The sequence below is a fragment of the Dipteris shenzhenensis genome, chromosome 11, assembly GCF_047967505.1.
Source record: "Dipteris shenzhenensis isolate YYH24624 ecotype China chromosome 11, Dip_SZ_1.0, whole genome shotgun sequence".
NCBI lineage: Eukaryota > Viridiplantae > Streptophyta > Polypodiopsida > Gleicheniales > Dipteridaceae > Dipteris > Dipteris shenzhenensis.
Window position 1 is genome coordinate 3,047,003 of NC_141606.1, and position 142,998 is coordinate 3,190,000.

A 142,998-nucleotide genomic window follows, 5' to 3' on the forward strand; every position below is an offset into this window, starting at 1 on the left:
GAGCTTTCTCAGCTTCGCGACTGCTACGGCTTCATATGTCTGCCTCATCTTTACCTCCTGTTCGGCCAGCTCCTCTGCTGGCGGTGCGAAACCGCACCACGTTTGTTTGTCATCATCGACGTACAGGTCAAAAATGGCTGGATACTTGCGGATCAAGCTTACAAATCGTGTCTTACCTGATAAGCCAACTTGTCTGCGAAGCATTCCCAGGTCTCCTAACATAATGACATGCTCGGGTTCCTTGAGTAAAATCTCTTTCAAAGCCATCACTTTTTTCACAGGTTTCTCACTATCAACCAGGCGCTCATACGCTTTTTCTTTCCTCTTTCTAGTCATTCCTGGGATGTTGGAAGAGAAGCATTGCTGCAATTGAAATATTCGGCATCTGATACTCCATGCGCCACACCGCTGAATATCGTAAACAAGGGAGCTGTCAAACCCAGACTGGGCAACGCTCCTACTCAGTGCAAGCACAGAACGCTCCCGAAACAGACCCAACATCATTTCAGAAATTTCAAGGCTGTGAAGAGCAAGGCTATGACAAATAGTAATTGTTCGGATATGCAAGTATCCAATGGCGTCGTCTACTTTCAGCTGACATCGTGGTTGAACCAAAAGCTCAAGCCACAAACTTTTATGGCTCCCTGCCTCCGTCCGTCCCTCCCGTTGCCTTTCCAAATTCCAACCGCAATACTTGCTTTTCTTTTGTTTTGTTTGCCTTCTGAGTATGTCCCCCTGACATTCCGAGTATCTCATGGAGTAGATCCACATACGCTTCGCGTAAAACTAAAAGGATGAATTTGGCACTAGATGAGGAGTATTTCAGCTCTTACGCTGGCCAAACAGCCCATGGGCACCCAAAAACATTCATGGGCCCGTTGGAATGGGCACCTCCAATGGGTACACACCACAGGAGATCATTAAAAAATGGGTGCCCACCCAAGTACAAACCCCATTCGTAAAACTAAAGGCCCAGATGGGGTGTGGAGCTGGGGGACCCAAACCGTGATGGTGATTGGTTGAATCCAGCGCTGCCCATCAATGGGCAACCAAGCTCTTGGCTGCCCAAGGAAGGCCTTTCTCAGGGCATGCAACACTCCACATTGGATCAAAAGGTCCAAGCTTGGGCACACTATGTGTAAAGAGGTGCTCACCCAAACCTTAAATCGTGGTTTTCTATTGGTCCAAAAGACCACCCAACCTTGGGCACCCTTTGGTGTGTAAATAGCCTTAAGCGAAGAAGATGAAGGTGTATGCCCCAGGCACACCTTGGGTTCTATGTGTGTGCTAGAGGCACAGTTAGGTGCCCATAAGCACTGTTAGATCCCTTGAGGGGGGGTTTGATGGGATATCTCAGGGTGTACACACCTTGGGTTCTATGTGTGTGTGCTAGAGGCACAGTTAGGTGCCCATAAGCACTGTTAGGTGGTGGTAGATGCCACATAGGATGATTGAGAGATTATAGGAGCTAATTGAGGAGATGATTGAGGAGATGATCGTGGAGCTTGGTGGCTCATGTAGAGGTGCCTACATATGGACCTCACCTTTCTTCATTCCATAAGCAAGCAAGCATTCTCTTGTTTCATGTTCAGCTTCATGCTTTCCTTTCACTTCTTCAACACCTTTGGTGTGTAAACAGCCTTAAGCGAAGAAGATGAAGATGAAGACAAGGTGAAAATTTCACAAGCCCTTCAAGGGGGGAAAGGATTCATTTTTGAAGTTCTTTTATTCGATGTAGGTTGGATAATGAGTTACTATTACAATTACCAAACTTCAAGGCATACGTTATGGTGTGCATACAACATCAAAAATTTGGGAATTGCATGTTTGAATGGTCGTGGGATGGTAAGAATTGAGGGAAGTTTTGTGCAAGCGTCTGGCAAATGTGAAGTTGAGGTGAAGGTCTTCGTCGTCCATATTGGCACATTGCTTGCTATGATCCATGACGAGATTGGAAGATGCTACTACCATTGGTGAAGTTGTTGGATTTAGTGTATGTTCTTTGGGAGGAGAATGTAGGTGCTAGAGTGGTTTTTGATTGGTCTTTGATGTTGGTCCAAATGTGGTCTAGTGCATCCTAGCAAGATAGCTCATCAAAGTTGGCTAGATTTGCATTGCTTGGTGGCCGTTGCTTTGTTTCTTGGAGGCATAGGATGTTAGTAGCCATTAAAATGTTGTCTTGTGGAATGTCCTGGAGAGGTGTGCATTTAGCAAAACTGTATTGAGGGACTCGATGTGTCGTTGTACATTGATAAGTCTTTTTGCAAGCATGGCGATGAACGAAGTTATCTCAAGTGGCGATGATTGTTCGAATGTCAACGCATTATTGATTCATATTAGTCTGTGGTGGTCATGTTGGCTTCCTTGATGTTGGAACTCTGTTACATATAAGAAGTCCAAGACGTCGCCTAAAATTTCTTTGTTTCTTTTCAGCTCCTTCTCGATTTATTGGAATCGATGGATGTAATACAGCGCCGTTGTGATTGGGTGTGAACGAAAAAGGTGGCACATATATGATGCCTTGTCCTTGTGTAAGGATCATTGTATATGTGGGTTTAGTTGTTCTAAGCATCCAAGAAGACTTAGCTAATGCTTCTCCCCACAAGGAAATATAATAAAGAGTGCTGGAGAGCCAAGGTGAAGTCAAAGCATCATCACAGTCTAGATTGCTTGTGGTTGCATGAGGTGTAGACTCCACTTCCAAGGATTCATGCATCGACCTGATGTGGTTAACCCAGCTGTGGCTAAGGGTTATATTGCTTTGTACATATAGTGGCACCGACATAAGTTCGTTTAGCGCTTTCATCTTTAGAATGGGCGAACCAAAACCACTGATGTAACAATGCTTGTATTCCATTTTTCACTTAATACCTACCAGCAAACATCCATCATCATGTAAGAAGCTTGGTAAGGCTTGTTGTGCTTTCTCCACACTTGCCATTACATTTATTACACTCCCTCATAAATCATATTGTCCCTCATACTTTAGTTCTCTAATTTGTGCAAATGGTATTCCGATCGAGACTAGACGGGCCTCAACTGCATTAAGCTTCAAGATGTATTCAAAAGATTTGTTGAATTGTAGTATTAAGCTCGAGAATAGGTCATGCACTTTGCCAGTGCTGATAGATCTCGCACATCTATTGCAAAGTTTGGTTTCATGTGGCTCCAAATATAGGTTGAGCTAATTATATGCATTTCTAAGTATATTGCTTGCAATTGGACTTGCTTCTTGTAGCTTTTTCAAGAAGAAGAGGGTTTGGCAAGAAGCACAAGGGTTGGAAGGAGTGTCAATGATAAGATAGAGGTACTTCAAGCTTTTATGTTGAGTTATAGTGCTTGTTGTTGTAGTCTGGCACTTACGCCTTAGCATCAACTGATTGCTCTCTTGCTATGCATCCTGGAAACTTTTGAGCGTGTTTGTTCTTCTGACATTGCTGCCGTCGGGCAGAGTTGTTTGTTGTACCAAAATATCCTTGGTACCATGGGTTGTTCCCTCTTCCAACAGGCTGCACAACATGGCACACTCCTCAAGGAGCCAACACCCTCACTTGCATTGTCGATGCACACTTCATAGAACATGGAAAATGAAATAAACGTTCTCAACCATGTCGAATAGCAAGATAGCTTTTGGGGTATTTGAATACGAATGTTGAATTGTACGGATTGTCGTATATCAGTGTAAGCACAAGCTTGGCTAGCAAAGTTTGAATAGGTATTGCACTTAGGGAGTAAGAACTTTTTTATAGAAGAATTTGAAACTCAATGCAGAACTTTTTGCAAATATTTTCCAGCAAGTTATGATATCAAAGACAATAGTCTATTGCCAAAAAGATACAATATTTAGAGACTATTTAAGATAGAAATGTATTTTTAAAAAGAGTGTATTTATTCTTTACAAATTCTATTATGGAATATATAAGATTGATTACAAAGTAGTATCAACAAAGACTTTTATATCTTTGCAAAAAGATCCATCTCAACTTGTAATCTTTCCAAACTAGAAGCAGTAGGAATTGCAGTAAAGTCAATTGACAACAAACGTTATTCCCTAAAAAGACTTTGCAGCCTCCTCAAACAGCTGAGAGTTTACACTAGAACCCAAGTTCATCTTCTGCAAGAGCAAAAAATTGTTTTGTCCCAAAAAGAAGCTGAAACATGTAGACTTCTTGTAAGTTGAATTAATGTGTGATGTTGCTAAATTAGGAATCTATCTAAGGCTAAAAGTCAACGATATGACCTTGTGGGTTAATAAAAAAGGTTCCAACTTTCTTGAAAGAACTAAGTGTTACTTTTGCATTCAAAGAACTTTTGGCATAAAGTGAAAGAAACGGTTCATCCAAAGCAAGTATCTTGTCAACATTCCTTCATTAAAGTATAACATGTAAGAAAATAGTACGCAGCGGAAGATAACAACAAAACGCAAGTACACGATGGAAAGCTGGAGAGAATACAAAAATTCTGATATACCAAACTGCTGATACAACTGATGGTTGGCTGTCCACCCGTGCGCTCTACAGACAGAGCTTCGATGGTGATCTAGACAGATGCTGGACGGAGGACTATGAGCGTGAAGAACTGGTGATCTGATGATAGGGGGTGGCCACTTATATAGTGTAAGTGGTTGACGGTCGGCCCTGTAATAGGCAGTCGGCCTAATAGACAGTCGGCCTGGAAGACCACCGACCCTTCAGAAAACATGCCGGTGGGCAGATGAAGGACCCTGCCGCTGGGGGCTTTGCCCCCAGACCCCCACCGGGGGCCTGCGCCCCCTGGACCCCCTGCTATCGGGGGGGCTATCGCCCCCCCGAACCCCCCCTTTGTGCAGACGGGTATCTACTCTTGGCTCCTAAGCCGTCTCATAACCATCTGGTCTACTCTAAGACCCCTTCTAGTGTCTAAACTGGGGATCCCTCCCAATATCTGATACCCATCATGGCTTCTCCTCATATGGGGGCCTTACAACATTGGGTACACAGAATATTGGTGGGTTACATGAGAGGTGGACATTTGAGCTAACTCTAACATAACATTTGTCTCTTAGCATGATTTTCCCCTAATGCAGCGTGCGAATTGGATTCGTAACCGTAATGTTCTATCTCTTGTCAACCCACCTTGACACTTTTGAAATTGCTACAAAAGGGATTCAACCTTAATACTGTCTTAACCTTTAGGTCCGCCAAGACAATTTAGGTCTTCGGTTTTCATGGATTACTGCAGGGCCATCCGTGAATGCCCATTCTGCTAGACCTAGTGACCTACCTAGAGATGTATCTCCATAGAGAGTGCACAATCCGGTCCATGTGGTTCCTCTCACCTTTGTCTTCCATACCTACAATAACTTGGTTAAGAATTCAGATTGAGGTGGCTTAACCTTTAGGTTCGCCAAGATAATATCTTGCCAGGAAGCTCTCACCGCCAAGACAATATCTTGCCAGGAATCTTTCACCCCCTTAGATGCATAAAGGCTAATCAAGGTGCATGCTATCTTCACCCATGGCTGGTCACTGACTAACTAAAGTAGCATTTTTGCACATAACGCCTCGTTTTTTATCATGTTTGTCAAGCCAATACCCCCCTCCTCTTTGGAAGAAAAGAGTTACTCTGCCCCAAATGCATGTCATCTCCCTTCCCAAACCAACTTTAGCATGCATCTGTCCACTTCCTTTAAACAATTACTTGAGAAGGGAAGGATCAACAACACATAAACTAGTAGTAGTGACTCAAGGATATGCTTTGCCACTATTAGTTTGCCTATGAAGGACAATGGGTTCCCTTGCCATTTATCGAATCTAGCTTTTTTTTGAAAGGCCCAGCCAAACTTGCTACTTAATGTGATAATCAGACCAAATGGGACCCAATTCATCAAAAGATAGTTAGTCCAATCTGGATTTGGCCCCCAAACTAACCATAACAATTTTGCTATTATTGATTTCGTGGTTTGATATAACTGCAAACTCATTGAAGGTCTCCAAAAATCTGCTTACGTTTGACTCAAGAAGCATGTGTGTGGATACTGTGTATCCATGTGTATTTCTCTCTCTCTCTCTCTCTCTCTCTCTCTCTCTCTCTCTTTCATATGTGTGTGTAGAGATTTATATGCTTTCACAAAAAAAAAGTGTATAGAGATTTATACATATATATATGTATATGCGTACATATATGTGTATACATCTCCACACACACACACACACACACACACACACACTCACATAGAGTTACTATTCCCCTTTTCCTTGTGCATCCACCTAATTTCTTAATTTTTCATTTTCGTATTTTTTCTAATCTTTTTCCTTCTATCTCATAAACACTCCCTAATTTTTTTTCAATTTCTTTCTTAAAGCTCTAAATCTTCCTCTCTCACCCTCCCCTCCCCACATCTTTAACCAAATTTCTCCAATTTTCTTCCCTATTTTTTCTTCCTTCCCCATAATTTTTCCTAATTTCACTTGATTTCCCCCCAATTATTTTTATTAATTTTTTAAAACTAACTTTTTAAATTCTCTCTAGGCCCCTTTTTTTGCACCTTTAAAATCCACATTGAGCTGTTTAAGTCTGTGTTTAAGCCACTATTTTATTGTGACCCTGATAGCAAGGGAGGGGTGTTTATGACACCTATCTTCCCAATTAAAGTTAAGCTGGTTCTTACCATGTTTTCTTGTTGGATGGTGGCAGGTATGCAGATTCTCCTCTTTAATAAAAGAGATGCTTATTAGGACTTCACCAAGCTCCTTTTTTTTTGCAAAAACATTATTGTCATTTCTTATCAAAGCTATTATATACTTTTATGCAATTTCATAGGTGCTTTACCTACATCCTCAAACTCTTCCTTAATTCTATGATGTTATCTTTCTATCCTTTTACCCTGACTCTTTTGTCTTTTCACTATGCAAAAGGGGTTGTTGTCTTGTCTTCCACACACACACATACACACACACACACACACACATACATACTTCCTACCCCTTCCTTCTTTTGAACACCTCTTGTCTTAATCTTTTTCTTTCATTTAAATCCTTTTTTCTAATTCTTTTAATTTTCTACATTTACTCTCCGTTAATTTTTTTTCCTTTTTTATTTTATTTCCATCCTTTTATTCAATTATTTAAAATTCAAATAAATTTCCAAAGGTTGTCCCCCTTTTTTTCTCAATTTTCTTTTAGCCCATCACTTATAAGAACCCAACCTTTATTAATTTAATCCTTTACTTTAATCTTTTACACTAACTTTCCTTTAAATTCCCTCCCTTGTTTTAGTTCCACTTTATTTCTTTAAAAATGCCCTTCATTAATAAACAAACCACACACCCCGCCCTTCCCCCCCCTTGTTTTAGTTCCACTTTATTTCTTTAAAATTGCCCTTCATTAATAAACTCCCCCAACCCCCCACGTGGTGCACTGTATTCAATGCCTCGATTTGCGCTTTATGCCTCCTTGTGTGTAGCCCACCACCTCTAGCTCCTCGGGCTCCTCACCTCTCCAAGAATCCTCATCTCCCCGACTCTCCCGAACCCTTGCTTGCCTATAAAAGAAGCCTCTCTCATAAGTACATTCCCTACCCACAGCTAAGTAGACCAACAAATCTCCCCCCTCTTTCAGTTGCACTTACCGATGTCCTACGGGTTACTTCTTCTGCAACCACACTACTGCTCATGCCTTACTTTGTATACCGTGCCTACATGAAACTTGATACAACTAATTTCATGCTTCCCTGCTCATACATAGTCTGACTTCTGCTACTTCGATGACGCAGTCCCTTCATAGCTCCCCTTCTACGTCAATGCTTCCTTCCACCTATATCATGGACTCACAGGTCCCCTAAAACTTTATCCTTTTAGTTTCTTTTATTAATTAAATAACCCCCCCTCTCCCTCTCTTCATGCTCTCTCTCTCTCTCTCTCTCTCTCTCTCTCCTTCTTCCTGTTCATTCCCAAAAACTCCCTTTCACACGTATTGCCTTCAATCCCTCAAAGTTCCCCTCATTGGCTCCCATGCCCATACTGACAAGCTCTATTGTCTTGCACAAACAGCGCTACTATTCCATTTGCCATCATAACCCCCTGCCCATGTAGTCTTCAACCCCACACCTGTGCGATATTTGGCATCTCTATCTCTCTTGTTTTTAGCTGTTTTATCTCGTCTCCTATGCCATCATTACTTCCCTCCTGTCTCTGTGGTTCTACAGTCTCTGCTTTATCCATTTACTACCACATGTTATTGCTGCTTATAGTGTCATTGTCCCCTATTGCGTATAGCCTTGTTGCCCTCTCTTCCACCCCTCGCATTCACTCCCTTGTACCTCTTCTGGCAACCCCTTCTGGCAACCCCTTGCCATCAGCCCTTCCTCACTATGTGACTTGTGCTACATAGCTCTCATCCCCCATACCTCCTTCATTCCAATCCTACTTGTGCGTTCTTTGATGGCTCATTTAACCTCAACTTCAAGCTCTTCTCGACATAAAAAAACCCCTCAGGTCTTGGATCCTATGTCAAACAGTCTACTCATCCACCCCCCACATGGGTTCATTGGTCTTTTAAAAAATTTTGGGGTTTTACACCCTCCTCTTTCTTGACCCTTTCACTTATTACTACACCTTTTATATAAAAAAATCCAAACCCTCGTCCCTCCCCTTTTTTCGTTAGTTCTTTAACCTCTCTTCCCCCCTTAGTTGTTTAAACCCCCTCCCCTTCCCTCTTATCTTTTTTACGCCCCTCAATTTGTTTTCTTTATATACCTTTTTATTGCCACATTTTGGCTCCCACTTAGGTTATTTTTTTACTTTCCTCCCCCTTTTTTTATTTCATTGTTTTTTCTAAACTTACTTTATTAAAAATTTCCCCCTTTTCTTGGCTTTTTTCTATTTTCCTCCCTTGCCCCTATTTACATTAATTACCCTTCCGCACTTTGTTTCTTTAACTGTTATTACCTCTAATTTTTTGTCAAACCTTTCCTATGTACATTCCCTACCAATCTTTTCCTATTTATTACCTTATTTCACTCAATTATTTTGGGATTTTCAACCCAAGTCTTTTATTCTTTCCCTACCTTTTTCCTTATTTCTTGCTCTTCCTTTTTCCCTCTTTTTACAAACTCCCACTTGTCTATTACTTATATAAATCTCTTACTTTTAATGTTCTTTAACCTCTCTTCGCCCCTTAGTTCTTTAAACCCCCTCCCCTTCCCTCTTATCTTTTTTACCCCCCTCAATTTGTTTTCTTTGTATACCTTTTTATTGCCACGTTTTGGCTCCCACTTAGGTTATTTTTTTACTTTCCTCCCCCTTTTTTTATTTCATTGTTTTTTCTAAACTTACTTTATTAAAAATTTCCCCCTTTTCTTGGCTTTTTTCTTTTTTCCTCCCTTGCCCCTATTTACATTAATTACCCTTCCACACTTTGTTTCTTTAATTGTTATTACCTCTAATTTTTTGTTAAACCTTTCCTATGTACATTCCCTGCCAATCTTTTCCTATTTATTACCTTATTTCAATCAATTATTTTGGGAATTTTCAACCCAAGTTTTTGATTCTTTCCCTACTTTTTCCTTATTTCTTGCTCTTCCTTTTTCCCTTTTTTTACAAACTCCCACTTGTCTATTACTTATATAAATCTCTTACTTTTAATATATTTTAGTTCACTCTCCAAAATTAACCCGTCTTTTCACACTTTAATTTTTACATCGAGCAAGTTAAGTGTACGGCAAAGCTTTTATTTTATTGTGACCCTGATAACAAGGGAGGGGTGTCTATGACACCTGTCTTCCCAACTAAAGTGGTTCTTATCATGTCTGCTTGTTGGATGGTGACACGTATGCAGATTCTCCTCTACAATAAAAGAGATGCTTGTCAAGACTTCTCCAGCTTTATTTTCTTGCAAAAACTATTTTCTTTTTGCTAAGTCATTATTAGCACCTTTTAGCAAAAAACTCTTTATATACTTTATTATGGTGTCTTACCTACTTACTCAAAGACTTTTGTAATTATGTAATGTCCTCTTTCTTCCCTTTTCCCTGACTCTCTTGTCTTTTAACTATGCAAAAGGGGTTGTTGTCTTATCTAACACACACACACACACACACACACACACACACACACACGCATGCACGCACACTCGCACATACGTGCACGTGCATGCACATAGTGCAAACATGATACATGGCAGGCGGCGCAGGAGAGAGAGACAGAGAGAGAATATCTATAGACTAAATTATATTTATAAAAAAATAATATATATATATATACATAATCCATGGTAGTAATATTATAAAATGTAAGGTGGCATGGCTCCTCCATGTGCCACCCCTCCACCTAGGCTGCATATATATATATATATAGGGAGAGAGAGGGGCGTGAGCATAAATTAAAAAAAAAAAATATATATATATATATATATATATATAGAGAGAGAGAGAGAGAGAGAGAGAGAGAGAGAGAGAGAGAGAGAGAATTTAAAATATGTAACACAATATAACATATATTTATTATATTATAATAGAATATAACATATTATAATATATATTAAAAAATAAATTATATGTTATGTAATATAATTTATTATTATTACATATGTACACTGAATTATATAAATTTAATACTATATTTATAACATTGTGTGCGTGCGTGCATGTGTGTGTGCATGCATGCGTGTGTGTATTTGTGTGTGTGTGTGTGTGTGTATCTATCTATGTACATGTAATGTGTGTGTGTGTGTGTGTGTGTGTGTGTGTGCATGTGTGTGTGGACACACTTGAGGATGCATGCATTCATACACAACTCTTCTTGAAAAGGAGGTCTTGAAATTGAAATTTTTATTTTCTTAAAATTATGATCCCACCTTGAGACCCAGTGGAGTTGGGCTCCAACCGATCGGGTCATGCTACTCTTCTTACTATTCTTGAAGGAGAGGTTCCACCTAGAGTGATTTTGGAGGTTCAAAAAGAGCAAAAGGGTGCTTCGCGGGAGGTTCTGGGGAGGCTCACAAAGAGGAGATGAGCTGGTCATGCAAGCAACTATGAACGTGGCGATAACAACACGTGGCTCGAGTCTCGTAGTAGACCTAAAGTCTGATGGGTAGATACAAAGAGACACAAACCTACAGGGGATCGAGTTGCACGGCCACGTGGCCAAATTGATGAGAGGTTTGAAGTATTTTGAAGGATTTCTTTCTCTTTACTTGTCTTTCCTCTTAGAAGTTCATATATTTCTTAGGACCCTTCCTTCCAATTTCCAAATTTAGGCTTTGTGAATTTCACTCTTCCCACACAACATGGAGATTACTGCAGATAACAGTCATTATGTTTTGGACTCCAATTTTGTGGATAACTTTGGAAGAAGTAACAAGTGTATATTTATGTGCCTTTAAATGCATTTAAAAAAACAATAATTTAGAAAATAAAGGAAGAAATTAGAAATAGTATAAGTGATAGTAGTGAGAGCAGTAGTGAATGGTTTGGGAATAATCCTATTTTAAGAATTTATCTAAACATTGAGCTGCTGAGGATTATTTGCAATCCTTGGATGAGAATTCATTCACATTTCCCCCTTTTGATTCTATGGTGTATGAAACTATAGTGAAAAAATATAACTTTAAAATCAAAGTTTATCACAATGACGACAAATTCATCACTTATAAAAAATACATGAGCATGTCTCTAGTTAATACGCTTGGTGTGTGATTTCCTACCATGGATATAATCCCATGCACATTCACAAAATCTTTCAATAGGAAGAAGTTTTATACATCTTAATTGGAGAATCCATTGGTGGAACCCATTCGTGATGATGAGAAGAAAAGCCTCGGATATATTGTAAACACTTTTAAAGACTTCCCAACTAGCAACATGTCTACAAACACAATCATACAAAAAATTAAGAAACTTAGGAAAAAATCCCATAGTGCTAATTTGTTATGTAAGGAAAAGGAACATATTGAAATTGATGAGACTATTTTCATATACTCATGCGATAATGAGGAGACACCATCATTGCAAAAACAACATAGGAAAAGGAAGAGATGGCTGACAAAGTATATTAACAAAGAAGATATTGAGATATATGGCAACAACTATCTTAGTGCATGATATTCAAGAAACAAACCTCGTTCTTGAAGAGAGAAACTTATGAATTTATTTCTAACAAAAGAATGGAAACACAACCTCCATTCTTGTTAAAAGAACTTTGCATATGTTTGGAATGCAAACTATCCATACAAAAAATTAAATAGCCAAAGTTCTTTACTCTAAATAACATTTGCATTAACAAACCCATAGAAAAAGTAGCAGCATTAAATGAGGTAGAAGAACGCTCGGTGTCCCCAAGAATAGCATTTGCACAAATAAGAGAGCTTAGTTTTGATGGTAAACTTGGAATGAAAGGGAGCATTACAAATGTTTTGGCTAACACAAGCACTCTCTATAAGCACGTATAGCTACTCATTTTCTATGAAGTCTCCCTTGTTGGTAGGTGAACCCTTAACTTCGCTGACCTTCGCATGAGATCTCTCCAAAGAAACTTTGATGACTTCTTTGGAGGTGTGGACATCATCACTTGTGGGGCCTTCTACCAAAAGCAAAGCCAATTAAAGATGCATGGGTGTTCAAACAAAGCGAGGAGACATTGGATACCATTGCTAACACATATTGACATAACAAAGTCAAATTCTTTGAGCTCAATAAAACCATGAGGCAAAAAGACAATGAATTCATAAGTGTTTTAAACTCATTTAGAAAATGTTCCCTCACACAAGAGCAAATAGAATATAGCCCAAAGACTATACATTCCACCATCTTTTCTACACAAACGCAAAAATGAACAAACACAACAATGCAATATTTAAATTTGCACAAGGCAAAGCATATACCATCAATGCTATAGATCAATAGCAAGAAAATCTTAGAAGATCCCAAAGCAATTGATGGTTTGAGAACAACCATACACATAAAAGAGAGAATGCTTATAGAACTTTGTTCACAAAACATCAACCAACGAGATGGTCTTGTTAATGGTGCTGATGGAGTGTTCATGACTATGAGCACATATAACCAACAAGAAATTGTTTGGGTGAAAGTTCCACGAGAAGATATCCTTTAGGAGAGAAAGCCAACCTATCCATGGTTAGTCCTTGTGCCTGATGTATTGTTCTTGCAGCAACATGTTGTATGGGGAATCGCTCCCTTATCAAGATGCTTGTTTTTGAAGGTGCTATTTGAACTTCTTTTGCAATGCGGAAGATAGGGTGCACTGTGGATGTATGTGGGTGGAGTCAACGTTTATGTTTCTTTATCTTATTTGTAGATTGAGTGTGCATGCATGGACTTGCATTCACAACCCTTTCACGTGTCAGTAATATTGATAACCTGCACTTGATAAAACCCTTACACAATGACAACTTCCATGTTGAAACTAGGATGTTTGGCTAGGTCGGATGTCAACATGTGCAGAACATGTATTGAGGTTATTAGATATGAGTGGTATGTAAACTTGCTGACCTCTATTCCTTTGATTAGAATTTTTTATGCCCATGACAATTGACATGATAAATAAAATCTATGTTCTAATGTTCAAACATTGTATTTTCTCAACAGATTGTAGCATAGGAAAAAGGTTGTGGTATGTGTATCTTTTGAAGAATATATTCATCCAACGTATGATGTTTGTTTCATGTTTGAAAACTCTAGCAAGAACAAACAAAAACAAAAAAGATTGGGGTAGAATGCTAAAGTAATATAAACGCGCAAAAGAAGACGGTGCTCATTAGAATGTGTGCACAAGGATGGGGAAGAGAGGGGAAAGGGGAAATAGAGAAAATCCATACATAGCATATGGTGGAGAGCCATCACAACTCTCTCCATAAATTTATTCACTTTCCCCCATTTCGAAAAAGATCACCACCAATGTTGGAGGTGTAGCACATGAGAGAGCACATCCAGTGTTGGATGTGTAGCGCAAAAATAAAACAATCTTACAATATTTTACTTATATGGAGTGTTAAATGTGTCTCTTTGGTTGCAAAGTTCGCTTTGCTTATTTGAGCCTATTGGATTGATAGTACCTGCAAATAATAAAGATGATTGAATTTAATGTTTGAAAAGGCAATCAAACTCGCTAATATGTTATACCAATGAAATGTAAAAAAAGCACAACACGATAATGCCTGAAGATTTTAAAGAATTGTGTATTTATGGAGACAAGTCCTAGTAAGAAGGTAGGAAAGCTATAAAGGTCCACAAAACAGGGTTGATCCATCATGTTCACTATTCAGAAAAGAGTTTACAAGTGATGTTTGGACATGGCGGAAGACAAATAATACCTCACATTCAGATTCTAAACTCGGTCTTTAAAGTTTTCCATCCAAAACATATAAAATTTAGTAATAGTCAATAGTCACTAGAGCTTTTAGAGCATGTACTAATAACCATAAGTGGCATAGGGAGACTCAAATACAATCATGGGCCACATAGCATTTGTAGCATGCCTCAACACCTATGTCGAATCCTCAGTAAGTTCTTTGAGATGGCAAGTGTCACAAGTTTTCCGCTATTAGATCAAGGCCAACAATTTGCTCAATCATTGGTTTTGAAAAGACCTTGCTATTAGATCGGGGTCAGCAATTTGCTCAATAACTTGTCCAATGAGTTGAGCTTTGCAAGCTAGTTGGCCACCATTGATTGCCCCCTGTAGTTGGATTGCTTCTCTTCTTTCCAAGACATTCACGAGACTACAATCCTTGTTCTCTAAAACGTTCCTGCGCGCTAAATTTCTTGTGTTGGAGTGAAGAAAAGAAACTGGGTGCCTGAAAGCCATAGGAGCTTATAGAAGAAGGTGCATCAAAAACCGCCTCATCCAAACTACAAGAGCTAAAGAAGGCGCAACCAAAATGGCCCCTTGCGACTCTACAAAGAATCTGGTGAGCAATTCCTCCTTTGATATTTGCAAGCCGCCTAGTGATTATTACGTTGCTAGCCATGTTTAGTCTTCTGCCAATTACATCAAGTACAAGCTTTTATCAACTTGTATGAGGTGAGAGATCACTTACTACAACTGCCTAGCTTTGAATAACTTTCATATCACCTCCACAAACTTGGTGAAGGAAGCCACAAGAGGACCCTTCCTCACCATAATCTCTTGACCATCCGAGCTCTGGCCGATAAATCCGCCAGTGCCCTTTGGACGTAAGACCTTGAGCATGCATCTTACATCTCTATCCAAATAGTGCTTGAGAAGCTCGGCATTCACCATGGGTGTAGGGTTCGAGGTATCCATCATCGCTTTGGCCCGTTCTTCTTCCCCTCTTTCTTTCCCGTCCACTCTTACTCATGCTTCCTACTTGTCTTCCCATTGACACACCGCCGTTTGTTGTCCCTTTATTGCTTCTCAACTTGTGACTCTCCTGTGCCTTCCCGCTACTAATCCCTCTCCCTTTGCTATCCATCGCTTCTGCTCTTTCTCCCTGTAGTTGCCTCTCCTAATGCTCTTTCGTCTTTCTTCCAATCTACCCTTGCAAGTATCGCATTGGTGTAGTTGGAATAGCATCACGATACCTCTATGTTCGTTCTAAAATGTAGGTTTAGGCATAGTATCGTGAGGAGGTCTCATCACGGGGAGGGGGGAGGGAATCACCGGAGGTACTAGAGGATGGGATGATGGGCTCTTGCATGCAAACTTGGCCAAGGGGGCTAAAAGCATGGCGAGGAGGTTGGAAACAGATTGTGTAGAGGGATGAGAGGGCCACGGCGCTTGCTTGCTCATCCTTGGCTTCATTCACAACGATGGAGGTAGAAGTAATGAGCGAATTGTATAGATGAGGAAGGATACAGACATGGGAGATGTCACCAACAGAAGCACTGATCAGAGGAGAGATGCGAAATTGTTTTGGACGGCTTTCTCCAATAGTTGAATAATGGCCCTTTGATCTAACGGTTTAGAATGTGCCACATGGTTTCATAGGATTTGGGAATGTGAGGAAATGTTCTACTGCTGGCCAAGTAAAGATGTGGTGAATGAAATGCAAAGAATGAACACAATGTCAAAATGGATCACAATAAGAGAAGGAAATCTTTTTCGGGCTATCTATAACATCGCTATCCATTCATTAAACATTAGATCCTTCACAAAGTACAACATGGACATAAGAGCAACAAAAAAGTATAATACATTAGATGTCATATGCTTGCAAGAAACACGAACCAAGAACTTTGATACCGTTATGCCTACAAAATTCATCTCTCCGAAACATTTCATCCTTTGGATCTTGCATTTTGATAAGCAAACTAATAGGTCCCCCCAGCGTGAAAAATTGTAAATTCAATTAATTGGTTGTCGCACACGCGAATGAAGGTATTAAGTTAAGGTTGGACATGCGAATGAAAGAATGAATGAATTGATGAATGCTCGCGATCCTTCTACGAAGTTCTGCCAGCTTCCGCCTGGAAAGTTCCAGAGCCTACATGCTCTAGAAACTTCAGCCGCCTATGCGTGTATAAGAGGAGGAGGGGGGGGGCTCGATAGAGAACATGCAGGGGGGGTTGTGAAGCCCTCCCAATACAAACATGGAGGAAGGAGGGGGCTGACGAGTGGGGAGGAAGTAGGTAGCAGAGGAGGAAGGAGGAGGGGTAAAAGGAGGAGGAGGAGTTGAGGAAGATGAGGAGGGGGAGGAGGAGTGGGGGCAGGGAGAAGGTAGCAGGAGCAGTGGGAGGAGGAGGAGGAGGGAGGAGGAGGGAGTGTGGGAAGAGGAGGGTAGAGTGCGGAGGAGCAGAGCGCAAGGGGTGGTAGAGGGGGGCAGGGATGGGGGGTATAGTTAGCTTAATTAAGCGATTAGGGGGGGGTTAGAGCTTAGCTTAATCGATTAGGGGGGGGTAGAGAGACGTTAATTAATTGATTTTAATTTTGTAGAGCCATTAGGAGTAGTTTGTTCAGGAAACATCAACCAACAAGATGGTCTTGTTAATGGTGTTGATGGAGCGTTCATGACTATGAGCACATATAACCAAAAAGAAATTGTTTGGGTGAAATTTCCACGAGAAGATATCCTTTGGGAGAGAAAGCCAACCTATCCATGGTTAGTCCTTGTGCCTGATGTATTGTTCTTGCAGCAACATGTTGTATGGGGAATTGCCCCCTTGTTAAGATGCTTGTTTTTGATTGTGCTATTTGAACTTCTTTTGCAATGCGGAAGATAGGGGTGCACTGTGGATGTATGTGGGTGGAGTCAACGTTTATGTTTCTTTATCTTATTTGTAGACCTAGTGTGCATGCATGGATTTGCATACACAACCCTTTCACATGTCAGTAATATTGATAACCTGCACTTGATAGAACCCTTGCACAATGACAACTTCCATGTTGAAACTAGGATGTTTGGCCAGGTCGGATGCAAACATGTGCAGAACATGTATTGAGGTTATTAGATATGAGTGGTATGTAAACTTGCTGACCTCTATTCCTTTGATTAGAATTTTTTATGCCCATGACAATTGACATGATAAATAAAATCTATGTTCTAATGTTCAAACATTGTATTTTCTCAACAGATTGTAGCATAGATAAAAGGTTGTGGTATGTGTATCTTTTGAAGAATATATTCATCCAACGTATGATGTTTGTTTCATGTTTGAAAACTCTAGCAAGAACAAACAAAAATAAAAAGATTGGGGTGGAATGCTAAAGTAATATAAACGCGCAAAAGAAGACGGTGCTCATTAGAATGCATGCACAAGGACGGGGAAGAGAGGGGAAAGAGGAAATAAAGAAAATCCATACATAGCATATGGTGGAGAGCCAATACAACTCTCTCCATAAATTTATTCATATGAGAACGTGCCTTTCCCCCATTTCAAAAAAGATCACCACCAATGTTGGAGGTGTAGCACATGAGAGAGCACATCCAGTGTTGGATGTGTAGCGCAAAAATAAAACAATCTTACAATATTTTACTCATATGGAGTGTTAAATGCATCTCTTTGGTTGCAAAGTTCGCTATGCTTATTTGAGCCAATTGGATTGATAGTACCTGCAAAAAAAATTAATAAAGATGATTGAACTTTAATGTTTGAAAAGGCAATCAAACTCGCTAATATGTTATACCAATGAAATGTAAAAAAAGCACAACACGATAATGCCTGAAGATTTTAAAGAATTGTGTGTTTATGGAGACAAGTCCTAGTAAGAAGGTAGGAAAGCTATAAAGGTCCACAAAACAGGGTCGATCCATCATATTCACTATTCAAAAAAGAGTTTACAAGTGATGTTTGGATGCGGTGGAAGACAAATAATACCTCACATTCAGATTCTAAACTCGGTCTTTAAAGTTTGCCATTCGAAACATATAAGATTCAATAGTCACTAGTCATTGGAGCACTAATAAACATAAGTGGCATAAGGAGACTCAAATACTATCATGGGCCACATAGCATTTGTAGCATGCCTCAACACCTATGTCGAATCCTCAGTAAGTTCTTTGAGATGGCAAGCCTCACAAGTTTTCCGCCATTAGATTAGGGCCAACAAATTTGCTCAATCACTGGTTTTGGCAAAACCTTGCTATTAGATCAGGGTCAGCAATTTGCTCAATCACTTGTCCAATGAGTTGAGCTTTGTAAGCTGGTCGGCCACCATTGATTGCCCCATGCAGTTGGATTGCTTCTCTTCTTTCCAAGACATTTGTGACTGCAATCCTTCTTCTCTAAAACGTTCCTGTGCGCTAAATTTCTTGTGTTGAGTGAAGAAAAGAAACTGGGTGCTTGAAAGCCATAGGAGCTTATAGAAGAAGGTGCATCCAAAACTGCCTCCTCCAAACTACAAGAGCTAAAGAAGGCGCAACACCAAAACGGCCCCCTACAACTCTACAGAGAATCCGGTGAACAATTCCTCCTTTGATATTTGCAAGCTGCCTAGTGATAATCATGTTGCTAGTCATGTTGAGTCTTCTGCGATTACATCACGTACAAGCTTTTATTAGCTTGTATGAGGCTAGAGATCACTCACTACAACTGCCTAGCTTTGAATCACTTTCATATCACCTCCATAAACTTGGTGAAGGAAGCCACAAGAGGACTCTTCCTCACCATAATCTACTGACCATCCGATAAAACCGCGAGTGCCCTTTGGACGTAAGACCTTGAGCACGCATCTTACTTGTCTATCCAAATAGCCCTTGAGAAGCTTGGCATTCACCATGGGTGTAGGGTTCGAGGTATCCATGATCGCTTTGGCCCGTTCTTCTTCCCCTCTTTCTTTTCCGTCCACTCTTACTCACGCTTCCTACTTGTCTTCCCACTGACACTCCTCCGTTTGTTGTCCCTTTGTTGCTTCTCAACTTGTGACTCTCTTGCGCCTTGCTGCTACTAATCCCTCTCCCTCTGCTATCCATCGCTTTTAATCTTTCTCCTTGCAGTTGCCTCTTCTAATGCTCTTTCGTCGTTCTTCCAATCTGCCCTTGCAGGTATAGGATTGGTGTAGTTGGAATAGCATCACGATACCTCTATGTTCGTTCTAAAATGTAGGTTCAGGCGCAATATGGGGAGGATGTCTCGTCATGGGGAGGGGGGAGGGAATCACCGGAGGTATTGGAGGATCGGATGATGGGCTCTTGCATGCAAACTTGGCCGAAGGGACTAAAAGCATGGCAAGGAGGTTGGAAACGGATTGTGTAGAGGGATGAGAGGGCCATGGCGCTTGCCTGCTCATCCTTGGCTTCATTCACAATGATGGGGGTAGAACTAATGAGCGAATTGTATAGATGAGGAAGGATACCGACATGGGAGATGTCACCAACAGAAGCATCAATTGGAGGAGAGACACGAAGTCGTTTTGGACGGCTTTCTCCAATAGTTGAATAATGGCCCTTTGATCTAAACTTTTAGAATGTGCCACATGGTTTCATAGGATTTGGGAATGTGAGGAAACGTTTGAAGAGAAGGAAATCTTTTTCGGGTTATTTATAACATTAGTATCCATTCATTAAACATTAGATCCTTCATAAAGTACAACATGGACATAAGAGCAACAAAAAAGTATAATACCATTAGATGTCATATGCTTGCAAGAAACACGAACCAAGAACTTTGATACCTTTATGCCTACAAAATTCATCTCTCCCAAACATTTCATCCTTTGGATCTTGCATTTTGATAAGCAAACTAATAGGTCCCCCCAGCGTGAAAAATGGAAAATTCAATTAATTAGTTGTCGCACATGTGAATGAAGGTATTAAGGTAAGGTTGGACACGCGAATGAATGAATGAATTAATTAATGAATGCTCGTGATCCTTCTACGAAGTTCTGCCAGCTTTCGCCTGGAAAGTTCCAGAGCCTACACGCTCTAGAAGCTTCAACCGCCGATGCGCGTATAAGAGGAGGGGGGGGTTTCGGTAGAGAACATGCAGGCGGGGTTGTGAAGCCCTCCCAATACAAACAAGGAGGAAGGAGGGGGCTGAAGAGTGGGGAGGAAGCAGGCAGCAGAGGAGGAAGGAGGAGGGGTAGAAGGAGGAGGAGGAGTGGAGGAAGATGAGGAGGGGGAGGAGGAGTGGGGGGAGGGAGAAGGAAGCGGGAGTAGTGGGAGGAGGAGGAGGGAGGAGAAGGAGGGAGCACGGGCAAAGCGCGGAGGAGCAGAGCACGAGGGGTGGGGGAGGGGGCGGGGATGGGGGGGTATACGTTAGCTTAATTAAGCGATTAGGGGGGGTAGAGCTTAGCTTAATCGATTAGGGGGGGTAGAGAGATGCTAATTAATTGATTTTAATTTTGAAGAGCCATTAGGAGCCATTAGGTAGACAATTCATTCCTATTGTAACCACGCTTAATGTACAGAAATAACAGAAGCACATATTTCCAAGTCTAGATGTGAGTACGTGGTCATCAAGATCACAAGCCACCACCAATCAACACTAAAATGTTCTTCTAGCTCATGGAACAAGTGCTATCAATGGAAGAAATTCAACTTCATTGTTGGTGACTTCAATATAGACATGGCGAAAGACAATAATGACTCACTTCAATATAGACATTGCGAAAGACAATAATGACTCCACTATTGTTCGACACATAATGAACAAATATAAATGCCATTTGCATATCAACGAGCCCACAACCATTTATAGAGGCCATCTTGACCATGTTTGGAGCAACATTCCATCCCACCTCACAACATGATGGACCTCCTACTCTTAGTGGTCCAATCATTCAATTACTTACATGTACACTTGAGGAATACAAAAATTAATATTGCTGCACATAACATTCACAAACCTTCAATACAATATCTCCCTTTCTTGTGCAAGGTCATTGTGGGATTCACACCTTGTTTGGGAGTGAGAGCAACGCAGAGAAACGACACACCAAGTTGGAGTGTGACACAGTCCACGCATTTCTTGATTGTTTCATCCATGAAAGCAAAGCACCTCCCTTGTCCTGCTAGTGGGGCAAATTGAACAGAACACTTAAGCAAAGCCCTGTCTGTTGGCTTTCATGACCCTTGACAGACGAGGAATTCGCAGCACAACGAAATGAAATGTCGAAAAGCAGGAAAAGCTGCTTGTTGACTCTCCGAGGATCATTCGCTTTCCTTTGTTTTGCAACTAAAAAGTGGGTCGATAGCTGCAAAGCGGTTTAATTCGGAAGAGACAGAAAACCACGAGTTAGCCCTCAGCAAAGCGATTTAACACCATCCCTGCGGCCATCTGTGCCGCGGATCCGGCAACCAGGAACTTTGCTTTTTGACAGTTCGCTTCGTTCGTCCATCGATGGAGCCTTTCCCACCGGAACCTCTCCCTCCATTTGGGGTTCTCAACCAAAACTTCCACGAGCGGGAATCTCCCAACATCGACCTGAACTCTTTGGCCACCGAGCTCTTTGGCCGATTTCTCCAACGTCGGTTCCCCTGCGACCTGCTCAACTGCTCGTAGTTAGTTGTGGTGGCTACTTCCCTGGACACCATAGCAGAAAGCATGCGAGAATCGCCGGCCCATCTCCTAGACTTGGAACACCCGGGAATGAAAAATCTGAAAGCACGCTTCATCTTCAAACCAAGGAATTTGAAAACCCGCGAACGAGGAGGGCGGGCTATGGCGTCTGAAGGAAAGCAGTCTGTAGCGGCGGAATAGAAAAATTGCTGAGACGGCGTCATTTGGACGGAATGGCCGAGAAGAGAACGCGGAAGGGAGGAAGTCAAGCGGCAGGAATTAAAGAAGGTGGAGGAGGAGTGTACAGCGAAGGAGGAGGTGAAGACGTGTGAGTGCGGGCGGCGAGGTCAAAACGGGTATCGTCAACTACACTATCTGATTCTATTTGCTAAAATGCCTTTCTGTTTTCAAATTTAAACGTTAATTATTGACAATACCCCCCCCCCCATCAACACCTCAACTAAGTAACTTATACTATCTCGAAATTGAACTCTAATTATGCCTAGCATTAGATCAAAATTTCAAAGGAAAAAATGAATAGACATGAGATATCCATTAGGACCCGATCCTCCATGCAAATGTCAGGGGTGGTGATTTATTATTAACTTGGTGATGTCCATATTATTTGTGCCCTTTGGGAGTTAAAGCAAAACAAATACATGAGTAAAGCGGCTCATAAATATTGTGACATGGACTACAATTATATGATTGACATCCTTCGATCTTGCATCTAGCTTGGCTTTGCTTGCTCCCTTGCATCGAGAACATGCATTCAAAGAGAGGAATGCTATGAGAATTTAGATTTAAAAATGAGCAATTTTGTATGAAAATTATTATAACCACACATAATGTGGGTGAGGAGGCAATGTGCTTCCTTTCATGTTCCTTTCGACGATGACTGAGAGTCCGGAATGACTTGCAAAGGAAACCATTGCTTGCTTTTGGTGTCCATTGCACTTCGAAAGTTTGAAAATCCCTTCATTATTAAATTTGGGATCATTTCATTGGATTTTTGACTCACTGTTTGTGCTTCAACGTTTTTCTGCCAATGTGTTGGAACTCAAGTTTGAAGCAACCATTCGCAGATTTGTTAGTTCCCGTGGACTCAGGAGGTCTTAAAACTTATGTATCACTCATCATTTTCACTATGATGGTGTTTACAAATAGATCTGTTTGCAAAAACGTTTTTTGGTTCGTGTGTTGGACACAATAATTGGGACCACGATTTCCAAAACTGCTATTCCATTACGTTTTGGGGCCCCAAAAACCCTACCTGTCAGCTCTTGCACAATTTTATGGAGATTTGGAGAAAAACTTCTCTCTGAGATGTTGAATCGTCTGTTTCTCTATCAAAAATCCATTCAAAGTTTCAAACCTTTGATTTTTGATTATAGGTCAATTGCAATTATAATCCCATTTAACGGGCCCTTGCTCGTGCATTGAGAATATTAGCACCAAGAGCATCGAGAAGTAGCATCGCGATTAAGTCTCATCAATGTGTAAGAGACTGACATATTACCTGAATGCCAGCTCCTCCTCCTCCTCCGCCTCCTCCTCCACTGCTGTTACTTCCTTGGCCTCTATGGGAAATAATATTTTCCTCTAGCAACTCAGATTCAGTGTTCATTTTTGGTGAGCTTGCGCATATAATTGATGATTTTGTGTGGTTATAGAGACCCCTTATCGACATTAAAAGAGATGAGAAAGAGATGAGCATAGAGCCCCATAATCAAATGTAGCTCCATGCTCATTCTCTCTTGTAGTCTCGATAATGGGTCTCTGAAACTACTTAGGGTCATCAATTCTAGGTACAAGTCTAGCAAAAGAAAACAACAAAATTGAGTGGCTTGACCTATTCGTTAAATTCTCTTTATAGCAGTCTAACAACAAGTGAGGCCCTTCTGTTATTGAGTTGATTTGTAATAGCTTGTCTCCCACTTGTAGCTCGTTCTCTTATTGTGCTTCCAATACCTATGCTTTTGTCTCCATACTTATTAGTTTTCAAACGAAAAGTTCAAAAGCATAGACACGTATCAACAATATAATTGGTACCTCACATGAAGATAATCACAAGCTATGCTACGATTCCAAGCTAAAAATTGGGCAAAAATCACCTCTTGTAAGTATGGATAGCTCACATAATTCCCTTTACATTCATTGTCTTGTTGTTGTGGTTGACCCTTACCACAATACACTAGATATTGGAGCAATCCACCTCTTTAGCAACCATAATGAACACTCTGAGTCTTTGTCAGGACTCAATTGTGGTCCACCATACCCCACCACACGAAGTGTAGGAGCTATGGACTATGATCTTGTTGAATAAAGAGCACTCATGGCTCTTGCAAGCCTTCTATACACAAAAAATGGGTGGGATACCCAATCAACAATACCACCTCAAATTAATATTAATATGGGTAGTATTTATGCATTATATCACTGAGGTGCACATATTGAGCACTACCAATCATCACTGCATCCCTTAAAGTGCACCCTTTAAATTTCACCTCTATATGTTCAACATACATGAATGAAGACACTAGAATATCATTGATGGAGAGATGATACATGAGATCTCTAGATGGTGATGATGTTTACAAACCTTGTACAAAAAATCAAACAAATTTTCTCTCGGTGTTTCTTCAATGTTTGCATCATCACCAACCTCTAAATTTAGATCAAAAGGATCCATTTACAAGATGTTAAAAATAGTATCATTGGTGATGATAGAAAATCTTGAAGTCACTACAACACGATATAGGGCTCTTCCTAGATTTAAGAGACTTTATCACATTGTGCTGACTTCCAAAAATGGGACATTCCTAGAAGAGATGATTATTCTTCTCGGTAGCCATAACACAGCTAACCTAATTGCCAAAAAGCAAATCACAGCTCATCATCTTCCCCACATCTACACTCCTACAATAAAACCACATTAGACTTATTACTATTGGTTACTAGTAGCAAGACACTTTTTCTATTTGAGAGTAGCCTCTTAAGTTCCATGAAACTAACCTCACTAAGGACATTTTATTTCATGGGCCTTGTAGGCCCAAGACAAAAGAGAATCACTTTCTCTTCCCTCTTTTATGTATGCCCTAAAACAATGGACAATGCCCAACATTTGTCTACATTGGTTTGAAGAGCAATATCCTGTTACAATGATTTCAAATTCATACACCGGCAACCATATTCATCATATTTGGAAAAAAAATTCACCTAAATAAGTAGGCCAAAAAATGGGGCCTCACCTACGGGTTCAGGAGCAAAATCTTATAGTAGTGACTTGAAGGTGTCGATGGAAAAATTGGGGGAGACACTTGAACTTAAATAACCCCAACAGAATGCTTCTAGAAGGTAGCAAGAAGAAGTCAAGTTAGAGAATGAACTTGCAATGGGAAAGACACTTGAACTGATAGAGAATGGCTTTGTGATGGGGAAGGCACTAGAACTGACAAGAATGACTTTGCGATGGGGAAGATATTTGAATTGAATGCTTTTGGAAGGCAATCAAAACACAAAAAATGACTTCTCTAAATGATGTGAATAGAAAAGAAACTTACATGGGGAAGAGGAGGACACCTTAATGTCAGACATATGTCATGCATGGATTCACTATTTTGTACTATTCAATAAATATCACTAAACATCAACTATTTTGTACTCTTCAACAAATATCACTAACAACTATTTTATACTACAACATTTGTTCTCGTATTATTCAGCTAAGTCTGCTTGCCTCTAACACGAGATCACTACACATTAGCTTACATTGTAAAATTGTTCTTACCACCAGTTTATGGGGGATTTAAGCCTCCTTCCTTACTTTTCGGGAGCATGTTTACAAGAAAATCACTACAACACACACCAGGCTTTTTCTATCGTTTTCACTGGACCTCTTGGATCTTGTTTCATCACTTTCAAGTCATCTCTTGCTTCCTTGCTTTTGAGTCATCTCCCACTTCCTCTTGTGCTCTTGCTTCCTTGGCATGGATTTGCTCTTTCGTACTATTGGGCATGGTATTATGGAGATGACATGTGACAAGGTGTGGTTTGCTCAGGTATGCATGGTTTGTTCAAAGAGCCATTAGGGGAATTTTGGATTCAAAAAGGGCCACTTGTATTAGGACCTTAAGAATTTGTATTAAGCTCTAGGCCAATGAGGAGGATGGAGCATTAAAAAAATGGGGGATTTCTGGGTGGTAGCACGATTGGTTGGTACGCTTTTTGTGCTTAAAAGCATGTGCTAAAAAAGCACAATTTTAGCACTTTTCAAGAGGTGCCTGCTTTGTGACATATCCACCAGCCATGTAAATTATGATTGGGCATTTTGCACGTGTCCCATGACACTCATAAGCGTGTAAGCTTTCATGATACCACTACTTTAGTTGTAACTGTTGCTTCATCCCTTGCACATGGTCTCCCTCGTCTCCCTCATCTCCCACGCAAGTCCTCCAGCTTAGCTGAATCCTCTCCCTTAGCAGGTCCTGAGCTCAGCTTAATCCTCTCCCTTGCAGATTCTGAGCTCTAGCTATCTTCTCTTTCCCCTCCCAGGTTCTCTACCTCGAGGTACTGCTCTATTGTGCAGTGCTTCTCTAGAGTGTCACCTTTTGCTCTCCCTCGTAGGTCTTGGAGCTCAACTCAATCCTTTCCCTCACAGGTTCTGAGCTCTACCTCCATTTAGTTCCCCTTGCAGGTCCTCTAGCTCAACTGTTGCATCCCTCACTCTCTTTTTTATTGCACGTCTTTGCCTCTTTGAGTGGGTGCTGGAAGAATGTCTTGATCATCCACAGACCTGTAAGCCAAGAGATTCTGTCGCATTGTTGCAGATTTCCATGACGTTTATGGTCTTAGCATGGTTGGGAAGAGCCCGCGAATGCTTATAGATAACGATCTTCCAGTAAGAGAATGGCTGAATGTGTTCAGTCAGCCATGAAAGTTAAAGGACTACATGGTGACGGCCAAAATATTCGGGACCCGGATCTTCTACAAGAGGCTCTAGACCTTCACTTTCGGGTTTACTAGGAGCCACCCCCCAATATGTAGTTTGGGATTGCATTTGGTCAGGGTTTTGTAATTGAGCATTGCAAGGCTACAAAAAAAGCCCCTACAAAGGACGATTTCACTATTAATTGGGCTGAATTTGCTGAAAGCATGGTTTGTATGATCCAACAACAAGGTAACCTCCAGTGAAAAATTGAATGATTCCAATAAAAGAATAATCTGTCAGTAGCTGACCCCTCTGAAATAGCAATGGAGGAAGATGTCAAAAGTGCCTTGAGGTATAGGGAGGGGGAATTGTGGTGATGCTCTATTTCTCAAGGGCCACAGTCTTCGTCTGTCCAAATCTTACATGGATGTGGCACACCATCTATAAACTACACAATGCCCGAGCTAGTCAATAGTCAAAAAATTCCTGCATGCTGCGAAGATGAGACTTGACCAGGCAAGTCAAGAGGTGGACATAGCTGTAAATGCAATAGATAAGGCCAAGAAAGTCAGGCTGTGCCAAGAGAATTTGCCGACAGCAGTACATACATTGAGGACAAAGCTCCAAGTAGCACAAAATAAAATATGAGTTTTGGCTTCTTCAACTGACCCAGAGCATTTCAAAAAACTGCAAGTAGACATTGCCTCATTCACGGACACATTGGAGATCTTGGGATTCAAAGTAGAAGCCCCAAATTTTGAGGAGAGCATACCTGACTTGGAGGTAAGAATATATAAAACTTATCATACACATTGCGTCAGTCCTTAAGTTTTTTTGTGATGTTTCCATAGTCCATTGTGTTTACCCGAGTTCCTTTTTTTTGTTGTTTTGACATGCAGGCACAATTACATGAAAAGTCTGTTGTCTTTCAGACGAGGCAGTAACAATATTATTTTGTCAAAAAAATGATGGAAAGAGTCCAGTCCAACCACCCTCTTTGTACCATCCCCACCAACAATTGCCAGTATAGAAGATGAGGGTTCAACATGTCTTACGATTGCACAGCCCTGTGGTGGATGTGGGTTTACTAGTGACAGAAAAGAATTTGTTGTGGTGTGTGTGCTTGTGTGTGGCCATCCTTACCACCAATTTTGTTTTGCAAATCTGTGTTTGGAAGACACACATTGTACGGTGGTTGGTTGCTTCGAAAAAATCCCCAGAGCAGCAAAATTGATGGTTTTAGGCTCATCAATTGGTATGTCTCACTCCCTATTTTATTTGGCTTTTATGTATTGCATATCTGCTTTATGACTGGTTTCCCATTGCTTTCTATTTTTCTATTTTTGTAATGGTTTACATGTGCTTTTCAATGCTTTGACAATGCTTTACCAATGCTTTGTGACTGCTTTCTTTCTCTTTTAAAACTCCTTTCCATGTAAATAGTCATTGCTTTCAATATGCTTTGTGACTACTTGCTTTTGTGAGTACTTTTGTAGTGCTTTAGCACTGCTTGTGAGTGGTTTGGTACTGCTTTCTAACTGCTTTACATTTGTAGACTACTTTACATGGAATATGCAAAGTACTCTACATGTGCTTTGTGGGTCGCACTGCTTTAGCACTGCTTTGTATGTGTGCTTGTTAATGCTTAGCAGCGCTTTATGACTGCTTTACAACTGGTTTCTCTTTTAAAACTTCTTTCCACATAAACAGTCATTGCTTTTAGTATGCTTTGGCACTGCTTTGTGTTTGCTTGCTTTTATGAGTGCTTTTGCAGTGCTTTAGCACTACTTGTGAGTGGTTTGGCACTACTTTCTGACTGCTTGTTCACCGCTTTTGCATTTGTAGACTGCTTTACATGGGATATGCAAAGTACTCTACATGTGCTTTGTGGGTCTCACTGCTTTGGCATTGCATTGTATGTGTGCTTGTTAATGCTTAGAAGTGCTATGCGATAGCTTTCTATTTTAAAACTGCTTTCCATGTAAACAGTCATTGCTTTCAGTATGCTTTGGCATTGCTTTGTGACTACTTTGTGACTTCTTATTTTTGTGAGTGATTTTGCTATGCTTTAGCACTGTTTGTGAGTGGTTTGGTAGTGCATTGGCATTACTTTCTGACTGCTTGTTCACTGCTTTGCATTTGTAGACTACTTTTCATGGAATATGCAAAGTACTCTACATGTGCTTTGTGGGTCTCACTGCTTTAGCACTGCTTTGTATGTGTGCTTATCAATGCTTAGTAGTGCTCTATGCCTGCTTTCTCTTTTAAAAGTGCTTTCCATGTAAACAATCATTGCTTTCAATATGCTTTGGCACTACTTTGTGATTGCTTGCTTTTGTTAGTGCTTTTGATGTGCTTTAGCACTGCTTGTGAGTGGTTTGGTAGTGCTTTGGCACTGCTTTTTGACTGCCTATTCACTGCTTTGCATTTGCAGACTGCTTTACATGGAATATGCAAAGTAGTCTACATGTGCTTTGTGGGTCTCACTACTTTAGCACTGCTTTATATGTGTGCTTATCAATGCTTAGCAGTGCTCTATGACTACTTTACCACTGCTTTCTCTTTGAAGACTGCTTTCCATGTAAACAATCATTGCTTTCAATATGCTTTGGCACTACTTTGTGACTGCTTGCTTTTGTGAGTGCTTTTGCTGTCCTTTAGCTGCTTGTGAGTGGCTTTGGCAGTGCTTTCTGATTGCTTGTTCACTGCTTTGCATTTGTAGACTGCTTTACATGGAATATGCAAAGTACTCTACCTACGCTTTGTGGGTCTCATTGCCTTAGCACTGCTTTGTATGTGTGCTTGTCAATTTCTATCAAGCCCAACAGCTCGTTAACATTAGCACATTACCTATTTACTATATAGAATATGTATTTTTAATAAATAATACAATAACATTTATAGGTCCATAATATGACATCTCATCTATAGGTCCATAACACTATCAAATGGTATGAAGACCACCATAGTGGCATGCTCACAAGTATTGAGGATATTGTAATGCATGACGTTGACATAGAAAAGTTCTCTTGTATTGCAAGTGACTTGAATATGCTCATTGGTATAGAGGGATTATCTTGTGTTGCAAGTGGCTCGAACATGCTCTCACTGGTGTAGAAGACTTGTCTTGTGTTGCAAGTGAGTCAAACATGCTCACCGATATATAAGACTTGTCTTGTGTTGCAAGTGACTTGAACATGGTCATTCGGTATAGAAGATTTATATTGTGTTGAGAATGCTAAGATGGGACTGCAAATAAAAATAAATGAAGTGATCGATGGGATAAGTGATGCAACAACAGGAATTGATGATATTAGTGATAATGGTCATGGTTTTGCCACTGGAATGGAGGGCATTAATGGCAGAACATATAGACTTATGATGTTGGCCCTAATGTTCTTACTAGCATGAATCATCTAGATGGTAGAATATCTAATTATGAAGGAGAAATAGTTCATCCACAGAATTCAAGAGGCATTGGTAATAGATTGATAGATTCAATTAACTTATCTACTAGATTGCCATTTCTAACATATTATAAAGCATTAAATAATTTGCAAAACCATTAAGCATTTGAGTTTAGAGATGAAGTTTCAAGAGAAATGGATTCAATGGGTAATGGACTTACAATTGGGAAACATAAGACACTATTCATAAAAAGAAAGCATGTGATTATGAAGAGGCGATGAATCATGGTGCCAATTCCAGAACCCAAGAGCCATGTAATGTTATCTGAGGACAATATGGAAAGGACTCTTATGAGAGTTTGTTTCAAGAAAATTTGCATTAGAAAAATTAAAAAAGATGATTGTGTGGTCATACGTCTCGGTATTTGGAGTAAGACCGGGCCTAATAGACATAACCATCTTCTTCAAGAGTTTTCTTGCTTTCTTCATCGCAGTGGTCATGATTTGAGGTTAGGTCTCTATAAACCTAGGTTGAAACCCATGGTTGATGGGAGAGCCATTTGAAATATGTCTCGGTATTTGGAGCAAGATCGGGCATAATAGACATAACCATCTTCTTCAAGAGTTTTCTTGCTTTCTTCATCATGGTGGTCATGATTTGAGGTTAGGATTCTACAAACCTAGTTTGAAACCCATGGTTGATGGGAGAGCCATTTGAAATCAATAATATCAATGGTTAACTAGACTATCACATACAAGCTGATAATTGCTAGGGAGAAAACAAGAATAGATATATATTTGGTTTATGCTCTATGTTGGTTGGTTTGAAAATATTTGAAGATTTAGTGGAAGTTGGTCTTATTCTTGTTGGCTATACACATGAAGACATAGATCAAATATTCAGTGTTATCTCTAGCACGTTAAAGTCAAGGGATGTTTTGAAAATGGATGATATACTATCTTGAATTGGAAAAAAAAGAATAAGTTCACGAAAAGAAGAATTAGAAGTGGCAATCTTAGAGAGGATAGTAGTTTGGAAAGCATTCATAGATCCATATTTAAAACAAGGAGATGATGCACCAATAGGACACATAAATCAACACTACTTTTTGTTTAGCATGCATAATAATACGCCAATGACGCAATGGAAGAACAACTTAGTCAATGGAGAACATTTATGAAGTGAGCCATATGCTTTATTATAACAAATAATTCCATTGGAGGAAACTAGATTTGTTCTCCCAAAGAACAAAGCACTTGACATAGATGAAAGAAAGGCTTGGAAGCCTTTGTTAAACATCTTGAAAGTATGATGCACAAATATCCTGAGGAGTCAAGTACAAATCTAGAGAAAATCATGTCAATTGAGGCCTTGTCAAATCTTCAAAGAAATAAGAAAACTTAATGAGCATTGAATACTCTGAGTATTTTTTGCTAGAATGAGCTGATCCACATTGGATAAAAATATAGTGATAAATATGGAAGAAGTAGAGAAATGACTTTACCTAAAAAATATTATGGTAGGAAGGGTGAAAAACCCTTACTAGAGTCTATACTAAATGAGATTGGAGAGGGTTTTTTTGCTATAGTATAGGCATCTGATGCAGATTCAGAGTTAGATGTTAAAGGTGACCCAATTTGGGTGGAAAAGGTTGCTATGATAGTAAGGGATAACAATGGACTTCCCATAACATTCATAGATATGGCATGAAATAAAGCCATTGAAAAGTCTCCCAAAAATATATACAATAAAGCAACTCTATGAGGGTTTCTTGCAGAAGAAATGTGAATGGGTTCCAAATTAAAGAAGGGCCTAATAGATGTGGAAGTGAGTAGCATTATTCATTATTGGAAATCCACGACTCAAAGTTGTAAAAGGAACCATGGCTAATGATGTTGAAAAATGTATCACAATCCCTAATCCTAGCCATGTCCATATTAAATATCCCTTGGCTAGACTTTGGGGAGGATGATTACTCGGAAGAGGAACTCCCACCTCTTGAGACAATTGAAAAGGATTTCACAATCATTAAATGCAATGCAGTACAAGAATCTGATGAGTCCGAATGAGATTTAGATGCATAAGATAATGTATTTTATGCTTGTTCTTCCATTTGTGTGAAGGTGCCCATTTTGTTGCATATTTACCCACCATGATGTACAGAGTGGAGGTCAACACTTACAAATTTGAGGAATTGAGCCGCATCTCGGCATGCAATACATAAGAATGCACTCTTTGTAATGGGATGTTTAGAATTGAATCCCAATTTTTATCATTTTCATCTCTATTGGGTGCAGCATCCTGATTGCAACTCATTACTCTATTGCTCTAATACGTTTGTTTATTAGCATCATCATCTATGATGTCATTCATCACATCTTTTTTGACTCTTTTTATTTGCCATTTTCCTCTACTTTGTCCTATGCTCATATCATTACCCGCTCAAAGTGTTGCGAGTGCATACAAAAAAGGCATAGATATGTCATATTTGCACTCAATTTCATTCCAAACATATGTTTCAATGTTTAAGGTCTCCTTCCATGTGCCATTCAACTTTGAAGGTTCCAAACCCTTCAACTGAAGAAACTCCCCTTTTCTCTAGGCATTAATGACACTTGGAATTGGATATCTATCAAAGACCCATTTCAAGAAGGAGTGTGTCTCTTTAGGAAGTTCAAAATGTGGCAAGCCACCAAATGTGCCTTTCCAATTGCACAATAAAATCTTTTATAACTTCCTTATCTTTGGCATCTCTAAGGGATTTGTTCATTAAAGTAATACTGAAGAGTACTTTTGTTTTGAATGTATACTTTGGCTAGAATTTTGAAAACTGCCGACCTCATACATTGAATGCTACATTAATAAAGTCTCTAAAAATAGATTTAGGCAAGCTCCACCAACCTCTCTCTCTCTCTCTCTCTCTCTCTCTCTTTGCATAGCACCAAGTGTGGGAGTTCCTTGTGTTGTAGCTTTCTCTATGCATATCGTCTTCACATAGTAGGCACATATATTTACACATATCCTACCAATGAAACTTCTCAAACTATTCATGAAGCAATTTTTTTGTAGGATAGGCATGGATATCCCTCATTAGATCTCAAAGCCATCAAGGAAGCATGTGTTTTGCATGGCTTTGTGTAATGACCAGAGTGTTGTTATTTTCCCATGATAGAGAGTTTTGGTTCTAAAGCTCCTTAATTCATGTATATTTTAATGGTGACACATAATGGAGCTAGGCGAAGTTCTCCTAATTTGCCTCGATAGGTTCATGAAGTTCTGCTTACAATAGCATTTGACAATGCTCAATGCAACCACACTCCAAACAACACGACAAATTATGTGGGGGAGCATGTTGAAGATGGATCGGTGAATCTTTTAAAGAATGACAAAGATTTTTTAACTGGAGAGCACTACTTTGACCCCTCAATGTAGAAAAACTCATTAGAGATCATGGTAAAAAAATTTTGGGATAAGACACACCTTCCCAATTTGGAAACAAAGCCTAACATTATGCAAAGTTTCTTATGGATTTTACAAATAAAAGAAGTGATGGGTGCTACAAAATTATGCCATGATGATGTATCAACAACCATTGTCCAAAAGTTAAAATGATCTTTAAGCCATGTAAAGGGAGCTCATAATAGAGATCAGGTGGGTGCAAAGAGGCCAATATATCACATGATTGCAACTACTAAGGGTACAATAATGGGTCTAATGTACAATGATTTAAAAATTGCTAAGGCTTTAGGCAATCCTGTGGTTGTGCAGTGTGTAGTTGATTTCTGGAATCAAAACACTCATGTTAATTTGTGGCCTTTTACAACGTCACACTTATCGAATTTGATAACAAACACCAACTTACCTTCACAACCTGAAAAATTTACACCATTAGAAAATACATTTTTAAAATTACAACTCAACTAAATAATAAAAATGAAACTTATCCCATGTTTTCATATTGTAAATCTCTACCATTGTAGCTTGGACCCTGCATACATTTAGAAAGACATTATTATGCTCTATATACTCAAAGGTCCTTAGTCCTTGCCTTGTTGCTTTCTTAGTTTGTCCACCTTTAATTTTACTCAGTTTGCCTTTTGCCTTGATTGCACCTTCTAGCATCATGCTGTACACACCCAACAAATCTTGGACAGTATATATTGTTTTCTTCTTGGAATTCCTAATATGTACTGGTCTTGGCAATAAAGGAAATATTTACACCTTGTTCTTGAAGTGCATTAACAAAGAGATTAGTACCCTTGCCGACTAATGCCAGCTGCATCATATGCATGGACAACTTCTGATAGACCTACAAGATTCTCTAAATTAGCTACAACCTCTTGTAATATTGCATGTCGCAATGCATGCTAATGGGGATCCCTAAGAATAGAAATGAATTCTTTGTTCTTCACTACACTCTTTATGGCATAAAGTTAATCTCTTCCAATAACCACCTTCATAAAATTTCTAACAAAACCATGATAACATTTTCTTTTAAAACAACTACATTATTTGCAAGTAGCACTTCATAACTATGCATACATACCATGTAGCTTGCACCTTGGGCTTCCTTGTTCCACCATCATATGCCAAGCTCTCCATTGGTTGCACAAGCTTGATCCTACTCTTCTAACCTAGATGAATTCTTTTTATTATTTCTAATCTTCTAGTCAATGTAGCAAGCTATTGTTGGAGGGACCAAGTCTCTTTCAACAATTTGTTCTTAATCTTGTAATTGTCTCTTGTGACCTTGCTCTTGCAAGTTTAGAATCGCCAAGTTTCTTTTGTTCTTGGGTGATTTGTTCATGGAAATTTTTCATGGTATCTTTAAGTCTTTTAATCTCTTCTTCCTTCCTCCACAAGTAGACCATGGCAAATTGTCCTTCAGCACTAGAATGGCCGAGTCATTTACAGAAGACCATCTCGTATGTATTGAATCAAACTTGTCACATTTTCAAACATAGGAGGAGCACTTCTTGAAGGATCCATTGGATGAAGTCCACCAACACTCCACAAGTCAACATCCCTTGCTCCTTGTTGTCATAGTTGATCTAGTGTCTCATTGTCACAACAATCCTGTGGCCATGGCTTTGACAAGTCATAGCATACTTTGGTGCAAACTTCAATGTGCAAGGTGCTTTTTCATGGCTTGTTGGGGCGATCTTCCAATGGAGCCATGGGAGGAGATAAAAAATAGGTTCCTAGACTGAAAGTTAGAGAAACAAGAATTTTAGGTTAGAATAGTGTCAAATAGGATCAATGGAAGCAAGTTTGGGATTAAAGCAAAGCACAATCGTAAGAAGAAATTGGATTTAGATTAAATCTATAGATTATGATCAATGGAACTGATTTTGGGATCACAACAAAAAACAAAGTGGTATAAAGACATTGGATTTAAAGTGATTACGGTTTGGGGGGGGAGTCAGAGTTCAACAACCCCAAAATTGCCTGTGGAAAAATTGGAGAAATGTGGTGAGTATATCAATGAAGATGTCAGAAGATGGGTCTATAGCTGATCATTTCAAATACAAGCCAACTAAGGTTTGTAGGAGTAAAATTTGAGAGGAGGTTTGAGCTCTCTTGATGGATATGAGTAACTCTATTTCTGGGTCAAACACTTTAAAGTTTGATGATGTTGTTGGTGTTCTCCTTAGTGAGGAAATGCTATGGAAAAGCACATGTGAAACATCAAGTACTACTTTGACTTTTGAGAATAGGAGAAGACAAAGGGATAGAGGAAAGAGCCTAGGACATCGTGACATGTCAAGAAGAAGCAAATCCAAATCCAAAAGGAACCTAGAGTGCTGGCATTGTGGGAAGAAAAAACACTTGAAGAAAAACTGTTGGCCACAAAAGGAAAAGGAAGGAGATGGACAACAAGAGAATATTTAGGAAGAAAATGTAGCAAGTAGTGTGTTGCAAGATGCCTTAATTATTTCATTGGATGCTATTATTGACACATGGGTAGTGGACTTAGGGGCTTGATTTCATGCTACACCTCATAGAACATACTTTCAATACTATGTTCAAGTGATTTTGGAGTTGTTCATTTACATGATGATGAAGCGTTAAAGGTTGTTGGAAAGGGTAAGGTGTTGATAAAATTGCATAATGGAAACCAATGGTTGCTAGAGGAGGTAAGGCATGTTCTTAATTTAAAAAGAAACTTAATTTCAGCAAGACAATTGGATGATAAATGTTGCACAACCACATTTGCAAGAAATTTGTGGAAGGTCACAAAAGGGTCAATGGTAATAGCAAAAGGACCCAAGGTAGGTATGTTATATTTATGTACTGATAATGCTTACTCCTCTATTGCGTTAGCTTCTATAGGAGCAAATACAGCTCTGTGGCATCATAGGCTTGGACACATGAGTGAGAAGAGGATACAGATTCTTTTCTCAAGAAAAGCTATTACCAAGTTTGAAGTAAAATGATTTGGATTTTTGTGAGAACTCTGTTTAAGGAAAACAGAAGAGAGTTAGATTTCTTAGAGTTGGGAAAGAAAAGAAGACAGAAAAGTTAGAGCTTATGCATACAGATGTATGGGTCCTCCTGCTGTACCATCTCTTGGTGGTTCTCACTATTATGTTACTCTTATTGACGATGTAACTAGGGAAACTTGGGTTTATTGTATTTGAAGAAAATATGATGTCCTTGAAACTTTTTAGAAATGGAAAGCTTTGGCTAAAAATGAGGTAGGAAAGAAGTTGCTCTTAGATCTGATAATGGAGGTGAATACTGTAGCAGCAAAGAATTTGATAGTTACTGTTCATATAATGGAATTTGTAGAGAGAAAATAACTCCAAAAAGGCCACAAGAAAATCTTGTGTCAAAAAGGATGAACATAACAATCATGGAGCGTGCAAGGAGCATGAGACTACACACAGGGCTACCCTTACAACTTTGGGCTGTACTTGATAAATGGATCGCCTTCATGTTCATTAGATGGTGGCATTCTAGAAGAGGCATGGATAGGTAAAAAGGTTAACTATTCTTTTATGAAGGTTTTTGGTTATGAAGCATTTTTCCATGTTGATAAGGAATTATCGAGAACAAGCTTGAGGCAAAATCCAAGAAGTGCATCTTTATTGGATATGGAGGTTGCGAGTTTGGTTATCGTATGTGGGATTACACAAGTAACAAAATCATTAGAAGTAGATATGTTGTATTCAAGGAGATGGTTATGTATAAAGATCACTTGTAGAAAAGGAAGAAAGAAAATGCAAACATAGAATACACAACTCTTGATGAAACTACATGAGAAGAAATTCCAAAGGTTGTAGAAATGAGAATGTGCAATAGCCAGCATCATCAGCAAGAACCTCAACTTTTCCTCTAAGTGCAATTAGAAGGTCTGTGAGGGTAAGTAGACCACTTGAGAGATTTTCTCCTTCTTTCAATTATGTTTTGTTGACTAATTATGGTGAGCCAGAAACTTATGAAGAAGCAATGCATGTAGAATCCAAAAAGGAGTGGGAGCGAGGCATGGAAGATGAAATGGACTCTTTGCTACAAAACCAGACTTAGGATTTGGTTCACTTGTCTATGGGAAAAACAACATTGCAGAATAAATGGGTTTACACGGTGAAGAAAGAAGATGGAGGAAAAAGAAGGTACAAGTCAAGGCTTGTTGTAAAGGGTTTTGCATAGAAGAAAGGTTGTTACAAAACTACAAATCAAACATGCTCACAAATTCAAGATTTACCAAAACCATAGAAACTAAGAACAAGGAAACAAGTAGGAGAGAAGAGGAGAGAGAGCAACACTGCATGGGGTCCAATTTGCCCCCTCTAGATGGTGGCTCTTGCTTCCCATCTAGAGTATTTATAATTGTAATTCCAAAAAGCAAAAAGCCAATACTAGTACATCCAAAAGCATGACAAAACATGTGTGCCTAAAGATCTATGGAACGCTCTAAGGTGGATGGAACCTATGTGGAAACATGATGAAGAGAGTGCTCATGACATGTATCTCAAGTCAATTAGGTTCCAAGATAAATTAGCTTGGACTCATAAAGAGAATCTTGAGATAGTGCAAAGTGCTTGATTGATATTACTTCAAATGAACCTCCCTTTTATAGGTGAGGGTACTTACATCCATATGCTTGCTCACATGTGGGATATCTCCTCCATGCCATGTGGCAGCTTGCCCTTTACTCATACCTTTGCTTTACATGTGCTCATGGCACCACAACTCTCAACACCTCCCCTTGGTGCCATAATCCTTTGGCTACTGCAAGGTGGTCAGATGTGAGTTACAAGATCAAATCCTCCCCTGGGTGCCCACATGGCTACTCTCAGGTGGTCAAGTTTGATTTACAAAATATAGGCAAGGTTGGCAAGGTATTTGTTTCTCAATACATTCCATTGATGTCACCTTTTGGCTCATGGCTTGATGATGACTCCACGTAGTTGACTTGTTGGTTCTTCAGTTTGCAATCTTCTTCCTTGTGTAGCTTCATGCATGATGCTTTGTTCTTCCATGTGTCTTGATGCTTTATGTGTGGATGCCATGCTTCGTGCTATGGTCATCTCATGCACTTGTGCTTTTGGCATGCTTATGACAATGATGTGTGCATTCATGCTTTGCTTTTCCATTTGTTGCAAAGGCCTTACCAATTGATTTCTTTCAATATTGGTAGTGTCAAATTGCATAAAATGATTTTGATCTGACAGGTGCATAGAGCTTAGAAAGACGATCACTTTTCCTTTTTGGAGCATGTGCAAATTCCTCTTGGATTGCAAGTTATGGCTTGTCAAAGATTCTGTGAAGAAGAGGGCCTTTGATGATGTGGCACAGGGATTCACATGCTGAATTCCATACTGTGCTTAACAAGAGGCTGTGTGCTTAGAAGGCACTGCTGACTGTGCATGCTGATGTGGCTTAACTAACCCTAACTCTAACTTAACCATGGTGTGTTAAGTTGACCATACCCTTATCTGCCACATGGCAAATTTTCAACCAAAGCATTAATCTAACCTAGAATTAACCACGGTCTGCCGCGTGTCTTTTCTGAGACTTTGGAGAAGGAAGAAGAAGCTTGAAGCTTCTCTGCAGTGAACTTGCGATGACGACGGCCGATGGTGATGTGAAGGACGATGATGGCGTGCGGCTAGATTTTTTCTATCCATGGAGCAGCTCATTGCAGAGCCTCGGTAGAGGTAGAGGAGCCTTCGTCACTGAGGAACTCGTTGGAGGCACTACGGCCTAGTTAGCAAAGATCGTTTGGAGGATGGCGCTGTCCATCGGCATTGGACTGCTGTCATTGAGGCTTTGGAGGTTGCAATACACTGAAGCTCATCGTTGGAGCTTTGGAGAGCTTACAGGATCACGGATGCTAGCAAGATCATGTCTATGTAGTCGATCGACGAGCTGTGTGACGAGGCGCTTGGAGGCTGTTGTTGAAGCTCCAGTCGGTGGAGCAGAAGTTGAGGCAGCTGATTGCAATTAAGTCGGAAGCTGTTGATGAGCGGGATGGAGTTTCTTTGCTTGGTCGTTGGTAGGCGTAGAAGCTCGTGGATGGTGTTGGAGCTACTCTACAGGGATGCTTGCTTATCGATGCTATTGTTGATGAAGGAGTTGCTTTGTCGATGTTACAAAGGCCGACTGAAGGACATCAGTTGTGCTTTAGGATTGGAGCACTTGAAGGCTCTGGTTGTGTGGAAGGCAGTTGAAGATTTGGAAGCTGGAGCTAGCCCGTGTGCATGGAACCGCCAAGAGATACTATAGGAGGTCAGTTCAGTAGAGGTCGTGCTACAGCATGTCAATGGAGAGCCATCTATGGAGGCACTTGATAGCTTGCTCTTGGAGATGGGGATTTGCAGAGTTTGTTGCTTGTTGGAAGGAGTGCTATTTTGCTTGTCGAAAGGAGTGCTATCACTGAGACTGAAATCTCTCACCTCTCTTTAACAAAAGAAACACTCTCAAACTCTCTTGGAACACCTCTCTATCTCTCTCTCAGCACAAAGAGTGGACTCTCACAAAACAATTGAACGGAAATCTTCAACTCTCATGGACAGAATTTTTTCAATCTAAAAACTAAAACTAACCTAGGAGAAAAACATGAGCTCCTAAGACATACCTACGACTAATCTAAGAGACTAGACCTAGGCTCTGATACCATGACAAAACATGTGTGCCTCAGGATCTATGGAATGCTCTAAGGTGGATGGAACCTATGTGGAAACATGATGAAGAGAGTGCTCATGACATGTATCTCAAGTCAATTAGGTTCCAAGATAAATTAGCTTGGACTCATAAAGAGAATCTTGAGATAATGCAAAGTGCTTGATTGATATTACTTCAAATGAACCTCCCTTTATAGGTGAGGGTTCTTACATCCATATGCTTGCTCACATGTGGGATATCTCCTCCATGCCATGTGGTAGCTTGCCCTTTACTCATACCTTTACTCTACATGTGCTCATGGCACCACAACTCTCAACAAAGCATCCATTAGAGGGATTTCTCAACATAGCTCCACGAGCTTAAAATATCACAAGGCTTAATATGCCCTCATTCACAATCAATTAAAATAAATTAGCCCACGGCTTAAAATTCATTCCTTTACAATATGGCCCATGGCCTTTAACAGCCATTAGATACTTCGATCAATCCAAATCACCTTCACCATTCATTCCTTTATAATATGGCCCATGGCCTTTGACAGCCATTAGATACTTCGATCAATCCAAATCACCTTCACCATCTCCGCGTTCCTCGTTATCCAACTCATCATCTATACTCAAGCCACCAATTGTGTTAGTTGTTATAATCAATTGATGAATCATCACACCAACTAATCCCAACACAATTATACACTTGATATACAGACATCAAAATATACACCTTGCGACCAATTACAATAGCACCAGTAACACTAGTGACATTAGTATTAACATGGAATCACCCACAATACTAACCATCTAGCTTGGCAAAAACACAGGTAGTTAGGCATCCCCGACTAAACCCCACAAAGCATCCACTAGGACCTCCGCCGCGTCCAGTGCGCTCTTATGGAATGCTTTGCCATAGTCATACTTGACTAAAATAAAATAATTTCCATAGCAAGAGAATATCGAAAATACAATTCTGTAACATCCCTCTTACTTGGATTGCAACTGACCTCAGTTGTGTATTTGACTTTTCAAGTTAGCGAGTAGAGATGTGAAGAGTAATCTCTTGGATATTCATCCAGTATCATCATGGTTAAAAGATTCCTTCAAGAGATCTTAAGCTCTCATTAACCAAGAGATAATAAATTTAGCCCAAAACTCATGAAAGATTACTTTTATTCTTATCGGGTACCAAGAGAAAGTACTATACCATATCTATTCATTGCTTATGTTATTTTGTTATAGGTCCAAGCATTGTATTTGTCATATTTCTCAATATCTATACCGTCCCATACCAGTATGATATTGAGAAATAATAACAAGTACAAAGCATAATTCTTTTTTCCTTTTATGTGAGTAGCAATAAGTGACATATACTATTCTGTGATCAGCAGAAGGGTATATATACGTCCTTATCTAATCACACGTCAAAGTTTTTTATTTAACTTGGTAGCTAGTAATGATCCAATATGTATATTATTCAACTGCTAGAAAATACATAGAAGATATTATTTGACATACCAACTTATTTTCATTATCTATAAAAGCAATTCCATAAAGAATTCTTGGAGCAAAAAGCTTGTTATAAAAAAATCATGCCTTCCCTCTTGCTTAGCAAAAATTTCATATGATTTTTCTTCTTTAATTTTCTATAATTTAGTTCACATTAGCAAAACACTTTATTGAAGCATACCATATGTATATCACAATAATAGTTTTGTTATCTATAATTAAGCTAGGATTGGCATCTACTTAAGCAAGCTATTAGGATACAAGCCCTTTAAGTAATTGTATTTCTTATGATATACATCTTCTCATCCTTGTCAATGCACATAATCATGCTTATTTAATCATTAAGAAAACTCTTAGCTTACCTAGATTATCTTAGAACTTATATAGGCTATCATATTTTATTCTCTTTTTCATGCCATTTTAATATGATTGATCACTCTTCTTCAATTTGAATTATTCCCTTTCCTTGCCATACCATTATTTCTTGTCTCTATATGAGTATTTCTATGAGAGTAAGAAAAATGAAAATATAAGAAAACAAAAATATGGGAATAGATAAATATCTCCTTTGTCCTTCCGAATCTTTGCTTGCTTGGTTGAGCCCTAATCAACTTTCTTTTGCTTCCCGTTCAATCGTTGGTCTAATAACTTTGTGGTTCAAAAGAGATTCCTTGAGGAGCCTCTCTTTCATAGTGACCTCATCATATGCAACTTAAGAAAAGCAATTAAGTAAAGCAAAGAAAAAAGATAAAAGATGTATCTAGAGATGCCTTGGTTGTCTCATCACAACGCTTGTATGCTTGATTGTGTCTACTAAGCTGACAATGAGAAATTGTCGATTGTTATCGAAGCAATAACATGCATATAGTGCATCTATTTGTTCTTGTTTCATCTGTAGCTCTCGATTCTTCATTTAGTCCTATTACTTTCTTCCAAATTAAATAGCCATGGTCTTTCCCTTAGGAGAGCGACATACGGGTGCGATTTTTATACGACTTCTACTCTTGAAATCACATGATGCTACTATTACTTTAAATATCATTAATTCTATAAGAATATGAATCTTTAATGTCCTCATGCCCTAAGGTTAAGTCATCCCTAGTCATGGCTGTTCATCTTCCTATCCAAAGACTGTTTCATTGACACTAGGCAGTGAAAAGAAACAACCATAAATTTCTTACCTAAAGTTTGAATATATTGATCCAACCACTTAAAAGAACCAGTGCATACCCTCCTGCAGTTAGGTTAGCCAAGCTATGATACCACTGTTACAAAAATTGAAAATCAAACATGCTCACAAATTCAAGATTTACCAAAACCATAGAAACCAAGAACAAGGAAACAAGTGGGAGAGAAGAGAAGAGAGAGCAACACTACATGGGGTCCAATCTGCCCCCTCTAGATGGCCTCTTGCTTCCCATCTAGAGTATTTATAATTGTAATTCCAAAAAGCAAAGAGCCAATAATAGTACATCCAAAAGTACCCATTAGAGGTATTTCTCAACATAGATCCACGAGCTTAAAATATCACAAGGCTTAATATGCCCTCATCCACAATTAATTAAAATAAATTAGCTTACGGCTTAAAATTCATTCCTTTAAAATATGGCCCATGGCCTTTGACAACCATTAGATACTTCGATCAATCCAAATCACCTTCACCATCTCCGTTCCTCGTTATCCAACTCATCATCTATACTCAAGCTGCCAATAGTGTTAGTTGTTATAATCAATTGATGAATCATCACACCAACTAATCCCAACACAATTATACGCTTGATATATAGACATCAAAACACACACCTTGCGACCAATTGCAATAGCACCAGTAACGCTAGCGACATTAGTATTAAAATGGAATCACCCACAATACTAACCATCTAGCTTGGCAAAAACACAGGTAGTTAGGCATCCCCAACTAAACCCCATAAAGCATCCACTAGGACCCCCGCCGCATCCGGTGCGCTCCTATGGAATGCTTTGCCATAGTCACACTTGACTAAAATAAAATAATTTCCATAGCAAGAGAACATTGAAAATACAATTCTGTAACAAAGGTATCGACTTTGACGAAATATTCTCCCATGTTATTGAAATGACTTCAATTAGAACTATTCTGAGTATTGTGGCTATAGATCTTGAACAATTAGATGTGAAGACACGCTTTTCTTCATGGGGATCTAGAGGAAGAGATCTATACATGGCAACAACAGGGATATGAGGTCAAAGGAAAGGAGGAATTGGTATGCAGGTTGAAGAAAAGTTTGTATGGTTTAAAGCAAGCTGCAAGGCAGTGGTATTTGAAGTTTGGGCTTTAGTAGATGTCATTTAGACCACTGTGTTTATTCTCAAAAACTAGATAATGGTAGATATGTGATCTTGTTATTGTATGTTAATGACATGCTTATTGCAGGGTCCAACATGTAGGGTATAAATGTACTCAAGAGGAAGTTGGCAACAAATACTTTTACAATGAAGGATTTGGGTGATGCAAAGCAAATTAATTGGCATGAGAATAATAAGAGATAGGAAAAACCACAAGTTGACATTGTCTTAGAGTGAGTACAGTAAACAGGTATTGGAAAGGTTTAATATGCAAAATGGAAAAACTGTTTCTTCACCTTTGGCTAATCCTTTTAGACTTTGCAAGAATATGTGTTCCAAGACACATGAGGAGATTGAATGTATGTCAAGGGTTTCCATACGCATCAGCAATTGGTAGCTTGATGCATGCACTGATATGCACAAGGCCAAATATTGCACATGCAGTGGGAGTTGTGAGAAAATTTATGAATAATCCAGGTAAAGAACATTAGATGGCTATAAAGTGGATTCTTGGATATTTGGGAGGTATGACTACTCATGCATTATGTTTTAAAGGTTCAAACATTTCTCTACAAGGATATGTTGATTCAAATATGGTAGGTGATAAAAATAGAAGGAGCACTATTGGGTATGTTTTCATTGTAGGTGGAATAGCAATAAGCTGGGTTTCAAAGTTGCAAAAGGTTGTAGAAGTTTTTACAACAGAAGCAGAATATGTTGCAATTACAAAGGCTAGTAAAGATATGATTTGGTTACAGAGGTTCATGGAAGAGCTTCAGCTTGTATAGTAATAGCCAGAGTGCTATTCATCTCGCAAAGAATTCAACCTTCCATTCAAGAACCAAACATATACAACTCAGATATCATTTCATCCGATCCGTTTTGGAGGATGGACAGTTGAAGTTGAAAAAGATACACACTAGGAAGAATCTTGCAGACATGTTGACTAAGGTGGTAACCAGAGAGAAGTTGAGCTCTTACTCAATTTCAATTGGTCTTCAAGAATGACTACTAGGGTTGGATAAATAACAGTCCATGCAAAATTCAAAGACAACAACCAACTTTTCAAAATTGCAGGAGCCCTTATGCTAGGATCATCTTGACTTTAAATTGCATAATGGGTAGTTGTGGCTTCAGAACAAAATTTACTTGGTTCCAAACTCACAATATAGGTAGTTGGTGTTGAGGAAATGCATTCTTCCCCTATGGCAGGACGGGTAAGGCAGAGTTTCTTCTGGAAAGGTCTAAATCTACCCCTACCCCTTTCCTATAGATTTGCTTGCTACTATCATGTATATCCAACCATATAAATATAATGAAAAATGTATGTAGTCACTATCTGCTAATGCACTGACCATCCTAAAAAATAAGACTAGAAACCTTGAAGATAGGGGACTTCAAATCCTTGGCATATCCTCTTCTACCAAAAGAGAACACAAAAAGAAGATTTTTCTTCATTCTTGTAACATAAAGTACGTGTAGAAGACACAAGTCAGTTCCATCTATTAATGACAAAATAATCTTCCCTCTTCCCTAGGGTCACAGGATATGAAAAAATGCTAGTACATGATGCAAGTTTTTCAACAAGGGTAGGCTGCACAGTAACAACCTTGGTGCACCACTATCAAAATACCAAACTAGAATTGCAATATCACTTAAACTGAGTGACCTGTCCTCAAGATAGAGATCATGGTTGGAAGACCACTCTTAACCACATAGTTTTCTTAAGCATCATCTTTGTCAACATTAGAAACATTGGCATTCCAGCTTCCTTCTTTTTCTCTTTCTCCAATCATTTCCTGCATTCATTTATGCAATGACCTAGCTTCTTAAATAATGGCATCTTCTCATCTTCTTTGCTTTGACATGAAGCGACCTTCAAGTATGCACCACCTTTAGGCTTGCCTTTACTCCTATTACATATAGCAAGGGCTTGATCACTACTACGAGAAGAGGACGAATAAGTCTCTCTTGCCGTAAACTATAGAGGTTTGAGCATTGTCCCTTAAAGACAAAGAAGTGTGTGTCTTGAAGATCAAGTCTTTTTTCCAAATGATCTCATCCATACTGAGGAGTTAGGATGAATAGAGCTTTGACAGAAGTTTCTCTGAAAGACTTTCGAATGTGGAAGAAAAATGCGAGCAAAGAGATCTATAGTGTAACCCATTAGAGTAGATACAAATGTATATTATGCAACAAACTATCACTAATGCACCCATGAGTAAAGTATAGAGTTTCTTACAAGAGTTGTGGTGTGTACTAGAGTACTATCACTATCCCGTTAGCTCTAATTAGTCAATGACCATAAATGCTAATAAATAAAGATGTCTTAGGATTTAACATATTTGTAGCCCTCATCCTCTTATCCCTTTCCATACCTCCCAACTAATATATGTTATCTATAATGTTCGTAGTAGTAGTAGACTAGAGTACACTTTATATAAACATATTATACTTCTTGCATTTCTAAGAGCATGTAGAAAATACTCTTTGATTGAATTTTTGTTTTAGGGAAGGCTAGAAAAGTTCAGAGATTGGCACCAGTTTGTGTGAAATCTCATCTTAATGGCACGGATGTCATGTGAGTTAGAATGGCACTGATGCCATTCTGTATGTGTCAATCTCATCTAGATGGCACTGATTCCAATCATCACCTTCCTGCATCAAGTTCTCAAGCTTATTCTTGAGAAATGAGACCCTTGCCTCATTCTTAGCATGATAAATTGTCTATAGGACATGCCAGGCATGTAAAGAAGTCTACAAGACCAAATGTGAGAAATAATGGACCACTTTATTGACAAACAAATGAAGGCAAAAGTTGTGCATCACAAACATGCCATCTTCTCTATGCATCATGCAGCAGTAGCAAGTACGGCACGTGTAGGTCCAATCACTAGTGTTGTAGCCTATTTCTACCAAGTGTGGTTGGTACATTGAGAGCAATGTCTATGGGATGGGATTATCCCAACTTGCGAGTCCCTAGAAATCTTTGACATCCAACAAGGTTCAAACCACGATACTCCATAAAGAGTAATTAGTGCCCTCAAGCTTGTCTCCTTGAGACAACGCTAAGCTCTCACTTTAAGCCGTTGTCAAAGAGAATGCAAAACTACCCACAAAAATCTCTTACATTTTTTGCACAAATAAAATGCACTAACTCAACAAGCCCAATGCTAGTAGAACAAGTGCAATTTGACAATACTTGTTGCAAACAAATATTCCCTTGGCATGAGGTTAGACATGCAAGCAATTTTTTGATTGCTTGAACATGCAAAGTGTTCAACAAAACTCCAAAGCAAAACTTGAGAACCCACTTTTTTTAGGCATGGCTTTCACTAAAGAAGAAGCTTCTACAACAACTCACCACTTCTTGAAACAAATGCAATAGCTCTAGACAATAAATGCAAAATATTAATAATCTTGATGGAGCAAGAGATAGCAGATCAAATTCTAAAGACAAAATCCAATAGGTAAGGTTTCTCATCATATCAAACATTGGAAACAATGGTGAGAAAATAGAGAGGCCAACGATATAGCAAGAGTGTATTTTACAATAAAAAAGACCAAAATGAGGATATATATCCTCTTGAATGACCTACCCCAACTCTAATACTAGCCCTAGGAAAATAAACCTCATAACTAGAGGGGAAAAGTGCCCCTAGGGTGGGTTCACACCACACTACTTAAAATCTAACACTAGTCAATACTTTCTTTAGTATAGGACCACCCAAGATCCCAAGGGAATGTGATCACAACTACTATACTTTCCTTTTGACCACATGGAGAAGCTTTCCCTAGGTGGATAAACCTCTCAAGTGGAGGCAACAGTGCCCCAAAGGTAGGTTCACATTCCACTACTCGTAATGTAACACTAAATCACTATTTTTTTTAGTGCAAGACCACCCAATAGATCCCAAGGTAATGTCAGTACGACTACTCTACCTCCCTTTTGATCACATGGAGAAAGCTTGCCCTAAAGTATACACTCTCTTTGAAGCGCGAATCAAGCAATGTCTCCAGGGTCCCTAGAATGTAAATGAGAATATCTAGCTCATGCCGCCTCACTCCCAACCGTCTCGCTCCATCTCACTCACTCCTCCCTTAGGCCACCTCCTTAGACCGCATTGCAGTACCTCCATCTAATTGGGTCCATCGTTTATCGCCATAACATCTCCAAAGTTCAATAGCTCCATGATTCATCGTAGGCAAACAATGCTTCAAGTCAACAAATCCGTAGGTCGAGTTTCGCTTTAGTCCATGTCAATTGGTAATTGCAACCTAGCCTTACTTTCACTTTAGTTCAATTCATAGACTCCAAGTTGGCTAAACCCCTGGCCCACCAACCTGGAGGTTAGGACCAACACTAGGGTAGGAAGATTTATGTAGGCCAAGATAGAACCTACCAAGCTAAATAATGTGCTTACAAAAGTAAGGAATCAACTAAAAAAAGGGAGGGGAGGGTCCATGCAAAGGACATGAAAAAACACAAAATCCTAAGGGTCTTGACGACACATTGGTATGATATGACAACAATGATTTCAAAGAGGAAGCTAGAATCATACTACCATGTACAAGTAGTGTGTTGCAAAAAATACATCCTACACATCTTCTAGGACTAGAGCCTTGAGATGGAAGACATGTAGACTCCATTCTTGTCTCACTTATTTGACGACATCTCTAAAAGCTAAACAAAAATTAACAAAGGCAATAAAGCAAGAGTCAAAAGATCAAACTCTTTTGACGACAATCAAAAAGTAAATCAAGGAGACCACCACCTTGAACTCCCTTTTTGAAGCTCAAGTTATGAGACAATCATTGACAAAACACACATGGAAAAAAGAGGGAATCTATCATGCCTAGCACTCATTCCATAATAATTTCCATAAGGACGAACTTGCAAAAACACAATAAAAATGGGAGAAGGCAAGGTGCAAATTTCACTCTACAATTACCTACAAAGCTAGAGCCCAAAGTGCAACCATGTTGCCCACAAAACCATAAAGCACACACATGAATAACAAACTTCACTCTCACTCAAACTAGATGCAAGCTCAATTGATGGCGTTCACATGAAAGATGTAAACAGCAGGAAGTCAGAAATATCAAAGACATGAAAGCCATGACCAAACAACATGTACAAAGACTTTAAGCTTTAGCTTTGATTGAGGAGTAGGAGATAAAAGAGGCCCAATTCAAAGTTGAAACAGCACAAACATGACAAGGTTGTGATGCTGACTTTGAGACGAAGAACTGTTCTTTGTATTTGCACAACATTGGGAGCTGCTAATTAATTAAATGGCTGAATCAATCAACCAAAGAAAAAGGAAACAAAAAGGAGAAAAGCAAGGAGGGTGACAAAAAAGTAAAATCACATTGTCATCCAAAGCTTGTTGCAAAGGTTACATAAGGAGTGGACATGCAATTTGTAGTGAGAGAAAGATAGATATGCGCCTATATATTATGTATATGTGTTTATGTTGTGTATCCAAGTGGTATGTAGGTACATATGCAAGTATGCATGTGCACATGTATCATATGTATTGCAAATTGAAATCACACGAAAAGGCATGGTGTAGCCATAGATTTAATTAAGGACATAACATCAAGGGCAGACAAGCCTTTATTTTGATGGACACACGCATTTTGAATACAACAAAATACATTCTTGTGATTCCACAACAAAAGCAAAGAGCAGAAATCGCTACGTCTTGAATGTTCTAATGCATGAGCATGGACCCGTGTGTGTGAAAAGGGATTAAAACAACAATGCATTCACTTCCATCTTAAAAATACTCTCCTAGTAGGCTCTACCAAATCTCTCAACATCATGCAACCCTAAAATGCACCAAAGTCCTTTGCTCTAAATTAGCCACCTCCAGAAATTAGATACATGATCCTGTGTATTTCAGAGTCTGCATGAATTGCTTATAGATAGGATAGTTTTTACAAAACTTCAAAGCTCAGGTAACAAAACATAAGTTGTCATCCTTTCGTTGGGCACATTGAGAGAGGCAAGATCTAGGTGAATGCTGGGTACCCTTAAGGGTCTCGTCATTGTTCCAAAAGATACAAAAGAGTTGGCAAGAGAGAGAGAGAGAGAGAGAGAGAGAGAGAGAGAGATTTAAGGACGACAGGCTTGCATAACTCTTCTGCCACCGGGAAAGGCTCTCCAAAGTTTTTAAGGCTCCATTCTCTGAAATTGTTCTGAGGTTAAAACTCCACGAGGCATGATACAAATATTCAGAGCAGCAATACAAAGTTGGAACTGCATTTTCATATATTTCAGCAGCTGTTGCTCCAACAGACATTTGTTGCTACGTTTCAGCTCTTAAAATTCAAATTCTTCTTCGTTTGGAAGATTAGGAAAAAGTGGGCAATCTTTCAGATATCATTTGGCAACTTTTAAAAGAGCCCTTATCATTTAAGCACTTTTCTACACGGGATACATCCTCCACAAATATAAACCACATATATAAGTTTCTATGACCAATACTGTGAGCCCACTCACATACCACTGTTTGCATCTGATCATACCCAAACCAAGCGTTGTATGGGTCAGTCACACTAAATCAATTATTGTGGACAACCATATGTGAAAAGTATACTGATTATATGAACTGTTTCAAGAACTCTGTGGCCACAAGCCTCCCACGTGTATTTACAGATAATTTGAGTTCACTGATCTCCTTGTCAATGTCCTGCCAAAAATCATACGACTCCACATGTTATCCTTCAAAGGTAACCCCTTCAACACTATAATTCAAAAAAGCTGCATCCTCACTACTTCGCTGTGCAAAAGATCAGAACCTAGCAGTCAAAGGTGTACTTGGCCTAGATGAAGCGAAGTAACTTCCTTGCAAGCACAATATAAGTTGTCGGCACACAAGGTATTTTCCCTTTTATGACATTAGAACTCTAAATTACCAGGAACAAACAAAAGCCCTGTTTTTACAAATAGCACCCATTCGTAGATGATAAAATTAACTTTAATAAAGTCTCCGCTTCATAAATGCATGCACATCCACACACGCATACCATTAACGTTTGCAGAAGGCCAAAAAAGCCTATGAGATCAAAAAAACTGCAATCAACATGAGATTACACCCCCGTGGGGGGGGCACTAGAGGTGTCTACCACAGCTGCAAGAAAACTCGTGATGAACTGAGATGAGGACCAAAATAAAAGAGAAAGAAACTGGATGTGCCGGGAGCATCTCTTGTCATGTTTTTGTCCTCTTGTGCATTGTTGATTAGTCTGAGCTCCGCGTTGTGGGCGCAAATGGGCCGCATCAGGAGTCCTTAGGTCTCTGAAATAGGTCTAACGTATGCTGCTAGCATCCTCGACTCTCTCTATTGGATATACTCGTGGGCAGCGTGATCCCAACATCCCCCAGGCATTTCTTAAACCACTTCTTCTCCTGAGAGAAGTATGTCATCTCCTGATGTCCAGGGCCATGCCCCTTTGCAGGTCTCATGAATCAGGTGATGTCATGTACAAAGAGTGCAGTGCATCTCTGGGAATCCAGTGTCAAAAGACAATGATACCTACCCCAGAACTCATAGTATCTGGGGCATGCTCCTTGGTCTCCACCTGGTGTGTGTCACATAGAGTACACAGCCACAAAACAGAGCTTCAGTTCTGTCTTGTGGCTACAATCTCATGTCCTGTCTCGATCCAGAATCTGTGGGTTGAGGTCTTTGTCTGGCCCATGGAGATTCATACTTATGCGGGGAAGGTGGACCTATAATATCTTGCTGTTTTTGGATGAATCCATCCTCTCAAGTGGACGAAATGTATGAAGAAGGCCATCTTGATGCCATAGGTCATTTCGTATGATTTATGTGTCTTCTGCTGTATCAGACATAGGAAAGGAACTAGTCAGTATTGCTATGGAGGTAAATGATCAATGGGTATGCCTTATAATCAGACCCATCTGGTACTCCTGCATACCAACATTGTTCGTCTCCGACTCCCACAGTTGTGAGCTCGCATAGATTATGAGAGGGCCCTCCATGGGAATATCTATCGCCCCGCATCTTTCCAGCTAAACTGTTTTATTTTTTTCAAGAAAATTACTTCATTAAGTATGAATGAAAACTGCCAGAGCAAGCTCAAATGCGGGAATACATCATGCTATGCATGAGGAGAAAAAAAACAGCTCAAAAGGAAAAAACCATGGCGGAGGCTGAAAATGCCACCTCAACCCTGAGGGAGACTCAGAGAAGAAAGGAGATCCCCTCCAAACTGTTTTAACTCAACTCAGATATGTAATGCCCTGGAGTAATGCATCTCTATGGCGGGATTTGACTGCAAACTCTGCTAGGATAATATTGTGTGGCATACATCTCTTCCCCTGGATCATGCAAGATAGTGTCATGACTTGTCATCTCCCGAGTTCACTCACCCTCTCGAAGGTCTACTCCCAAAAAACCTTTGCACAAAGAGCTGCTAGTTAAATGAAAGAATCAAAGAGGAGTGATTTCGTGTTCATGTACTCGAAGTGTAGCACACTCTCTTAGTCTCGACAAGAACCAAACCCCTGCATGTGCTACCAGTTTCATGGCAAACTTGGACCTATGAATACATCCCAAGTGTACATAAGATCTGCCTATCTCACCTAGCTCCTCTGAAAGTGTGAAGGCCTCATGCTAAAGCTGAACCTCATTATTGTTAGACCTTGGTTTTACCCATGTTGGTCTTTATGTCACAGTTCTCACAAAAAACCTACAAAGCAATCAAATGAAACATCTGCATATAGCAAGATGGGTATGACAAACTATGCTAGAATCGATCCTTGATCTACTAGTGTCTCCACAAAGAAGGCTAGCTCATCTATGTAAAGGCCAAAGAGAGCAAGGGAGCTCGTCTCCGCCTCACCCCTAATGGTGCTACTCATCCACCTTTCCAGTTTCTCTTCGAATCTATTCAGGAACCACTCCCACCTGTCCATCATGGAAACTTCAAAACCTATTGGTATACCAAGAAGTCTGAAAACTGTGACTTTGCAGATTTTGAGGCATCCCAGCTGTCTCAGGACAGACTCCTGTTTTGAAGTGATTAACTAGGGACCCATATGCTTTGCAGAAAGTGTCAAGGCATTCAAGCACTCCATTGATGTCCCCGTTTAGAGTTCCTGGGGGTAAGATTGGTATCATCTACAAATCACTGAGATAGTGGATGTTTAGTTGAAGGGAGCTCAATGCCTTTGATCTGCCCTTTGTCACTATACCTTGGAGAAGCCAGCCTAAAGCATCAGTAGCAACAGCCAAAAATTGAGGTGCAAGACGGCAACCTTGCCTGATAGACCTTTTCAAAATGAAAGGCTCAGTCATTTCACCATTTAGACAGACTTTAGCTTTAGCATTGCTTAGCAAAATTTTGACTGAGTCTACATGATTGACAGCCAGCCCCAGCTCTTGGAGAAAAACCCAAATCCAATCTAGCATATGCCTTATCAAAGTCTACTTTTAAGAAGAAAATTTCCTGCCCTGACTCCTTTGCATATTCACAGCTTCCCAGATATTGATAATGGCTTCAAGTAGATGCCTGCCCTTCATAAAGCCTTTTGCTCTTGGAGTATCCAAGATCCCATTCTTTTCTGAATCCTTAATGCAAGAGCTTTAGCAAAATCTTGTAGCTGCAGTTTAGCATCTCTAGTTCTTGAGCTCCTCTTTTTTACCTGCTTTGAGTATGAGCTGGATAATATCTCATTGACGTGAATAGGAAGTTGTTTTTGTTCTACACTTTCATGCCAGACTTTAAGCAGAGCTGGGCCCACAAAATCCCAAAGGGATTCATAGAGTTCAATAGGAAGTCTATCTTCACCTAGGGTTTTACCATCAGCCATTACATTTACAGCATCCTTTAGCACCTCCATTGAGAAGGATTTGTCTAATAAAGCATGGTCAAATTTTTACAGAGTCCTTTTTCTAATTTGCTGGCACTTCTTTCTAGCATCTAAAACCTCCTCATTGGCTTCAATAGAAGTAGACAATAAACTCTGGAAATAGGCGTGCACTATCTGCATATTTTCTTCAGTGGATACTGCATGAGTGTTGTCCTCTTTTAAGAGGAGGGTGGATTTCTTCCTTTGCCCTTTTTCTCCTAATGAGTTTAAACATCTCCTTGGAGGGTCCCTTGCCTACACATGGTCCATTTTTTGACACGTGAGGTCTTTGTCCTTTAGCTTTCATCTTGTGCAAATCTTCCATTGCATTTGCCCACCATTCTCTGAAGTAGAGTTTGACTTCATCTAGTATGATCTGTTACTATTCCTGACTTCCATTTTGGCTCTTATGAATTTTTCTTGAGCAGCCACATCTCCTAGCGTGGATTTTGATTCTGCTTCCTGAATAGTGATCTTTATTCTGCCCATCCTTTTTGCTCTAATATCACCCCCATTTTTTCTTGCTAACTTAAGAGCCACCTGGGTGTTAAGGACTGCTAGCCTCTGAGGGAGAATAAAAATTGGCAAAGGCCTCACTCCAGATGTCCTTAATAGTCTGATGTACACACCTCGATTGGAAAAGGGAAGAGTCTACCTTAAACCTGGAAGAAGGCTTTTTACCCCTTAAGCTGTGAATGTTCCTTAAGCTGTTCCCAAAGTTGCAGTTCTGAGCCCCTTAAAATAGACCTTTCCTTAACCATCTATTGTCAACATTCTCTACCATGTTAAAATCCCCTAACATTATCACATCTTCATCAAAATCTACCATTGGATCCCACATTTGTTTTCTGCTTTGCACGCCGTGGGGGCATATACTGAGATGACTGAAAAAAATATTCCTTTCATCTTGTATTAGCTTCCTGTCCAATTAGACTTTTTGTCTTTGAGTGCTTTAATAATCCCTTCTTGGAAGTGGGAAAGGATGCCAATGGCTGTACCTCCCCTGCCTTCTACTGTCAATTGATCTCAATCTTTGTTCCAACACCTGTCCAGTGACCTTAGTCTCCTGGAGTGCAACGAAATTTGGGGAAAGAGAGTTAATCCTCAACCATCAGCTCATTCTAACCCTTTGTTGGGGTCAGTTAATCCACACGCATTGAGTGTGAGCATAGAGATGGGCTTACTTACCATTTTTGTTCTTCCCTTTTTAGCCTTTGGGGCTGGGCTTTTTGGGACTGGGGTGTCTCCTTTCACTTGGGAAAGTTGTCTCTTGTTCCTGAATTGTTGCCAGGGCTTTATCCTTTAAAAAAATGTCTTTCTCTATTGGCTCAGGAGGGGGAAGTTCTTCTTCATATTCTCCCTCCTCCTCTGTCTATCATCATTGCATCTTTATGATTAAACTCAGCTTCAAACTCTTGAGATCAACCAAGTCTGACTGCTTCACCCTCTGCATCCTTAGCATTTTCAGCTATCCATTCATCAGTCTCCTGATCAACTAGCACATCTAAGGCATTATTTGTTATCATTGGAGGTGCTTCTTGAGACTTAAGGCAGGGGGGAGGGGGGGGGGGGAGGGCTGTTTCCAATTGTATGTCCTGGAATTATGTGCTCCCAAGCACAGATCCTCCTGTGGTTTGGTGCCATTTTGGACCCATTTCGTCTTGGGTGGTGGAGGAGGAGGCTGCTGTTCTACAGGCTTCTTGGCCTTACCCTTTTTTAAAGGATAGTTCTTAACTATATGAGAGGAGAACCCACACAAAAAGCAACAATTTTGAAGATTCTTATACACTAGGGGTTGCTCTTTGTAAAGCTATCCATTTCTTCGCAACATGAGAAGTGTTTCTGGAAGGTCTTCAGCTATATCTACTTGGACACATACTTGAGAATTGCCCCTGAGATTAATAATTGTTCCTTTTCAACCCCTACCACATCACCGATGCTAGTGCAGATCTTTGCTGCTTGGTTGCACAAAGAAAAGGATAAGTCTGGGAGTTCAACCCACACTGGGATCACTCTAGACCTTTGTTTGTCGAGCGAAAAGTCAGGAGAGCACCACTCTAGATAGAGTGGCTGATTTCTAAGGGTCCATAGGCTTGCATGGAGTGCCTTCAAGGCCATCTCTTCTTTTTCAAAAAGAAAGACGCAAAACCCCTTCCTAAGAAAGCGCACACTTGTTACAATGAGGCATTTTCTTATCCAGTTTGTACACTATCCAGCTCTCAATGTGGCACATGCAACCTTACCTGGAGAATCTGGGAGTGTTTCCTCTTCAAGTTCTCTGCTCTCTCTTTAAAGTTCTGGTGATCCAGAAGCGCTTTGGGCACCTTCTTGCTTGGTGTCTCCTGAGAGACCTTTTGCACCATCTCTCTTTCTACCATCACCTTCGGCGATTCTTCTTGGATTGTTTTCAAGTTTGGTCGGGGCACCATTCACTTCGGCCTCAGCTTTAAGCTTGGCGTAGGAGTCTTCAGCTTTTCTCGTAGTTTGGAAGTAGAATTGGCTAGCACTTCCTCCTTGGAGGGAGCCGCCTCTTCAGGCATGGAGAGCTCTACCACGTCCTCTTTGGGCCCCGCCTCCGTGGGTTGCATAGCCGCCAGGATTGCGAAACTTTGTCTCGTCGCTTTGCCTGGCAAAAAGAGTGGCAAAAAGGCCTCCCTTGAATTCTTTGAAAGCATGCACGTACAGTACCTTCTAAAGGTCAACGTCTGCTCAGGGAGAAGGGCCCTTGTGTCCACGATGCATATAAGCAAGCTTGGACGGAAGCGGTGGAAATATGCCAGGGAAAAACAGGTCTTTTTCTTGGGAAAGCGCTGTCTCAGGAAGAACGTCATCTCGACCTGCCTCCGTCGATGTTGAATTCTTCATTTGACTTGCATGCAGATGAGATTGAGGCGTCACATTACTCCCAGATTCTCTGTCATTATGAAGAACATGGGAAAACTTAGCTCTAAGAGAGCAAGCACACTTCTGGCCCCTCCAAAAGTGTGCGGAGCTGTTCGGGGTGGAAGCCTCCTTCATGACATGATGAAGTGGGCATGGAAGATCGGTATTGAGCCGGTATCCACACTAGTACGGCGACGCACAGATACTAACTACTCGCCCTCTAAATCCCCGACAAAATCACACAAAGCAGTCTTTCTAGGACAGGCACCCACTCATAGGAGAGCCTTGTTTCCAACTCCCCTGTCCTCATGAGCTGGACCATAGTGAGTTGGAACGTACATGGACTCCACGACCGTGTTTGTAGCCAGCCGTGTACCCGATACTCTGGCAAGAGTTGCAGAGGGCAGTGGTAGGACGGGCAGTGGACATCCTTATAATTCAGGAGCACATGTTTTCAGCTTCAGACATCAGCTGACGCCATCACCTTCTCCCAGGTAGAGGTCCAGAGGAGTGGTCCCCTACAGTAGGACGGAGTGGAGGGGTTTGCATCTCAGTCTCACAGACTTTGGCCCCAGAGGTCTACGATCAAGGCGAGCTCATTCCAGGACGAGCAGTTTGGATGGGAGTTCGGACGGGAGAGTCCAGAATCGGGATCCTGAATGTGTATGCCCTAGCGTGCAGACAGCACCGCCCGGCCTTTCGGGGGAGGCTGTCAGAGTGTCTTCCGGATGTAGACTCCTGGATTGTTGGAGGTGACTTCAACAACCTGGAGTTTGGGGAAGACAAGCAAGCCGGAGCCTCTTTTTCTAAGATGCAAGCAGCAGAGCGTAGCACCTGGGAGCAGTTCATTTTCATGATCAGTGGCAGAGACCCGTGGAGAGAGCCAGATTTCAGCAGGACACCTCGCAGCCTTCTCTTCTCCTTTGGACAGAGGAGACACGATGGATTGCTAGAGAGACTAGACCGTTTCTATGTTGGGGACTGCGCACTACACAGAGGCAGATCTACCGGGATTCTGGCAAGTACCATGATGTCAGACCACTCTCTAGTGGTACTTCACTTGGATCAGCCCCGCCAAGGTCTCCCCCAGAAGGGCGTCCGCATTCCAGAGGGCCTCCTGCAAGATGAAGAGATTCAGCAGGTCATGGCAGGGATTTGGGAGCAATCAGGGACGGCACCGTGTGAGGGCTGGGCTACGTGGGTGGCCGATGCGATTCAGAGGAGCAGTGAGGAGCTGTAGGCTCACGCCCTTCGGCGGAGGAGTACCCTTCAGGAGCGAGAGCGGGCTTTGAGGAGAGACCTCGCCTCCATCGAGAGGCTCAGGGAGCAGGACCCAGTGTCTCAGTGGCTTAGTGACAGATTCGAGAGCGCTCGTCTCGATGTCCAGGACACGGAGGTGCGACGGGCTGAGTTCTCCTATCATTCCTCCCGGGCCCGATGGGTGCAACAGGGGGACAGGATGATGAAGCAGTTCTTTCAGATCACTGGGCCCCGATCGACAAGCACACAGCTACAGCGTCTCCGGGACTCGCAGGGCATCATGCACATTGACCCGCAGGAGATTCTGGACATGACCACGGGTTTCTACAGCCAGCTCTTTTAGATGGAGAGGATGACCCCAGCTGGTCTTGTGCCCCAGGAGCTAGTTTCGGATCACGTTCCGCCACAGGACTTATGCAGCAGACTTGAGGAGCCTTTCACAGATGAGGAGCATATAAGATCCTCACCAAGGTCTTGAGTTTGCGGTTATGGCCCCATCTTACTGTCATCATCCATGACACACAGACTGGGTTTGTCCAGGAGCGTAGCATCTTGGACAACATCTTCACGTTTTGGGAGACAGTGGATTGGTCCAGAGAGGAGTCACAGCCGTTGGCCGTCCTTCTCTTGGACTTTGAGAAGGCCTACGACAGGGTGGAGTGGTGTTTCTTGGAGGGCACTATGAAGAGACTGGGTTTCTCAGACAGATGGGTCGTTTGGCCTGTTTAGAGGCCTTCTGCTGGGCCCTAGGGGGGGTAGGGGAAACTTGGCCCTAGGGGGGGGTAGGGGAAACTAGGCCCTAGGGGGGGGGTTAGGGGAAACTAGGTCTTGCCCTATAAAGGAGGCCTACGTCCTTGCAACCCACTGAAGCTCTTGAAGAGAACACAGGCTGACTGGTTGCAGGAGGTGCAAGGAGGAGATGGAAGGCAGCATATTGGAGGTTCCAGCATGCCACATGGAGGCAGTGCTTTGCTGCTTGATGGCAGTACATTGAGTTCCCTTTTGTATCAGCATCTTTAATTGTTTGTTTTGTTTCAGTGTTATATGCAGGGAGCTCTAGCCAGATGCTTATCGCAGGACACACAGGTGAGGCCTTTCCTCTCTCTCGCTCAGTCCGCCAGGGCTGCCCACTTGCTCCCTTCCTCTTCTTGTTTGTGGCGGAGGCTTTAGGCTACTATTTGAGATCACAGGTAGTAGGTCTCACAGGGTTGAAGCTCCCAATCAAACAGGAGGAGGAGCTACTTGACTCAGAGTTTGCAGACGACACGGCCTTGTATGTTGAGGGCACCACATCGAGTCTGGAGAGAGTCAAGGGCACCCTGGCTATTTATTGTGAGGCCTCGGGGGCACGGATCAACTGGACAAAATCTATAGGTTTCTTCACAGGCTTTGAGGAGACACAGGAGATCCGGGAGTGGGGGAGTGACTCTGCTTCAGATGGATACCGCGGGGCCAGACAGCGAGATACCTCGAATGCCACGTGGGTATTGACATTACAACAGAGCAACAGATTGCCTTGGTCCTTGAGGGTGTTTGGCGCAAGCTTCTCTATTGGAGCTCGGCTAAACTCTCCTTAGCAGGTCGCGCCTTAGTGGCAAACCAAGTCCTTCTTGCCACGGCCTGGTATATCGCCTCCTGTTGGTGCTTTCACAGAGGTTGCATTGGGCAGCTCCGATGGTTGGTACGGAACTTCCTTTGGGCAGGTTCAGATGGCACGAGGAACACTAGGGCCCGAGTAGCTTCAGAGACTGTGATCGCACGCACTGGGAGGCTTGGGTGTCATTGATCCTGAGATGTAGAGCAGGGCCCTTCTGGGCAAGTTGGTGGTTCGTGGCCTCACCCCAGGTGTAGAGCCTTGGAAGCTCCTCTTACAGCGAGGGCTTCTGAGGAACACCCCATGCACTGGGGGACATTGGCAGCCTTCACATCAATGGATCTTCTCAGAGGCCCCCCTTACGAGGAAGGGCTCCCCCTTGATGAGTCTTCATAGGGTATGGCAAAGATTGGCAGGGGGTCTCATCCGTGCTCCGCCCAGATGCAGAGAGGAGTTTGAGCGCCAGCCCCTTATGTGGCACCCAGAGATCAGAGATCAAGAGGGCCGTATGCTCGGATAACGGACTCACATTGGTTGGGCACAGTGGGACAGTGGTCTAGTAGGGTCCTTGGGCCGTTGGAGCAGACTACCTATGGAGACAAAGGCGAGGCTTGATGCCCTAGCGCATCTGCGAGGGACAGGGCAGCGGATGGGCGAGATTGACTTAGCCAGTCCCGAGTCCTGGTGGGAAGGACTTCACGTTTGGAGAGACAGCAGATGGTTGGGGCAATTTTCCTGTACTGGTGTTCCCTTGAGGATGTTGATGCAACGCGGCAGCACGCACCTCGGCTTCTTCCGTGTAGGACCTGGAGGCCTACTTCAGCCACTCACTGAGAGTGACCTCGAGATGGATGGGAGTCTTGATGAGATACACTGACAGATGATCATAGTGGTGGGCCATTTGGGGAAGGAGTGGCACATTGACCCTCCTAGTATTTTAGAGTAGGATGCCTCTAGATGGCGCCTTTGACTGTGGGAGGGTAGACCCCTGAGGGAGGTCCAGTGGGATCCAGGAGAGTGGTTCTGGCCCTCCAGGGGCGGCCTAGTTGAGCAGGATGCCTCTAGATGGCGCCTTTGGCTGTGGGAGGGTAGACCCCTGAGGGAGGTCCAGTGGGATCCAGGAGAGTGGTTCTTGCCCTCCAGGGGCGGCCTAGCTGAGCAGGTGGATGAGGTGCTCTTCTTTTTCTACACCACATGGATTGGTAGGAGGCTTCAGATGGACTCGTCGAGGTGGACCCCTTCGAGGGAGAGACATTGGGTGACCCAGAGAGTGCCCCGGGATGTGCGCTCCAGGTTTTGGACACGGTTGTGGTCCAGCTTGCGGTCGAGGAAGATCTCTTACTTCTTCTGGCTGGCCGCCCACGGAGGCTTGCCCATCGGACCGTGGTCAAGCAGATGCGAGTGGATGGACAATGCCATTGTTGCTCCGATGGTGCCCTGGGGACTATCCCGCATTGCCTGTGGAGCTGTCGTAGCGCAGCGAGGATCTGGATGGGAGCCCTTAGGATCATAACACGTATGTAGAGTCTTCATAGAGACTACACCTGGGGGATGGTGGCTTGGTTGACAAAGGGAGGACACGCGTTTCAGATTGATGAGATCTCCCCAGCCTACCGGATACAGGGTCAGAGCATCCAGAGGATCGCACTCCACGAGGCAGTCCCCCCTGACAGTCTCGCTCCTCCTCCTCCTAAGGAGGACAGTGTCTGGGAGGTGGTAGCCAGCATCACGGCTTGGAACATTTGGGTGGCTCGTTGCAGTCTTGTGATGGGTGAGCACCCGGGCGCATGGTCTTCAAGATCAGGCACGTCAGCAGCCGCAACAGCTTATTAACGAGCTTTGATGGGTAGTATTGTTGATTTTCTCTTGATTCAAGAGCACATGCTCTCGGCCTCAAACATTAGACGGCTGCACCACCTCCTTTCAAGGCATGGGCTGGAGACTTCGTTCCCAATAGTTGATAGGGACAAGGGAGTATGCATCCCAATCTCCCAGTCCTTGCATATGGATGTTTTTGACCAGAGGAAGCTCATTGGAGAATGAGTGGTTGAGATTGGCGCAAGGATGGGGAGTCCTATATAGGATCGTGAATGTTATGCACCTACCTATAGGCAACAGGGCCAACTTTTTGGAGATGGCTGTGAGTGCCTTCTAGATGTAGACTCATAGGTTGTTGGATGAGACTTCAACAATCTGGAGTTTGAGAAAGACAAAAGAGAATAGCATCCTTCTTCATGATGCCCCTCTCCTCCTTCACGTGAAATGTCTGCATCGTCATCATAAGATCAAGGAGAAGGAGTATCCACTTCTCCTCTCCTGCGACTACCCTAGTTGCCATATGGCAGGATATCATTTACACTCTACGGTCCACCTGGGAGCGCGGGACTCCAGGCTCCAAGGTGACTATCAAGAGGCGCGCTCATTTCTGCAAGGCTTTGGCCTGCAGGTATTTTCTACATCTTCACTCCACGAGGGATTCGCTGGCTGTATAGTCCCCCCACTTGGCTGTTAGCCCCAGTTCCAGAGATCCCCTAGGCAGTGAGCTGGGCCGGTTTTTCTTTCAGCCTTTTCTGGTTTTTTCCATACTCAGCACCTTCGGGGCTGCTGTCTTGTATGACAATCTTTCAAGCATTAATATAAGGTTCCTTTCTTTGGGGGAAAAAAAAACAAGGACAGAAATCTGGTAATTGGACTAGTCAGGTTATGGTTAGAGGAGATACAATGGAGAGGCGGTATTTCCCTAGTCGGGTGGAAAGAATTCAGCTGGATAGGTTGCAGCAATCTTCTTCCCATCCCTATCCCCAAAGAGGACTTGCGAGGTTTTCAAAACTCTTATTAATAGATGGAAAGACTCAAATGGAAGCATACATTTCCCAAATATGGGACAAAGGGATTCCAGAGAACTGTCAACACTCCTCTGATTAATCTTACACAAAGCACTGTTGTCCAACAATACAAGTCTTATGATTGGTAAAGTGGATGGGAGTTGTAAAAGGTACCCAAGTTAAAGGAAGATGCTTTCTACCTCTTTGTGGACTGCACTACTGCTAGGAAAGTCTAAAACTTATCCAATTCCAATTAGGTGAACCTAAGGCCATACTTCTTGGGAATACTGCTAAAGTCAGTCACAACAAATGGTCTACAGTGAGGGCACCATGCTTTGTGTTTCACTTCAGTTTAATGACATAGTCTCTAAGCTTGAATCTGATTTCATGAAATGGTTCAAAAGGCACACATCTACTTACTCTTAATGATGTTAATGGTACTGACTCTGTGCTTATGTTTAATCTAGCGGTGCCATAGGCCCAGAGATTGTTAGACCAGCAGATTTTCAATTACAATAATGCCCCCAAACACTTGCACAAAGAAACCACTGCTCATGACCAGCTTTTTGGTGCCTGCAAAGTACAACAAAAAGTTCTGCAAGCTACAAAGGCTCCTATCTCGTTCCAGGTCAAAGCTGAGGAGACCTGAAGTTGGAATTTCAGGGTTTATGCTGTTCTCAAATGGTGATGGATATCTTTGTCTGCCTTTTTCTACCCTTCAATATGTAAGCAGAGATATGTGAAGATTGATCTTTTGATCCTTTACTAATATAATACAAAGATTACTTTTGCCCCCCAAAAAAAATGTGTAGTCCATGCCTCTTTTCAACATAAATCCCCACCAAAAATGCTTCCCCCCTTTCTATTCGCAATGAAAATTCCTTAACAAGAGGTGTATTGCATCCACCACTTAGTCTAGACTTGTGCGAACAATTGGATGTCACCTCAAGGCATGTGTCTTAGACCTTAACTACTGTATTGCGGCTTGCCCCTTTTTGGCTACTACAACTGGCCTCAAGAATGTGTTTTCTCAGTTCAAAGGCATGCAAATCTCTTTATTTCTCTGTAAATTCTCTGATATTCTTCTGTTTTCTGACAGGTAATTACTAACAAACACAGGTGAAAGATGACGAATAAAAAGGCTCTTTTTTTTTTTTGGGGGGGGGGGGGGGGGGGAAGGGAACTGGCTGCCTGCAGGCTACTTAGCCTAACCAGACTGGTCTCGTTACATGAACCAATCCAGTTAGATGAACTGGCTCGTCTGCCACGTTAGCCTCTGTACTGATTGCCAATTCAGCATCTGCATGCACTAACTGCATGCCACGTCAGCAATCCAGTTGGCTGTACCACATCAACTAACATGTGTCAGCGTGATACATCGACGCCTGCACAATGGTAACCAAACTATGGTCTGGTTAGCATGTTGTCGACCACCTGTGGGTTGTCCAGGAGTCCATTTCTATGTGTATTCATACTGCCCTCGACCTTTCAGCCCAGCAGTGCTGCGTTCACTAGGTGCCACGATAGCACTTCAGCACCAAGCCTCCATCACCTCTTTCGCATTCAATTCCTCTTAGCAACATATTGCAAAGCCAGGGTAGGCAACAATCTTGCAACATATGCTTTTTCATGTTGCTCTCACGTGATACCATTGACAAGATCTTCCACCATCACTTTTCGCTGGCTATGAGAAACATTAAAGCTTTCGATGGCCAAGGATATCCCCGGTGCTCAACGCCACCCAAATCATGCTGATCATCCTCCCGATCTCTATCACGTTTCACACTCTTGTTGTGGGTCACGCAATCGCCAACCAGCTTCTTCTCCAATCCCAACCCACATCGCTTCAGCTTGCCTTCGCCAGCAACACCTTAAGATTCCTTCCCACTGTTGTGTGCTAGCACCACACTTCGATCTAAAATCGCTCTCCATATATCGTTTAGCTAGGATTTGCCGCCATGTGTGTAATCACTCGTGTGCTCCTCTTTGCCCAGCACTTTGGATCGTCAAAGATTCAGGAAATTTTTGAGGCTCTGCTCTAATAGCAATACAACCAAATGGAGAAAGAAGATCCCAATTATCGTTACCCTGCTCTCCATTATGAATTTCAGATCCATACATGTCTCTCTCTCTCTCTCTCTCTCTCTCTCTCTCTCTCTTTGTGCTTTAGCTTGGCTAGAGCAATGATGCTTCTAGGCACACTTCCAGTATCCACCGACAAAGGGCTGCCTTTTCAATACGCCCAGGATGATTCGATGTAAGATCTCAGTCCCACATGAGATAGTACAGGTAGAGTTCACCATGACACCTCTTCAGATTGATGACATCTTTCAGGCAATGACATTCATCCATAGAGTCTAAGACTTACCTCATTGGAGACTTCCTACGTTCGCCTTGGAGTCATCCATGCGACTAGCGGAGGGCGGGGTAGATACATGTTATGCACGTATATCCACATGGCTTACCAGGCACGGTATCCAGATGGACACACTCTCCCCCTTTCAGTACAGCATAGACACGCTTCCTGAGTCGATCCCACAAGATGAGATCAACCGTATCATACGGTGAGATCTCCTCCGTCTCCATACATCTCGGACTTGGGGAGGGGATCAGGAGCTCCCCACCAAGATCCAGTTCTACCGTAACCAATTCCTAAGAGTATAGGAGGAGCGATTCATCATCAAACCCCAGTACCTCGAGGACAGTGTCTCACATGCATTGAGGATTGCCATTGGACAAATGCGGGTTTCGACCCACCAGTTGAGGATCGGGGCACAGAGAGCAGCAGGTATACCTAGAGAGTAGAGGATACGCATGCTATGCACGATGGAGGCAGTTGAGACATTCTTTGTCCTTGCCCAGCCTACTATGAGATCCGGGGGTGCTACCACAATCTATACCTAGAGGGGAGTGGCTTCAGCCCACTATCATGGCTGATCCATTTCCATGACCAGGTTTGCATTGGGCTCTATTTGATGGAGATGCGTCGACGCAGGGAGACACTAACGCGACAGATCAGAGAGCAACAAGAGGGCGGCTAGACCACTAGACATAGAGGTTGATTAGACACAGCGTTGCGTCATAGACTTCTACACATTTGAGTCAGCTCTAGGACACAACGGAGTACAGGAGGAGGAGCTAGCTGATATGGAGGCAGCTTGGATCAGCCGAGAGAGCCGACACGGTGCCATTGAGAGAGGGACGCAGAGACCACATGTGAGATAGAGAGTGCCCAGAGCCCATTCTATTGAGGTCCGTCCTATCACATCATTCCTCAGGGGGGGATCGAGAGAGACGAGGGATCACTTTGAACATAGCCCAAGGCCAGCTCAGCCCCTCCCACTCATCCTCTCCGCTCAGCCCCTCCCGCTAGCTCCTCCACTCAGCCTCTCTCTCCCGCTAGCCCCTCCACTCAGCCTCTCCCACTAGCCCTTCCGCTCAGCTTCTCCACCTCAGCTTCCCTCACCCGCTCAGCCAGCAGCGCCGCCACAACATCAGCCAGTAGTCGCTGCCACCAGAAGTCACCGTCTGCCTCAGCAAGGGACACGTAACCCCAGAGTTTGGGCTGAGCCCCAAAACCCAACCCTGGGGGTTCGTTACAGCAAGGGGCGCCTAAATATATGTAGGCCACTATGGATGGGGATGCCAAGACACCTGTGGCCCTCCCCAAGATCAAGACACTTGTCTCGACCCCGACAAAAGCACTATATTCCTCCGTTGCAGCTCTCCCCTCGCCTCCCCCCTATGTGTTTGCAAAGACGCCGTCCCCATATGCAAAGAACTATCTACAGCAGAAGAGAATGGTAAGCATGATAGACCCACAAGAGCATATTTATTACTTACAGCAGGAAATTCGTGAGCTCAAGCTCAGACTTGCAGCTTTAGAGAGGAAAACAGATGCATGGGAAGCACAAGGAAAACAGGAAATTATTCATGAGGTACTGCAGATACACAATACAATAGCACCCACACCACAGATGGTCTTTCTTTCTTTCTGCACATGAATCCCTCTATTTTGGGCAAACCCATTGGTGTCCCTCCATTCAGTGTGCCCATGAGCACCATTGCCCCGTTTACCATACCAGTTAGCATGCCTCGAGAGGCAATGCCTCCACATCGAAGTCCACAGCATTGGGAAAAGGGCCACCACTCTTCTCAATCTTTTGGGTCACAATTTCTTCATCAGGATTCATTTGGCAGGCCAATACAACAAGGAGTCCATGCTCCTATCTTGCCACAAGTAAGCAATAGCCAAACACATGTACATCAAATGGGAGGTTCTACATCTTAGCAAGACAATAATACTAGACAGCAGCAGCCTGCCATCGAGGACATGCTTACCGATGGTCTGTGAGCATATCGTGCTTTGTCTGAAAACATTAGGCATGAGGTGCCATCTGTTGGGACAAATTGATGTAATGGGTTTATACCAAGAGGATTACAAGGTCTATGTGTTAGTGTGCAAACACCTCTCATGAGAGAGTGTGTGCGCTTGTGTGTGACTGCATGGTGTGTGTGTGGTTGGGTTAGGTGGTAGAAGGTTCTAAGTAGGTGTGATTGAGATAATCATGGACCTGATTGAGAAATCAGTGGAGAGATTAGTGGATCTCGAGATGCTCTCTCTTGGGCACATGCATTGTATCACTTGCCTACTTAAGGCAACCTCTATTCATGAATAAACCTCTCCTTTCCATTATGCTTTCATTGTGTCTCCTTCACCATTCAACCATTATGTGAACCTTAATCACACAATGTAGGACAGATACAAAATGATTAATTGCTCATTCTGTCCTCCTTGATAAGGGCAGAGAGAGCCGTGAGTATGGTACTGAAACTCTACTTGCCGCTCCAACAATAAAGACAGCTTCAAGCCAAAATAATAAGCTCCAAGATCCAAGAATTAGTAGGCTGACACACCTAAGTATGTTTCAGCAAAGCCAAATCTCTACATGAAGACCTCTCATATTGAAAAAGGGCTTGATGACTAGAGAATGTCTCCTGCTGAGTTTTTGAGTACGAGAACCGCGCAAGAAGAACGTGACCTGCCAAAGCTGGTCAACAGCTATTGTGACCAAAAGACCCTGACAAACACTATTGCAATAGGCTCATCACGTCTAAGAACAACCAGAGAATTTTCAAAAGAGGCAGATGCAGTTTCCAATCTGACACCTTTCGAAGAGCAAAGCCACTCACTTTAAAACAGTCCATGCGCTCCCAAATAGGATCCTCCAAATTGTGATTCACCAAGAGAAGTGAAGAGAATCTTAACAGTCGAAAAAGTCATTGTGATGCCAAATATCACTACATTGAACAATGCAAGCAAGTGATGACAAGAAAAAGATGCAAAAGGCGGCATAAAACATAAAGAAGGTGATACTCAAGAATCACCACCATGGCCGAATTAGAAAGGAGGAGAGGCAGGCTGAGACACAACAAAAGCAGAGAGAGTAGGAACATGGGTCAGAGGAGGAACACACTTGCAGGATGAATTGAAATGATAGGTTGGTCTCCAGAGAATAGAATAGGTCCTCAAAAACTTCTCAATCTAATGATAACAGAGTTCCATAGTCAAGAAACTACCTCCATAAATTGAACCACAAAATCAATAAGCTTGTGCTTGTACATCTCCTCACAGTGGTAATTAGTTATGAGAAAGCTGATATCATATCCCTGTGTACACGACACCACAGCACAAACCTGAGAAGTGTCTTCAAACTCAAAACATTCATTTTTATAGAAATCAATTTATCAGGTTTCAAGTGCCCAAACAAATCAACCGATATTTATTGCACATTGAATGTGCATTTTTCATTGCAATGACAAAGCAATGTAAGGTTCCCATTGCTCATGTACCTGGACAGGCTTTCGTCGAAGGACCTGGAAAGACTCTGCTCGCATTGACAAAAACCTTAGAAATTTCTTGGCAAGTATATTTTCTAGATCATCTGCCTGTTTGACCTTTAAAAGGCATAAAAGCATAGTAAACAGCTGCACATGAGACACTGTCAACAATGCTTTTAAGGCTTCCTACTTCAACTTTGTGTTCAAATTTATAGCTACAACTTTGACCCCTTTGAATACCTTGATGCTTATGCGAAGAGAATTTATGGACGTTTCTATAAAGCACTTTTCAGCTTCATTCCTGCAGATGAGAACCTGAGACACAGCAAACAAAGGTCAATCACTGCAGGAGATCACAGAAGCAGAACCAAAGCCCTCGTGGTATACTGAGTGACACTTACTGGATTCAGTAAAAGCTCTGGGCTAGTCCTGCAGCCAGTGAAAAAGATCCGCTTTTAGCTATGCAGTAAAACCTTATTTCAGAAAAGAATTAAATCACTGCTGCATGGATGCAAGAGAACCTAAGATTATTTGCCAAACTCAAACTTCTTAAGAAACTAATTGGGTTCGTTGTTACAAGCAGGAGGACATAGAGCAATAAAAGCTATCAACTCTCATACCATGTGCCGTGTAAAATTAATCCTCCATATAGGCATTCACTGTAACCGGCCTTTGATCGACAAGGGGCAGTGTAACTAACTCTATTATCTCACAAATCTGAAATACAGCCAACTTGAAACATTGCCATTGCCCACAAACAAAACTCAGAGTGTATAACTTCACTGCATAGCATCATTGAACCATTTAAGACAAGGGAGGCTAGAATGCCCCTACTCAAAAGCATGAAGAGTGACACCTGTTCGCCCCAACACTTGGCGCCCCTTGCGGTATTTATTTAGTTACTGGTTAGCTCAAATACAAAGGGATCCCTTCAAGATCTCACCCGCAGGTGCAACCCAGTACAATGCCAACCTGTGGCTGTGCTAGTAACCAACTCCCAGTGCTATTCTCTTGGTTCCTTTCAATAGTCATACATATCACAAGTAGAACAACCTGACAGCATGCCAAGCAATGCATTCACATATATCCAAGCCATTACTGAGCCCCCAAGGCTAGCCACCACACCCCCAGGAAGAGAGTATCACAACCAGTGCCCCAATCCTCTCCCGGGCCAATGGCAGGGCATCCAATCTTGCAGAATCTCAGTAAGAATGACAGTAGCATAGAGTAGAAAGAGAAGACAAGAATCCAGCCAAAAGATAAAGCTTGTTTCAGCTTAGCACAGCCCCAGAAGTTGGTTGAACAGCAAACAGGAGAATCTGGTAGGAGGGAACTGCCTATGATTGACTTCCAGCACTAGAAAAGATCAAGAAAGAGAGGGTTCAGCAAGCTGAAACAGATCCGCCATGATTGCGAACACTAGAATGGTGATTCCAGCCCACCAGCACCTCCGTTTTCAATGCGCCTTGCACCAAGCAGGAGCAGGAAGAGAGGCGTCCAAGAAAGTGAGCTCAGATTTAAGAAAGGAAGACTTTTGTCGCGAAGAAAGTCGAGAAAAGCTCTAGAAATGGCCCAGAATGGAGGCGTCCAGGTCCAGGAAGCATGCCAACAGTAGAGAGCACCAAGGGGAGGAGAACTGTCGCAAAGAAAGCTCGAAAAATGACTTCAGCCAGTAAGAGGGAGGCTGCAGAAATCCGCCATCTTCAGAATGAGGCTGCTCTGGTAGGGGAGAAGACTCAAAACAGCAAGAAAGGGAAAGGAAGGGCTCAATGGGCTTCCACGGGTGACACCTAGGTGCCACAAGGCAAGTAGAGAGGCCACACACAGACACACGTACAAAACGAGGCATGGGATTTTAATGCCCCTAGCGGAGTCAGATGGCACACGATGACCCTAATGCTTGGGAACCAATGGCCCTAGTTTGTAGGATCTCTAGGGGGTCAATTTTTAAAGAATGACCCCACCGAACCAAACCAATGATCTTAGAAATTGAAACCACTCTAATAGCACTAGGAGTTGCACTTATTGCACATGAAATCATAGGTACCTTTTGGGCATTAACTAAGGACCCTAGCCTGGTACCCTAGGCTAAATTCAGTGACAGTTAGTTTGGACACTTCGCCATCACCACCACGTCCCCATGACATACCTCCCTCTTGAAACATCAAACTATCTTGTTTGCTGTCCCGAAAGTACAGCAAATAGAAAAGGTGTCACAATAGGCATAAACAGCCCATAATCAATAGTACAACATCACATGAAGTACCAAAAATACAATGTACATACAGTAGGACTGCAGATCCATCCCTATGGAAGTGTATCAACCACGTGGAGTGTCATGATCACTCATCATAGAAGTCTCACGGCAGAAACACTGTCAGCATCAGTGCCTCGGGTGAAACCGCGGTGTCACCAAGCAACCTCTAGATATCCTGTGAGCATGTCTACACTGTGGGTGCGGAAGTGCTACCCCCCCCCCCCCATGAGCATCCCGTAATGCTCCAGACCTCTGTGCTTTGCTGAACCGGAATGAGCCGCTACAGCAGTAGGCTCGAGACCAAATGCATCAAGGTAGAGCTGTAGAACTTGTGGTGAATCTACCAATTCAATCTCTTCCATCCAAATCGCATCGTTCGCAGGATAATTCTTGCACTTCATTCAATAGCGTCTGGCAACTCTAGCATTAACCTTCCGATCCTTATGTGCCACAATTTGCTCACAAATCAAGACCTCATCTTGCTCATCAACTTCAGGTTGCTCTTCAAATGGTATATCCTGTGGCACTTCTCCATGAAAAGGCTTCAACAAGCTAACATGGAAGGCATTGTGGATGGTCCACTGCTCAAGTAACTTCAACCTGTAAACTACCTCATTGATCTTCTCAAGAACTTGAAAGGGGCCGTAGTACCTCATATTCAGCTTGGTGTACAACTTTACTTTCCCTTTCTTGCTCCTGAGGCGTGCCTTAAGAAAAAGCAGCAATACCCAATCACCTTCTGTGAAGACCAGGTTCCTGTGATGCTTATCCGCAGCTCTTTTCTGCTTGTCCTGGCTGCATTGGAGAGCATACTTAACCTTTTCATAGGCTGCTCGTAAGTCCTCCACATACTCATTTGCCACAAAAATCTTCTCTTTTGTATGCAAAATAGGAGGAACCTTTCTCGCTCCTTCCACTATTTCGAACGGAGCTTTGCCTGTGGAAGAGTGCGCTGTATTGTTGTATGCATACTCAATCAGCGGCAAATACTGTTCCCACTTTGCTTTGTGCTCAGACACATAACAACGCAGCAAATCCAAAGCTATAGAATTTGCCTCTTCGGATTGACCATCTAACTGTGGATGATAAGAAGATGAAAACAACAGTGAGGTACCCACATTATCAAACAAACCTCTCTAGAACATGCTAGTCATTTGTGGATCTCTATCGCTCACGATAGACTCAGGCATCCCATGATACTTGAAGACATATTTCAAGAATTCCTTTGCCATCTGCTCGGCTATAATCTTCTTCCTTACTGGAATGAATTGAGCCATCTTGCTAAATCTGCAAATTATGGTCCATATGCCATCATGACCAGAAGGAGTGCGAGGGAGATCAAAAATGAAATCCATAGCGATGCTCTGCCATGGTCTATCTGGTATAGGCAAAGGTTGAAGTAAACCGGGCTGTTTCTACCTGTCATACTTCACCTTTTGACAAGTGATGCATGTCCTGACATAAGCCTCAACATCTTTGCATAGAGAAGACCAATAAAAGTAGTGCTTACTGCTTTGATTGTAGCCTCAATACCCCTATGCCCTGCATACGGTGGGGCATGACTTTCAGTGAGCACCTTATGCCTCAATGGCTGTGTTACACACAGCTTTCCATGCATCATCATAAATCCCTCCTTATGTGTATAATGATCATGCCGATTGCCCTCCATAAGCTGATCATAAATACGTGCAAAAGCATCATTTGTAGCATACTGCTCCTTCATGGCATCAAGCTCATTGTGATAAGCAATAGTAACTGCAGATACCTGTGGTTTCTTGGACATAGCTTCCTTCTGGAAAGTGCATCAGCCACTACATTTTTCTTTCCAGCCACATGTACAATCTGAAAATGAAAAATAGAGAGGAAATTTGCCCATCTCATGTGCTTCTCTAACAACTTTCTCTGAGTGAGAAAGTATCGCAGCGATTGATGATCAGTTTGCACATAAAAATCAACACCTAAAAGATAGTGCTTCCACACAGTAAGAGCATGAATTACAGCTTCCAATTCTTGCTCATACACATTCATGTTGTGTTCAGCATCTCGGAGCAATCTGCTCTCATATGCAACCACTCTGCCTTCTTGCATAAGCACTCCACCCACACTATTGCCGCTTGCATCACATTGAAGAAAAAAAGGCTTTTGCAAGTCTGGAAAAATGATGACAGGATCAGAGCATATCTTTTCTTTCAGCTCATGAAATGCTGCAATTTCTTTCTTCCCCCAACGGAAAGGCACTGCCTTCTTCTGCAAAGCATGTAAGGGTGAAGCTATCTCAGCAAAATAGCGTATGAAGCGCCGGTAGTATGAACACAAGCCAAGAAAACTACGGACTTCATGTAGGTTCTTCAATGGAGGCCAATTCTCCATTGCCTAATCAAGCCTTATACGCTCCATAACAAAAGCAACAAATGGCTGTACCAAAATGAGCAAATGCTTTCTCTACCCAAGTCGCCCAGGGACTCCTCTGGATGATTTGATGAGGGTCCCGGCAACGGAACCACTGTAACCGGCCTTTGATCGACAATGGGCAGTGTAACTGACTCTATTATCTCACAAATCTGAGAAGAGAAAATCTCCAGAAATGGCCCAAAATGGAGGCGTCCAGGTCCAGGAAGCATGCCAGCAGTAGAGAGCACCAAGGGGAGGAGAACTGTAGTGAAGAAAGCTCGAAAAACGACTTCAGCCAGTAAGAGGGAGGCTGCAAGAATCCGCCATCTTCAAAATGAGGCTGCTCTGGTAGGGGAGAAGACTCAAAACAGCAAGAAAGGGAAAGGAAGGGCTCAATGGGCTTCCAGGGGTGACACCTAGGTGCCACAAGGCAAGTAGAGAGGCCACACACAGACACATGTACAAAACGAGGCATGGGATTTTAATGCCCCTAGCGGAGTCAGATGGCACACGATGACCCTAATGCTTGGGAACCAATGGCCCTAGTTTGTAGAATCTCTAGGGGGTCAATTTTTAAAGAATGAAACCATTGAGCCAAACCAATAACCTTAGAAATTGGAACCACTCTAATAGCACTAGGAGTTGCACTTATTCCACATGAAATCATAGGTACCTTTTGGGCATTAACTAAGGACCCTAGCCTGGTACCCTAGGCTAAATTCAATGACAGTTCGTTTGGACACTTCACCATCACCACCACGTCCCCGTGACATTCACACCATCAATAAAAGGTAAGAAAAACATCACGGGATTGCGACCAAATATTGAAGTTTTTCAAAAAAGGATATGCCAATAAGGAGCATTATATGGCATCATGCTGTTCTAAAAGAGAAAAGCCTATCAATTGAAGGAATGCTAGGGCGTCCATAGGTTCCTACACTGTAGCTTGCAGAATTCAGCATAGGTATGCTAACATCAGACAGGCTCCTATATTTGATGCGAGAACCTTTGCACTAAGCATTTATTTGCTTGGTAGATCAGAAAAGAGTCTCTTTTTTTTTTAGACGAATACTTACGAGTATGGAAGGTGTTTGAAAAGAGAATGAGCAGACCAAATAGTACAGACATCAGCAGGGACGTGAGCTGTCGATAGCACATGACCTTTCAGCTGACTGTCCCCAACAGACTTGGACTTGGGTGTTTAGTGGTGGAAGTGATCCAGCTGAACGTGAGCAAGAAGCTCTGCTATGTTGCCTTTGAATCAGTGTTGCAACAGGTTGAGAGTATCAGCCCGCCCCAGGATGGGTTTAGAGCCTGGACTACTGCCCCTCGAAATCCACTCATTTTGAAGTTGTCACCCAAGCTTCTAGGCATGGAAAGCCTTGTTTGTCACCCATCCATATTTTTCATGAGTTGGACTTACTGAATTGGAATGACGGCAGTTAGAGGACATATTGGGGCAAAGAATTGCCCCAATCTTCCCTAAAATTGTATATATGTGTGTATTAATTAGGGATTTCATTAACGTTTTCATGTTTGCATTAATGTATCCTTCACATATGTCAATTTCATTGACAAACAGCGGGAGGATAATGTCATGATGTTGATAACCGGGAAAATAACCAATAAACCAGATAATTATAGTGCCAGTATATTCCACATTATCGGCAAAAATATGTAGACAATTGGCAGTAATATGGTTTGTCCTGGTGGCTTATTCAACTATTACCATCAGTAATAGTATTAACGCTTCCTGTATATAAATAATATTGGCGATAGTATGGCTTTTACTAGCCGTAATATATCCTGGTTTCCCGCTAGTTTTTGCAAGAGCTCTTCATTCGGTAAGATTGTAGTCCATAGCTCCTGCACCTATCGTGTTGGAATAGGATGGACCACAATTGAGTCACAAGAGAACGAGGGTGAGGGAAAGAGTGTTCTGATCTTCCCTGCCCGTAGACTAGTCCAAAGGCGAGGCCAGAAGCGAGAGATAACCTTCCTGCATGACGGGCTGGCCCAAATAAGTCCCCCGCTAATCTTTGCCACACTCTGTAAAGGCTCCTCATCAATGGAGAGCCTTTCCCTATCAAGGAATCCTAGGAGAAGATCCACCTGTAAGATTGCTGCCACTGACCTCTTGTGCGAGGGGTGTTTCCGAGGAGCCCCGAGACGCCCCCATTGAAGGAGGAGCTGCCAGGGTTCTGTTCCTGGGGGAGGCCTTGCACCACCAACTTGCCCACCAGGCCTTTGCTCTGCATCTCTGGATCAATGATTTCCAATCCATCCCGTGTGTCTGTCAAGCCACTCTAGCTCTAGTGTTACGCGTCCCATCCGATCCTGGTCACAGAAAGTTCTGCACCAAGTGTCGCAGCTGCCCCATGCAGCCCTGGTGGAAACACCAGCATGAGGCAATGTACCAGTCAGTGGCACAAGAAGGACCTGGTTAACCACTCTACTTGCTACTGAGAGTTTGGTTGAGCTCCAGTACAATAGCTTACGCTGGACACTCTCTAAAACTGGGTTGAACTGCTGCTCTACCAAAAGATCAATGCCAACCTGGCAGCCCGCTATCTCTCCCCGCGGGATCCACTGAAAGCCAAAATAAGCCCCCGAATCTCGGACCTCCTAAATCTCCTCTATCCTTGTGAAAAAGCCAACAGATTTCGTCCAGTTTTTGGGAGCTCTGGAAGCCTCATAAAAAATGGCTAGGGCCCCCCTAACCCTCTCTAGGCTGGATGTTGAACCTTCCACATACAGGGCTGTATCATCTGCGAACTTGGAGTCTAGAAGCTCCTCCCCCTGTCGGACTGGGAGCCTCATCCCTGTGAGGCCAAGTGCCCGAGAGCGCAGAAAGTAACCTAGGGCCTCCGCTACAAAGTGAAACAAGTAGGGAGCAAGAGGGCAGCCCTGTCTCACTGAACGGGAAAGAGGAAAGGCCGCTCCTATGTGCCCCCCGATGACCACCTTGCTGGAGCTACCTGCATAAAGAGTTGAGACTCCTCTGATCCATCTCTTTGAGAAGCCAAGTCCCTACATGGTACCCTCCCAAAAAGACCACTCTACTCTATCATACGCCTTCTCGAAATCCAGTCGAAGGATGGCGAGAGGCTGGGACTCTTCCCTAGACCAATCCACTCCCTCCCACAATATGAAGATGTTGTCCAAAATGCTGCATTACTTAACAAAACATGTATGCTTCTCATGGATTATGTCTGGTAAGTGGGGTTTCAACTGCAAGCTCAAGGCCTTGGCCAAGATCTTGTAAGCCATGTCTAGCAGGGTGATCGGTCTCCACTAGCGAATATCTGATCTATCCCCTCCCTTCGAGATCAGGCAAATCCATCCTCTATGTGAAAGGCTCCTCACAGGCTAACATGAGCAGGGTAAAGATGTGTTCCCACAAGCATCTAAAGAAGCTCAAAGTCATACCATCCTCTCCAAGCACTCTAAGTCGGCCAAGGCTGCAAGGCCTCCCATAGCTCCTCATCGGTGAAAGGCGCCTCTAGTCATCTGCTCACGCTCTCTGTGACTACTGATGAACTTGCTCCCACACTGTCTCACGAGCTAGGAAAGTTGTAGGCGACTCCTCCGACTGAAAGAGCTGACGATAGAAGTCTATGGTCAACTGAAGGATTTCTTGTGGGTCTGTGTGCATATGTCCCTGCAAGTCCCAAAGTCGCTGGAGTTGGATTCCTGCAAACCGTGGTTCTGTGGTCTAAAAGACTTACCCGGTCATCTTGTCCCCGTGTTGAATTCATCTGGCCCGAGATGAGTGGTAGTAGAACTCAGCTCCACAGACCTCCTTATCCTGTAGCTCCAACCATCCACACTCCAAGCGGTCTCTGAGCCACTGGGACCCTAGATTCTGCTCCCCGAGTCTCTCTATGGATGCTAGGTCACGATGAAGTGCTCTCTCTTGCTCCTGAAGAGCATGTCTCTGTCTAAGAGCTTGGGACTAGAGCTCCTAACTGCTCCGCTGAATCCCCTCTCGCACCCACATTGCCCAACCCTCTCTGGGTCCCTCCCAAGGAGGAGATGGTGGCAACAAGCAATGTCTGCTGCCCGTTTGGAATACTAGTAACAGCTTTGGGCTTCATGCTAGTACTAGGACTGATATGGATGCATATTAGAATGTATGGTGTGAGCATAGCCCAGCACGTTTGTTGCTTGGGACATGGATGCCTACTGAGAGTGGGATGCGCATTGAATGCAAGTGTGGTCGCTTCCACTTTGTATCTTATCTACAAGGTTCTCCAAATAAGGAAATCCCGAAAGGAATGCCAAGGGTTTGGGGCCAATCTGTGTCCTTGCTCTTGAGCAGGAGCACTCCAGGTCCCAATTTGTATATGCAATGTTGTAACGAGTTTTATCGATGTGAAAGCATTGGCTCGTTAGTTGTCTGTTACCGCCCTCTTGTTGGTTTGGAGGCCAGTTTCAATGACTCAACTAAGTGTCGCCAAATCGAGAAAGCCCACGAAGAGTCATGTCTCTGAAGGGGAATGTCACGAGGGCGTGAAATTCTAAGTACTTTAATGTACTACAAGACTGTGACAACTTTGGTTTTAAAAGTCCAAGCGTGGGCTTAATAATGTGTAATTAAACGCGGCATGGTGCCTAGCACATAAGCGTAATTAATCCCTAGGCCCAAAGGCATTCCAAGGAATTAAAAGAGTGGTTGTTGGGAAATGATGATGTGGCATTTTTAATGGGCCCCCTAGAGGGCCATGTACCTTCAGTGGCCCCCCTAGAGTTCCAGGTGGCTCTAGTGCCTTCTACATGCTCCTTTGCCATTCCTGGACCTTCCTGGGCCTTCTAAACTTCACATGTGTGGTTTTCTTTCTCATCTTCTCCCTTTCTTGAGATTTTGGACTGGTTTTTCAGCCTCCTTCAGCTGAATTCCGTTTTCTTCATAACTCCTCACCCATTTGGATTCCTCAACTTCCGTTTGGCCCGATGGCTTCCCCTCTACCTCCCCTTCGTAGTGATATGTTTTTCCCTCCGTGCGTTTGGTAGAACGGGCAGAGCTGAGCACTTCTTTTGCTGGTCGAATTTGCAAAAGTGGCTTTTTCTGGACCTTTTTGCTTCTACCGCCTCTTGGGCCTCTCCTCTTGCAAAGCCACAGCTTTCTGTTGAATTTCGAGTGGTCCGACCGCTGGTTGACTCGTTTTTCTCAGTTTTGGAGGACTTTCCGGCGATGAAACTTCTCCAAAACCTTCTCAATGCATTCCTCTCTGAAGCATGCTTCTTTTGAGCCCAAGAACTCCCACTTCTTCGCGACAGAAGTGCTTCTTTTCGCATTTTTCAGTGGAATTCTTGCTGGTCAGCTCTTGTAAATGCTCTTTCTTCATGCCTTTGCACTCCTCTTTGGCTGAGAATGCAATTGGGCATTGGCTACTATGTCCTCTTGGCGATTGAGGACTTGGTTCGAGTTTTCAGGGCTTGGTGAGTTGTGATTTTGCTGCTGCAATTTCTTTTTGCCATAAGCTATTGGTTGGCCTCGTGTGCTGCCTCTTTCTTGGCTCACAGAGGTGCCCAGGCAGTGCTACATGAGTCATTCTTTGGTTGGGTACTTTGCTGATTTTATTTTGGAGCACAATGGTTAATGGTTGTGATATATGCTTTGTGAGCTGTAAATAAGTGCTGAAGTGATTAAAGGTTTAGTTCCACTGCCCTCTGAGTGATTAGAGGCTGGTTTCATTGGTTCCATTGCCGGGATCCATCTTGACTCCATCCTTTGACACTATATGACCGAGAAAATGAATCTCATGCATAAAGAACTCACTTTTCTTGGTGTTTATTAATAGCTTGTGTCTTTTCAACTCTTGAAACACAATAGTGAGGTGTTTCCTGTGCTCCTCCTCATTTTTAGAGAACACAATGATGTCATCGAAGAAAGTGTCCACAAACTTTCTGTGTGCTCTAAAAATTCTGTCCATCATTCTATTGAAAGTGGCAGGTGCATTAGTCAAACTAAAAGGCATCACAAGGAACTCATATAAGCCAAATGAAGTGCGGAAGGCAGTCTTGTAGACATCTTCAGGTCGTATCCTTATCTGATGGTATCCACTTTTAAGGTCAATACGACTGAACATTGAGGAACCTTCCAACCGATCCAATATATCATCAATGCGTGGAATTGGAAAACGGTTCTTAATTGTGACTTTATTCAAAGCCCTATAATCAATACATATTCTCCAACTGCCATCCTTCTTTTGCACAAGCAACACAGGGGAACAGTAAGGAGAATTACTTGGCTGTATTAATTCCTTTTCCAAGAGTTCCTTCACTTGTGACATTATCTCTTCTTGTTGTGCCTTACTGACACGATAGGGAGGTATATTAGGTGGTGAGCTTCCTGGAATTATATCAATTTGATGATCCTCGGACCTCTTGGGAGGTAATTCTTAAGGAAGTGCATCTGAGAAACAATCCTGAAAATCTGAAATAAAAGTAGCCCTTTCTCTATCTAAAGCAGAAAGAGTAGAGCCTTCTTGAACTGGTTGGCTGTCCTCTTTGACAAAAATCAAGTACGCTGAAATATGACGCTTTATTACATTGGAAATACAAGAAGCTGAAACTACAGGGATGGACTCCCCTTTCAACTTTACATCAAGTACATGATTTTTGCCTCTATGAGTTAAAGAAATCTTCTTGTTTCTCATCTGCACATCAGCCCCCACCCTGTACATCCAAGGCATCCCAAGCAAAGCATCACACTCTGGCAAAGGCATAATGTAGAAGTCCTCTGCATCCTGATATCCCTGGATATGCATCCTCAACTTGCCAATGATAGGAGTGACAGGTGTGTTGAGTTCAAGGTTGGCCATATCACACATGCCGGATGGCCCTATTTCCTCAGGCTTGATGCCAAGCCTTCCTGCCATATCAGGAGTTATGAAATTTGCCTTTGCCCCAGAATCAAAGAAAAACAAACAATTCTGATTTCTGATTTTTCCCCATGCTCTGCACATCTTAGTCTTTTTCTTCTTCATCATGTGCATGTGGCAAACTCCCAATCACATCTGGAAGAAGTCCTGCGGAAGGTTTAGGCCTTTTGCCCTTCCAATCAGCCTGTTTATCACCATTCTTATCATCATCTGACCTGTCTCTTTTCTTGAATGGGCAATCATAAGAGTGGTGTCCCTCTCCTTTGCATATAAAACATTTGTTTTGCTCCATGAGTGACTTTTTCTCTTCATCAGATAACTTGGTATGGGGCTGTTTATTAGGCTGTCCACGCCTTTGACCAGCTTTGAATTGGGCTTTTCCTCCCTTTTGAAACGGTCGTTTGCCATAATTTTTATTTTCAGATTTGATGTCCTTATCCTGGTGTTTGGCAGCCCGTTTGTTGTCTTCTTTCTTGCTGTCCATAAAGCCCAAATTCTTCTCCTGCATCCATGCATATGCTGTCCTTGCATTCTCAATTAATTGAGTCATAGAACCCACCTTGGTTTTGATGCAATAATCACGTAGCTCACTAGGCAATCCACAATAGTACCTCTCTATTTGCTCTTTCAAAGAAACATGCCTGTAAGAGCTCAATGGCAGCAAAACATCCCAAAACCTCTGGGTGTAATCATCAAGATTCTTGCAAAGTTTGTATGACAAGTCATGCCAGTGTGAAAGTACTTCAACTTCAAAAGTTGGAGTAAGCCAAGTAGAAGAGAACACTTGCTTAAATTCCAGCCAAGTAGCAGGTGCATCTCCATGAAGCATAAGGTTGGTGTACCACTTAAGTGCATTGCCTTTCAAAAATGTGGCAACCTTCCTCATCTTGGATGCTTCTGTAAACAAACCCCCAAGAAATGCAGCATCAAACTGTTGAAGGAATGTGAGGGCTTTGTACCTGTCCTGTACTCCATTATATGTATCAAACTTGACATGAGAACCACCATCCTTAAATTCTTTATATACATTTTATATTGGCTGTCCCAAAGATGGCTGTATATTTGCAGCATGTGGTTTGCTGTTTCAAGAGAGGGGTATGTCACGGGGGCGTGAAATTCTAAGTACTTTAATGTACTACAAGACCGTGACAACTTTGGTTTTAAAAGTCCAAGCGTGGGCTTAATAATGTGTAATTAAACGCGGCATGGTGCCTAGCACATAAGCGTAATTAATCCCTAGGCCCAAAGGCATTCCAAGGAATTAAAAGAGTGGTTGTTGGGAAATGATGATGTGGCATTTTTAATGGGCCCCCTAGAGGGCCATGTACCTTCAATGGCCCCCCTAGAGTTCCAGGTGGCTCTAGTGCCTTCTACATGCTCCTTTGCCATTCCTGGACCTTCTAAACTTCACATGTGTGGTTTTCTCTCTCATCTTCTCTCTTTGTTGAGATTTTGGACTGGTTTTTCAGCCTCCTTCAGCTGAATTCCGTTTTTCTTCATAACTCCTCACCCATTTGGATTCCTCGACTTCCGTTTGGATTCCTCAATGGCTTCCCCTCTGCCTCCCCTTCGTAATGATATGCTTTTCCCTCTGTGCGTTTGGTAGAACGGGCAAAGCTGAGCACTTCTTTTGCTGGTCGAATTTGCAAAAGTGGCTTTTTCTGGACCTTTTTGCTTCTACCGCCTCTTGGGCCTCTCCTCTTGCAAAGCTACAGCTTTCTGTTGAATTTTGAGTGGTCCGACGCGCTGTTTGACTGGTTTTTCTCAGTTTTGGAGGACTTTCCGGCAATGAAACTTCTCCAAAACCTTCTCAATGCATTCCTCTCTGAAGCACGCTTCTTTTGAGCCCAAGAACTCCCACTTCTTCGCGACAGAAGTGCTTCTTTTCGCATTTTTCAGTGGAATTCTTGCTGGTCAGCTCTTGTAAATGCTCTTTCTTCATGCCTTTGCACTCCTCTTTGGCTGAGAATGCAATTGGGCATTGGCTACTATGTCCTCTTGGCGATTGAGGACTTGGTTCGAGTTTTCAGGGCTTGGTGAGTTGTGATTTTGCTGCTACAATTTCTTTTTGCCATAAGCTATTGGTTGGCCTTGTGTGCCGCCTCTTTCTTGGCTCACAGGTGCCCAGGCAGTGCTACATGAGTCATTCTTTGGTTGGGTACTTTGCTGATTTTATTTTGGAGCTTTGAAAAGCTTTATGAATGCCATTTGGAAACCACTCAAAGAGAGTGCAGCTGGGGTGCAGTAGTGTGATTGCATCTGGACAGCCAATGGAATTGCACTCGGAAAAGAGAATGCCTTTGGGTTGAGCCTATGGGTTAAGTGCACTTATGTGATGGTGTTCTATGCTTGAAAGCCTTGCGAAGGCTTAGTGAATTGGGGCTGCGTGCTCAGTTGCAGGGAAGGTCTCCCAGATGCAACTTGTAATCATTTCACTGTGAAATATAAAGAAATACCGAAAGGGACACCACGGTGTTTGGGGCCAATCGGGTGCACTTGTCTATGTCTGTTGAGCAGGGGCATTCTAGCCTCCATCCCTTTTTCAGTGGTTTTGTTTGTGAACAAATGGGTAAATGCCAAATGGTGATCATGCAATGGTTAATGGTTGTGATATATGCTTTGTGAGCTGTAAATAAGTGCTGAAGTGATTAAAGGTTTAGTTCCACTGCCCTCTGAGTGATTAGAGGCCGGTTTCAGGGAAAGCCAAGCAACTGAACCCCAGCTTATAAAGAAAGGGTAGAGGGCAAAGGTTATGAAGATCCTCGCAATCCCTTTCCAAATTATGATTGCATGTCTGCAATCCCATAAGCAATGCCTAACTGATTCCACAACAGACTGGCAACAAGGGCATAGGGTCTTCCCCAAACCTGGATCTCCCAGGTTAACGGCAATCCCACAATGAATAGAAAGCCAAAACAATAGAGTGATTTGTAACATGGCTCTTTCTCACTGCTATACTTTTGGATCATAATTTCTATTTTCCATTATTGAGATCTCACTTACTGGTCACACACACGTATTCTTCTAGGTGAGTCATGATTACAGGATTCACATTCCCGGCCGGGCACCTTCGGTTACCATGTGCACATACTCTCCTGCAGCTTAAACTACTCTCTTTTCATGACTGATCACCATGCATGCTATCTTCAATATAGCACTTGTCACCTTCAATGTAACCTTTTTCTGGACTTCACGCCTTCACTGTGATCTGTCGCCTTCAGCGCAACCAATCACCTTCAGACAAGATGTCAGAAGCTAGTGCATGGGGTGGACTTCACACCAGTGAAGTTACGAGTCGATTGACTACCTTACCGGATCACCCTCCACCGGGTATTAAATTACCAACATACCGTACGAGACTGACGATGCTTCGCACATCCACAAGGGTTCTCCATACCCGACCATTCTCCATAACATCTTCAACGGCCTTGGGGATGAGCCTTGGTGTGTTAGGCTATGATGCTTAGTCAATGAAGACAGATCTAGATCGCATAGCTTAGTAAGTTGGGAGCGATCTCAAAACCCAATCCTTGAGTATCTAGTTTCGAGAGCCTTTCGAGAGCTAAAGGATGGTCTCAGTTTGGTAGAATTCTGAGTTGTCTAGAGTTAGATACAAGTTGTCTAGGTTCTAGGGTTAATTGAGTCCTACCTAATGCAGAAAGATCAAAATCTTTGAGCTCAAGCTCCCGATTTGCATCAAATTTTTTGCATTGGGCAAGTCGGGAAGGCGTGAAGGGACAAGAATAATTAACCTTGTTGAATGGGTAAAATAATAATAATAATAATAACCATATTCATAAAGTTATTGAAGTATTAAATTATCAAAAGTTGATGCTTTTCTAAAAAAGCTAGTTTAACTTTCCTGCTTTTTGCTTTTCCCAAAAGCTAGTTTAGTTTTTCTGCTTTTTGCTTTTCCAAAAAGCTAGTTTAGTTTTTCTACTTTTAGCTTTCCTATTTTTAGAAAAGCTACTCTATTTTTAGCCCTAGCTCTCCTATAAAATAGTGGCCTAGCCTGCCCTCTCAGATTCATTCAGTGAATCCTCCCCAGCTAGGCCATCTCCTCTTCCTCTTGCTGCGCAACAGCTTCCACCTTGCCACCATAGCCTTCCAAGCTGCTGCTACTGCTCCAATTCGCTGCCATCTCCTCTCTCTCTTGCTGCGCACCTTATCCCAGCCTGCCGCCAGGGCTCTTCCAGGCTGCTGCGCTGTTGAAAGTGCTGCCCTAGCGCTCTACCTCCGCTGTGCAACAGCTTCCACCTTACCCTTGCCACCATAGCCTTCCAAGCTGCTGCTACTGCTCCAATTCGCTGCCAATCTCTAGCTGTGCACCTTATCCTAGCCTGCCGCCAGGGCTCTTCCAGGATGCCGCGCTGTTGAAAGTGCTGCCCTAGCACTCTACCTTCACTGCCCTATCTACCCTTCTGGCTTTCCTATTGATTGCGCTCTCGCACGCCTAACTCCTAGCCTTTCTACTCTTCATCCACCTAGCCTGGTGCTGCTCCCTGCCTCTCTATGCTTTTTGAACACACGTTTGCTTTATTTGATTTTTTGGCTAAGCTTGGCCAATACCCTCACAAAAACCAGGGCTCCCTTCTCCATTGTGAGGCCTTCTCACAATGCCCTTTTCTATTATCCTAGGACTGGCAGCCTAATAACCATAACCTTTCTTCATAGATCCATCTCTAAGCCTCTGTTTTCCATGCTATTTGCTCCTCCTGGAGCTGCTGCACTTCACCTTGTTGAAACCGTTGCAAGTTTTCACCTCTAGGCTTAAAGGGTCATAAATCGTCATACATGGCCAACATGGCTCACCTAGCTGAATCTTGGTCTTACTCCTAGGTTCACCCCCCGACCTCCACTTGTATCTTGTAGCCAGCATTACACTCCCACAATGAAATCATTAACTCTCTGCATGCTTTCTTGAAATAGTCAACTGAACTGTCTAGAGTCTCTCACAACACATATAACAAGATACCTTCAAGCAGACATGGCTGCTTTAGTAAAAACAAGTGGCTGCTTCAAAACAAAACTAGAACGAGCCCTGCACATCCCATGGAAACACCAATATCTATGTAACCTATCCAAACCCAAGTTACAATGCACCAAAATAGATGTATATCAGAAGAGTCTGGGAAAATGTCCAAACTCATCAACACAAGTCAAAACAAATAATACAGCTTTAAGCCCGTGACAGAGAACTACACCATTAAGAACCAGCAATTTCATCATGCACAGCCGAGACTACCAGCTACAAAGACCCTTATATACATCATCATTCAATCGAATGAACATTCTCTCATAGACAAACATATGTACTCATCCACACACAATTGAGAATTCACTCGTACACACACATATGTAACCATCCACACACATACGTAATCTTATAAGTGCATCCGATCAAATGGACATTTCTATCATACATGCACATATGTACTCATTCACACACAAGTGAGGATTTATTTACAAGTCTACAAGCCATCTTTTGACCCACACAAGATTTCTAAAACCTACAACTTTAAAATTCTTGCCAACATTGGCTCATGGTCTTCCATATCACTCACTTGAACTCCACTTCTGGTTTATTGTGTCTCTCCACCTCTTGGCAAGGAAAATTCTACAAAACAAAAACATGCACACCAACGTCACTATCCAACAGAAATACCATCCAGATCCTTTATACATAGTAGTCCACTGATACCATAGAATGGAGCCTCTTCAAATCGCCCCTCTATTTAACAATACAGATAGGAAATGGGAAAATCCAGCTAGTAAGCACATCCTAGAATCCTACCTTTAAACCTGCCAAAAGATGGCAAGTGTTATTGTCCAGCAACGATGGATTGTGTGCACTCTTAGAACACTAACTCATGACTTTTCACTATTTATGATATATCAGTGAGACAACAAGACATCCTGTCTAGCTAAATTGACACTAGTGCATAATCCTAATGGTAAAAGTAAAGACCGTTTGATATGATCATATACCTTGTCAAAATCAATCTTGATAATACTAACAGTGAGCCTTCTTTCTAGGCCAGTTACAGTAGTTAAATATGTTTCCTTTGGGGAAGCACTCTCCAAAGTTCCAAAAGTTTGTAATATGCAAAGGTTGGGCATTGAGCATTTCGCCACAAGGTTTTTTGTAATCACTGCAAGCTCTTTACCACTTGCCAAATGCTGCAAGAAAAGTTCCTCTTCAAAGCTCACCATATTTTTTAAGGGTGTAGAGTGTTTGTAATGAACATGACTCCCTTTAGCATCAACCAAGTTTCCAAAATATGAAACTGCTCTCAAAAGGTCACAACGTGGAAGTTGTTGTGCTTTAAATCTCGACTATGCCAAGCTATTGTGCACCTTATTGAATCCTATTACATAAAGGAAGACAAGACTATGTGTGTGTGTGTGTGTGTGTGTATAGAGAGAGAGAGAGAGAGAGAGAGAGAGAGTATTAATGTCTTCGAAAGACCAAACGGTCTATGACACTAAAAAAGCCAGATACAATGAGAGTTTCTCAGGAGGAAACAACTTGAGAGCCTTGAGGAGCTTAAACAGAACCCCAAAAAGTTTTTTTGAGGTTACATGGCAGCAATCAACGGGTCAAAGATCTCTATAAGAGGAACGGAGAAGAGAGAAGGTCAATCGGATTCCTCTACGAAATCAACAGATAATGCCATAGCAAAAAAAGATGTGGAAAAGGGATGAAAAAGCTAGCAAATGAAAAGACCCCACACACACAAAGTTTAGTGGCTGAAATGTGAAATGGGGTGGGGAAAAGACAAAGAGGAGATCATGACTAAGGATTTAGAGGCGGGCTTTCCCCTACAGCCGCAACTAAGCATCATTGTGCCCATTCACAAAGGAGGAAACAGCAAGATGGCAAAAAAATACAAAACCATCATGATGAGTAGCCTGATGGCCAAGTTATATGGAACCATCCTTGAGAAAGCAATCAGCAGATGGGCACAGGCAGAACCATCGCAAGCAAGGTTCTGTCCCAAGCACTCGACGGTGGACCTTGTTTGCCATAAGGGCAGCACAAAGGGGCCAAAGAATAGAAGAGGAGTTGTCTACTGTTGCTTTGTAGAAATGGCCTTTGACACAGTACCACATAAAAAAGTATGGGAGAGACTAGAAAACCTCCAAGTTCCTCTGGAGCTCAGAGAAGCTACATACAGGCTTTACGAGAAGGTGCTAGCCAAGTCAGCATAGCCAATGGTAGATGGATCTTGTTCCAGGGAAGTAGTGACGTAGGGGTCAAGCAAGGCTACCCCCTTTCCCAAACTCGTTTTGACCTCTTCATAAATGAGCTGGAAGATTTGATGTAAATAAATAGCAGAGAAGGAGTTCAGGTTGTTGGCTATGCCTTAGTATTGCACATATATGCGGATGGCGCAGCTTTCTACGGTCGAAGAGATGATTACCACTCAGGACAGCTCAGCCAAGAAAGAGATGGCTATTATAGCCAATAACAAAATCAACAAAGCATATCTTTATACAGAGGTAAAAGAGCATAAAAACATAGCAAAAAATAAGAAAATATTGCGCATTGGGGAGCTGCCGAGGATTGCCTTGGCTGTCTGGTTGATATTTTCATGGAAGGATATGCAGAAGAAGAAAAGCTCACGTGTCTCAAGAAGGAGATAACACAGATAGAATGGGATGAAACTGACATCAGTTGTATCTCTCAGAAGGGAACACAAGTAACAAGTTTATTTCACAGAGAGGGCAAGAAGAACCAAGATTCTCCGACAAACAAACAAGCTGAAAGGTACATTGATATTGTGTGTGTGTGAGAGAGAGAGAGAGAGAAGCAGACAAGCAGGCAGCCAAGAGCTGAAGAGCAAACGTAGAAGATGCAATAGATAGGATAAGATTCAAAAACAAGAGTGGAGGTGGTTTTGTCTAAGTGAAAAAACCACACTAACCCACTTACTGTGGTTAGGGGGAAAAACCTCTAGTGAGGGAAAAGTGCTCCTAACTCACTTATGGATTACATTGGTCACTGCCTAGAGTTATGACAATAATTCTAACACCCCCCGGCAGTGCCAATTTGATGATTTACAAGAAGTGATCAATCACCAAAAGGAGATAAGTTCACGGCACTGCGAAATGCCTCAAACTTCTCACGTGGAAGTGCTTTAGTGAAGATGTCTACAACATTGTCATGTGCTGACACATAGATCATATCGATCTCCCCTGCATGCAACTTCTCTCTGACATAATGATAATGAACCTCAATGTGCTTCGTGCGAGCATGAAACACAGGACTCTTTGTCACTGCTATAGCACTCTGACTATCAGTGAGACTTGGAGGAGGATCCTCCAATGAGAGATGAAGATCAGCAAACAAACGACGCAGCCAAACACATTCAATTGTTGCTGTGAAAGCTGCCCTATACTCAGCTTCACATGAGGAAGTAGCCACAGTAGATTGTTTCTTGCTCAGCCAAGAAATGCAAGCTTTCCCCAAAAAGAAACAATTACCACTTGTAGACTACCTAGTGTCATAGTCTCCAGCCCAATCTGAGTCACTGTAAGCATGCATCTGCAAGTCACCCCCCCCTGGGAAACATCAAGCCATAAGACTTTGTGCCTTGCAAGTAACGAAAGATGCGTTTTACAGCTTGCCAATGTGTTGTCTTTGGGCTGTGCATATACCTGCTCACCTGAGATACTACATACTGAATATCGGGCCGTGTATTGCACAAATAAATGAGGCATCCAACAGCCTCGCTATGAAGTGTGGCACCCACTGATCACCTCACCTGCATCATACATAGTAAGCTTCAGCCCTGGCTCCATGGGAGTGGCTATAGGCTTACACTCTTGCATGTTGAATCTATCCAAGAGCTTTTACACATACTTGGATTGAGACATAACAATGCCACGCTTGTCTTGTATGAACTGGATCCCCAAATAGAAATTTAACATGCCCAAATCTGTCATGCCAAATTCAGCTTTCAGTTCATCCTTGAAATCTGCAATTATTTCCTCATTTGATCCTGTGAGCAACATGTCATCTACATAAAGAATGATGACTAAAATATCCCCCCCATCCTTCTTGATGTAGAGGGTGCTTTCAGTTGGACTATTGTGCAGCCCCTTGCTTGTCAAGAAGGCATCAATCTTGGCATACCATGCACGTGGGGCTTGTTTCAGCCCATATAAAGCTTTTTTCACCTTGCAAACTTGATGTGTATTGCCCGAAATTTCAAAGCCAGGAGGAGGTTTGACATAAACCTCTTCTTGCAAGTCCCCATTAAGGAAAGCTGTTTTTATGTCCAACTGATGAACATTCCAAACAAAAGTTGCAGCCATGGCAATAACTGATCTGATAGTTGTCATCCAGGATGTAGGAGCAAAAGTCTCCTCATAATCTATGCCCTGTTGGAAAGGTCACCTCCCCATCTGTAAGCCCCCATATGAGGAGAGCATGGGGGAGGGAGACCTAGGGCAGTACCCAACAGAAACAGAGAGAAAAGGGCTGCCACATAGACAGCATCATGGCTGTCATGTGGGCAGCACATCTAGATCTGTTATGTGCAGGCCAGAGGGCCAGAAAAGTGCGGAAGTATGGCTGGGACAGATTGCAATGGATCTAGACAGGAGGCGCACTGTCTGCAGTAAGTTTTGGGGGGGACTGGACCCTGTATTTATAGGGCATCTGCCCTTGAAAGATGGGCCAAGGGCCCTTGTAATGAGTGCCCCAAAAGGGCAGCCCACAGTCCCATAAATGGGGAACTGTCATGTGCACGGATCGGTATCTGACGTGTACTAGGTACACAGAACTAGCTCAGGTTAGCCTGGGGAGGTTTAGAGCTAGGCAGGCTTGATTCTCGGGTTGAGTGGCAAGGGTACGAACTATTTATAGGTCTTCGCTATTTTTGGCGCCGGGGCCCGAGTCTATAAAAGAGGCCCAGGGGGTTCAGTTCTCAGAGGGCAGTTGGGAGCAAGTCTCGTTCCCAGGTGCTAGGTCTGATCCTGGATTGTGTCGCGGACGCGCGCTTATGTCATGTGCACGGATCGGTATCTGACGTGTACTAGGTACACAGAACTAGCTCAGGTTAGCCTGGGGAGGCTTAGAGCTAGGCAGGCTTGATTCTCGGGTTGAGTGGCAAGGGTACGAACTATTTATAGGTCTTCGCTATTTTTGGCGCCGGGGCCCGAGTCTATAAAAGAGGCCTAGGGGATTCAGTTCTCAGAGGGCAGTTGGGAGCAAGTCTCGTTCCCAGGTGCTAGGTCTGATCCTGGATTGTGTCGCGGACGCGCGCCTGCATCTTAGCGTAGCCCAAGGCCCAGTGGCAGATCCAGGGCTTCACAGCGCCACCTGGTGGTATGGGACACCAGGCTGGTTGGGATCTGATTGGGAGTTCGTGCCAGTAGCTCAGCTCGTGGCTCGGAGGGGACATCTTCTGATTCGGGATCACATCCCGTAGATGTCACGGTTGGGTGGTGAGCAGCCTGCTCAGTTCTGATGTTGTGTGTGGTTATTTTGCAGATCAGGGGTTTCAGGAGTGCTGGGACGTGTCAGTTGGTATCAGAGCCAGCTCCTGAGGTAGGAACTTCTGATGCGAGAAATTTGACGGATTTCTCTTCCAGGTATGCCCTAAAATTCGAGATTTCCTGCTGCGTTTTTGCTGTCTACCTGGGGTAGAAGGGGTGAAGAAATATCTGGGAAAGGAAGAAGAAGAGGAGTGAAATAGAATCGAAAATTCTGAAGGCTACAGAGAGAAGTCTGAGGGAGGAGAAGGAGAGCAGAAAGGAAGGAGAATAGGGCAGGAAATTGACAGCCAGGGAGTAGAGGATGCGGGGTGTAGGAAGGGGCGCAGTAGGCGAGGCAGAAGTGGCGGGACAGCCTGTGCAATAGGCTGTCCACAGCCAGCGCAATAGGCTGCGAACAGCCTGCGCAACAGGCTGCGAACAGCCTGCGCCTAGGGCTGCGTGCAGCCTGCGTAGGAGGAAGGTGCTTTTTTTCGCAAAAGCACCCCTCCAAAGCTGGAGGGGGCTCAGCCTTTTTTGGAAGCCTAGCTTCCAAATCAGGCAGCCCTGCACCCTATATAGGTGGGGGCTGGGTGCTAGGCAACCCACAAGCAGCCCTAGATTCGAGATCTTACCTCGAATTTCGTGCCAGCCATACTCGCCCTTCAGCCTGCGCCTTATTTCGACTAGCTCCTCTGCTGCAGCCCTCGCCTGCGTCAGCCCAGCGCAGCTCCCAAGGCTTCCGTACCAGCCCGTACAGCTGCAGCGACAGCCGTACAGCCTGTACGGACTGTACCGTCTGCTTCTGTACCTGCTGCTGCTCCGTACAGCAGCTGCGCCTGCACCTGCAGCCACCGTACGGCCTGCGTCAGCAGCCGTACAGGCCACGTCAGCAGACCGTACAGTTTTTTCTGCAGACTGCGCATCCGGTTTGCAGATTCGGGGAGGCACCGGGACTCGTGGTCTTCCAGATTTCAGCATCTTTTCTGTCAGATTTATCTGGGACGGTTTTCTTCTACTCCATCTCCCTCCGTGCTCCGTTTCAGTTATTTATTTCTCTCCGTTTGTAATCGAGTTAGTATTCAGCCATGTCTGATGCTCCGAATCCCGAGTTCACTATGGGAGAGCAGGAATTAGATTACACTCCAGTGGGAGAGGATGATCAGGGTCTCTATGACGACCTGATCACTAAGAAAGCCTTCAGTGAGTTCACGACTGCTCTAGATGGTAAATTTGAGCAGGTCAACGCTAATCAGTCGGGGTTGACACAGCAACTCCAAGGGATACAAGCTACTTTGACTCTTCTGGCTAGCACGGTTCAGGCACTCACGCATGTGGATGCCATGGCCTCCGTGCTAGGCCCGAATATCACTCCGGATCCCTTTCCAGGTGACCAGAAATCAAGAACAAAGGAGGTGGTTGACACTTGGCTGCACAAGTGGCAAGTTCACTTCCAATTTCACCCCTATCCAGACGAGAAAAAGATTCAGCTAGCAGCAGGGTTTATGTCAGGTAAAGCCTTGCTTTGGTGGAAAGAACTCCAGCCTAAGCCTGACACTTGGACAGAATTTGAGGGTATCTTCAGGAAGGAGTTCCTGAAGAAGGAAGATGACTACGATATCGTCAGCAAGCTCAAAGCCCTCGATATGTCAAAGTTGAATTTAACTTTTGAAGTGTATCTTCAGAGATTTAGGGATCTGCAAACCAGGGCCACCAAAATGGATCCTGTAACCTTGTTAGGTTTTTTCGTGGATGGTTTGCCAGACTCCTATAAGTTACAGATTAAGAATAACAAGTGCACAACATTGCAGGAAGCCATGACATATGCGCGTATATATGATGATACCATGGCCGGTATCAAGACAACCACAGTTACCGAGACGAACGGAAAGAACAAACGCAAGTTCTTTCAGCAAGCAACTGGTATTGCGGAGATGAAGTCTACGGACAACGCCTCCAGGAAAAGCTTAACTCCTGCGAAGAATGGTAAGGCCCGTTTCCTTCGCACTCTCAGGCTCAAGAAAGAGGGCCGGTGTTTTTATTGCGAGGAGCGGGGCCACACGAAGAATGAGTGTCCTAAGCGGAAGAACCAGAGATTGGTGCTAGGACCGAAGCTCCAGGCAGGTCCGCGTACCGCAGCCAAGGGAGCCAACCAGGTTACGATGACAGGTATTTCAGTAAATGTCATTACCTGCCCCCTTTCTTGCAATTGTACCTTTAATACTTCGTTGTTTGGTTCCCATGATCTTTTCCGAGTTTATGGAGAAGTTAGGGACCAACGGGTTCACATTCTCTTTGATCCGGGCAGCTCTCACAATTTTGTTAATTACAAATTTGTGCAGAAGATGGGGCTGTCCACAGTACCTAGCGACCACACCTACGAGGTGCAGCTTCCAGCCGGGAAGCAGTTTTGGGATCGCAAGGTTGAAGCGCTTCCCATCCGGATTCAAGCCTACACAGGAGCTCTCACATGTTACGTTATGCATTTAGAGCATGTAGACTTGCTGATCGGGATAGAGTGGTTTAAAACCCACAATATCCAGATTGGATGGACGGAGCATACGCTTTCTTTTGAAAACAAAGGCACCCAATTTTGTATTCAGTGTGATAAGATTATCCCTTCTCAGGGCCCTCTTGTATCTGCGATGCAGCTTCGGAATATATTGAACACTTCTCATTATGATGTCTATCAGTGTGTTTTGATTCCACTTTCTTCATTTATTATTTCAGTAATTAACAAAAATGAATTAAGTGTGTTTGAACACCGAGAATTGAGAACGTTGTTAGATAATTTTAAGGACGTATTCCCAGCTCAACTGCCGGAAGGGTTACCCCCAGAAAGGGCAGTAGATCATCGCATAGACTTAGTCCCAGGGGCTCAACCTATCAGTGTACCACCGTATAGGATGAGCCAGGTAGAGGAGGATGAGTTAGCTATCCAGCTTCAGGATTACCTGAATATGGGCTATATCCGCCCAAGTAAATCTCCTTGGGGTGCACCTGTCCTCTTAAGAAAGAAGAAGGATTCTTCCTGGAGGATGTGTATAGATTATAAACGATTAAATAAAGTTACAATTAAGAACCGCTATCCTTTACCTCGTTCTGATGATTTGATAGACCGTTTGGCCGGAGCGAAGTATTTCACTAAGATTGATTTGCGTACGGGTTATCACCAAATCCGTATCTATGCTAAACACATAGATAGGACCGCATTCCGGACTAGGTATGGTCATTACGAGTTCCTCGTATTACCTTTTGGTTTGACCAATGCTCCTGCTACTTTTCAGCAGATGATGAACGATTTGTTCAGAGATTATCTGGGCAAATTTGTTGTAGTGTTCTTAGATGATATCTTGGTATATAGTAAAACGCTTGAGGATCATATAGGACACCTTCGGGTTGTCTTACTTGTTCTAAGACAGCATAAGCTTTATGCCAAGATGAGTAAATGTGACTTCTTTATGAAGGAGATCATTTACTTAGGACACAAGATTTCTTCTGAAGGTATTAGCATTGATCTGGATCGTATCCAGAAGGTTTTAGAATGGCCTATCCCTCAGACTGTGAAACAACTTCGTTCTTTCCTAGGATTTACGGTATTTCTTCGGAAGTCAGTCCGTGATTATTCACAAATCACGGTACCCTTGACCAACATATTGAAAGGTCGTGGACGCAGGTCTACTCAACCGATCCCTTGGAATGATGCAATGAACAAGGCTTTTGAAACCTTGAAGTTATCTATCAAGGAAGCACCCGTTCTTGCATTACCCGATCCTACCCGGCCTTATGTTTTAGAGGCCGATGCGAGTGATTATGCGATTGGGGCAGCTCTATTCCAAGAGGGCAGACCTGTAGCTTTTGAGAGTAAAAAGCTAGACGACACTCAGTATCGTTGGCCCACACTCGAGAAGAAACTTTATGCGGTGGTGTATGCTCTCAAGGTTTGGCGACATTACTTGTATGGTTCAAAGTTCCTTGTATTGACTGATCACCAGTCAATCAAGTATGTGTGTGATGGATCAGAATTGAGAGGAAGGAAAGCTAGATGGGCAGAGCTAATGCAGGATTTTGATTTCGAAATACGTTATCGTAAGGGTTCGTTGAATAGTGTGGCGGATGCCTTAAGTCGGGTTAAGTTTGTAAATGCTTTGTCATTTACGGAAATATCCTCAGACCTATTTCAATCCTTGAGAGGGCTATACGCAACTGATAATCATTTCAGTTCTTATTGGCAGAGAGTCCAGGATGGGAGCTCCATGGTTGACCAGGACTCAGGGATTGTGCCACCTAGGATACAGGCGGCGGGAGGTCAGTGGATGATTAGGAACGGCTTGCTGTTCCGGAATGAAAAGATTTGTGTGCCTGATGTTCTGGACCTAAAATCCAAGATTCTCTGGGAGTGTCATGATGCTCCTAGTGCGGGACATCCCGGTATACATAGGACTCTGTCTCTTGTGAAGCATACCTTTTATTGGCCTAAGATGCGTGCATTTATAGAGAACTATGTGCTAGGTTGCCGAGTTTGTCAGGTTACTAAGGCTGAACGCCTTAGAAGCGCGGGCTTATTACAGCCATTACAGATTCCAGGTAATAAATGGGAAAGTATTTCCATGGATTTTATTACTCGTTTGCCTCGTACGCGCAAGGGTCATGACTCTATTTGGGTCATAGTTGACCGTTTGACAAAAATGGCTAGATTCTTACCTACAAGAACAACTATTTCAGCTGTTCAGTTGGCTCACGAGTTTGTGGACCACTTGTTCAAGCTGTATGGTTTGCCATCTGACATAGTCAGTGACAGGGACTCAAAGTTTACAAGTAACTTTTGGACACTTGTATTTGAGAAGTTAGAAACTACTCTAAGTATGAGTTCCTCGGATCATGCACAATCTGATGGCAGTACAGAGAAGGTCAACCAGTTGGTTGAAGACATGCTTCGGGCATATGTATCTAAGAGACAGTCTTCGTGGGAAGATTATCTACCCATGATTGAATTTGCTTACAACAGTGCAAAGCATTCTAGTACAGGTTATAGTCCTTTTATGCTTATGTACGGGTTTCAACCTAAGTCACCAGTTATGGTTGGATTAAAAGGGATTCAAAATGATGCTGCTAAGAACTTCTTGCAAGACATGCAGGAAATGTTGCAGTTTGCCAAGGAGTCTATTAGAAGTGCCCAAGATCGGGACAGATTTTATGCTAATAGACATCGTTCACCTAGAGAGTTCTCTGAAGGAACGATGGTATATTTGAGAATTCCTAAGGAATCCAAGAGCCTAAGTACTGGTTTGGTTCCGAAATTATCCCCCAGATATTGTGGCCCATTCAAGGTCATTAAAAGAATTGGACCAGTTGCATATCGACTAGAATTGCCTCCTGATGTTAAAGTACATCCAGTCTTTCATGTCAGTAGACTGAAAGAAGTATTGGGTGTAGATGATCAAATTGTTTCTCCTCATGAGATTATAGAAGTTACAGATTTAACTTTTATTCCTCACGAACCTGAATCTATTCTTGAATTCCGTGAAAGACAGATTCGAAATCGTACTATCACGGAATACAAGATTAAATGGAAGGATCGTGTTGAGGAGGATGCAACATGGGAGACATTACAAAACCTCCAAAGAACATTTCCCGATTTCTTAGCGAACTCAGGAGTGAGTTCTTAGAGGAGGGGGAGTATGTCATGTGCACGGATCGGTATCTGACGTGTACTAGGTACACAGAACTAGCTCAGGTTAGCCTGGGGAGGCTTAGAGCTAGGCAGGCTTGATTCTCGGGTTGAGTGGCAAGGGTACGAACTATTTATAGGTCTTCGCTATTTTTGGCGCCGGGGCCCGAGTCTATAAAAGAGGCCCAGGGGGTTCAGTTCTCAGAGGGCAGTTGGGAGCAAGTCTCGTTCCCAGGTGCTAGGTCTGATCCTGGATTGTGTCGCGGACGCGCGCCTGCATCTTAGCGTAGCCCAAGGCCCAGTGGCAGATCCAGGGCTTCACAGCGCCACCTGGTGGTATGGGACACCAGGCTGGTTGGGATCTGATTGGGAGTTCGTGCCAGTAGCTCAGCTCGTGGCTCGGAGGGGACATCTTCTGATTCGGGATCACATCCCGTAGATGTCACGGTTGGGTGGTGAGCAGCCTGCTCAGTTCTGATGTTGTGTGTGGTTATTTTGCAGATCAGGGGTTTCAGGAGTGCTGGGACGTGTCAGGAACTGTGGGGTCGGTTTTCTGTACAGACTGAGTCGGTTTCTGTAACAGACTGAGTCGGTTTTTTTGGCCAGGCCTTGGGGCCTATATAAAGAGGCCATTTAGCCTCATTTCAACAACACCACTTGCAGCAGCAGATCCAGAGCAGAAAGGAGCAGCAGGTAGCCACCCTCTGGACCTACTTTCAGGAGGATAGAGAGGTGCTAGCAGGGCTGCAGACTTAGCCAGAAAGCTGCCCACCTAGGCTGGTTCCCAGACAGCAAGGTGGAGAGGATCATCCTAGACGGAAAGTCTACTTACGCTCGAGGTGGAGCACGCGGACTCTAGTCTAGAGATAGCCAGCAGATAGGAGGAGGACTTTTGTGGTAAGATCAGAGGACCACACCATTGGTGGGACTCTGGATCTGTCTCTTTTGTATTGTGTCCATAGTTGTGGACGGAAATATATTATTTCGTGGTTTCTCTATCTGATTGGTTCATTGTCTATTAATGAGTCTGCACACCTATTGAATGCACATAAGTAAAGAAGCCTGTGATTCCACACCCACACCGCACACTGTGTGAGCTCCTAGGCATTACTATAAGTCTTCCGCTGCGTGTACCCTCTGTTGGGTTATTTTCTAACATGGTATCAGAGCCCAAGTAGGAGGCTCACAGGTGTGGGAGCCTGAAGGCAGGGACCTTGCTGAAGGACGAACCTGATTCAGAAGCTCTTGGGAATCGACTTCCACGACTGGAGGATTGTGCCCTTGCGAGAAGGAGGGTGACTCAGGTTCAGTCAGGTGCGTTCAGAGTTCTGGTTTACTGCATGTGAGTTTGGTTGACTTTGCTGAGTGGTATATATAGCAGAGATGTCGACAACTACAGCCTCTTCAGCCCCTGCTATCCCTTCCTCCTCCTCCAGTTTTCTCTCTTTCACTATCCCTAACTTTGGAGAGTCTGGGAACCTGGACGGGACTAATTACCCGATCTGGAAAGTGAAGATCTGGAGTCATTTAGTGGCTCCGAAGTTGTGGAAGCTGACCACGGGAGAGGAGTCGAAGCCGGCAGACATGGTGGACAGTAAAGGGAAGGTACTCATGGCAGTAGACAGAGAAGAGCTTGAAGCTTGGGAAGAAAGAGATGCCCATGCCCTGGCAATAATCATAGGGACTACGGCGGACTCTGTTCTTCCGCATATCCAGCTGGCCGAGACGTCAGTAGAGGCGTGGGCCACACTGAAGAATCTGTACGAGACAGATAATACCTCCCGGATCGTGCTTCTTCAACATCAATATACCTAGATGAATCCAGGAACATTCCCAAACTCATCCTCTAAAAACACAACATAGTGCAGTTTCAATCTCATGATAGTCACTCACAAGGTTGAAAACCATAAACTCCATCATGCATAGCACGGACTAGCTACTATGACATCCCCACTGACGTCATCAGCGCCCAACAGTGGGTGTAGACCATAGTATAAAAATATGCTCTCACACATACAAATCCACACACCCACACATACTTGAGCATCCATTTATACAAAGTCTTCGTGCTGAGTTTCTGTCTTCTTCAACATCAACTCTGCAATCTTGATATGGAAGAAGGCGATACGGTGCATGATCATCTGACGAAGGTCAAGGTGGTGCGGGATCAGTTAGCAGCGATTGGTCAGAAGACAGACTCATGCCATCTGGCCTTGATGGTACTGAGGAGATTGCCTCGGAGTTTCAAGAGCTTTGTTACAGCTGTGACAGCAGGACAGAGGACCAAACCTCTGACATTTGAGGAGTTGTGTCCCTTACTGCTACAGGAGGAAGCTCGGGAGAAGCTCTACAACGGGGACAAAGACGACAAGGCGATGCTGGTGAAGGATTCCGCAGGTAAGGGAAAGGGCAAGCCTAACAGTGGCAAGTCCAATAAAGATGACTCTGATGACGAGGGGACTTCGAAGAGGAAGCACAAGAAGAAGTGTTTCTATTGTGATACGCCCGGACATTTTGCAAAGCACTGCAGAAAGAAAAAGGCGGATCTGAAAAACAAACAGGAGTCTGACCCAGATTCAGAGGGAAAATAATACATCACCGAGTGTTACCGAGGTCAGGTATGTTGATCCCGAAATCACAGTAAGGATGTCTGACATAGAGAGTTGGGTCGACGAGGAGTCAGATGCCTTTGTGAAGGTGAAGGACAGTATGGAGCGCTTGGTACCTTCCAGGTGCGTAGCTGTTGACACTAACACGAGGGTGGATTCCATGGAAAGCCCTGGGGTCTCATGGTCAGACGGATGCTGGACTTCAGAAGGGGACAGTACAGGATTACACAGGATCTTGGCGGGTGCCTCATTGAGGTACAGGGTTTGCTTTCAAAGCGAACATTCAGGCAGTTCAACAGTCTGGTATGTATTTGATATTCTGCATTTGAGCCTTTCTAGTATGCTGTGGAGAGATTCTGCTCTTCATTTGTCTCAGGTGATAAGAGATTGGAAGGAAGTGGCCTTCTTCGAAGGCAGAAGGGGAAGTTTTGGTGCTTCTTCAAATCTCGGACGCAGATTGCTAGAAGGTGGTGGACAAAGATTACTGAAGCCAGAAGAGTACCTGCTCGAGAACTCAGCGAGAGTTCATGGTCCAGGTTATCTGGAAATATTCATTGGTTGCAGACCTTGCCAAAGGAAGGACGGGTTGAAACAGACCCTCAGAGCATGGTGCCTGGAAGACTCCAGGTTGTTCACTCATTATGAGGGGGACGACTGGAAGATCGTGACGGCTCGGTTGCTCGAGTTCAGAGGCGGGAATGTGACTGAAGGAAGTGGTACCAGGAGGTGCTACCAGAGATGGACCTGTGTACCAGGATGGTGTGCGGAAGCGGAACCGGACTTGGTGGAGCAGGAGCCACTGGATGAAAAGCCAGGAAAAGATTTCGACACCAAAAGGTTCCAGAGGACTACGACCAGGGAGTTACTGGAGCATCTTCATCGACGTGTTGGCATTGGGCTGAGATGTGTCGGTGAGAGGGGGTGTTGGAAAGGTCACCTCCCCATCTGTAAGCCCCCATATGAGGAGAGCATGGGGGAGGGAGACCTAGGGCAGTACCCAACAGAAACAGAGAGAAAAGGGCTGCCACATAGACAGCATCATGGCTGTCATGTGGGCAGCACATCTAGATCTGTTATGTGCAGGACAGAGGGCCAGAAAAGTGCGGAAGTATGGCTGGGACAGATTGCGATGGATCTAGACAGGAGGCGCACTGTCTGCAGTAAGTTTTGGGGGGGACTGGACCCTGTATTTATAGGGCATCTGCCCTTGAAAGATGGGCCAAGGGCCCTTGTAATGAGTGCCCCAAAAGGGCAGCCCACAGTCCCATAAATGGGGAACTGTGGGGTCGGTTTTCTGTACAGACTGAGTCGGTTTCTGTAACAGACTGAGTCGGTTTTTTTGGCCAGGCCTTGGGGCCTATATAAAGAGGCCATTTAGCCTCATTTCAACAACATCACTTGCAGCAGCAGATCCAGAGCAGAAAGGAGCAGCAGGTAGCCACCCTCTGGACCTACTTTCAGGAGGATAGAGAGGTGCTAGCAGGGCTGCAGACTTAGCCAGAAAGCTGCCCACCTAGGCTGGTTCCCAGACAGCAAGGTGGAGAGGATCATCCTAGACGGAAAGTCTACTTACGCTCGAGGTGGAGCACGCGGACTCTAGTCTAGAGATAGCCAGCAGATAGGAGGAGGACTTTTGTGGTAAGATCAGAGGACCACACCATTGGTGGGACTCTGGATCTGTCTCTTTTGTATTGTGTCCATAGTTGTGGACAGAAATATATTATTTCGTGGTTTCTCTATCTCATTGGTTCATTGTCTATTAATGAGTCTGCACACCTATTGAATGCACATAAGTAAAGAAGCCTGTGATTCCACACCCACACCGCACACTGTGTGAGCTCCTGGGCATTACTATAAGTCTTCCGCTGTGTGTACCCTCTGTTGGGTTATTTTCTAACATGCCCTTTGTCTGAGCATATCCTTTGGCAACTAACCATGCCTTGTACCTATCAATGGACCCATCTGGCTTCCTTTTCACTTTGAAAACCCATTTGGTACCAATGGCATGTTTTCCTGGTGGTAAATCCACAACATCCAAAGTCTGATTTTTCTCAATGGACTGCAATTCCTTGTGCATGGCATTCATCCAATGCACATTATCCTTGGCTTCTTCAAAAGTATCACGTTCTTCTTCATTAAGAAGAGTACCTGCATAAGCTGATTCAACAGAAAGAGCCCCCCTTGCATGCCTTGCTACACTAGGAGTTCCGCCAAGCAAAGGTGCCTCAAGCCTACTCAGGGACCTTACCGAGGATGCACCCTTCACAGGCATGAGGAGGAGGTGACTCCAAGGGAGGCAATGCATCAACCATAGCATGCTTCTCAAGTGTCATCAAGCTGCCATAGCTCATGTGTCTATATCTGGCATGCCATAACTCCGCATTCTGCATGGCAACAGTAGGAGTGTTTACTACAAGTGCACGATCAGATCTTTTCTCATAAACATCAAACTGAAAAAGACCCCAATACATAGTGCCGGACAACATCCTTGGACTCCACACTTGGGATCTTCAAAGATGACCTGAAACCCTCCTCGATTGAGTGAGGACACTGAAAGTAATTTTTCTTGATACCAGGCACATAAAGAACATCAGAAATTCTGAAACCTGTGCCATCCATGGAGGTAAGTATAATGTCACCCACTCCACACACTGAATGAGAAGAATTGTTTGCACAAGTCACCCTCTTTCCAGAGCAAGTGGTGCATGCAGAGATGCAAAAAGACTCTTCCTAGAAGTGATGTGCTTGGATGCACCACTATCAAAATACCCTCTGTTCAATGTCTCATTGACACTGAACGTGCATGCATCCTTCGAAGGGTCATAGCTGCAAGTCAGGAAAGCATAAGAATCATCCTTAAGAGTGGCTGTAGTATCTGAACCAGCCACTTGAAAATCTGAAATGCAAGATAAGAAGGCATAATCTTCTTCCACAAAGTTGGCTGTAGCATCCGCTCCTTCATGTGCACTAGGGACTGATGCATCTGAGACAACCATACCCGAATCCTTTTTCTTTTCCTTTGCTATTCTCTTCTTGCATTCACCAATATAGTGACCAGTGACAAATACCCTTCCTCTTTTGTTTCTCTGCATCACCTTTAGCCTTGTGAGAGGGCTGTTCGGAATCAGCTTTATGCTGATGTGTAGATTGATTAGCATGTTGCTTCTACTGCCCTTTCCCTTTAGGCTTGAATTTTGAAAGAATAGCATGCTCGCCAACCCGTGTGGCCATGTTCTTCCTGGTTTGCTCCTCCTGCAACAAGAGTCCTACCAACTTGTGAAAAGAGAGAGGATTAGCACCCCCCCTCAATGACAAATTCAGCGAGGTATGAAAACCGAGATACGACTCAGGAAGAGAATTCAGAGTGGTGGTGATTAATCATCTCTGAATCAAGAATTATCTCATCTATATTCAGCAATTGTTCCCTCAAATCCTAAAGCTTGGTGAGGTGATTATTCATGGAATCACCCTCATCCATATGTGTGTGAGATAGCTCTCTCTTCAGGAAAGAGACCCGAGCATCATTTCTGGCTGCAAACATGCTCTCCAAAATATCCCAAGCTGCCTTCGAGGTCTTGCATGACCGAATGTATGGAATGATAAACCTTTTGACAGAAAGAGAAATAATTGAAAGAGCTTGTGCATCACATGAATCCCACCTTTTTTGTTCCTGTGTGGGAGGCACCAAAGCAGTAGCTGCTGCACCTAACACTTGTCCTGCACCTTGTGCTACCCCTTCCTCCACCTTGTTGAGAAAGAGTGGCAGGTGCAACCACAGTCTCTGGCCTTGTCTCATCTCCTTTGACATAATCCCATACGTGTTTGCCAACTAAGATATTACAAACCATAAAGCTCCATAAAGAGTAGTTGCTGCCATCCAACTTATCCTCCTGTGTAAGAACACAAAAAACTTCATTGGAATTGTTCTGAGCCATATCTGCCAGATAAAACAAAAACGCAGCAAATCTGACAAGTGAAATCCCTTCCTCTGATCAAAGATGCACAACCAAAGTCTGCAAAAAATCTGCCCAAAATGGCAGCTTGCTATCACAGCCTATCCAAGGCTTAAAATGCATCAAAATGCTCTATAAATGCCCAAAATCTGCCAAATCTGTCTGGAAAAATGGCAAATGTCTACAATGTGACACAAGCTGAGTCCAAAATTGCCTCCAAAACTCCCAAAGTGACTGTTCACAGCCAAATTGCATCCAGAATGCAAAAGTCCTAGATTCCTGCAAGAAATTGCAACTGAAAGAGGGAAAAGTGACTAAAAGCCCCAAATGTTGCCAAAATTGCACTTTGCTTGCAAAAGCCCCAAATTTGTCTACAAAATTGGAATGCAAGACCAAAATCCCCAATTTCTAGACAAATCTGCAATCTGCTTGAAATGTCTGACCAAGAATGCACAAAGCACTCTAAAATTGCGATGTGCCTGCAAAGAATTCAGAAGCCCCAATTTCTCTGCAAAAAGAAACACCTGCAAAGGAAAGCACCTACAAAATGATCCTCCAAGGAGACCCTGCACAGAAAATCGTACGACGTATGGCTGGACCGTGATTGCAGTATGAGAGCCGTACACTGTACGGATAGCGTTGCACGGACGCCTGCACGGAATGTTGTACGGACGCCTACACGGGTGACTATACAGGCGCCGTACACTGTACGGACGTCGAGATTGTATGGCAGCACAGGAGTGACAGAACGTATGGTTGAGTATAGACGGGCTTGTACGAAATGATTGCGTAGGGCGTGTACGGACGGGGACAACGAGCTCCTATACGAAAGACAGAAAGTACGGCTCCGTTGTACGGACAACAATGGGCAGGGCGTACGGACGGAGGGTGCTCAATACAACCAGCGCCGAGACGTGAGTTGTACGGACGACGTTGGGAGAGCATACAGTCGAAGCAACTCACGGGCTGCATTTGGACGGCGTTGGTTCAGGAGCTGAAGCAGGTCCAGGAGCTCAATCTGTTGTGATACCAAATGTGAGAGAGAGAGAGAGAGAGAAGCAGACAAGCAGGGAGCCAAGAGCTGAAGAGCAAACATAGAAGATGCAATAGATAGGATAAGATCCAAAAACAAGAGTGGAGGTGGTTTTGTCTAAGTTAACCCACTAACTGTGGTTAGGGGGAAAAACCTCTAGTGAGGGAAAAGTGCTCCTAACTCACTTATGGATTACATGCTTGTTTTGAAAGGATTGAAACAAAAAACGAGATTTCAAGAAAGAAAGAAAACTCACCTCTTTTTTCTGTATTTCTCTTCCTTCTCTTTCTCCTTGTCTCCTCAATCTCCTCCTTTCCTTGTCTCCTCAATCTCCTCCCTTCAAGAAGTTGCTTTTGTAATCTCCTCCTTCCACTAACATCTTATTTGAAAAAATGGGTTGTTTTCTCTCTTTTGTAGGGCCAGTCTCTACACCGAGCGGGACATACTATTTCAGGTAAGTGCTTCCTCTTTTTTCCATTTATTATTTTTGTTATTTGCATTGGCCTGCAGCTAGCGCCTTAAGCACTAGCTGCAGTGATGGGCGTAGGAACCCTCTCTTCCCCACTACCTGGAGTTATGACAATAATTCTAACAGATACGTCTATCTGAGGAGCTCACTGCGACTCAACTCAAACAGAACTTGCTAAAGTGAAGGATGCATGCAAAGCTAGAAAATGGGCAATTTATCATGATGGACAAGCCTTGATTCGTGATTTCAAATCTAAACCTAAAGACTCTCAATCTTAAACTGATGTTATTCAAGTCGTTTTTCTAAGATAGAATTAGCAGCTAGTTATGCATCTAAATAATTGGGGTAGTTGCCTTGAGCACTCCCTTAACTCTCTGGATACCCAGATGTATTTGCAACTTTTTTGGTGTGTACAATGTCCCATAGACCCGTGAGGTCTCTTGTAGACGTCTCTCTCTCTCTCTCTCTCTCTCTCTCTCTCTCCCCCCCTCCCCCCCCCCCTTCCGCTCAACCTCTCCGCCTCAGCCACCCCTCACCCGCTCCACCTCCCCTCCGCTCAGCCTCTCTGCCTCAACCACCCCTCACCCGCTCCACCTCCCCTCCGCTCAGCCTCTCCGTCATGCGTACCGCAGCGCCCGTACCACAGCCCATCACCCATACTACAACACAGCCCGTCGCTCGTTATCCGTACATCGTACAACTCTCTCTCACCCATCGTCCAGCTCCGTACAGCACCCCTCCGTGCAGTCCGTCGTACATTCTACGTAAAGTCCCTCCGCATAGTCTGCCGTATAGTTCCGTACAGTCCCCAGTACAGCCCGCCGTACATTCTCCGTACAGCCCCGTACTTTCCCGCAACAAACTCCTAGGGTCTCTAACCCCGAGTTGGGCTAAACCCCCAACCCAACTCAGAGGTTAGTTTCAATTAGGGAAATCTAAAGAAATAGCCAATATGGAATGGCCTACCCTCTCCTCCAAATCCCCCTCAACTCCATCAACCTCAACTATCAAGACTCGGTACTCTACAGTTGCAGCCATGATACCCTCTTCGTATCCATGCAATTACCAGCAAGAAGGGTCCAAACAACCTATCATTGGACAACATGAACATATTTATTATTTGCAGCAAGCAGTCATAGAGTTAAGGCTTGAGCTTGCAAAAGTTCTAGAGGGACCTGGCAAGCAGGCAGTAATTGTGTGAACTCATGTAAGAATTCTCCTCCTACTCCTCAATATTCTCTACAATCAAAGATATGGTTCATACTGAAGTACAATCAATCAAGAAAGAAGTGATTGAGGAGTTCGACACAAAGGCAAACAAGACTGATATCCAGGAAGAGATAAAGAACATGAAGCTGATAATGCATTGAAGATTAGAGTGGGGGGGCTCCTTGAAGGATGGTTCAAAGATAATGACTCTTTCAATGAGACTTTAGCACATGTCAAAGCAACCATGCCTAATATTGAATGGAAGGTTAATGATGATAATGATGATGATGATGATGACGTGACAACTAATATCCGGCACTCCAAAGGACATGCTATTCTTTTCTTCGACAATCTTACAAGTTGAAAGGGACCAAGATATGGATAGCTAAGGAACTTACACGAGCTCAATTGAAGAATAAGGCAACGGAATTAGCGAAAGTCAGGGCCGCTAGGAAGGATGGAAAATGGGCAGTTTATCGTGAAGGCATAGCACTAATCAAAGAGTTTAAATCCAAACCAAAAGACTCTTAGTCTTAAACTGATGTATGTGTAGGCCATCATTTCCCAGTCGTATTGATGCCCTCTGGGCCCTGGTATGTGCCATGTAGCTTCAGTTATTGGCACTTAGGTCACCTAGTCCTAGTGGTACCACTAGGACACTGTCCTAGGGTTCCCCTTTATTTTTTGTACTTTCATTTGTTAGTTGTTGATGTGACGGCTTTCATAGTTATGCTTCACATTTGTACCTCCTTCCGCTTCCTTGAGCCTACAGATGGGAAGGTAGGACAACTCTATGTCTCCTGCTGACAACCGCTCTCAAACATAATGATAATGAACCTCAATGTGCTTGGTATGCGCATGAAACACTGGATTACATGCAATAGCCAAAGCACTCTAGCTGTCAGTGTAGACCATAGTGGAGGATGTCTGGCGGATACCAAGATGTGCAAGTAACTATCGAAGCTAGATACACTCTACTGTAGCGGTGAGGGCTGCCCTGTACTCAGCTGACCTCACAGCTGGATGTGGCAATTGTTGGTTGCTTCTTGCTGAGCCAAGAGATACATGAACTACCAAGTAAAAAACTGTTGCCGGTACGTGACACTCTGGTGTCGGAACAACCTGCTCTGAGATATCTGAAGACTCTCTTCACTGCTGAAGTATTTTGGAAACGTCTCAAAATACCTAGTATTTTCTGGTCATGGTGGCACATGTTTATCCGAAGGGATATAGCCACCTATGAATGTACAAGGTAGCCACATCATGTAACAAAGGGAACCAAGTGTAAAGCCTGTCGAAAGACTTCAAACTTGGAACGAGGAAGTGCCTTTGTAAACAGATCTGCTATGTTGTCCTCTGTGGGAAGGTAGGACAACTCTATGTCTCCTGCTAACAACCGCTCTCGAACATAATGATAGTGAACCTCAATGTGCTTGGTACACTGGATTACGCGCAATAGCCAAAGCACTTTGGTTTTCAGAATAGCCCAACAGAGCCCACTCTTTATGTCCGTGGGAGTGGATCTGATTTTTTAGTGCTGATTTTATATGTGGATGACATACTGATTACGGGCCCTGATCCTCAGCATATTGCAGCTTTCAAGGCTGATTTGCAGCAAGCTTTTTAAATGTCAGACATGGGACAGCTGCACTATTATTTGGGCGTTCAGTTTGCTCATGTTGAGTGAGGGGGGTATTATGATGACACAGTCCAAGTATATTGGACAGCTCCTTGATCGTTTTCAGTTTGAGAATTGCATGCCAATCTCTACTATTGTGGACCCTGGCTTCAAATTTTCAGCTCATGATGGGAGCCCATCATGTGATATCACTCTTTACCAGCGGCTGTTGGATATCTCATTTACTTGTGCCACACCAGACCTGATTTACAGTATGCAATATCCCAACTCAGCAGGTTGATGCACATGCCCAGTTCACAGCATTGGCAGGCCCATACCATGGAGGGGGTTTTGTAGGCCATCATCTCCCAGTCGTATTGATGCCCTCTGGGCCTTGGTATGTGCCATGTAGCTTTAGTTATTGGCACTTAGGTCACCTAGTACTTTGTGTCTTATGACACCTAGTACTAGTGGTACCACTAGGACACTATCCTAGGGTTCCCCTTTATTTTGTACTTTGTACTTTCATTTGTTAGTTGTTGATGTGACGGCTTTCAGCGTTCTGCTCCACGTTTGTACCTCCTTCCGCTTCCTTGAGCCTACACTATGGCTGATTAGTCTTTCAGACTATTATGTAGGTACTCTAAATAATTGGTTTTCATGTTGCACTCCCTGGGAGCTGCCATGTGCCGTACCTAAAGCAGTTGTACTAGATGGTTTTTTGCTGTCCCATCTCTCTCTCTCTCTCTCTCTCTCTCTCTCTCTCCTTGGGCTGTTGACGACACATGAGGTGCAGCGGATCTCACAATGACTGACACATCGTAAGAGGCGAGCTTTCCTCACACACAAGATGGACGAGCTGATCCAATCTTTCGCCCAGTATTGGATGGGGACGGAAAGCTGCCTATTGCCATCAAAAATCCAGACTCTAGCACACATATGTGGCACACTCACTATGTCCCGATGCAGCCCCCCACAAGACATTGTGCCATTCAGGCACCTCTCCAGTCTATTATTCCACCCCATCCTGCTTCCTCATCGATTCTTGTTGCTCCCTCTGCTCGCATCTACTGCTTCGCTCTAGTCTACCCCAACTGTGCCTCAACAATCTACTATTCCGCTCGAGGTGCTCCCTCATCGACCAATCTAATATTCCGCTCCAACCAGCTCTAACTACGCCTCGACAATTTGTTGTTCCACTCCAACTTACTCCAATTACTCCAACCCTATCAGCAGTGCCTCAACACCTGCTCCAACTGCACCTCTACTCCAGTCCACATTGTGACTCTGCTCCAACCTGCAACACTTAGCCCACCCCATCCATCCTTGCTCTCTTGAGCCAATCTGTTCGCCCTACCCCTGCTGCACTCTCCCACCCTCTCTACTCTATTCCCCACCACCCTCTATCCAACCTTGGCATTGGGTTCAGGGCACCTTTTTCTTTTGTAGACCTTCGCTCATCCAGCCCATCCTCTTTCCCCTTAGAATTACCAGGCTTGCCACCTTTCACTAACCCCTCAAGGACTGTAGACAAGAACGGTACGAGGGACTTTGTACCCTCCTTCCCACCATAAAAATTCCTCAAGAAAACGCATCAACATGGCCAAAGGAGAGAGACAGAAGAAAAAGGAGAACCCAAAAAATCAGCAACACAATCTATAGAAGGGAAAACAACAACAACAACAAGATATCAAGGATGACATTGACGGTTGAATGACACACAACAGTCTTCAGAAGATAGCACCATTGTACATAGATCTAAAGCTGCACAACAGCCTCTACCTCAGCATCATCCTCACCACACATTCTACGGGCTCTTAGGCAGCCTCCCCCGACTCACCCCAATCTCCGACTCTGTCCCCTCTATCACTCACACAGTGTATGCTCTCCCCCCCCCAATCACACCCCCCCATGTACCCCATGTCATACCAGTCTATGGCTGATTTCTCTCCGATTCATACTCTACCCGCCTCCTCTATGCTATATGCCTACCCTTCACAGTAGCCCATTGCCCCCTTGGACATCCCGCAGCTACAACATCCCTTTGCGGAGATACATCGCATGTGGGCAAGAGAGAGAGAGAGAGCAGCGGCAACAAATAGACACTCAAACGCGACGCCATCACGGCCCAAGCACAGGCAGCTGATCTCCAAAAGCGACGACGGGTAGAGAGAGTCCCAGCAGCCCCACGGTGGAATGGATTGCCATGATGCAGACCACCATTGAGGAGCTCTCCAAGGGCGTGGATGTTGTGAAACGAGGGCCTACAAAGGCAGCTTTTCAACCACTCTACTTAAGCAGCAATAGAGAGCCGATAAGGCTCTCAACATCAGGGTTCTCACGGGGTCCCACACACCAACTCTGTCGTCTCAAATGCCACCACCTTTGTGACCTCCACCTTGGAGGTGCGAGAGCATGGCGTCGAGGGAGCATGGCGGGTCGGAGAAGATCTCACGAGAGATCAGCCCTTTGTGATTCACTTCAGAGGAACCCAGACTTGACTTGCGGCACTAGTGCAAGCATGCAGCCCTTTGTAACCACCCAGACTCGACTTTGCACACATAGCAGAAGTATGGCAGCTCATCCATAGGTTCTTAATTAGCATTCATGTGGCCATTCCTCGTGACACTGCACGGCTGCATGGAGTGCTCACATTTCACTTGCATCAGTCCCCAATCTAAACAATATGAATTGAAAGGTGCCAAGCACCGATGTACTCCTCATATGTGGGATCACATGTGAGGAATGGACCCGTAGCCTTTGACACCCAATGTCAACTAATTAGTATGTCCTCCCACCTACACCTGAGATCACGAGCTGATTCTTAATTTTCCTATCATTGGTCTCTTGAAGAGAGGTATCTGGGAACCATGCCTCCAATGAATCAGGATTTCCACAGAAGGCATCAATTTCCTCTAATCATGTCATAAGTTGTCTAAGAAATTATCAAATTATGATGGTGATCTCCCCGCTGTCGGGGACATCCAATGCCTCTATCTCCTATTAATGTATTCATTGTGCTTGGTTGCTGTCATTGCCTTTCAAGAAGCTATCTGTGCAGCACAAGCAGATATTGGATGTGCTGGCATTAAGCTCACCTACATGCCTATTTCAGCCACAGTTAGGGGGAAGGGGGACCAGGTAAATGAAACGTTTTGGGATTTTTTGGGAGGGCTGAAACGTCAGCAAGGGGTTTTAAAGGTTTAGAAAAGGAGGCACCAATGCCCATCCAGAACTCAGAATTAGTACTAACATTTGAGATTACATGCAGCACACACCTTCAGAATGCTACAGCCTACAGCCTACCTGTGACTTAAACATAGTGCATATTGCATAGTACACAATTGTGTGCTATGCACAGGGGGAAACGGTGCGTTTTGTGGCTGTCCCCTACCCCATTCTACTTGCCAAAATCATAGTTACACGGAAACGCGTTTTGGAGGCCAAACGTTTCCCCACAGAAATGATGTTTCTGTTTTTGGACAGCCCTGGGACGGCGTTTCCCCAAAAAATGGCCAGGTTGAAAAGTTTCCCCACAAAAACACACTTTCTATTTTTGGACAGCCCCAAAACAGCATTTCTCCAAAAAAAGGCCTCCAAAACAGCCAGTAGAATGGGATAGGGTGTCTGAAATAAGTCCTAAGTTCATTTATGTCAATTTTTTTATTGTTATTATCATATAAATCTATTATTGTGCCCGCTCAACTCTCTTTTGTACCACTTATTTAGAATGGGACACAAATCAAAACTAGAAAGTAGAGGGCAAAAGCTACATAGTAGAGGGCAGTAACTCATATTCTGATTAGTAACATAAGCAAACGATGCTCATTGGAAGAACTACACATCTTAAGAAAAGAAAGAAAGATGTCACTAAATCATTTTTTATTTTAGAAACACACCAGAAGATTACACATATGGTCAACCATTGCCTCAATGGGCATTAAAATTACGTGTTACTAAGATATTTCTCTCGTAGATATAAATGACATCTCTCAAAGAAACCAAACATGTCACCGAACCTGTAAGCTAAAGAAGACCAGTAAACACATCCATCTTCAGCATTACAGACTCTGCAATGTATATCACAAGCGTAACCGGTTATCTCACTGATTGTCACAAAGTTGATGAATCAAAGCACCTGGAGGCACATAGCTGCTGTAAGAGTATTTCGAATGCATGTCAAATATGGCCTCAAAGTATTCGCCTGCAAAATTCAAGGATCCTCAAGACATCTTAAAGAGGTACTTGCTTTCCCAAATAATTTTTTGCATGCATAGCTGTTATTGGATATAGGGGCACATTTAACTTTATCAGATTCATACCATTAAGTGACGTAATTCTAATAACCATAGCAAGCCTGGGATATTCTCTTTAGATCTAGGCCTATTGTGTAATTAATTCTATGCAAAGGATATAGGGGTCATTGGAAAGACTAACCTTTGACTAATTAAAATACTATAATTTATTTTATCCTATTAAGGTTTAAGTATCTTTCTAATTCAAAAGGTATCTACATAAATTAAAATTTCAAAACTGTTTTTAGTTTTTCATTGTATTTGCATTATGTGATCTAGAGGAGATCAAGTCGGAGGAGCATTTTATATTCAGATGCCCTGTATATTACGAGATCCAAGGCCGCTACTATTGACTCTTCAAATATAGCTCCGGACTGCTCTCCCGCTTCCTTTCCTATCCGGACCAGAGATGCTTAGCCACCTTCATTCAAGAGGCAGTTAAGCATTGAGAGCGCTTGCTCAAAATACAGAGGCAGGGGCGGAACACACAGGCAAACTCGTCTCAGAGCATGATCACAGAGTTCTTTCAGCCAGATCACAGACCCTCATTCCTCATGTGGTTGGCGAGGCAGAGATCCAGGGCCAGTGACACGACATATCCGATAGAGAAAGGACACCCAGATCACACTCAGAGACATCCCGTCCATGTTCAGACCCGGAGCACGACCACACAACCTATAGGAGTTATTGTGGCCCAAGTCAAACATAGAGCTGCAGCCAGGAGACCACACCAGACCGCATCCATAGATAGCTGCCAGCGCTCTATCTGTGATCTTATACCACCGCAGCCTTGCTAGCCTCTAAGTCCACCATGACCTCTCTTCTAAAGCTCCAGTATCTGTTGTATCGGGCCAGACTTGGCACAGGACTTGATGTGACATGATAATGTTGATGATGTTGCTGTTATGACTGTGTGAGAACTTTTGCATCCTCTTGCTCCAACCAGCCACCTATCATCATCTTCCACCATAGCCAGTGATCACTTGCTGCATCCTGTTGCTCCCACAAGAATCGTGATTTGCTCTATGAGTTGTCCCGCCCTTCTATAGCCTGAAAACGTCTCCCACCTGCTCTTGCTTGCTCCATGTAACCCTATCCTGCAGCCTACAGCTTCCTTCCTGAATTGCAATTCGATACTTGTGCATATTCCTTCAGTTCTGAACTGTTCCTACTGTTTACAAAGCTTCCATACATTGTTTCAACTCACCCACATGCTAAAATGTTAGCTTCCACAACAAGGCTAACATCTGAAAGGAGATTCTGTGAAGCTCGCAGTACCACCCCTCGCTCTAGCTCTGCTATTGCCACTCCCACTCCCCCGGCCCCGTCCGAGGACCTGTACTATGACCTCACTAGGAGTGGAGAGATCATAGAAAATAAAAAGGGCAAAGAAGTGCTGGCCACTATGAGGCGGTTGATGAGCCACCATTTCAAGAGCGACATAACAATTGACTGACGGCACCAAGATGACGAGAAGTGGACGATACCCTAACCCCTCCAATCGGGAGTTCGATGACAATTACATGCGAGAGTGCATGTGTTCTGTCTTGAAGCATCGCAGGTCAATCTTGCGAATTACCATCGCAGCAATGAAGAAGCCTAAACCCAACTAGGCGGATAAAGCTGACTGGAAGATTTTGAATCTGAGCATGTTCCTTGCCTATACTTAGAACCTGTACTTATCTCGACCTTCTTGGTTAACAATTCATCTAGTAGTTGGTTTATCCTTTGCTTGTGCTTGGCCCTTCATTAGAGTTACTATCGTGATTTTCTATTGGACTGCCATTGGATCATTGTTTAGAATTTGAGATACTGACAATACTAACAGGAGATCAAATGTGGTAGTGCCTAAAAGGAAGATTTGGTCAGAGACTCTTAAGACTATATTTCAGCTTGTTGTTGGGCTGAGTTTTGGCATCTAGCTACATCTACCAGTCGAGATTCTACATCCTTGGCTTCACCAAGGATACTTTGGCATCTTGGTGTTATCCAAACATCTCAATTCTCTACTCTCCTAGGGTTTACTAGGTTCCGTCCACAATTCTAGGATTATCATTGATGCCTTGCAAAACCGCTCATGCCTTTCAGCTTTCTTCCTAGTATCTTCTCCATCTCGCTCCCAGTTAGTCCGCAAGGGTGTAGATGATAGCAGCCAAATATCGACAAGGGTGGCCTAGCCAAATATCGACAAGGGTGTAGATGATAGCAGCCAACAATTGAGAAGGGTGGCCGCTAGCCGATACCCCCACCACCATGATAAGACTATAGTGAGCATCCTAGCAATCATTTCCCAGCCTTGGGCCGCCATCTCATCCGAAGAAAGGCATCAAGGATGTCTTGGCTAGTGATCTGCACATTAACTAACATCTTTGATCTCCTGCCACCTCTCGGAGCCAATTATACTTTTTTTTTCTTTAACCTACCCATTCGCCACATATTGGCTCAATCCCTTGCAAGAGCTGGTAATAATGAGTGTTTTTCACTATGCCACCAACTCAAATTTGAAACCAAGCACCATCTTTCGGGGACTACATGGGAGTATTGTAGTCTAGTCCACCAAAAGCAGCATGCATTCATCCGCTAGAACAAGGAGGAGTCACTACTTGTTTAGCAGCACCTTCAAAGACTTCTTGATCTTGAACATGTCCGGGCATAGACCAATGGTTGGATATTATCTTCACTCTGACCTAGATTCCTTGCTTCTATCTGAACTTCTGTAAAGTCCAATCCGGAGTCCTTGAGAACTCTCTCTTCAATAAATCGCAGTTCTAGAACCAATCGTAGCAGGCTTGGCACACTTTGATAAGGTGAAAATTGAATTCGCAATAGTCAGTTGGCTTCCAATTGACTGGAGAACAATTCACACTAGGGTCTAGGGCCTCTTGGATCAATTCGCAGTAGTCCTAGAGCCCTTGGGAAGGCTGGAAAAACCTAATCGCAGCATTTAGACAGAACTCTGATGGCTGGAACAGACTTTGCAGCAAACCCTCACCCTTGCACGTGTAAAAAGACGGAAATTATGAGGCTGGAATCATCCATACAATCATCCTAGCCAAAAGAAATATCTTTCAATGGCTTGTGTAGTCGAAGAAATAACCCGATGATCTATATACGGAGGGGCATGACATTCTTCCAAGACTTTTGCTCTCATATCTTGATAATCACCTTTGCTTCATGCGGAAACCAATTGCCCCTGCTGAATATTTCCCATAATCTCTTCGAAATCTGGATCTTGAAGCAAAGTTCTTCCATGGCCTCGAGGTCCCTATAGTCAGCTATTACCACATTGTTCACATGGGGCCTTGTGGATAAAGCATTTGCTACCCTGTTCCGTGCTCTTGGAATATAGAAAATTTGGAAATTAAACATGGACAAGAAGTTGCCCGTTTCATCTGCTTTTCAGCAATCTTTGTTTAGGTCAAGAAATACTTGAAGCTCTGATGGTCAGTCTTGACGGTAAAGTCAGCTCCCAGAAGATAATGCTTCCAAATGGTTAATGTATGAATGACCGCTAGCATCTCTTTTTCGTACACACCCATGAATCTTTCTACATCACGCAGCCTCCGACTCTCATAAGTTATATGACTCGACCATCTTGGTGAAGTGCAGCTCCTACACACTCCCCACATGCATCACAATCCACATCAAACTATTTGTGTAGATCTGGAACAACAAGAATCAGCTCGGTTGTTAATTTTTCTTTGAGAGTGTTGAAAGCTGTCCTTTGCCATTCTCCCCATCTAAAGACTAAATTTCTTGGTCAAATCACATAACGGGACTGCTGTTTCAGCAAAGTGTTTTATGAAGCGTCTATAATAGGAGCAAAGCCTCAAAAACCTACGTACTTCATGCATTGAGGTAAAGCTCTGGCCATCCCTATATAGCTCTTATCTTAGCGGGATGCCTTCTTTAGAGATAATATGCCCAAGATCGTGAATCTCATCAAGAAAAAACTCACTCTTCTTGTTATGAATAAAAGCTTGTAATTTCGAAGTTCTTGGAACACGGTCGCCAAATGCTCCTTGTGTTCTCCTTCTATCTTTGAAAAGACCAATATGTCATTAAAGAAAGTACCTGTGAAATGCCTGAGGCTCTGAAAATCCTCTCCATCCAAAAGTAGTCCAAAAAGCTGTCTTACGAACATCCTGAGGATGGATCTGTATCTGATGGTATCCACTTTTCAAATCAATACGAATAAAGATTGTGGCCCCTTTTAGTCTATCCAATATATCGTCTGTGCGAGAGATTGGAAACCTATGCTTGACAATCATTTTGTTGAGGGCTCTGTAATCCACACATGCGATAGGAGCCATCTTTCTTTTGAACTAAGAGCACGGGTGAACAGAAGGGTGAGGAACTGGGTCTGATGAGCCCTTTAGAAAGTCGATCATGTACCTGTGCCATGATTTCTCCAGTCTATGCTGCGTTCACACGATAAGGTGGCCGATTCGGAGGCTCACTTCTTGGAAGGAGCTCTATGACATGATCTTCCGGCCACTCAGGAGGAAGCTCTCCTAGAACAGAATCTACAAAACAATCTTTCAAAAGGAGCTCTATGACATAATCTTCCGGCTGCTCTGGAGGAAGCTCTCCTAGAACAGAATCTACAAGACAATCTTTCAAAGAATCAAGAAACTGAAAATTTTCTTTCTCAACAGATTTCACTTCCACTTGGGATTCACCCTCTCTCTCTCGTACGAAAACAGAGTACGCAGAAATAGCTGTTGATTTAGCAATAGAAATACTTATACAACTGGGATTGTCTCGCCTCTTCCTTTGGCTAAAATCCTATGCTCCTTGTTTCTATGGATGAAACTGAGAGTTCTTGTCTTGATGTCAAGATTTACTCCCTTTCTGTGCAACCACGGCATACCCAAAATGACATCATGATGTTTGAGGGGTGAAACATAGAACTCCTCATGGCCCACATAGTCCTGGATATGAATTCTTAGTTTTCCAATCAATGGAGTGACTTTAACTGGTTTTCCTGCAAAAACATGTTCTTCATCTAGAGCTGGTCCCAAGTCTTCAGTCTTGATTCCTAGCCTTAAGGCTAAGTCTTCCGAAATAAGATTGTCTGATCGTGGATTAAAACGATCAAAGCATTATGGTCTCTTACTTTACCCCATTAGAGGCAAAGTTATCGAGCTTTTGAGTCAGTGGAGCAAAGTTATCGAGCTTCTGAGTCAGTGGCTCTTCCCAACTATGAATGAGCTTGGCTAAAGTCCCGTCCTAATGTCTCTGGAGTATGTCCAAAATATCTTCCTACCCACTCAGTGGGCCTCTCCCAACAATGTTGTGAATTGAAGGCATGTACTCCTGAGCAAAATGTCTGCTCATTGATTCTTTGACTATCCTCGTCATAGTTTAAAGGTCGGGCTGAAGCTCACATGGGCCACAGCCACTCAATGTGACTCCTCTCTTGCAAATAGTCTATGAGTTGCTGTCCATGCTCTTGGCTAAGTGCCAATCGCATGAGTGTGCGTCTAAATCGTGTAACCTTTGACACGACAAGAGAAGCACCTCGCTTGGTCTAGGTGTTTAATTACAAAATGCGTGCCTTGAAATCCCTGCTCGAAGAGAATATGCCACACATCTCATAGTATCAAGGGCATCTCATGAGCACATGCTCCTCTTCTCCATCTCTTGCATGTTGCATATGTAGAAATTGTCATCTCGTGATGGTGGTTATAGACTAAACATCTCATTTTGTATCGATGTGGAATCTATGGGCTGATGTACAAAGATGGCCCATGGTTATCCGTACTACATGCGAGGGATGGATCTTCAGGTATAGTGGCTGGATAAACCCATCATTTATCAGATGAAGAAACTAAGATTGCTCAGGAGATGGTCTGATTAGCCAGCTTGGATGCCTTGCCACGTGGCCATAATGATGATTCAGATTACATCAACTTAATGGTAAGCACTCCACGACATGATGAAGTGGCAAGTAAGAGCACTCCATCAATTGAGCTCATTAGCCTGACTTCGGAGGCCTCCCCCTTTTAAGAGTCAATCCCTTGAATGTAAGGGATCTCACAGACCTACCCTGACTGGAGGCCACCTTCCTCGAAATCGCAACATCAAATCTGACTGCTCCCTTCAGATGAAATGAAGCTTGTATATCAATATATGTCCTCACCAGAGGGATCTGGCAAATGGTGTGGGGCTCTGCTGTTATTCACCAAACTCTGACTGCTACAATGTAGGGTTTGGTGAGATAGGTGGTAGGCGACAGTGGAAGAGGTTGATACCCACCTTGGGGAGCCTATATCAATGACCTATCACTCCAGTCAGAGGGTTAAAAAAGGCTACTCGACTTCCAACTATCCTTCATATTTGGTGTATACACTATCCTTCTCCCAACTAGCTTGCTGCCCATTGTGGCCTACTAGCTTGTATTGAGGCATTTCCCCCTCCTCCTCCCTTTCTTGTGATGTCTCTCAGCTAAGAAGCTTTCTAGGATTGGCCAACTGCCATAGAAAGCACATCAAAGATGTTGCAGAGATCCTTTATCCCTTGTTCCAATCTCAAACCCCTTCATTGGGACCCTGCTCAACATCAGGCTATGGCCATCCTCAAAGACAACTTGACTTCTCCTCTAGTGCTCAGATTCAACGACTGCAGCAAAGTGTTTAAAATTAAAGCAGACATTGGCTCTTATGCCATTGGAGCTGTCCTTTCTCAAGAAGGGCATCCAGTAGCTTATTTCAGTTCAGTCCTCTCAAACATTGAATTATCCCGTGGGAAGCCAAATGGGCTACATATATGCAGCAATTTCATCTTATCATCAAGTATAAACCTGGCTGTTACAACAAGCAGGCAAACTGCCTATCTACATGTGATGTTTTCCATTGTTCAACTTCTGATTCCAGCTTTTTCTTAGTGGCCAGACCTGTATCCCACTGACAAGGATTTCCCCCATGTGTATTGGCTGGTCCAACATCCAACTGCAGGCAATACACAGCCTTTTCTGGATTACACAGTCAAACAGTCCTACCTCTACAAATTGGACAAACTATGTGTACCCCAAGGATCATGGAAACTCCAGCTCATCAAGGAACATCACTCCCCCCTCACTGCTGGATGCTTTGATGTAATGTAGAGGCACTTTTATTGGCCATATCAGACATGATGTGGAGAAGTTCATCAAAGCATGTGGTTCATGTCAACAAAACAAGAATTTGAAAGTCAATCATGGGTTGTACACTCTCCTCTTCCAATTCCCTCCAAGCCTTGGGAGCATATTTATATGGATTTTCTCTCTGGCCTTCCCACCAGGAAAAGGGGACATGACAATATTTATATGTAGTGGACAGATCCTCCAAAATGGCTATCTTCATGCCAACTACCAAGCAATGTGATGCCAACTACCAAGCAATGTGCAGTTACAGCAGCCCATCTTTTTGCCCAACATGTGTGGGTACATTTTGGGTTGCCCTCTTTATTGTATCTGACAAGGTTTCTAGGTTCCTTGCCATGTTTTGGACCACTTTGTGGCGGTCCATGGACACAAAACTCAAGCATCCTAAAGCCTAGCATCCTCCCATGGAACGGCCAAAATGAGGTAGTCAATAGGGTATTGTTTCAGCTTATCAGACTCTATTGCCAACATAAGCTCAAGAGTTGGGACTCATATCTTGGCTACATGCAACATGCTTATAATAGGGTTCCTCATTCCTCCACAAGGAAGAGCCCCTTTGAAGTATGCCATGCTTTCCAACCGGCTCTCCCCATGGACTTGGCTTTGCAAGCTCCTCAATTCAGAGCCTCTTCTTCCAAGGCAGCCCGAGATATTGCTAAGGCAAAGGCTTTCTCCCAACAGCTCCGGGATATCCATCAGCTATTGCAAGCTCCTCAGTTCAGAGCCTCTTCTTCCAAGGCAGTCCAAGATATTGCTAAGGCAAAACCTTTCTCCCAACAACCCCAGGATATCCATCAGCTATTCCATCATACTTCAGAGCAAACTCAAGCCCAATACAAACACCAAGCTGACAACTTACAAGCTTAGACAGGCTCAGAGTTTTGAAGAAGGTGACATGGTGTACTTGCATTTGCCCAAGGAAAGATTGCGGCATAGTCCCCATGTTAAGGTCCAACCTCTCAGATATGGACCTTTCAAAGTTCTCAAGCAAGTTCCTGACAATGCCTACACTTCCAATCTCCCTCCTAGCCTCTTCTCCATCCAGCCTTCAATGTCAAATTTCTGACACCTTATTATCCCCCGCTTCTGTCTGATGATTTGACTCCCATTCAGCCATCTCTTCCCTCTTATGTAATTCCAGATTATCAGCAGCCCCTTCCTGGACATGAAGACAAGAACTACTAGAAGAGGACCAAAGGAGTTGTACTTGGTGGGCAGAAAAGGTCACATTCCTTCCAAGGCTACTTGGATGGATTTCGATACCCTTACCTCCAAATTTCCACACTTGCTTGAGACTGTAGGCAGTCTCAAACGTCAGAAGGGGGGTAATGATGTGGATCTATCATTGGATTCATATTTCACATGGTTCATGATTGTAATAAGGCAATATTGCCATCTCCTCTATCACTCCTGGGGTCAATTTTATCCCTTAAGTTGCTATGGCTTGGAGCCAAGATTGTACACCCAAGGTGGATGTTTTGTGATGTGTCTATATTTTGTTGATGCGAGTCTGAGAGAGCTTCTTATTGTGGTCAGGGTGGACATCAATGCAAGCCATAAGAACAGTCCATAGAGCTAAAGGATTAACGATGAACAAACTTTATGTTCCACAAAGATGTCCATACACAAGGACTCAAGAAAGCAAGTGGGATGGAGTCTTATTGGATTTTCATTTGAGTTGACCAGTGTATGCCTTGCAGTGCAAATTTCAGTTTGAGGCATCTATTTTGGATGGTCCATGAGGGGGTTGACAAGAAGATATGTAGGCACTGAGTAAAGGCTCTTGTGTTCCATGAGGGACTTGACAAGAAGGTGTGCACTCTTGTAGAAGCTGCGTGAGGGCTCTGCGGTCTTGACACCGCCAGGAACCAACTACTACGTGTTACATGCACCTCATTATGCACATCTCCAAAATTAGCTATAGGTATTTAGCGGGTCAACATCAAAATGAACAGTCCAGTATCCATTGTAGACAAAAAGAACTATCTGTAAGCAACGACTCTTTGGAGAAATATGTTTGCCGGTCTCGGGTTTTTCTGGCTAAAAGCATTCAACCGGACTTTGAAATGGCGCAAGTAAAAATCTTCAAGAATTATAATCTGCATGCAATTTCGTACAGCCAGAAAAAAATGTTCTGATTAAAATTTAAAGCCTGATCTGCTATCTTCCAGGAAGCAGAAGTCCGCGAGCAACAATCACGATGTACGCGTAGTTCAGCTACCAGATCGATTTTAGCTTCGCCATTCAAGCAAACAAAAGACAATGGTTTATTCTGCCTTGTGCTCTTACCATTAGATCCCACAGCACCGCCCCAATGCTTCTCTAGCTCATGATTCGGCAACGCTCACATAATCTTGCCCCAATGCTTCTGCTAGCTCATGATTAAGATAGAAGAACCGAGCTAGATTTTCATTCCCCGAATTTACGTTTCTAGGCAATGACCATGTGATGGCAACCCATTTACAGGGACCTTAATCGTGAAACTAAGAAAATGTCACATCAATAGTAGAGAAATTGAGGTCGTCTCCCTTGTACTCCATAACAAAAATAGCTCTTTCCCCTCTTTTTCCAGGCCCTAAGAAAAGGAGTGCAAGATCCAAGGGTATAATTTTTTTATGAACGACTAGCAAGATACTCCTACTATGGGTTAAAGACCTGCTCCGCTGGGCCTCAAAGTTGGGGATCATCTATTGCCTTTAGTTTCGACTTTAGTTAACCCTAAATGGGTTTGTATATATTTTATTTTTTCAGCTAAATCTAGTGTACAGTTAGTCATGTGTGGTGTGCTATCTAGTTGTGTCCTCTCTCCTCATCTCCACTCTTCTCCTCTCCCCTCTTCATATTTTGTCATGGTATTAGAGCTCCCTTGCCTTCCGTTGAGGCATTGTGACCCTTGAGAGTGGGATAGAGATTGAGCGATCGAGTGTTTTCATTCTTTGATTCCGTTGATGAGAGAAATTTCCGTCCACTTGGAAGAATTTCCATCCATAGAATTTCCGTTTGTCTCCTTCGAGAGTTTGTGAGAGATCTAGTGATTGAGAGAGAGATTTGTGAGTTCTTTTTCATCATTTTTGTGTGAGAATTTTGTTCAATTCATTCTATCCATGAGACAGAGAGACCTTTATTCCATGAGAGCGAGAGCTTTTGTAAGCTATGTCCTCTACTACAAGCTACTCCAAAGCTCAATAGGAGATATCCAATGTCTACTACAAACCTCTACTCTAGAGGCTAAGGCGGATAGGAGCACAAGGCAATGGCTCCTTCACCATCAACGACTTCAGGTAACTAAGTAGTCGGCCTTCTACAACCTTAGCTAGCAAGGCAGCTCTCGTATACTATGGTGAGCTCTTAATCAAAGGTAGCTCATCTGTGACTAAGGCAGCTGCAAGCTCGAACGAGAGACTCCATGCACTTTGACTTGCCAACTACTCGTAGGCATCTCCTTCACAGCTAGCAAAGGCCCTCTTAGAGTGGCCTATCTCCTAAGGTGCAACTATCTCCTACATCTAAAGCTTTAGCAGCTCCAACTAAAGCTCCTACAACAACGAAGCGACATGCTCAAGCTTTAAACACCAATCGGGTGACTCCTCCAATGCAGGCCATCTCCAGCCTCCATCATGACCAACATCTTGAACTCTCTGTGTAAGGCCAGCCACCTCCTCACAGCTTCTCCATCGAAAGAATGCCTCCTATAGCTTAGGGTCAGTGAGTGCAGACTCAACTTGACTCAGCTCTACTACAACAAGCCCAAGAGCTTCCTCTTTGCAACACTACTCAGCACGGAGGCCGACCTCCAAAGGCTCCTCAGCACCCGAGTCCCTGTAGGGAGCTATCAAACGGTGCTCGCACACACAAAAGACGATTGCTCTTCTAGCAAGCAAGGCAGTGCCACCTTGCATACAGTACTTCTGGCCTCCTCCAAAGTCTTCAACAATCACTCAGACTTCAAACGATGGCCACCCACACCAAGCTACGCTCTTTCTTCAGCTGGTCATGGCAATTAGCATACGGCTCTCCAACCAACCCTTTGCTCAATCCTTCAGTGACATTCCAAGTGACCATCTAAGAGTAGCACGAGTGCTCGGCTGCCCTCAACGACCTAAGTAAGGAGACTAGATGCCAAAGCCTCCTACAACAAAGCACCAGCTCATAGACTCTAAATGGCGAACCCCGATGGAATCATCTTCAGATGGACAAAATCAGCATGCTATATCGAAATCTTTAAAGATTCTATTGTGCCTCCCTGTGACACGTGGTGGCCACCTTATCCCAAGGTCACCACCAACCTTATCACCTAAGGTCAGTTGACTGACACGTGGCTCGTGTGCCACGTTATCATTACTTGCCACATCATCTGTGTACAAGCCTACCTGCCATGTGGCAAATCTTATCTTCCATGTCATCACATCTAACTACCACATCAGCAGCCCTGTGAGGCTACCACGTCATTAGCCATATCTTCCATGTCATCAGTCAAAGTCAACATTGCCACATCATCTGCCACTGTGGCAGTCCACATCAATTGCCACATCACTTATGCCACCTCAGCTACCATGTCATCACTACCACATCATAAGTGACACATCACCTACCACGTCATTTACCACATCACATGTGCCATGTCATTATTACCACGTCAGTTGCCACATCACCTTTGTTGACATCATCATCTACCAAATCATCAGTGCCATGTGGCACATTGGACCTCTGCATGCACAGACAGTGCTCCATAATCACTGCATGTGACCACCCTTGCCACCTCAGCATAGGGCTCCATAGGCACACCTCTTACTAGGCATAATGCCACATCATCACTGCATGTGACCACAGTGACACATCATCATTGAGCACCATTTGCACTCTTTTTGCCCCTCCACCTAGATCAAGTCGTATCTCTTGATTCAAGAAGAATTTGAGGGCACTCCAAAAAGGAAAGTTGCTCATTTTTTGTGTGCTCTACATGCTCGTCGCATCACACACATTTTGACACAAGTTACACTCAGATTTGAGCCTCGCTGACAAAACTACTTCCTTCACGCACATTCGCCTCTGCATCGATGCATCTGACCCAGCACTTAAAAAGAATAAAAGAAAAGGAATTATTTGCTATTCTTTCATTGATCGACAGTTGGTATAGATCTAGATTAGAGTAGACTAGATTGCCATAGAGGGGACACTAAGCCATGCCCAAAATTCCCAACTAGTACCTACTCGGAGTCAGTCCATATGCTCACATACAGCTTCACATCATTACATTACCTGAAACCTTACGTTCATCAGTTCAGTGAGCAAACTTCAGAGAGTGCAAAGGCATTGTAGATTGTTTCAGTGGGCAGATAGCACTTGATTTCACACACACATGCCGCCATTATAAAGCCTATTCGGCTATCTCACGGCATTGTGCACATCATTTCAGCCTTGTAAAGCCTCTTGGCTATTCTCGGCATCATTTGCCACAAGCCTTGTAATACAGATTAGATTTTATATATTGTAGTTCTATCTTCACTGATGGTTTAGAGATTTCACTTGGCACAGTCAGTGTATTTGCAATTGATTCATACAGAGATTTTCACGACACTTTTGAGTACATTTCTTGCACCATGTCTATGACTAGCAACCTCAATCTGGAGGCATCTGCTAAGTTAGACAACTTCAATTATGATACATGGAAATACCGAATGGAGACCATTCTTATACTTTAGGACAAATGGGAGTATGTTGATGGGTCTACACCTAGGCCATTGGATGATCTAGCCACTAGTAGCTCTACTCCACCTATTATCACAACATCAGTAATGGGATCTACAGCTACACAAATAGTTTCCGCACCAGTAGCAGATCCTACCATTGCCTGAGCGCAGGCAAAATGGGATAAGAAAGACAAGTATGCAAGATGTCATGCTAGGACAGCTCAACACAGTCAAGACATTGAAAGAAGCATGGGATATGTTCGTAGCTCTCTACGAGTCCAAGAACACTTGCAAGATTCTCACACTGAGAAACCAGATCCACTAGAGTTTCTGCAACAGCAGCGAAACCAATCATGCTTATGTCAGAAAAGACTACAACAATCAACTTGTAGCAGCAGGAGAGACTATGAACCCCGTAGAAATGGTTCAAGTTATCTTGAATGGACTAGGAGAGGGATACGAGAATCGAGTCTAGAGTATTGCCATCCAATGGCAAATTTCGACACTGGAAGAACTTCAATTAGTCCAAGAACTTAGACCTAGGCAATTCAAGCACGTAAAGGTCATTCTAATGATCAGGCATTCATAGCTTTAGACAGAAGCAAAGGCAGAGGCAGATCATACTAGAGAAGTGGTCATCATCAGCAACAAAATCAAAGTCAACATCAACATCAGCATCAACATCATTCTCAACAGCATCAGAATCAGCAAAGAGGAAATCATTCCAACCGAGGAAGATTTCAAGGATGAGGGAATGCATCCACCAACGTGTCAAACATCCAATGCAACTACTATCAAGTTTGGACACTATGAAAGAGGCATTGGCCTTAGAGCTACTGGTGCTACTGGCCTTTGTGGGCTGCTTGAGCATGGGAGCTGGCAGGAGATTTCAGAGGAGCCGCTCACGTTGCAGCTATGGCATTGTTGAAGATGCTACGACTTGCAAGTGCTATAGTTGGTGACCCGTTCGTCTTTGAAGCTGTAGAAGGTCGAAGTAGGTAGGAGGTCACAGCTTAGGCTATGGTAGCTAAGAAGTCGATTTGCCTGAGTCGAAGGCTTGGACCACTGTCTTGAAGTTGATGTTGTCACGATTGTAGGAAGCCTCTAGGAGCTTTAGTCAAGCAGCTTCAAAAAATCTCTTTCTCCCTCATAAGCTCATGAGTACCTCTGTTTCTCTCTCACACAAGCTCTTGTAGGAGCTGAGATCTTTTCTCTTATAAGAAGTAAGAAGCAGTAAACCAAGGCGGTCAATCCAGTAGCAAATTGAGTAAATTTTCGAGGCAAAGGAAATCATCGTGGTGGATATTTTAGTCACAATCATTTTGCAAATGGACATGGGAATATGCTTCTTGCAAATCAGGAAATGCAGCAAATTGATACAGTGTACCCAGACACTGATTTCAATCCCAAAGAGGATTTCAGCTATCAAGTCGACCAAGTGGAATAGGAATCTTGGTATATCAACAACGGTGCATCATCTCACATGACAAATCATTAGGAATGGTTCACAGAAATGAAACCATTAGAAGGTCAAAAAAATTTCATCTACACAATAGACAATACATCGAATCCAGTTCGGACAGGTGTTATCCCTATGAACAAATTCACTGGTATGAAAGGATTAGTGAAAGATGTGCTCTATGTTCCGAAGCTCAGCAAGAACCTTTTGTCAGTAGAGGTCAAATGATGGAACACAATTATTGTGGCATCTTCGATGGAGATGAATGCACTATTAGAGATAAATCCAAAAGATATCAGCTAGTAGCAAAAGGTGTCAAAGAAGGACGCTTATACAGAATGCTAGCTATAGTACTAGATAAGCATGCCATGTCAGCTCAACCACAATAGATGCCACTATCTGCAAAATGGCACAAGAGATATGGTCATGTCAACATCAAGTACTTGTTAGATCTCAGGAACTAGAATATGGCAATTGGGATTTTGAAGCTACAATTTCTTGGAAAAGTTTGTGAAGCATGCTGCTTCGACAAACAAAAGCGAACCAATTTGTCAGAAGTGCCTATCATGCACGAGGTATTCTTGATTTGATAGATATAGATGTATGGGTTATGCCCAGTCTCACTATATCAAGATGCTCTCTTTTGCAAAACTATTAATTTATAACCCATACATCTATGTAAGCAAGGATGGTGAGATAGATTTTTGGTTCTTAAAGCTTTGTTAGAGTCCTTGGGAGGTGATAAAATCAATCAACAGAAGGACAAGATCATGCTTATCAAAAAAACATATGCTTACAATATTTTTGATTACTATCCTAGCAAGAGCTTCTCTAAGGCAGGATATTATCTTGCTTACACTACCTATGCCCATTGCCATTGGAATTACAAGCCCTCTAAACTTAGATGTTCATGGAAAACACCATCTTCTCAGGTTTGGAGAGCTAGCTTTAGGACATGAAACCATTTAATCTAAAGAAGACAATCCAATTTAGTAGCAAGAGAGGCAGCAATCAAAAGATGAAAAGCCAGAGGTGCGAGATAGTCCTATTGATGAGGTTTCAAAAGATGCCAACAATTAAAGTTTCAAAGAGTTCCTTCACTCTTAGCTAGAGAAAAATTAGTTCAGCATAGTATAGAACTCAAGTATCATATAGTCGCTGTTTTGACTATAGTGATTGTACATTGCATTGTTAATAAGTTTTCAAACTCTTGCAAACTATAGGAATTTATTTTGAATCATATTGTATCAATGATAGTAGTTCTATTGAATTTCAAACCTTTCATCATATAGCCACTAATTTACTCTAGGAACTTAAGTATACATGTATTGAATTTGCAAATTTTACATAATATAGTAACTACTTTGCACTAATGAGTTGTACACTGTAGATTTTTTTACAAAGTTCCTAAATTCTATTTGTCCACCTGTGGTTCACAAAATTCTTTGATTGTGTCCATTCTACATGTCTCTATGTAGCTATTGAGTTGTCTAAGATTTGCCTTCTTCTTTCTTTTTGGGTCATCTTAAATGCTAGTTTGACTTCTGTTGTTGCCACTTTTTTCTTACATTGCAACCTTTGTAGCATACATCAATAAAATACTGGAAAACTTATTTGAGGTTGTTTGCCTTCTGTGGTCATCCAAAATGTTGTGTATGTCACAAAAATGCATTTCAAGCTGTGTAATGAGACTTCTCCATTCCCTAATGGCAAGGCATCCATATTTTTTTACAAAATACGGAAGATGGTTGTAGATAATATGCTGCATTTCCAACAACCAAGAAGTGACATTGTGTTGATAAGAGATAACATAAGGAAATGTCAATAAGAAAAGAATGAAATTTTATTTCCATGTAATGTGTTATGTTGCAAGCTATCTAAGCTTCTTTCATAGATTTTCCAAAAGTCTTGAGTTCCTCCTCCAATGCACAGTGATCATTCTTGGTTTGATGCTTCATGATGTTTAATTGCATTATGTACGTGCCTCCAAATGCCATATTGCACTCTTGAAACATAAGGTGATTGTTTGCTTGGTTTTCTTTTTCCTTGTGGTGGTTGTGGTAAAAACCTCTAGGCTTCACTTCACCAATAGACTTGATGGTCACTCCCATGACATTTTTTTATTTTTCCAAATCTGTTGTGATATGAACAACTCCTCCATGGAGACCAATGTCCAATAATACTTTTTTGATTGCTTGAAGTGCCTCCTTCCTACAGTTTTCAGGATGAAGCTTCTAGGCAAAGCAATTGTACAAAAATACTAGCTTCTCAATGATTTGACATAAAGTGTTTAATGTCCATATATGTACATTACACAAAGGGATATCAAGAATGGCTTTGAAATTTGATCAACCGTATCTCTATTAGGTGCTTTCCTCCACTATTGGGTATCCATGAAATATGCTGGCTCCTTTTAGTAAAGGCATGGAGATTTCGCATTACCTTCTTTGCTTATGTTGAACAAACACTTGAGGGTCTTGAGGTTGCCTACAATATGCCAATCAACCTAGAAATCACCTTTGCCATCAAAATGCAGATACCCTCCTTGAACTTGATCTTTAATAATTGCAAGTAATTGTGTGCATTGCAATACCCAATCAAGAGCTCTATCTTAACCTACCATTGAAAATACAATTGAAGATCTATACATTAATAAATATAGACCTTAATAGAGAATGCCAATAGGTTGAGTAATTTCAAGACCAAGGTTTTACAAGGCATGAAGAGGATGCTAGAACAATGTGCTTAAACCCATGATATTGCTAGCATTGTGAACTAGGATTCTGATGCAATGTTGTGGGTTAAATCCCAAAGTGGTGATGTACATGCACAATTCAAGCCAACATGTGCTATAAGACTAATGCTGTTAGTGCATTGCAAATGGAAACATGGGATGCATTATGGGCTATACATAAAAGTTAGGTCCTACAATATGATAAGAACCTTAGAATTGAGAGTTGGGAGAAGAAGTCAACATTAAAATTTGGAATGTTAGAGGAGCGAGCTAAGCAAGATGAGGAAGTGGGAACAATGATCTTGAAAGGAAAGGTTCTTGGAGGTGAAATGAAAAAGTTACAATAGCGAGCTAGCCACATTTGAAATGTCACTTTTGTGGCATGTATAATAGAGCAAGAGATCTTCTAGGTGAAAGATTGGATCAGGAACATATCGAACTTTCTATCAAGTCTATCTCATAGGTTGTCTTGGTTTCTTACACTGCATGTTGTATGCTAGTGAGTAGTACAAGGGAAATGCTATGCTCATAGACAAGAAGCATAAAGAGAAGAAGGCATGTAGATAGCACATCCTATACTCATTCAAGTTAATAGCTGCTACCTGAGAAGAGACTCTCTAAACCAGACACACACTTGAAGAGATGAGCCAAGAAGAAAGAACAAGCACAAGGCAATCTAGAGGATGCAATCAAAGGCTTTGATGTGGTGCAAAGGATTAACTTATTTTGTGCCAATGTGCACCATTTAATCCATGCTCTTCTAGTTGGAGTAGCATGCTTGCATGAGGCCTAATGGTTCCATACAGACTTGCACCCTGGCAAAATCTTACTTGATTTTACTCCAAATGGTGCATGAAGTTGGAATTATTGATTAGGAAATGGCACAAGACATTTCTAAGGATCATAGAAAGGCCTTCAAAAAGATGAAGAGGTTGTTGTAGGATGAGAGTGATGAAGATTGGGCACAACAGATTTGCTTCACAAGCAAGACCATGCTCCAAAGCACTAACTTGCACCAGAGTTACAGGTTTTTGCAAAACAAGGGAGATACAGTCCACAACTAGATGTGTTTGACCTTGGTTGGATTATCACCAAAATGGTGAGGTTTTTCTTTGATGCTGGTAATTATTTCACTCTAGCTATTTGCATGTGTGATAGTGTACTTTGCATGCCATTTTGGCACATGTTGGTCATAAGATGATGGCAAAAAATCCATTGGAGAGGCTTACACCTAATGAGGCAATGCGTCAACTCAAGGTGCTTGTTTATGATGGAGAGTTGGCTATGTGGCCCATTGAAGAGATGGACCTTGCTCTAAGCCTTGTGAAGTAGTTAATTGTAATAGAAGACAAATCTTTTTCAGCCATATTTTTTTGCAATGATGTAATAATATCACATTTTGAGTCTCATTTGTGACACTAATTTGGTAACTCAATGAGACATAAAAGCTTGTAGCGATTTGAACTTGTAGAAATTGTATACCAATTGTTATTTGAACTCATAGAAATTGTTAGTTAAACCAAATTCAATCATATATCTTTATTTTAAAAATGATAATTTACACTAGTTTGGTAGAAAGTACTAGTTTTGTGATTTTAACTTCTACCATATAAGTACCCATCAAGATATATAGTTGACCTATTCAATGATAAAGCCTCCATTTTCTTCATAAATATTCCATGCAAGTTGCTATTTGGACTCGTATAATTTGTTGGTTCAACAAAATTCAATCATATATCTATATTCAAAAAAAAACTTTTACACGTAACATTTTTCTAATACTAATGCTCTTTAGAATTGAACAAACATGTGTATGTCATAATTGGATATAATCTATAATTTACACATGTAATTAAAGTCTAAACCTAGAAATTCTATTTACATGATACGATTTAACATCAATGCATGATTAATCAGTTTTTGACTATTCAATCAATATTAAAACTCCACAGCTAATTGGTTTGAGGACTTGCAAAAGTAAACATTATCTTTTAACTACAAAGACATTTCCATCCATATAGAGAAATATCAAACTAGGGATATCCATTTTGATGAATCATTCTTTCATTAAAACTATTGAGGATGGTGTAAATTGCACCATCTAGATAGGGCATAGGGACAAACCCCAACCCTAACCCTAAGGGGTACTCATGTATATATTCATGTTAATTTTCAATACAACATACTAGACAGGTAGCTATATATAGTGTGCACTCCTCTCTCTCTCTCTCTCTCTCCCTCTCTTGTGCTTCTAATATTGTGGTATCAGAGCACCAGGTGCTCCCAAGCCCTTACATATTTTCAAGGCACCAAGCCCTCCTTCCATGAGGCATCTTCCATTGAGAGAGTTTTCCGTTAAAGAGAGAGGAAGCCCTTGCCCTTATCAAGGCATTAAGCCCTTGTTCCATCAAGGCACAAGCCCACCCTTTGAGGCATATCTATTCCATCTCTAGCTCTCATTATAGAGCTTCTTCTCATCTCTAATTTGGATAAGAAAGCTTTCGATTCCATCATTTTCAGTGATTCATCCTCCTTCTATGGCTTGCAAGGTTCATGCCTAGTTTCTTCTTTGTCTGGTTCCTTTTGGGTTATGGGGTTATGGGGGTCCCTCCTTTTAAAAGAGAGATAGAACAAATTAGTTGTCTTCGATTCTAGCACAGGACATCTACAACTTGCTATTTCACAACAAACAAAGGCAACTTGCACTTGAGTTGGAAACAAGCTTCAAAGTGGGCATTTTTTATTGGCTCTCTATGTCCAACTTCTTCTAAATAGCCTGAACAATATTGTGCTTCCGACAAAATCCAACCTAGCCAACTTCAAAGTGGGCATTTTTGACTGGCTCTTTATGTCCAACTGCTTCTACAATAGCCTTAATAGCACTATGCTTCCCATAGACTCCAACCTGGGCCAACTTCATTAGCATCTCTATAGCCTTCGACTGCTTTCTCCTCCATCATCTACTCTTCACGGCTCTTCACGGCTCTATATAGTGCTCTACATAGAGAGAACACATAGAACAACCAACAAAGTAATGCCCATTGAATGGCAAATGATCCATAACAATGCTCAATGATGACCACTAGCTTCCATGCCTCTATGTCCACAACCATTACGCCCATGCTCTAGCAGCCTCATATGCCAGCAAACACTACTGCAATGCATGTGCAAGGAATCTCATATCCATGCATCTCCAACTTGCCTCCACAAGCATTGGTAACAACCTCTACAATGAACTCAAGCGATGCTCCACATCAGATCACTGAGCCTCCAATGCCTCAACACATAGAACACCGCGACCACTGCTACTTCAATGAGCTCCAGGAAAGATCTACAGACAATGACCTCGAAGGAAATGATCATTGATGAAATCATATAAGATTCCAACGGCTTCTTTTTAGATTCTACCCAATCACCTCATCCACACTCAAGGTTACCACAGTGTGGTCACATTTTGTCCATGTGCAATTATTTGCCACATCACTGCCACATGGTTGCCTCCTATCCTCATCGGCCACATCAGCACCTCGACCACCACATCAATAGTGTGGACCACCTGCCATGTTGGTAAGAGTGCATCCCACTGTCACATCATCAGGTGACCACATCAATGCCACATCATCACTTCCACATAAGCAAGCACATCAACATACTCAACCTTGGTGCCACATTAGCCCTAATTGCCAGTTCAACAGACACGTGTCCCTCACCATGTCATCATCACCCACCAAGTCATTAGCCACATAGGTAGTGCCACATGACCACCAGAGTCCATGAGATGTTAGTCCTCCATGTCAACAGGTGACACATCAATAGCTTGCCACATCAACTTGGCCACCTCATCAGTGCCATGTGGCACAGCCCACTGCTAGGCACACCTAGCTTATGCATGTGAATATAGGGTGCCACATCAGTAGTGCCTCCTAAGCACTGAGTTTCACACAGGCACACCTATGCACACACCCTCAATCTGCCACATCACTCTCCATGCCACATCATCATTTTTTATCACCCTCTTGGGATCAAAGTTTGGTCATCATTCTGAGAGCCATAACTTTTGATACAAGTGGAATGTGGAGGTGATCCAAAATGCACAAATTATTTCCAAAGCATGCTCTACATGTTGAGCCCATTAGATCTGCCATCTAACTTTTCCACAAGTCAACATCATCAAAACCTCATCATCCGAACCACATCCTGATCCATTGCAGTGTACCTAGCACATAAAATGAATCGAGATAAAATTTCCTTGCTACATTTGCCACTTTGATGTGTAGTCTAGTTGTAGACTAGCACATCCATAGAGGAGATCTAACTCCACCAATCCAAGTAAGCCATTACCACATTACTCGATTAGTTTCCACCGACGTCAATCCCATCGGATCTACCATCACTTAGACATTCACACATTTGACACTAGTTCACAGTAGTCTTGGCATTTGGAATTTTGTAAATTAGTGACACCTGGCACAATCATCTTCCTCAGATTTAGGATTGTGTGGCACACATATTGCACACACATGCCACCCATGTAGAGTCACACATTGTTGACTATTTTTTGGTATTGGTTCCTACATACATATCCTTGTATAGCCTCTTGGGTACTCTTGTCACACAATTTTCATCATTATGTTACAAGCTTGATCCTTGGCACACAAAATTTCTTACATGACTTGGTTTTGACCATTTAACTAGTATAGGCCACCTAGTGGCATCTCTCACACAATGTTCTCATAGTAGGTAGATACTCTCACTAGTACATAGGTAAGCCTCTTGCATAGAGCACTAGATCACCTCCAACATGGAGTTATTCTCATCACACAGTTAATGATACACTAGTCATGACTCCAGACGAGATTCATGAGTGGAAAGAGAACCTACTTTGACCATTTATTGCCATAGGGTATGTACTAGTTTATGGCAATGACTCGAGCCTCATTGGTCTTGAGAGATCAGATGTAGATCTTCCACATGTTTGCATGGATCAACCCACACTTTCTGATCATGCACAGTTCTCAATAAGCCCTCAGCATGAGGCAGACCCATTTGCACTAGCACAATTTAATGCTAGTGATGTACAACCATCACATTCATGTATGGATCTGCCGACTCCATTTATTATCATGAAAGATGATGTAGATACTCAGCGGGAGTTCACCAATGATCATGCAGTTTTATAGCATTAGGTAAGTCCTCAATATGAGTCACTCATGGCTCCATCCACATGCAAAGATATATGCCACAGTGTGCTAAGCTCGTCAGGGGACTTCATTCCACTATTCATCACGAATGCTTTCACCTCTGATACGGAGCATATCACGTCCTTGGACACAATTTCCATGAGCAGTGCAGATCAATAGACCAGTCTTCAGGACATCTTAGCACTAGCTCAATCATGTTGAATTGCACCACTCTTGGATACATTGATCATCACAACTTTTGATCATCAAATCATTCCTCAGCATGAGGATATTTATGCATCATTGCAGTCCTACCCTAATGTAGTAGACATCTTTAGGTTCAGCCATAGCACAACTTAGGTAGCCTTAATGTTTCATCATGCACTTATGGCTGTCGTATACAGTCCATAGTTGATGCAGATTAGTGGCTGCATCTAGGACTTCAGATATCTCTGGACATCGCATATGCCTCAAGGACATCTTATGCATTTTCAATTGTATTTGAGGCTTCTAGGCCTTTATAATATTATCTCCACCTTGAGCCTTTGACAGATGCTAGATATCATGCCAATGGATGTTTAGCCTTGCACACATTAGACGACCTTCAGCTCATGACAATTGAGCATATAGGTGCGACAGGCCACCATGCTTTGTCAATTGTATGGGCCTCTTCATCAACAATGTAATGTATCACACCTACACCTTCGACCCCAGATTTTCAGCCCATAGACCAATCTGTCCACATCGACTACACGATCTTCTTTAACCCATCATCATTTGATAGAGATCATAATTCTACTGTAGCATACCTCCAAAATTGATGTCAGTTCTTTTGGGTTGGTGACACTCTTGTATGTCACAACCTACCAGATCACATCTCAATAGCTACATCGACTAGCCTCATATCTTGATCCTCTTTTATAAAGTAGATGCATAGTCCATGATGACTTATGACATGTTTAGATTTGACATGTTCAGCATGTAACCATACACACAAATCTCCATGCAGTCATCTTTTGATCAACCAATCTTTGATCCAAGTGGGCTTTACTTTTTGCATATTTCCTTCCTATTCCCTATGGCCTATGTTATGGGTTTTATTCCCAAAGATGAAGGATGACCCACAACCTAAGAGGGGGAAATCCATGTTATGTACATGATCTAGTAAGTTGTACTCATTGTACATGCTTCTGCTACATAGTCACTGTGCTCACACATGCACATTACTCTAATTTCTTTTTTAGTTTTCTTTTCAATTTTGGATGCTATCATATGCACCAAATGAAATCTATAAAAAGGTCTTGTACATGCACCCTCTACTTACCCAGTGCAATTTAAGAGGGGGTGTTGAGGATGCTATAAATTACACCATCTAAATAGGGCATAGGGGTAGAACCTAACCCTAACCCTAACCCTAATGGGTACGCATGTATATATTCATGTTCATGTTTAGTACAACATAGTGTATAGGTAGCTATATCATGTGCGCTCCTCTCTCTCTCTCTCTCCCTCTCTCACTTTTGCTATCAAAAACCTAGAGACATTTTTAAAATTTGTTAGGATATTTTTATATTTGAGGATATATTAATGTCCTATTACCAAACTAGTATTAAGCCTCTTCACTGGTATCATGAATATTACTGGTATCATGGATATTACTTCTAATTTAAGGCATCTTTATTTTGTTGGAATTCATTGTGCTCTTTATTACAATTAACTTTGTGTTTGTTGATTGTGTTAGAATATTAACACATTTTGTATTCTCTTGATAATTGATTTTTTCATGCATCTTTGCCAAAACTACTTTCTTGGCAATACGCAAGCATAGCAAAGGAAAATTTGGTTGAAAGTCATTAGACAACATCTTTGTACAGGGATAAGCAAGATGAGTAATAAGCAAATAATAGATGCAAGTAGCATTGCAATCCACATAAAGTGTTTCTACAATGAGGTCATAGCAAACACAATTGGAGAGATGTCGATCTCCAGTGAAATGAAAAAAGGCGGAGTGCATCACATGATCAATAGTGTTGTAGGTAATATGAAAAAATGTACACAAGACTTGGAGGATGAACTACTTGCTAATACTGACATGGAAAATTTAGATATTTGGGATCTAAAGTGGAAAGAGGAGAAGGCCAGAAGCAAGAAAGAAAAAGACATAGATTCACATTTCACTATAATTTCAAAGTGAGTGCAATATGAACAATTAAAACGTGCATGTGATCCAACTTTCGGGGCATGGTTAGCCATGGAGGGTAGTTGTGAGAATGCTTCTCACAAAGCACATTCATTTAGAAATGCCAATTGTTCAATTGTGTTACGTGTACTCCACAAGGATATAGCGGAGTGTGAGAATCTTGGTGCTGTCTCATTTGGAGTGTGATTCAATGTCACTTTCAATGGCATCTCTTTTTTTCCTCGAAGTATCACTTATGCAACAAAGCACTACAAAGGAGGTGCATCTCACACCCTAAAGTCAATTGATAAGGAATATGGAATACAAATACCACATTTAGGGATTGTTAGGTGCATAGGATTTACGAGAAGCCTACTTGGATAAACATTTTTCCATACTTCAATGGAGGGAGTATTGGAGATATGATGATGCAACTACCCTTTGAGAAAGGGACATTCAAAAGCAAGTATTATGCTTAAAAGGAAATGCAGTCACTAGGAGAGAACTAGATCCAACAATGCTAGGTGATGCAGACCTTACTAGATTAAAGACATTTGTGGACGCTACCCCAGACATCATACATGCAATGGTTGATGCATTAGCAGCAATACCCCAAGCATGCACTATACATTGTGATCTGCACCCTTTCAATGTCATGCTCGATTTCACCAAGGATCAATGTTAGTGGGTGGGAATCATTGATTGGGAAGTACTACTTTGATTTGGTAAATCAAGAGAATTTGTTACTTATGAAGTGCACTCTAGATATGGACGGTGTGACTTATAAGACTAAGAAGGCTGGGGCAATAAGACACAGTAGACTTTGGCCTTGGCAAGCTCTAAAAATAATAGACCTTGAGAATAGTAATGCTCATAGTAAAGAATCAGATGTGTAAGCCTTGGGATATATGATTAAAGTGCTTATTACTTTCCTTATGGAGTGTAAGCAATACTATTTCAAGGAGGATTACACAAATCAGTTAGCATGGAGTGACAAATTGTGGCCTATTAATTTCAATGTGACCAACTATATGTTTGTGGAAAAACAAACTAGAACGACATTGGCCAAGATGAATAGTTCATTAGTAAGGTTTAACACTCAACCCCATTCTTGTAGTTATACTAGTCAATGTTTTCATGCTATTAAGTGTTGAAAAATGTATTTTCATATTGTGCAAGAAAATTTCAAAAGATTTTTTGTTTCCCTATAAAATACATTGCCCTCAACCAACTAGTGAAGCAAATCTTGAATATACAATAAACTCTAGTGAGATGAATATACAATAGCCTTAATCTATCTACCACTAAGGTTGTATAATGTATATTCATTTATAAATAATGTGTGTGTGTGTGTAGATTTACTAATCCCAATAGTAAATGAACCATACAATCAATTCAGTCATAGAATAGCTTTAAAAATGAAATACAAATTATTCACATATGGAAAATAATTACATGAAGAACTCAAATTTAGTTTAAATTTACATGGCTTTACACTAGTAGGGTTTCAAAGATAAAGTCTAATAGTGTTGAATCCGTGAGGTAGTTCCAGCACCATGGTCAGCGTTCACTTACTTGCCACTATCCAGAAAAAACAATGTGTTAGAACATCATAGTTTTGTGAGGGAAGATAGGTAATGCCTATAAACCCCAGCTTGTTATACCTTATACCATAGAGCAAGACACCTATCAAGATTCTAAAATGATTAGAAACATGGGCATCAAAAATTTTAAATTAATAAGGGTGGATCCGCAACCATATAATAGTTAGATTATTTTCATTAAACATGATACCAAGGGATGGTCTTCTTCTTTAAGTGACAATGTTTTTTATAAAGGGGGGTAGACCACACCCTTGTGGAAAAGAGACTTGTCTCTTACATTTTTTAAATTAAAAGCAATTAATTAATAATGATGCTGATGATGATGATGGCACTTTTAAAAAACTTAAGTAAAATTGCATAAATAATAAATTCATGTTAAGCATTTTGAAAACTTAAGTAAAATTGCATAAATTTTCATAAAGCGCTTTATATAAAAAGGGGAAATTTAAATCAGTTAAAAGAGATAAAACAATTGATAAGGATAAAGAAATTTATTCAATAAGGATATTAGATTAATAAAGCAACTAATATGGATAAAGTGGAAAACAGAATTTAATTTATAGAAGCTAAAGTAATGGACAATCAATTGTCTTACTAAAATTGAATACCATTAATAAGAAGAATTACATAAAGTATTTATAAGTTTGAAAGCAATTTTTTCCTTATATAAACAAGAATCACCAAGGAGAACTTAACGGTTAATCATCAAAAAAACTTTTAGTACATGTATCTAAGTAAATATGAATAAATTAAGCAAGATAAATTTAAATACAAGTTATCTTGTAATGAAAAAGGGCCAATGACTGAATGCTTAAATCAAGGTCAAGTGTTTTTTTTTAAAAGGAAAAAAATGTTGGATGAGGGAAAAGACAAAGCAATCAATGAATTGTAACCCAAAAAATATATATAAAAGAAAAATAAATTGTCACCTAATAAACAATAGGGCCAATGATAAAAAAGAACAAACAGAAGATAAAGGGTTACCAAGGAAACAAAAGTACTTATAAAAATATAAAAGTATAATTTATATATAAATATTTATATCTATATAAATCTATATAGAAAAAGTACTAGAAAAACAATGGTTAGAGATAAAAGTTTGAATAGAAAAAAGACGAGACCAAGGTAGTACAAAATAATGAGGCGACCAAGGCAGTACAAAAAATTTAATAAATATTTTAAGTAAGCAAGAAGGACCAAGGGCAAGTCAATTCTATGGTTGACTTTGCCTAAAAGCTTAACAAAACGAGTTAGCTAAAAGAGGTAGCCATGTAGAAGAAAAGGTCACGATGACCTCGAATGATCAGCGTGGAAAAAGAGCGAGCAAATCAAACTAGTGGGCCACCAAATCAAGAGAGTACGAGCAGTAAGAAGGACAAGCAAGAAGAAGAAAGGCGACCACCATCCAACAAAGGAGTGCTGGGATAAAGCAGCACAAGATAAGGCCGTGCCCAGAAGAAGTAAAGCAAGCAAACCAGGAAGCGGAAGTACACAAGAGACTACGTAAAAGGCTCACTCCTCTAAGACTCAAAATCAAGAAGTTGCCCGACTGTCTGCCAGCAGCAATCAATAAGGGAATGAAAAGGACGGAAGGAGGAGAAAAGACGAAGACAAATTTGCATTGTCTATAGAAAGGGTGGCAAAGAAATGAAAGGAAGGCTGGTCACTAAGCAACTAGGCAAGAAGGCCAGGAGTAGCCAAGTAAGGTCTATGACGTGCATGCAAGTTGCATGGAGCCAAAATCACAACTGTGTAACTGGGTAGCCGCCAATGCGCAGAGCTAATTGCACCACGTTTGATCTCCCAATTAGCCGCTACTGATGAGTAGCCGATGAAACGCAGTAAACAACAATGTGAGGTGAGGAGAAAGCTTAGCGAAAAATCTACAGAGAGAGCTTAGAGTACTGTAAGTGCCAAAAGGCAGTTTGTAAGCATCGTAAAATCAAGCTTATAAGAAGCAACCATGCATCAACTATATCTTTATGAGGCTACATGAGATATGTCCAAGAAGCGGAAGTCCAGTTATATGTAGTTAAGGTTCCTAATTCCAAAAAGTGCACAGATGGCAAAGGGATGAAGATAGATTTAGGGGGGTTTGGTTTGTCCGTAACGGACGCGGTGGGCCCACCGGAGCTCTTTTCCGGTGCTGGACACAGCAGGGAGTTTATAAACATATGTTTATAAACAAGACACTTATGTGCACAAGTGTGTGTGTGGTGCGGTGGTAAGAGCATTCGTGTGTCTATAGACAGGTCCTGGGTTCAATCCCTAGGACCATAAACATTTGCTCATATGTGCGCTCCGTTTTCTCGGTGATGGGAGGGAGGGGTCCACGCCTCTTCAATGCCATGGATACGACAAAGGGGACACCCCCAATATATACCCCCAGGCATGGCAAAGTAGTAAGAGAACGTGGACTATATGCATAGTCGAGCAATACTAAAGAGGTTGCAAGAAAAGACAGTCATAGTAGCACAGTGTGCATAGCTAGCTATCACGCACAAATATTCATTCCAAAAGTTGGAGAGATGATCGACCATAAGCACCTACCTGAGAGGCCGCCATGGGTAAGTGGGCAGTGAGGCCAGCACGTAGAGATACTGCGATGATAGATACAAGGGTCAAAGGAACAAGACTCCCACCATAGGTAGCAAGTTGTAAGAGAAGGGTGGTCCACTCAGAGGCTTGTTCAAGTCGCGGTGGAATCTGGTGACCAAAGGAGGTTGCCAAGCAGGATGAAAGGCAGCATATTGGCAAAGATCAAGAGGACAACCACCATATGGGGTCGCATTGAGAGTAGGATAGGGAAGAGGCATCGTAATAAGACGAAGCATGAAGGTGTCTATCAAGGCAACAATCACGGTGGATGTTCCACCAAAGATAGCTTGGGAAGGTGGTGGTGCAAAACGGTCAAGGGGGTCGATGCTAGAAGGTAAGGGGTTATAAATGGTTAGGTGCGGATAAGGTGGGGGTTACGGTGATTGTGGATAGTGGAGCATATGGAGGCACAAGCCAAAGAGGATGGTTAGAGTATAAGGGTCATTTTTACAAGGCAGGAAGGAGGAAAGAGAGGGGGGGAAAGGAGGTTGGGGCTTTAAGTTAGGTGAAAAGGTTAGGATTTTTTTAATTAAAGCAATAAAACAAAAAATTTAAATAACTAAAGCAATTAATTTAATAAATGAAAAATAAGTAATCAAAAAATTGCAACTCTTCAAAGTAATTAGAAGACGGAGAGATCTTAGGATATTTGCAGGAATTTTCAAGAAGATTGGGTAGCCAAATATCCTTGGTTGTAGGTAGAAAAAGTGGACCCCAGGGATGTACCAAAGTGGGCCATTTGTAAAATATCCACATGGGCAAGGAGAAAGGAGGAAAGGTTGCAACTAAAGATTAATACCATTGAGAGGCACTGTGGGAAAATTTACAAGAATATAGAAGTTACAAGCAATGAAAAAAAAGTGGTCAAAGAGTGGGACAAGGAAAATAATTGACACTTATAAAACGAGATTGAATACAATAACAATCTAACAAAAACAAAAGTGAAGGATCATTCCAAAAGCGTTGGGGATGTATAGATGATTAGGTTGATTAAGAAAAAATTGTGCAATTCTTAAATATGATGCAAATATTGATGTAAGGCCACTCATTGATAAACGTCTCAAGTTATCAACCATATCTTCAATGTTTGGATTTTCCTAATTTATCAAGCATCCATTGGTCAAGGTGTAGTGCAACAAATATGGATTTGAATCACATGAACCAGGTATTGATGATTTAAAGTATACTTTACAAATTGCAACATTTTTTTCTATATCATTGGATGAGTACACAACAACAGATACTACATTGTGGTTGGGGATGCATATGTATATGTGGCAAAAAATAACAAGAGAAAACCATATTTTCTACATGTACACAAACTTGATTCAACATCCAATGCTAATAATTTAGTGCAAGTTTTGATTAAAGCTTTAAAAGAGTATGGGAAACTTGTTTGTTTTCCATGTGATGGTGCTTCAGACTTGCAAGGTTGTCAGAATGGTGTCTCTATATAGTTAGAAACAAAGTATGCTCCTTATTGTGTTGGGATACATCGTATGGCACACCATATGAATCTAGCTTACAAAGTTGTATCCACTTTTCCATTGGTACAAGGAATTGATACTTTAGTTAAAAAATGATACTCTTACTTTTGCAAGAGTCCTAAATTGCAGAAGCAATGGGTACAAAAGGGAGAAAGATGTTGAAGAATTTGGATACAAGATGGATATTTTTGGCTCAACCAGTGAAAATATTGTGGGATAAATACAAAATTTTGGTCTATCTAATGCATATGGAGGTAGAAGAAGAAGTGTAAAAGGCAGATATTTTGTATCATAAACTAACCAACAGTTCGACCCAACTTTCCAACTTGTGTTGGGTGGTATGCTAATTATGTAGGCAGAAGTAATTCCAACGCTTTTCTTTAGTTTTATGGGGAAAGCTACATCAAATGTCAAACAAAGGGGATCAACCACCTTCACCTAACCAAGTTGGTAGGCTTTACTTCACAAGAAATAGAGCAAGAGCTGAAGCAAAAAGCTAGACGAATGGAGATCCATATTATGTTCCAAGTGAGAACAGAGTTCTTATATGAACTTGATCGATAGTTCTAAATACAAAGATGATGTGAATGAGCTTCAGGTGGTAAATTCTTTCATTCCTTCTGAAAACCTTTGTTCGAATAGCATATGGTACCCATTTGGTTGTTGGTTTGTGTATTGCTGCTCATAGGCATTTCTTCAACCCTTTGCCACCTCAACACCACAAAGGAGAGCTCCTACTCCACCACTTATCAAAATGCAGAACTCCTTGGTCAAGGTAGCAAAATTTTATGGGAAGAAATGACAAGACCAAGGTAGCCATGTCGGGCAGTTTGAGACCCGTTAGGCTACTAGCGGATCCCAAGGGCAGTTGAATGATGCAGTGAAGAAGGAAAAATTTGCTGCTACAATGGAGAGAAAGGAAACGAGTTGGTTCATGCAATATGGGCTGCCACATTTTCTAACTTGTGATGAATTGAAGCGGTCATTCGTATGTTGATTTACTAGAAGTAGTACTTAAACTACTTCGCAATCTAAAACAAAAACACTTGTTAGTGGAGGACTATGCTCAGAAGTTCATGAATTTAATACAAAGATTAGCAGTCCCATAGAGGCATTTTGAAGAACAATCTTGAGATCCTATAGATTGGTATGATAAGATGTTATTTTCCCTCACTGATGGTTTGACAAGAAAAAAACTTATCTTACAAAGCAAGCCTTTCTTAGTGATTTTAGTGTTCTTTATGGATGGGGAATTGATTAGGTGATTAGAAGATGTGTGCAAAGTCATGAGCACAAAGTAGTGCTAGCAAAGGCTCATGGAGAATCTACTGGAGGACATTTATTAGGAGAGATAATAGGAAGGAAAATCATGCAATACGGTCTTTGGTGGCTTGAAGGATGCTCACCAATATAATATACAAAGGCATGTTTGCCTTGCCAAAGAGATGATAGATCCTTGGATGCTGATAGGATGTCACATTAGCCTATTCTCTCTTTGGGCCCATTTGAAAAATGGGGACTGGACTTTGTAGGTCCCCATTAAACCACTTGCAAAATATACTAGTAATCAATA

At 42.6% G+C, this 142,998-nt stretch overlaps 2 protein-coding genes across 6 annotated transcripts in view; both read right to left on the reverse strand.

Annotated features, from left to right (window-relative positions):
* LOC147896486 (protein WHAT'S THIS FACTOR 1, chloroplastic-like) overlaps nt 1–795 on the reverse strand; it is a 2,245-nt gene extending 1,450 nt beyond the window's left edge. Inside the window, exon 1 of the mRNA XM_087381532.1 lies at nt 1–795. This exon is cut by the window's left edge and continues 1,450 nt beyond it. Within this exon, the coding sequence (XP_087237658.1) occupies nt 1–771 (771 nt within the window). The 5' untranslated portion in view covers nt 772–795.
* Nucleotides 796–50,057: 49,262 nt separating this feature from the next.
* Nucleotides 50,058–121,164, reverse strand: ARPC4 (binding protein). Of its 5 annotated transcripts, none has more exons than XM_087381380.1 (8): nt 120,784–121,164; nt 111,072–111,190; nt 85,573–85,625; nt 68,875–68,902; nt 68,714–68,788; nt 68,486–68,620; nt 68,213–68,302; nt 50,058–50,882 (listed from the first exon to the last, which is right to left on the reverse strand). In XM_087381380.1, exons 2-8 carry the CDS (start codon nt 111,099–111,101, stop codon nt 50,793–50,795), a joined length of 501 nt encoding a protein of 166 aa, XP_087237506.1. In that variant the 5' UTR covers nt 111,102–111,190; nt 120,784–121,164; the 3' UTR covers nt 50,058–50,792. The 5 variants fall into 5 exon arrangements, with proteins under 5 accessions (XP_087237506.1, XP_087237507.1, XP_087237508.1 ...); XM_087381378.1 differs by lacking the exon at nt 111,072–111,190 and adding an exon at nt 111,191–111,256 and having other exon boundaries at nt 50,063–50,882; nt 120,784–121,161; XM_087381379.1 differs by lacking the exon at nt 111,072–111,190 and adding an exon at nt 111,191–111,256 and having other exon boundaries at nt 50,067–50,882; nt 68,486–68,590; nt 120,784–121,156.
* Nucleotides 121,165–142,998: the final 21,834 nt, after the last annotated feature.

What these genes read in the sequence shown, in the direction of transcription:
- ARPC4 (XM_087381378.1), bottom strand. An exon ending in CAGCAGCTATGTGCCTCCAG is followed by an intron (nt 85,626 to 111,190) that starts GTGCTTTGATTC and finishes TTTGTTTTGTAG; the next exon opens with AATTTTCCTTGCCAAGAGGT. An exon ending in TTCGACGAAAGCCTGTCCAG is followed by an intron (nt 68,303 to 68,485) that starts GTACATGAGCAA and finishes TCGTGTACACAG; the next exon opens with GGATATGATATCAGCTTTCT.